The sequence below is a fragment of the Miscanthus floridulus genome, chromosome 10 (assembly GCF_019320115.1).
Source record: "Miscanthus floridulus cultivar M001 chromosome 10, ASM1932011v1, whole genome shotgun sequence".
Classification (NCBI taxonomy): Eukaryota; Viridiplantae; Streptophyta; class Magnoliopsida; order Poales; family Poaceae; genus Miscanthus; species Miscanthus floridulus.
In genome coordinates this window covers 37235500-37379678 of record NC_089589.1, presented here as the reverse complement: position 1 = coordinate 37379678, position 144179 = coordinate 37235500, and the positions used below count along the sequence as shown (strand labels likewise).

The following is a 144179-nucleotide window of genomic DNA, read 5'->3' as shown; positions in this document are numbered from 1 at the left end:
CCCCTTGAGTGCGAGCCAGGGTCGCGAGGTCTCGGCAAGGTTGTAGGAATAGCCCCCTAGCCTCTGCACAGAGCAAGAGGTCTGTCAGGGGTTCCCCTGGCTTTTTGTATGACCCTCACACTTCCTTTTCGCTCGGAAGGAGGGGTGGAATGTGCCAGGCTACCCTCGGTGGGCACGAGGGTTGGCACTTTCGGTGAGCTGTTATCAGGTAAGTCCGAGTGGAGGCCTATGCCCCGTTCGCTAGGGGATGGCTAGCGGTCCAAAGACGCACTCCAAGAGTACAGAAGGGTTTCTCTAGTGGGTGCCGAGGCCGTTCGCTGGGCCTCGGTGGCTCGGCGCCTCCCTACGGTGGGATCCCATTCGGAGACCTCTCTGCCGGTCTCGGACACGACTTAGGGCATCCCAAGCGTTTCGCTTGCTTGGGCCTCGGCCCCGTATGGGCTCACCCATGGTCGTCCCTGACTCTGTCGTCCTGGGGCGGCTATCGAAACACTTGGGGGCCCAACCTTTGAACCCATGGACCGTAATAGGCTCAGAGCCCAGTTCCTTCATCTGAAAGGAATAGGGCGGGGGGGATATCTTCCGCATCGGCTCGGCAACGGCTGGCACGCCTTTTAAGGCGGTTTTCTAGGGAGACGGAACGACGCCTGCTGCCACAGCAGTCGGGCGCGACGTGGTGGATGGGACATAACTATTCCTGCAATTAATGAGAAAAAGGTGGGCGCGTGGTCAGTAAAATCGGATCAGGGTTAACCTCACCGGATCCAGGGGAACCTTCCCTGATTTTGTCGCCCGTCCATTTCGCCTTCTCCCCACATAAATACGCAAAGAGCCTCGCCCCTCCTCACCTTACCTTGCATGCGTTAGCTCTGCCCCCATCGAGCCATCGCTAGAGTAGCGGGTGCCAGGAAGAAGAAGGGAGAAGAGCGAGCCAGGGAGAGAGCGAGAAGGAGAGAGAGCGAGAAAAAGAGAAAAACTCACCGCCGCATTCGATCCCTCCACCACATCCATGGCCGGCGACATCATTGTCATCGAGGCGGACCCTTGGGATCCATCTAACATCACCGCAGAGATGCTTCAGTCGCTCATCGATGGCGGACTCCTTCGTCTAATGATGGACCCCAACAGGCCGGAGTGGATCGCTCCGTCGGGTGAGCCGGAGCCGAGGCCTCACGACGGTTACATCATGAGCTTCATCTCCTTTCACGAGCGTGGCCTCGGCGTCTCGGCGGATCGGTTCATGTGGGCGCTCCCGCACTACTATAGCGTGGAGCTCCACAACTTCAACCCCAACTCCATCGCACAGGCGGCCATCGTCGTTGCCGTCTACGAGGGGTACTTGGGGATTGCTCCCCATTGGGAGTTGTGGCTCCATCTCTTCCGGGCGGGGCATACCACTAAGCTGACGAGGACGTTGGGCATGAGGAAAGCGACGAGGGCTGGTGGCTGCACTCTCCAAGTGCGCCAGGACCGCCAGCACCTCTACATCCTGGCCCAGCTCGTGTCATCCAATCGCCGATGGTACACGAGCTGGTTCTACCTTCGCAACGACGACGGAGGACTTCCCCCCTACACTGGGCGAATTGTGGGGAGTTGCCAGGAGAGGTGGAAGTATGGCATCCCAAGGGAGGATCAGCCCAAGCTGTAGCCGCTTCTAGAGGGGCTGGAGAGGCTACGGGGCCATGGCCTTACCGCGGCTGTGGTTGTGGCTGCCTTCCACCGCCAGAGGGTGCTGCCGCTGATGGCTCGGCGGCGGCACCTGTTCGAGATGAGGCCGGGTGAGCCCACTGAGGGCATCCAGATGTCCTCCTCCGCCCTTTCTAATGAGGAAATTCTTCGTCGGGTGGGGGAGACGGTGGAGGCGACGCTGAGGGGCGGCAACCTGACCCCCATCGCGATGCGCCCGTCACGGGGGTTCCTCTCACTGGTAAGTCGTGCGTCGCTGTAGCCCCTGAGCCTCCTCCGTTTCTCCTTACTTCTCGTTCCCTTATGCGCGTTTGTCGTTCCTGCAGGGGACGAGGGACGTGCGTGCCTCTCCGCTGCCCGTTCCCGAGGACGCAAGGCAGCGGGCGATCAATCGGGCGCATGCCGAGGCGCAGAAAAAGCGGAAGACGCCAAGGCGGCGAAATGCACGAAGAAGATCCTCGCGCGTGAGGAACTGGATAAGCACCGCCGGTAGCAAAGGAAGGATGGCCTCCCGTTGGAGGAATCCCCGTCACCGTCACTGTCGACGGAGGCCTCGGACGGGGATGACAAGGGCGAGATGGGGCGGGGCCCCCTGGACCATCTCCCTGACGTAGGGGAGATGGTGCCCGGGGCATCGGCCAGCAGCCCAGCGCTCCCAGGAGGAGGAGGAGGAGCAGACCCGGGGTCGGCAATTGCCCGCTCCGGGCCGAGGCCGACACGCCCGAGGCGCGGGCGTTGGGCAAATGTGCCGTTCAGCCCGGTGGGCTCGGCGGCGGCGGTGGAACAAGTGGCGGCGGAGGCGACGCGACTGCCCCCGCAGAGGACCGAGGGGGCATCGGGGTCCATTGAGGACCAACCAGCGCCGATGGACACGGAGGCCATGCCTCTGCCGCCGCCACCACCTTTGCGGACAAGGGTCGCCGTGGTGAAGCGGTTGCCGCCCCGCTCGAGGTAGGTGTATTTTTGGTGGGGTCACAGTGCGTTCCGTTCATTCTTTTGTCTTGTGCTGACCCTGTGATCGTCTTGCCCTTAGCCGAAAGCGGCCTACGGAGGTGCCTACCTTGGCGCCCCTTAAAGCGCTCAAGGTTAACCCTGGCTCCACCGCCCACTGGGTGGCGGAGGTGCAAGCTGCCCTACAACATGGCGCGACGTCAGCGAGGGCTGACCCGAAGGAGCCGGCCACCCAAGGAGGGGCTACCGAGGCAGCCCTGACAAAGGAGAGGGAGGGAGCGCCTCCGCCCCGCGATGGCGAGGCCCGTGGGTCGGATGCGGCCGAGGTTCCCTTGGCCACCGAGACCACCGGGACTGAGGTCCCCGGGGTTTCACAGGCCGGGGCAACAGAGGCTACGGCGCCCAGGACCATCGAGGCCGCTGCGGTGGGCACCGGAGCCCTCGTGACTATCAAGGCCACGATGGCGGAGGCCGAAGCCCCCGAGACCACCGAGGCCACGATGGCGGAGGCCGGAGCCCCCAGGACCACCGAGGCCACGGTGGCAGAGGCCGGAGCCCCTAGGACCACCGACGCTGACGTGATCATGGCGGGGTTGCCGGCCTAGGAATTGGAGATGAAGGCGGCGGAGGCCTTGGCGGCACCCTTGGTTCAAGGCCCACCGCCGTTGTGGGAGAGCGCCCGGGAGGTGGAAGTTCTTCCTATCTCCTCCGACGATACTTCCTGGGCGCAGGAGATGGCTGGCACCGAGGTGGCCGGTGTCGTGGAACAGCCGGTCCCAACCCCGGGCGAGGGAAGCTCGGCCCTCACGTGGCTGTGACCCGAGCCCCGTGGGTGGAACCACCCGCGTGTCCTATGGCAAAGCCAGGATGATCCTGAGGCAGAGCCTCTATTTGCCCTCGAGGACGCGGTCGAGGGCGGTCACTAGGACACGTTCGAGCAGTACCGCCAGCTAGCGGAGCGGTCTCTACGGATGGCGCTGTCCGTGGTGGCTAACGATTTGCCTGGAGTCACCCAGGTTCGTGCTTTCTTTTCCTATGCGGTGGTCTTTTTCCGAGTTTTCTTTGTAGGGATTGACCCATGTTCTATTTCCCCCAGGAGCTCGAGACCCAATCTCTTGGGAAGTCAGTCTTTCTCCGCCGGGAGAGGGATGTCTGGGACCAGCTTCAGCGGCAGAAGGGCCTTCTTGCAGGCGCCAACGAGCTCCTGTCGGCGCGGAGCGCAGAGGTGGAGGACCTCCGCCTTCATTGTGCTGACGCGAAGGTCGAGGTGGCCATGGCCGAGGAGCAGCTCGCCCCTCTGGCGGCGCAGGTCAAGGAGTTGGAGGAGGAGCTCACCCACACGGCCAGTGATCGGGATGCCTTCAGGTCTCGAGCCGTAGAAGCTACGGCCTCGGCCACGGCTCTTGCTAGGCAGCTAGGGGCGGAACAGAATGCGCACCAGCTGACGAAAGGCGCTTTGGATGAGGCCCTTGCAGTGGCTAAGGCCTCGCGAACTGAGGCTATGGTTTGGAGGGGAAAGGCCGAGGGTGAGTCCTAGTCCCTTCGTTTTATTCGCTTTTTCTTATGTTCGTTCCCTAACTTCCTCGTGTGACGTAGAGCTAGGGAGTGAAGCTTCTAGGGCGGCTGAGGCTTCTTGGGTCGAGGCTCAGCGCCTGAAGGAGAAAGCCGAGGCCTTTCGGGTCGAGGCCCGACACTAGGAGCTTAAGGCCAAGGGTGAGTTCCGTAGGCTTCCGTCCCTATTTAGCTTGTTTTTTCTCTCGCTCAACCCCATTCCGTTTTCTGTGGTGTAGAGTCAGAGGCAGAGGTTACCCAGGTAGCCGAGGCTTCCAGCGCGGTGCAGACGGTGCTCGAGACCAAGATCGGGGGGCATGAGGCGCTGAAGAGTGCCGCCCGTGCCGCCTGCGAGGCCCTGGTGGTCGAGGGTGTTCAGTCAGGCAGCTCCCTTGGGAGCCATCTAATTGCGCTGAACGGTCAAGTGCATGAGCGGCTCCGGGGAGCGCTGCATACGAGCGTCAAGCGCGCACTGGCCGTCATCGCCTCGCACTACGTTGGTGTTGACCTTCAAGCCATCAGCGATGGCTACGTCTTGCCCGATGATGACAATGAGGCCGACGAGGTGGTGACGAAGCTGTTGGAGGTGGTGGAAGGCCCTGGCACCGTGCTAGCAACGTTGTTTGAAGAGGAGGTGGTCCCTCCCCCATCGTCTACCGATGCCGGAGGTCCTAAGCCTTGACCTGGGCCCAAGCGGCCATCTAAATAGAGTAAGAATTAAATTTGCATCGTAACGCTTGTGGCCGTTGAGGCCTCTCTTTTTAAAGTGCTCGTGTTTCTTTAATCGCTTGTCTTGTATTTCCGAGCCTCTGCCCTCTTGTTGTCTCTGATCTGATTTCTTTGCAAAAAACCTCTTTGGAGCCTAAGCCGTTCCTTGGGCGAAAGGTGGTGAGGGAGCACCGTAGCCCGGAGGCTTAGGCCGTCTCGTGACTCAACCGGCCTTCTGGCCCTGAGACGGGCTTTTGGTCCTTGGGTTTTCCGCAACCGATTCGTCAGAGCGTGCTAGAGGGTTTGGCGTAGGAATTTTTTCGAAAAACGACTAAAAAATGGCGCGTGGGACTTTAGGGGGAATCCCCCATCTAGCCCCCGAGGGAGATTCGGTTCTGCGGAGGCAGAGCCGAGTCTCCCTTATAGTGTCATCGTATTGCCGAGACCAACGATAGGCTCGGGGAATTTCTCGAAAAATTAGAACAACTAAAAAACGGGGTTCAATTGTATTCCGAGAAACAATATATACAATGCTTGGAATTTTAAGGATAAAAGCGATGTAGCTGTTCTATGTTCCAAGCATTGGTGAAGATTTCACCCTTTTCATTGGCTAGCTTGTAGGTCCCGGGCTTCAGCACTTGGGCGATGATGTACGGTCCTTCCCATGGTGGGGTCAGCTTGTGGCGGCCCTTGTTGCTCTGTGCTAGCCTCAACACCAGGTCGCCTACCTTCAAGTCTCGGCCTTGGATGCACCGGGCCTAATAGCGCCGTAGGGTCTGCTGGTATTTAGCCGAGTGCAGCAGCGCGATGTCTCGGGCTTCCTCCAGTTGGTCGAGGGTGTCCTCTCGGGTGGTGCGGTTGCTTCGTTCATTATAGGCCCGTAGCCTTGGGGAACCATATTCCAAGTCAGTGGGGAGGATGGCCTTGGCCCCATAGACCAGGAAGAAAGGTGTGAACCCCGTGGCTCGGCTTGGGGTGTTCCTCAGGCTCCAGATGACCGATGGGAGTTCGGCGAGCCATTTCTTGCCAAACTTCTTCAACCGGTTGTAAATTCTTGGCTTGAGGCCTTGTAGGATCATGCCATTGGCACATTCTACTTGGCCGTTGGTCCTTGGGTGTCCTATGGCCAACCAGGCCACACAGATGTGGTGGTCATTGCAAAACATCAAGAATTTTTTGCCGGTGAACTGTGTCCCGTTGTCGGTGATGATGGTGTTAGGGACCCCAAACCTATGGATAATGTCAGTGAAGAACAACACTGCTTGCTCGGATTTGATTCAATTGATCGGACAAGCCTCGATCCATTTGGAGAACTTGTCGATTGATACCAGTAGATGGGTGTAGCCCCCGGGGGCCTTTTGCAGAGGCCCGACCATGTCGAGCCCCCACACGGCGAACGGCCATATGATGGGGATGGTTTGGAGGGCCAGGGCCGGGAGATGTGTCTGCCGAGCGTAGTACTGGTATCCTTCGTAGGAGCGTACTAGCTTGGTGGCGTCGGCGACCGCCGTCGGCCAGTAGAACCCTTGGCGGAAAGCGTTCCCCATGAGCATCCGAGGTGCCGCATGGTGCCCGCAGGCCCCTGTGTGCAAGTCCCAAAGCAGGGCTCGGCCTACCTCGGCGGTGATGCATCGTTGGAGGGCACCAGAGGGACTTCGCCTGTACAACTCGTCATTGCAGAGGACGTAAGTCTTGGCTCGGCACGCAAGCCGTCGGGCTTCGGTCCTATCACTAGGAAGCTCCCCCCGATCGAGCCAATCAAGGAACGGAATTCGCCAGTCCATGTCCTGGTTGGTTTGGGGGGGCTCGGTGTTGACTTCCATGACCTCGGGCTTGGTCGAGAGAGTCTCGGCAGCAGAGGGGGCATCGAGCCCCGTCGTGGGTTCGATAGGTGGGCCCTCCTCTGCTACCAAGGTGTAGTCAATGGAAGGTTTGTGGAGGTCCCTGGTAAAGACGTTTGGGGGGACCGGAGCCCGTGCCGAGGCCATCTTTGCCAGTTCATCGGCGGCCTCGTTGTACTTCCGCGCGATGTGGTTTAGTTCGAGACCGTCGAACTTGTCTTCTAGGCGACATACCAACTTGCAGTAAGCCTCCATTTTGGGGTCGAGGCAGTTTGACTCCTTCATGACTTGATCGACGACGAGCTGCGAGTCGCCCCGGACGTCGAGACGCCATACCCCAAGTTCGATGGCGACCTGCAAGCCGTTGACGAGGGCCTCGTACTCGGCCGCGTTGTTGGAGGCAGCGAAGTAGAGCCGCACCATGTAGCGCATGTGTACTCCGAGGGGCGAGATGAAGAGGAGACCCGCGCCTACCCTGGTCTTCATCAGAGACCCGTCGAAGTACATGGTCCAGCATTCTGTCTGGACTTGAGCAGGTGGTAATTGGTTGTCGGTCCACTCAGCCACAAAATCGGCCAAGACCTGAGACTTAATCGCCTTCCGAGGCGCAAAAGTCAAGGCTTCCCCCATAAGCTTGACGGCCCACTTCGCTATCCTGCCCGAGGCTTCCCAGTTATGGACTATCTCTCCCAAGGGAAAAGACGATACCATGATCACTGGGTGGGACTCGAAGTAGTGACGCAGCTTGTGCCGGGCCAGGACTACGGCGTAGACCAGCTTCTGGATGTGGGGGTAGCGCGTTTTAGTCTCGGAGAGCACTTCGCTGATGAAGTAAACCGGTCGTTGGGTGGGTAGAGCATGCCCCTCTTCCTGCCTTTCTACTACTACGGCAGCGCTGACCACTTGGGTCGTTGCGGCGACGTAGAGTAAGAGGGCCTCGTCCCTGGCCGGGGGTACCAGGACAGGAGGATTAGTGAGCAGTGCTTTAAGCTTAGCGAGGGCTTCTTCGGCCTCGGGGGTCCCAGAAAAAGCGTTCGAATTTTCTTAAGAGGCGATACAGAGGCAAGCCCTTTTCGCCGAGGCACAAGATGAAGCGGCTTAGGGTCGCAAGGCATCCCATGACCCTCTGCACTCCCTTGAGGTCTCTGATTGGTCCCATGCTGGTTACGGCCGAGACCTTCTCTGGGTTGGCTTTGATGCCGTGCTCCGAGACTATGAATCCCAAGAGCATGCCTCGGGGGACCCCAAACACACACTTCTCGGGATTGAGCTTGATGCCCTTCTCTCTAAGGCATTTGAAGGCTATCTTCAAGTCGTTGATGAGATCTTCGGCCTTTCTGGACTTGGCCACGATGTCGTCCGCATAGGCCTTGACGGTTCGCCCAATGTGGTTGCCAAAGACCTGGGTCATGCACCGTTGGTACGTGGCCCCCGTGTTTCTGAGGCCAAAAGGCATAGTCACGTAGCAGTACATGCCGAATGGGGTGATGAAAGAAGTCGCAAGCTGGTCGGTCTTTCATCTTGATTTGATGGTAACCAGAATACGCATCAAGGAAAGACAGGGTCTCACACCCCGCAGTGGAGTCAACGATCTGATTGATTCGGAGTAATGGGAAGGGGACTTTTGGAGAGGCTTTATTCAAACCGGTGTAGTCTACACACATCCTCCATTTCCCATTTTTCTTCCTAACCAACACGGGGTTAGCCAACCACTCTGGGTGGGACACTTCCTTGATGAACCCGGCCGCCAAGAGTTTCTGCACCTCCTCGCCGATGGCCCTACGCTTTTCCTCGTCGAATCGGCGCAGGCGTTGCTTCACCGGTATAGAGCCGGTCCGGATGTCCAAGGCGTGCTTGGCGACCTCCCTCGGTATGGCCGGCATGTCCGAGGGACTCCATACGAACATGTCGGCATTCGCGTGGAGGAAGTCGATGAGCATGGCCTCCTATTTGATGTCGAGGGTGGCGCTTATCCTCAGTGCCCGGTCGTCGGGGGCAGGCGGGGTCGACCGGGACGAGCTTGATGGCCTCCACAGGCTCAAACGCCCCTACACGACGCTTGGAGTTAGGCGCCTCGCCACTGAGTTGGTCAAGGTTGGCGATGAGGGTCTCGGCCTCCACGAGAGCCTCGACGTACTCGATGCACTCGACGTCGCAGTCGTATGCATGTTCATACGTGGACTCAATCGTGATGATACCGCTGGGGCTTGGCATCTTGAGCTTGAGGTAGGTATAGTTGGGGACTGCCATGAACTTGGCGTAGCACGGCCGCCCCAGGATGGCGTGGTAGGTTCCCCTGAACCCGACCACCTCGAAGGTAAGGACCTCCTTGCGGTAGTTGGAGGGGGTGCCAAAGCAGACGGGAAGGTCGATGCGCCCAAGGGGTCACGTGCGTTTCCCTAGCACGATGCCGTGGAAAGGTGCGGCGTTGCCTCGGAGCCTCGACCGGTCGATCTCCAAGAGCTCTAGGATGTTGGCGTAGAGGATATTGAGGCCGCTGCCTCCGTCCATCAACACCTTGGTGAGTCGGGTGTTGCCGATGATCGGGTCGACAACAAGTGGGTACTGCCCGGGATTCGGAACATGGTTGGGGTGGTCATCTCGATCAAAGGTGATCGCCTCCCAAGACTAGTCGAGGTACTGGGGAGTGGCCACCTTGACCGAGAAGACCTCTCGGCGTTCCCTCTTTCGCTGCCGCGCCATAAGGCACGTCGAGGGTCCACCGAAGATCATGAAGGCGTTGTGTACCTCGGGGAACCCGTCGTCCTTGTCATTGTCCCGGTCGCCGGCGCCCTTCTGCTTGGCGTCATCGTTGGGGAGCCCGAGCCTAGCGTAGTAACGCCGTAGCATGGAGCAATCCTCGAGGGCGTGCTTTACCGGGCCTTGGTGGTAAGGGCAGGGTTTCTTAAGCATGTCGTCGAAAGGTCTGGGGCCCCTGGGGCCTCAGGGATTGTTGCGTTTTGCGGCCGCGACTAGATCGGCCTCGAGGACGGCCCGCTTCCCCTGGCGATCGTTCTTCTTTTCTTTTGGGGAGGTGGGGAACCGAGGCCTCAGGGGCCTCATCCCTCCGCTTCCCCTTGGCGTCGTTCTCGGGGAAGATTGCCCCTATAGCCTCTTTGCCTGAGGTGAAGTTGGTGGCGATGTCGAGGAGCGCAGCAGCCGAGCGCGGCATGTTCCAGCCTAATTCTCGGACCAAGTCTCGGCAGGTGGTGCCAGAGAGAAAAGCCTGGACGATCTCTGAGTCGCCGACGCTGGGCAACTCGATGCACTGTTTAGAGAAGCGCCGGATGAAGTCTCGGAGAGACTCGTTTGGTTTCTGGCGACAGCTCTTAAGGTTCCAGGAGTTTCCAAGGCACACGTATGTGCCCTGGAAATTCCCGATGAAGATCCGAACCAAGTCGCGCCAGTCATGGATCTGAGAGGGAGGAAGGTGCTCAAGCCAGGCTCGCGCCGAGTCTGACAAGAGCAAGGGGAGGTTGCAGATGATGAGTAGGTCATCGTCCGCGCCACCTAGCTGACAAGCCAGGCGGTAATCGGCGAGCCAGAGCTCGGGGTTGGTCTCGCCGCTATATTTTGTGAGGTTGGCTGGCTGGCAAAACTGGGCTAGAAACTAAGCATTGCGGATGGCCCTGCTGAAGACTCAGGGGCCGGGTGGTTCGGGAGAAGGACTGCGGTCCTCCTCACTATCGTAGCGGCCGCCCCGATGCGGATGGTAGCCTCGGGCGGGCCCCTCACTGTTGTGGCGTCGTCGTCGACCGACCACCTCGTGGTCACCCTGCGCCTCGCATCGGTTATCAAGGCGGTAGCGGACCATGGGGACCCTGTTGATTATCGGCGCCCGAGCGGGCTCGGGATGAACCGAGGCCTCCCTATTCTATCAATGTGGTGCTAAGGGGAGGTCTGAGGCGGCTCCGCGTCGCCGAGAGGCAGAACTCTCTGCCTGCGGCACCGCGGCGGTCTCGAGGAGATCCTGGAGCTCACCGCGAACCCGTTGCCCTTCCATGGTGGAGGGCTCAGGCATTGCGTGCACTAGCATCGCCGCAGCCGTGACATTCTGGCTAGCGCGATTGAAGATTGGGGGACGATCATCCCCTTTGTCGTCATTGATGCGGTGGTGCACGTCGCGAGCCCATCGCCGGGCTCCTCCGCCGTCACCGCGGCCCTGCTGCTCCTGCTCAAGAGTGTTTCGGAGCTGTTGTAGAAGGAGTTGATCTTGCTCAACCTTGGCCTGAAGCTCACGGAGCTGCTCTAGGTCCGGGTGTCGAAATTGTCCGAGGGCAAGGTTCTCGTTCCGTGCTGCCGGTGGAACAATGCATGAAGGCATGGCATCGCCTGTTCCCTGATGAAGCGGAGTGCGGTTGCCTACCCCCTCGTCCTCGTCGCCCGTGCTTGGCATCCCAAGTCTGACGTGGAAGCACTCACGAGAGGGATCGTAAGTACATTCATCGTCAGAATCGGAGTAGCCAAAGCAATAGTCACTTGCGGCCAAGAAGCGATGCATGGTTTCACGGTCGTGGAGGTCGAAGAAATCCGCTCCGGCCCATTCCTCGTCCTCCTCCGAGGAGTCGGCGTGGGTGTGGGTCGAGGCGGTGGTGTCGAAGTCGAAAGCGAAGCGCTGGCGGCGCTCCGAGAGATCCGCATGAGTGGAAGCGTAGGTGTGAGCATAAGAGGCGGCGACATTTCTCAAGCCAAAGAGGTATGGAGATAGTGCCATCGCCGGGCTCTGCTCCGCCAGAGTTGGCTCCTCAGGGAGTGGTGGAGCGGAGCTTGATGTCGGGGCATCGCCGGGTGCCACTAGCGTTTTTCCCTTGTCCAGGCTCAGGCTAGACAGATCCCCAACCAGGGACCCTGCGCCAACAGCTGGTCGTAGGATAGCGGCGGAGAGCGGCGAGTCGCCCTGGGTTCGTGTAGCATCGGGGTGATCCTGCTCGCGTCGTGCCCGGCGAGCGCGGCGAGAGCTGCCGCCTGGGCGCCGCCTGCGCCTAGCCTACTGGTGCGTGACATCGTCGGCGGCAGGCGGGGCTCGGGGTGTGAGAAGTACCATGTCATACTCATGCCCTAGAGACATGAACTCCAGGCTCCCAAACCAGACCATCGTGCTGAGACACAGCGGTCGTACGGGGTCTGCCATCTGGAACTTGTTGGGATGACAAAACTGACACGTAGAGGCCCCTACCTGGCGCGCCAACTGTCGGTGTTTTGGACCGGGGGATCCTCAACCAACTAGTGAATTTGTGCTGCGTGTTCCCAATCCCGGATGGTGATGCAAAGAGACACAAGGCTTATACTGGTTCAGGCAATTGGTGCCCTACGTCCAGTCTGAGAGATCGATCTTATATTCCTTGCACCGAAGTGCTTGTAGTAGGGGGTTACAAGCTAGGTGAGAGAGGGAGCTAGTCCCAGGTCTCGGCGGGGAGTGATGTGGGCTGCTTGAAACGTTGCTCTCAGGCGGCAGGGAAGTGTGCGTGTTACAGGGTGTTGTTCTTCGTGAGTGCTTCCCTCCCCCCATGAAATGGCCCAAGTCCTTTCCTTTTATAGTTTGAAGGGAGGACAAGGGTAGTACATGTGCTAACTACACGGCGTCGTGCGAATAGAGGCAGCGTGTCCGAGCCCTGTAGCCTGTTCCTGTGGCGGTGTGGTCATCGGAGTGGTCCGTCCTTGGAGCGCTGGGGCGACGTGCTGGTCACATCCGATCCTATGCTTCATGGGAGCTCCAGGGCTGCCTCGGAGCGGGTGCGGCGGTCAGCGTGCGGGTCACTGTGGATTGAGTGCGCGCGAGGTCGAGGCTCGGTTGGTGCCGAGGCCGAACCGCGGTGGGGGGTCTCGGTAGACGTGAATCCCGAGATAGCCGAGACCCTGGCGTAGAGTGTCGAGGCCTGGAGGGAGCGGTCGATCTGGTACACTGGTTCGGAGGCAATGATGACCCGGGCCAGACTTCCCATGCCGTGTTGTCTTCGGGGCGGGGATTGCGGGGCATAGTGTGGGCGCTGATCGTGGGCACAGCGCCAGAATACAGTGGCCGGTAATCCTCGCCGCGCCCTGTCTCAGCCGGTATGGTGTTGATGCGACTTCTTGTCCCGTCGGCCACTCCATGGTGTCGAGCCGTCGTCCGGCTGAGATCGCGGGAGTGGTTGACACATTAATAGGACATGACATGTTGTCGGGAAGACCGGTCGAGGCGGGAGCGACGGGTTGTTGACAAGCCAGCCTCGAGCGATACGGAGAATAGCTGTCTCATTCGAGGCTGTATGCATGGAGCCTCGGGCGAGACGGAGATTAGGCTCCTTGCCGAGGCCTTCCGCGAGAGGCCTCGCGCGAGGCGGAGATTTCGTCAGGGCGCCGAGACCTCCCGTGCGAGGCCTCAGGCGAGGCGGAGAGCCAGTGATGAACCCATGGCTTACCTTCTGGCTTCGTTGTTGATGGGATTTAAGTGACTCTTTTGGTGTATGCTCGGGGTACCCTGTTCTATGGTACCCGACAGTGTGAAACATATGCAACGTCCAGATAAACACACTTGCAACATGCATCCGGAAAACACGGATAAAACATACCTCTGAAACATCTAAAACACTTGAAACATACACTTGCAACATGCCTCTAAGACAATTGCAACATATGCAACATGTGCAACATCCCCCGATCTACTTTTGCAACATCCATGAAACAAATGCATCATACACCTGAAACGCCTGAAACACATGAAATATACATATGCAACATACGGGAGGAGAAGGCTGTGCCGGTCGATTCTAGCCACCTGCGGCCACCGGCGACTGCTCCAGAGCCTGGCCATCGCCGGTGGTGGCGACGAGGACCGTTGCGACGATGTGGGGGCGCCTTCACCCTACGGCCTAGACTCCACGGTGCTCGCCACAATACCGGTGGTAGTGGTCAATATGGGCTCGGGGAACGGCAGGGACTGCGCGGTCTGCCTCGTGAAGCTCGAGCCCGGGGAGAAGGCCTGATGTAGACAAGGCCTGATCTTTCGAAAGGTATGATAGCGTCGATTGGTGGAGCTTCGACGTTCACGATCTAGGCTTCGAACCAAGACTGGTTCGGACCCCCGCAACCGTTACACCACTGCTCCGTTGGTTATCAACCACGCGAACGCGATTGACCTCACCGAGAAGGCTTTCCTGCAAGCGAATCGAGAACACAAGCAAGAACGGGATGAACGCAATCTAAAAATACAAATAAATATGAGGCTTATGAAAACGAGAAGAAGTTCAAGTTTTTATTCAAAAGGACTAATCGCCACAGGCGAACAAGATCAAGAACTGGGGCCCTGGTTCACAGCAAGCAGCCTTGGCGGTACAGTTGCAACAAAACGATGTCTGTTTCACGAGGAAATCAAGAACTAAACAAAACCCAAACCCTAAGGAGAGCAACGGCTGCTAATTATAGAGTCTTGGGCGTCACCCCCTGGACACGCCCCCTAATAGGCCTAAACACGATACACGGTCCAAGGGACCAAAAGACGGTGCCGTAGCGCCCTAGCAGATTCTGGACGCTGACTTGTTTCGACGATTCCCGTTGATTCTGAAGGTCTTTTAACGTGAGACTACTTGGATTGGCTTTCTTATGAAATTAGCTTTCCATCCATATGTGGATCGTCGAAAACTGAGTCCAGATGCGTCCTGGGTGACCAGTTTAAGGCAGACTGGTCCTAAAGGCCGAGGCAGACTCGAACTTGAGTTGCTTTGGGCCTCCACCTCGGGTATTTGAACCGAATTAGCCTCGGACCTCCTTCTTGATTTGGACACCCTTGCTGGCCTCCTACCCCTCCATACCATGCGTCAAACATGGTTATATGCATGGGTGTCATGTCCTCATCAAGGCCCGCGCGCTGCCACGGTGCGGCCACCGCCCACCGCTTCCACGTTGAGTGCCGAAGTGGGGAAGGGGCCATCGGGGTGGGAAAAGGAGCTGCCGGGGTGGGAGAGGAGGACGTTGAGGGTGGAGGGAAGGAGCGATGGCCACGTCGTCGGTTGTGGAGCAGGACGCAAAGGGATATGAGCAAGACGTCCATCCGTGTGGGCGTCTTAATCATATCATTCTATCGTTCACTGAAACTTTCTCATTCTTTCCGACGGTGACCTACCAATCGCGTTAACTTTGCAGCCAGAATAAGAAAAGGCGATGAGAGACTAGCGTTGACCTAGGTTGGACCGACGACGACATCACATCCCCATTCCCGCGCTGGTTTGCAGGAATGCCTACGTACGTAGGCTGACACGTGGGCCTGGGTTGTTTGGCACAACAGTGCGCTGTCCGCTGTGGTGGCCAAGTGGCAGGTCGCTAGTTGCAGTGAAACAACAGAGCCCAAAATACTCGGAGTCTTGAAATCTGACCTGAGTTGTGATGGCAACAGATGGTAGAGAGCACGTACGGTGGAACAGTCGTTTGCAAGAGGCGAGCACGAAATATGTGCGCGCGTGTGGTCGTGGATATCGTATCCATCAGATAAACGTCTCCGGCCATCCTGCCGCGCTCCATCGATCTTCTCGATCGGCATCGATCTACCGCACCATCAGCGCCGCCAGCGTGTGTATTTGCAGGGACCATGCATGCATCGGGCCGGTTCGTTTCGCTGAAATTTAGCGTTCGCCGAAAAATACTGCTGAAGTAGTTCAAGCGAACAGAACCTAATATCTTGCTACTGGTTGGTCAGATAGCTAGCTGCCATGCATTACGTCAGTACGAGCTTGATTAGTTGGCTTCCAATTTTTTGCCTAACCAAAATCGTGGCAAGCCAAAAATTTTAGTCACCACTTGTTGGTTCGTTGCCAAAGAATTGGCACACCAGTGCTTATGGCCAAAGTTTTGGCAAGTTTCTAGAAACTTCTTAAATTGCACGAGACACAAAGTGCTTTCTACCATTGTTATGGCACTCAACCAATTGTACCCTATATTTTTTCCTTAACTTTGGCAAGTCTTGATTTTAACAGGTCTAAGTTTTGGCTTACCATGATTTTGGTTTGGGAAAAATTAGAAGCCAATCAACCAGGCCCTACGTTGAACATTATAAAACAAAAACAAAAAACCATCAGCGCACCAGCCACCAGCCATGCATGCACATACATCATTGATCTATGGGTAGTCGGTGACGTGGTGGTAGGTAAGTTGGGTACGTATATGCAGTGCGTGCATGCACGTTCTTTCGCCTGAACGGCTGAACATCACATACCCGCCGTCTTTCCCCGCGAAGCATCTGGAAGTGCAGTGGGGCCGGGTGAGTGACCGGTCGGCTATAGCAGGCAGGCACGCCTGTTTCTCCTTTTCAGATATATGAGCAAAAAAGGAGCGGTCTTGTCCGATCATCCAATAAGATAAATGTACTATATATAAACATAATATGGGCACATTCAGTACGTACAACCAAAGTGGAAAACCGATCCTTTTGCGCCCTTTTCATTCTTTTTTAACGATGATCATCAGGTGGTGATCACCTTACACAAAGCTTGTTCTGTGTTGTACACTTTGAGTCAAACGCGAAATTAGGTACGTATGCATGCGGCGAATCGGTCGCGGGTAAGGAACAACTACGTGATGAGAATGAGATTATTGCAAGCACGCACGCATGGACACGCGTAAGCGTCCTTTTACAAAGCTCTTTGCTTTTTATGGGCATCTGTAGACTGTAGTAGGATCGATCGACCAAGCAAATAAGCATATGTGCTACTTTCTTGGTTTTTGAAAAGGGCCCCGGCCGTGCATGTCTATTATTGTGCTCTCGAACGTGTACATGCGTATAGATACTTAAGTACACACTAGTTACGCTAATCTGTTCTCTTAACAAGCGAGCCAGCTTGCACGATGCTCGATTAGATCCATTATTGGACTCCATAAATATGATACATCTTATTTTGGTGTAACACCCTAAAATTTACTCTTTTCAAAAAAGGTATAAATTGATTTAATTTTGTATTTTGTGCTCATGAAATATAGAAAAAAAGAATATTTTCATTATATTAAAACTCATCATAAGGTAGCAACATAGTTGTGCATACATGCCGGTGCATTTGATATATTGATTGAGTGGTTTGAATCAAAATTCAAAATGGATTGAATTGCTTTTGGAAATGAGTTTGAAAATGGCTTTGAAGTGAAAGAAAAGAAAATTTGAAAATAAAAGAATTTAGAAAGTTATGGAATTTATTTTTGGAAAGCCTACCAAAAATTTGCTCATTTCTTTTGAATTGAAAATTGTGTTTGAAACCCCATTTGAATTTTGACTTGGGTCATGTTTGAAACTTGGATTGAAAATGGGAAAATAGAAAAGCACTCCTCTTACCCTTTCTGGCCCAGCGACCAGCCGGCCCATTCCCGCTTCTCTCTCCCCTTCTCTCGCGAGGTCCAGCTCTGTTTCCCGCTTCCTGCAGCCCAGCCGCGCGCGCTGGCCCGCTCTCCTCACTCAACCGTGCGAGCCCAGCTGTTTTCGCAGGCCCAGCCCCGTTCCCTCGACAGCCCATCTCCCCTCGGCTCGCACCGTCCGGCCTGCTCCTCTCTTGCGCAGGCTGCCACCCTAGCAGGCCTAGAGGCTGAATCAGCCTAGGAGGAGAAGCTCAGCTCCGCGCCCCTCCCGTATGCTCTCTCTGTCCACTTGGTCCCACGCCTTTCCCTGCCTCCTTCCGCTGACGCTCCGGGCCCGCATGTCGGGGTCGTTTCTTTCGTCCAGTCGTCCCCGAGCTGGACTCCAGCCGCAGAGAGTCCCACGCCGCCCCGCCTCGCTCGCTTGCCGTGCGCCCCACGCCCTTCGGTCCCATAAATAGCGCCTGAGCTGCTCCGCCCTCGCCTAACCCGATTGCAAGCCACCGCATCGCCCGAGCGCCCGCAGCCACGCCGCAACCCAGCGCCGCCGTCCGCCATTGCCCCGCTAAGCCGCACACTGCCTCCGTCCTCTCCACACCGCCGAGGATCGTTGAGGTGAGTTCATCGTTTCTCCCTCTCTCTGATCATGCCCTTCCCGTTGTAAATTGCGCCCGAAATCGCTGTTCTAGCGAAGCTCCATTGCCGGCAATGGCCGACCACCACGCTGGCTACTGTTCCGGCCGACAGCCTCCTCCCTCTCCCTTCCTAATCTTATCCGAGCCGTCCATCTTCGATCCAGTGGTCCAGATCATCCCGTACACCTTCGCATGCCATCTTTCTAAAGAGCCCCTCGGTTTCTTCAAAATAGAACCCGCGGTCCATTGCGTATTTGACAGATTACGCCTTCTTCTTTTAAAAGTGTATTTTGTTCGGTTGACTTCAAAAATACGTTTTTAGTTATTTATAGTTTTGCCACTAGATTTATTTAGACTATAACTTTGTCGTTTTAACTCCGATTGGACCCGTTCAAATTGTGTTAGGTTCGTATTTACGTTGTCTACGTGTTCATACTACTGTTAAGGATGTTTTCATGTTTTCAAATTCGAGGGTAGATTTAATCTATTATTTTAATAAAGGAAATCTTGTTTAATTCATATCTTCTACGTTTTAACTCCGTTTAAGCCAATTCAAGTTGCGTTGGATTCGTAACAACATAAATTATGCATTAGTAACAATGTTTATCATGTCACTATTTTTAGAATTTTATATGTAAACTTTAATTTGAATAATAACTATGCAACTGGATTTTATAAATAAAATATGATTTGTTTTACTTTAGTTTTATGATTCAAATCTAAATTTGATTTAATTCAATTTATATTATTTATAAAATATCTTATATATATAATTTTATATAGTTAAAATAGATGAAGCCTATAGTTTTCTTTTCCACATATCAAGCAAATCTTTTGGTAGATGTATCTTTTTCACCGTAGCTCCAATTAGAGTGTTTTTCGTGTCTGTGTGTTCATAGCGAGACGTAGATTTGTTTTACAAACTTTTCATCTTGATTTTATGTTTGGTGTACTGTTCTAATTTAGATCTATCATTTGCTTCGTGTATGATTGTGTGGATGCTTGTGTAGTGCTTTATGATCATGTCCAGTCGGTGAGCTTTACGTGTTGATCAAGGAGGAGTTTCTTTGAAGTTTTGGACTTGAAGAAGGATCGGAGTTTCAAGACACGTATAGCATGGGATCTTCCTTGTTGTCCTATACACCTTTAATCATTTAATTCATGCTGCATGTGTCTACCTTGACTGTCACTAAGGATTTCCTAGTGCTTTGTTACCTTGTACCTTGATACCTATGGGGTATTGCATTGGGTAGTATGATGCTAGTGCTCAACTAAAGCCATGATCTTGTAACTTGACTAATGGTATATGCCATAAACTTTAAAAGATGCTTTTTAACAACATGGAACAAGGGGGCTAGAGCATTGGACTATTTTTATGGTGCTCTAGATTCCTTCCCCTAAGGACTTATCTGTAAGTGATCATCCGGGACTTACAGTACAGCTGTGAGGGCTATATGGCTCTGGCTTTAGCTCAGTATGAGGACATTTTCTAGCTTGTTAGTAGTTACCTTTATGGCACAAGAGGGGCTCCGATTTGTATGATCTCGGCCTGCCAAGAGGGTGCACTTTGGTTTCTTTGTATTTTGTTAGTCACTCCCTGGAGGGGGGTTCATGCTTATTGATAGGGAAACCTTAGCAGCCCTAACTTGTTAGATGAACCTTTAAAAGGCTTCATAGTGAACCCTGCCGGCGTTCCTTGGTAGTGGGTTAAGAGGCTCGTGACCTCGGGTGAAAGGGCAAATCACGACTCACAGTGAAAGTGTACAACCTCTGTAGAGTGTAAAACTAGTATATCAACCGTGCTCACGGTCACGAGCGGCCTTATGTCAACACAGAAATTTCGTCCCGTGCCAAGGGCACACGAGCAAGCTGGAAGGGTCTGCTCGATGGAGCTCGAGATCCGCCTAGCTTCAGTGCAGGGATGGTCGATCCCGCGCACTCCTCTCGAGACGTGCCAGTCAATTTGACCCTGCAATTGACAAGGAGAGAAAGTTTATCAGTAATTTAGGGCAAAACATGCCGGTGTTGCCAGACAGTTCCGAATGTGCGGCTCATAAGAATAGAGCAGTTAAAGCTCATGGGGTTGTGTAAGAAGAATCAGTTATCGTTCAGGATGAATATCATTATTTAGACAAATATCGGCCAATGGCAAAAGGATGTTAACAATGATTAATTTATGCTAAGCCAATGACTGCAAGTAACCGAACCCTTTTTATATAAAAGAAACAGCTCATCACCATTCAACCATTTAATAAAGATAAATCTAATGAACATATTAGATCTCATCTATTGTTATGACCAGTGGGGCATGAGGCAGAATCATGCAGGCCGTAGAAACAACAATAGACTCGACGACTCTAACTTATCACTAATATCAGTGGGGCATGAGGCAGAATCATGCAGGCCGTAATACAATAATAAGATCATGGGGCTAACACATCTTTCAACCTATCCCTACTTCAACGATCTCATGATGTGAACTGTTCGTGAAGCATTCGATATCGGCTAAAATAGCTGATTCAGGCATAGCGCACAGTTAAGGTCATGCCCTATCAGGAACAAATCTACCAAGTAATGATCCCCACTCCACGGTGCTAATAGTGGGGTGTGAGGCAGAATCACACAGGCCATGATAACGGGCCATAAAACAGTTTTCGTTTGCCAACAGATCTATTCAAGACAAAACATGCCTTAACCGCACACTATGCACGATCAAGATTGACATAAAACGGCCGATAAAACATAACTCATCGTTTAAGATGCAGATTAGATCAGTTTAGATTAACAAACGATGGGTTAAATAGGATATAAGGCCGATCTAGATCAATCCCAACCGGGCGAAGTGATATTGCTGTAATTAAATAAATAATAGAAGCAATAAGCAATAACAGTAACTTAATGAATCTATCCGAAGGAACACCACCCTTAGATAGAGCCGATAACTTGACCTTAATCTAGTTCGAGCAGTGGACGTCGACCAGATCGATGCAGCCTTATTTGAACTAGACAAGAGTCGATAACTAGCTTATACCAGAGTCATAGTCGAGGTCGACCGGATCGATGCAGCCATACGAATAGAAGTATAAGCCATGACGGTACTTACAGACAAGCAGTAGAGATCGACCGGATCGATGCAGCCGTACTTGCTGAAGAACTCACCGAGATCTACTCTACTCCTACTCCTAAGGGGTGGCCGGAGCCAAAAAAAAAGTAAGTAACTTGTATTTGATTGATTGTGTCTTTTACAATAGCCGGAGTTTGATATTTATACCCAGGACCTACGCATGACTCCTACCTAAGCATGACTTATCATAATCTTTGGCCCAAGAGAAAACATTCCTAATTTAAGATAACTTGAGCTCTAATCTTTCCCGTTTTGTAGAGTCCAACATGCTTTGTCATGGCGCCGATTGTAGCATTTGTCGTTATCTGCTGGCGCTACCTGAAGAAAGCCGATTCTAGTGTTGCATTTGAATTAGCTGGTTCCGATCTGCACATAATTGATTCCTTGATGACAAGATCTTGGGAGCTTTCGAGTCCCTGCGACTCTTCTTCCAAATTTTGGTGTAAACACATGCCCCCCAATTTTGGGATAAAAGTAATTTTATTCTAAAATTGTCACATTTGTACTCCCAATAGGTCCACAGTCATGGGTAGAGAATCTTGATCTGGGGTCTATTGTTTGTCGCCGTCTATGTCAGCTCATGAGCCCATACTTCAAAACTTTTATGAGAGCATCATTGCTTCACAGGCACTTGGATTTACCTTTCTAGGCCGGCTATAAAATGTCTATCCGACCCTGGCGAGAGCAATTCAACAATTTAGCTATGTTTCTCTTCCATATGCCCCTTCGAGTGCTTCTGACTCCGCCGGACCCTCTATGGTCTATCTTTTTGCTTTGAAGATCTTGAGCGGTTAGAAGAATTCTTGTGTATAGGGTGATTATGTCGCTCATCTTAGCACCTTGTCGAGCAAGAGAATCAGCTACTACGGTTAGAAGAATCCTTGTGATATCGCCTGGGTCTTCTCTCCATGCTCGTAGAGCTGTTCTAGTGTTTGCAAGGGCTAAAATGTGTGGACACCTTCCCCTTTTTTGCTCAATCAAATGCCCATCGAGAAAGCTGTAAGCTTCTTTCCCACAGTTTCCCAGCCACCGAGAAATCAGCTGGGCATCTGTTAGGCAGGCGGCTTTTCCTCTTCTCTGACATAATTTTATTAATGGGCCAATGTGACTCGGTTCATGATGACCTTCGGCCCTGTGGGGATTCGAACTCCCTTCAATCCAAAGAAACCTTGGTGGGCTGATTGCTGGTCAATGTAAATCTTTTGTTCCATCCCATGATATTTTGTAATTTGGGGAAGCAATAAATTCGAATCTGTAATCTCTTAGTTATCTATCCCCTGAATTTCTGGAGCATCAATCTGTTTCCGTATCTGATTTTAATTTCACATCCCCAGTGAAATCTATCTCCTCGCCTTCCCGGGCTATATATACGGGCCACGGTTGGGGATCGAAAAACAACTCGCTTCGTCTCAACCCTTCTGCGTCCTTAGTATAGTTTCTGCTTTTCCATAGGTTTGAGATCATGGAGAACAGCAAGAGGTCTGCTGAGGAGGCCCTCAACAGATCTGCATCATCACGTCAGCGCCTTCATCGTTAGGAGGGTACAACTCGTGATGCCTCCACTCCCTCGGGGGATAGGGCCGACTCCGTTCGGCCTTTAGGGTTCTCTTCGTTAACAGCTCGTCGCCAGCTCCCTTGTTATCAGAGGAGGTGGATTGACAATGATGATCTGCTTGCCTCCATTGATCAGCATGGCTAGGGTCTCACTGAATGTCTCTCCCTCGCAGAATCGGCTCTAGCCATGGTTCGATGTCGATCGCCTCCCGAGGCCAATTCGATGAAGGATAGGTTAGCCAAGGCCAAGGCCAGAATCGCGGGTGAGATATCTATCATAGCCTTTGCTTCCTTTCAATTTCATCTTCAAGATTCTGATCATCTTCCTTTTGAATCTTTTTAGATTTGTCTGCTCAACTGGAAAGCCTCCGATTGGCTACGGAGTACGCAGCGGGATTCATCAACTCTAGGGGCGCCGTCCCGGTGGTTCGCCTACTTGACATCCCAAACCGTGTTAGGGAGGTCGCTTTGCATGGCATTCGCCATGGTGCCGCCATGGCGTTGGCTTCTACACAAGCTCATTCTGGCCACAAACTTCGGTTCCTTCCCCATGGTTTTCTAGCTGTGGCGCGCCCTAGGATTATGAGCGCCTGGTTGAGGATTTTCTTCAACGCTGCTAACTCCATAGCCTTTGTTTCCCAGGCCGATGATATAGTAGCCAAAGTGTTTTCCGGCCCGTAGTTTGTAATAGGTGATATTAGCAAACAATTTCTCCGTCTTGAGTGATTTTTGTTTCATACTTCATATTGTATGCATCACTCTGTCCGTGTTTGCTTTGCTCCTATAGGCGATACACATTGTACCGGCTTTTACCCCTTCAGGTTTATTTTCGCGCTAGAGGCGATACCCTTCTGGTATCGGCTGTTAGAGCCAACGACCGAGCAAATTGGTTGTCAAGTATTAATCCAAACACTAGGGTAATATTTCTTTAAATATTTCCCATTTGATTGCTCTGCCGAATTCTTCTTCTCCTCTCAGTGTTTCCAAAACATAAGCATTACCAGACGCACAACGTTTGATCCGATAAGGTCCTTCCCAATTAGGTGACCATTTGCCAAACTTGCTGTCCTTTAACCCGATCGGCAAGTTTACTTTCCAGACCAAATCTCCTTCAAAAAATTGCTTATTCTTGACTCTTTTATTGTAATATTTTGCAACCCTTAGTTTATTGGCTTCAATATTTTTAAGAGCACGCAGCTGAAGGCAACTCAAGTCCTCCAAGTTGTCTATCATAAGATTCTTGTAGACTTCGGCTGACAAATCATTCTGCAATGTAACACGCCTCGATCCAGTCCGAACTTCCTAAGGAAGAACTGCATTATGGCCATACACAAGTTCGTAAGGCGACATTTTAATTGATCCATGACAGGCCATCCTATATGCCCATAGTGCCTCATTAAGCGTTGAATGCCACTTCCTTGGCTATTCCTTAATCTTTTTCTTGATCAGCTTAATCATAATTTGATTGGACACCTCTGCCTGGCCATTAGCCTAAGCATAGTAAGGAGAGGAATTCAGTAGCTTGATTCCCATACTGGCAGCAAAATCCCCGAACTCTTCTGATGTGAACATTGTCCCTTGATCGGTGGTTATAGTTTGAGGAATCCCAAAACGATACACAATGTGCTCTCTGACAAAATCAATCATGTTCTTTGAGGTTACCATCGTCAAAGGAATTGCCTCAACCCATTTAATGAAGTAATCTATTGCTACCAGTATGAACTTATGTCCTTTGCTTGAGGGCAGAAAAATCTGGCCAATTAACTCAATTCTGCAACCTCAAAACAGCCATGACTTGATTATTGGATTCATGGCCGACGTAGGCGATCTCTGGACATTACCAAAACATTGACAGTCCTGGCACCCCTTGTAGTATTCAAAACAGTCTTCCAATATCATTGGCCAGAAATATCCAGTTCTGCGAATAATCAATTTTATCTTATAAGCCGATTGATGAGCTCCACATATCCCTTCATGTACCTCACCCATCAACACCTTAGCTTCTTCTTGATTTAAGCATTTGAGCAACACCCCATCAATTGTTTTATAATATAACTGACCATCTAATAAAACATACTTAGCTGATTTATACCTTAGCTTTCTGGTAACTTTCTGAGATGGATCTCTAAGGTAATCGGCTATTTTGACTCTCCAATCATCATTCGAGGTTTCACTACTCAAGGCTTCTCGAAACACTTGATACCCTGACGCACTTTGAGCTAGACGATTAGCTTCTTAGTTTTGTGCTCTCAGAATATGTTGGAAGGAGACATGAAGAAAATCTTTGAGCAACTTTTGACATTCATCATAATATCCCTTTAGAGTTTCTTCTTTGCACTCATATAGGCCGATCAACTGATTAATAATTAACTGTGAATCTCCAAATACTTCGATTCATCAAAATTCGAATAAACTTCTTGATCTGCCGGAGCTCTGAATTCTGATGGCAACAGAAAAGCCATTTGGATATTAGTCGATGGTTGCTTTCTATCGGCTGTTTGCTTAGTACGCCATATTTGAGGTTTACCGGATGCCTGAGCCTGTTCCAACTCTTTATTCCTTAGGCGTTGCACTCTTCTCTTCTGGCTTCTTGTCAAACCTCCTAGGCACCATTGGCCTTCTTGCCAAACATATTTTCTCTCATTGTCTTCTTCTTCATAATCAGCCCAGTCTTGGTCAACAACTCTTTTTCCTAGCTGATTATGAACACTTTGATTTTTTAAGCGCCGATCCATATTATTATAATGATATGCATCTTGAGCATGGATAAACCGGCGGTTGGTTTGAGATTGCCTAAACTCCCAATATTGATTGCTGTATTCTAGACAGTCATGTCTGGTAGACAACTTTAAACCTTCATTCCAGCAATGTCTGAAGAAAGGACAATTCCAATGTGATTCGATTTGTTTTCTTTCATACCTCTCTTTTTCCAGTTGACGCTGGTATTCTTGACCCTTTAACCAACGCTGATAATCCTTTTTCTTCTGCCGCTGCCACTTATTCAATAGGATCTGAGATGTAACTCGTGGCTTTGTCGCCCCATCTTTTGATGTTTCTCCCTGCTCATATTGGCTCTTTTACTTATCGGGACGTCTTTTAATTTCCCTATATTCGTCGGCCGATATTTGCATCTTGGGATCGACTGTTCCAGCTTCTTTTGATTTGGTTGATGTTAGGACCTTAGTCTTTCCTTTGATCAGCCTAGTGTCAACCATGTTTTGATCTCCTAGGAAAGGATTATCATCAACTTTCATTTTTCAAGGCGTATCAAATTTGAGCCTCCCTTGCTGAATAGCCCTCTGTATATGCTGTCGAAAGATTCTGCATTCATTTGTGGAATAAGAAGTAGCGTTATAGAACTTATAGAACTTTTTATTCTTTAACTGATCAGGGGGCAACATAACATGATTATCAGGCAACTTGATCTGTCCCTTCTCAAGCAAGAAATCAAAGAGCTTGTCTGATTTGGTGACATCAAAGTCATAGCTCTCCTCGACTCCTCTTCCCCAAGGATTTGGCACCATTATTGTCTTCTTGCCCCAATTCCATTAGCCGCAGCAACCTCTTCTTCTTCATCTTCATAGCCGTCATCGACTGAGTATGGATTATAAGCTTTGGCCACTGTGGTATTTTTCTGGAATCGGGTATCTCTACGCATACTCTGGAATTGGCTATTAAGTGCTGCCACTCGTTGAGCCAATTGATCCAAGTTATCAAATTCTTATCTCAGCAGCTTTTATTTCCACATTGGCAGCATTCCTTGAACGGCTAAAGCAGCTAGTTGATCATCAGTCAAATTTAAGGAGAAGCATAAGTTCCTAGTTTCTTGGAACCTCTGAAGAAACTCAGTGCCCGTTTATTAGTCTTCTGCCTTATAGTTGTCAGATCGGTAATCTTCTTTTCTCCTATCCCAGTATAAAAATATGCATGAAATTTCTTCTCGAGGTCAGCCCAGTTGGTAATGGAGTTGACCGGCAATGATGAAAACCAAGTGAAGGCTGGCCCTGACAGGGACAAGGAGAAGAAACAAACTTGATGGGTCTCCTCAACTGATGCCTCACCCAATTATGTAAGATACCGACTGATATGTTCTATCGTGCTTGTACTATCTTGGCCAGTGAACTTGGCAAACTCTGGAAGCCTGTAATTTGCAGGAAGAGCGACCAAATCATACCATTCTAAATACGGGCGTTTGTACTAAAAGGTCAGCCCTTTTGGCTTTAGATCGAACTGATTCTTCATCATCTCGGTCACCTTTAGCAACAACTCGTCAGCATGTGAATTTGGATTTCCCTGCACCTACTGACCCATCTATGGATTGGAATCCCGTGTGCCTTGATACCCTGGATTTGGAATCATGTGAAGGGTGTTATAATCTGTGCCATAATGATATCCTTGTGGAATCTCTATCTACTGGGTCCTTTACTGGCTTGCTGCTTGAAGTCTGTGATTGTAGACATGAGGATCTATATCTCTATGGATCCTTTGAATTGATGGTGCTATTTTTTGAGCCGACGACGGCATGTGGCCGGATGTGCCAAAATTGATCACCTGGTTCTGATCTTGCCCCACCGACTATTGCACATGCTATACTGACGGTCCAGGATTATACTGTATCTGATTCGTAGTGGTTCCTTGAGCTTGTTTGGGTGAACCCTAAACTGTCTGGACATCATCATTACTAGCTGGTGCTGCTTCTTGACGGCTGGTACCGACTTGATTAGTCCCTTGGGTCAACGGATCTAGAATGTTGCAATAAAATGGTCCACCTTGACCAACTAGAAACCCATGAATCGCCTCTTTCATGGCGTTGTGAAACATGTTCAAGAAAGCTTCATTACGGCTTGATATGGCATCATGAACAGATTTGTCTACAACTTCCATAAAGAAATGCCTGTCTTCAGCTTCAACTGTATCTGTCTGTCCGTGTAATAGAACTCTTGGTAGCGGATATTTCTGAACAATTGTGTTGTCATGTGTTTTGGTGTAGGACAACAAACACTTGTTCTAAAATTCTTCTATAGCTTTGCTGATGACACCTTTATCTCCATCAGGTAGATCTTCATAATGTACCATAAGGATGTCGTTGTTGTTGTGAACCACCATGACGATTGTGGGGTCCCACTAGGTGTGCTAGAAACATGTGTCGACACAGAAATTTCGTCCCGTGCCGAGGGCACATGAGCAAGCCAGAAGGGTCCGCTCGATGAAGCTAGAGATCCGCCTAGCTTCAGCGTAGGGATGGTCGATCCTGCGCACTCCTCCCGAGACATGCCAATCAATTTGACCCTACAATTGACAAGGAGAGAAAGTTTATCGGTAATTTAGGGCGGAACATGCCGGTGTTGCCAAACAGTCCCGAATGTGCGGCTATGAGAGCCGATATGAAAGGAGATCGACTAAATAGTCAATTCCGGCATATTCATAAGAATAGAGCAGTTAAAGCTCATGGGGTTGTGTAAGAAGAATTGGTTATCGTTCAGGATGAATATCATTATTTATACAAATATTGGTCAATGGCAAAAGGATGTTAACAATGATTAATTTATGCTAAGCCAATGACTGCAAGTAACCAAACCCCTTTTATATAAAAGAAATAGCTCATCACCATTCAACCATTTAATAAAGATAAATCTAATGAACATATTAGATCTCATCTATCGTTATGACCAGTGGGGCATTAGGCAGAATCATGTAGGCCGTAGAAACAACAATAGACTCGATGACCCTAACTTATCACTAATATCAGTGGGGCATGAGGCAGAATCATGCAGGCCGTAATACAATAATAAGATCATGGGGCTAACACATCTTTCAACCTATCCCTACTTCAATGATCTTGTGATGTGAACTGTTCGTGAAAGCGCTCGATATCGGCTAAAACAGCCGATTCAGGCATAGTGCACAATTAAGGTCATGCCCTTTCAGGAACAAATCTACCAAGTAACGATCCCCACTCCACGGTGCTAACAGTGGGGTGTGAGGCAAAATCACACAGGCCATGATAACGGGCCATAAAATGGTTTTCGTTAGCCAACAGATCTATTCAAGACAAAACATGCCTTAAGCGCACACTATGCACGATCAAGATTGACATAAAATGGCCGATAAAACATAACTCGTCGTTTAAGATGCAGATTAGATCAGTTTAGATTAACAAACGATGGGTTAAATAGGATATAAGGCCGATCTAGATCAATCCCAACCGAGCAAAGTGATATTACTGTAATTAAATAAATAATGGAAGCAATAAGTAATATCGGTAACTTAATAAATCTATCTGAAGGAACGCCACCCTTAGATAGAGCCGATAACTTGACCTTAATCTAGTTCGAGCAGTGGAGGTTGACCGGATCGATGCAGCCTTACTTGAACTAGACAAGAGTCGATAACTAGCTTATACCAGAGTTGCAGTGAAGGTCGACCAGATCGATGCAGCCGTACGAACAGAAGTATAAGCCATGATGGTACTTATAGACAAGCAATGGAGGTCGACCTGATCAATGCAGCCATACTTGCTGAAGAACTCGTCGAGATCTACTCTACTCCTACTCCTAAGGGGTGGCCGGAGCCGAAAAAAGTAAGTAACTTGTATTTGATTGATTGTGTCTTTTACAATTGACGGGGTTTGATATTTATACCCAGGACCTACGCATGACTCCTATCTAAGCATGACTCATCACAATCTTTGGCCCTAGAGAAAACATTCATAATTTAAGATAACTTGGACTCTAATCTTTCCCTTTTGTAGAGTCCAACATGTTTTGTCCCGGCGCCGATCGTAGCCTTTGTCGTTATCTGCTAGCACTAACTGAAGAAAGCCGATTCTAGTGTTGCATTCGAATCAATTGTTTCCGATCTGCACGCAATTGATTCCTTGATGACATGATCTTGGGAGCTTTCGAGTCCCTGTGACTCTTCTTCCAAATTTTGGTGTAAACACCTTGGAACCCTTACGGAATAGATGATGAACACTAATGATATGGACGATGAAGATGCTCACTAATGGTTAATTGTTTATGCTATTTATTATTCATGTTTACCCGATCATGTGTTTATATGGGCTTGAGATAAACTTGTTGCTACTCCTATGCTAAAATTGTGACCATTAAAAGCTAATCATAGTTAAACCAGTGTCAGCCTTTTGAGCCTCATGAACCCCATGTTATATTTGTTGAGCGTGACATGTACTTACGCTTACTTTATTTTTTAAAATCTTTGGAAAAATCTCAGATGGGTACCAGATTGCTAGAGTTTGGAGGAATTAGGCTTGTGATCAACCAGTTAGTTGTCCCTGTGGAAGTGGAGTCTTCACCTGAAGATCGGAGTTGTCTTTCTGCTGTCTATACTCTGAGGTTGTATTCTTTATACTAATACGCTATGTAATAAGCATTGTCTTATGATATTACCCTTATTTGTAGCTATATGTGAGATTTGACTTCCTGAGCTCACATATGGTGTGTATCTGGTTTTGTTCTTAAAACCGGGTGCTACATTTGGCTATTATCATATTATATTATTCTTACTAATTCGTGGTTCCAAAAAAGGATTCATGTTAATTAATTCTCACAAACTAGTCCATCAACCCGTGCTCTCGCACGGGCTACACAATCTTAATTAGGAGATAGATGCATTCATTATTGTCTATACCCCTGACTAAGAAAAGTTTCTTATATTAAATTATATGTTTTCTCTTTGTTCATTTACTACAATAGGCATTATATATACTCTACGCTGTCTATCTAGTTGTAATGAACTTATCAATTATTGATATATATGCTCTTTCATCCATATATATCCATAGTTTTTTTCCTTTACATGTTAACTTTGTCCATCTTCAACAGACTTAGTTGAAAACTTACTCTAAACTATGGTGCCTATTGTATTGGGCAATATCTTCATGAATCCTCGAATTAAGTTAAAACTCTTGTGCTTGCTATATCCTTTTATTAATTCTCCTTTTGTATTTTTTGAAAATATAAGAATTTAGGTCATAGACTATACTCCTAAGTACTATGATAGCATAAACAGTAATTCAAAACCTACACCACATCCTTTAACATCGATGGTTGAGCTTAAAGAGGTGAGATTTTGGATGGGGGCAATAGTGCTAACCTTAAGAGGTTATGAATATTTAAGCCTTATAATGACTATTTACTATAAGAAAAACTTAAAGGTTATAAATATATAGCCACCTTTCGTATGCACTAACCTCCCTCACTTGTCAAGATATTTGAATTTTCTTATCAACGAACTATATGTTGCAGTAATAGTTATATTAACAATATAGATATGTCAAAATGAAATAGTTAAAATGTATAAATATACCTAAAGTAGTAGCATATATAAATTATATGCTTATTAAAATAGTTTTAAATAATTTGTTAGTATCATTATTATAGGAGTCATTAAGGAAATATTTCTCATGATTGCCAATGCATAACATATATATTTACACTCATGCATGCATGTGTACTTGTTCTGCAATGATGGCATAACTTGAATATTTATTTTATTCAAATTTGAATATGTTAATATTAATGGAAGTGGATAACATGGAAACATATATATATATGCTTTATGGTTATTTAAACATTGAAATATGGAACATGCTGGTAATAATTTAGATTTGAGGGGGTATGTTTTAGTTTTTTTAATAATGACAGAAGTGGTAATTTAGATGCAAATTTAATGGATTATACAGATTATCTATCATCATGGCAGGAAAGTAATTAGATGTAAACTGCCCTATCAACCCATGGATTCGCATGGGATAGCAACCTATATGATTTTTAATCAATGTAATCATTTTATATAGTTATATACTATCATTTGCAAATTAATTGTTCTACTTTTTTGTAGCACCCGATTTTAAGAACAAAACCAGATACGCACCATATGTGAGCCCAGGAAGTCAAATCTCACATATAGCTACAAATAAGGGTAATATCAAAAGACAAATCTCAATATATAACGTACTTAGTATAAAGGATATAACCTTAGACAGCAAACAGCGGGAAGACAACTCTGATCTTCGGGTGAAGACTCTAATTCCACAGGGACAACTGACTGGTTGATCACAAGACTAATTCCTTCAAACCCTAGCAATTTGGTACCCATCCGGCTTCAAATCCAAATTTTTTTTATTTTTCTTTTCTATATTTCTAAAGCAATTTTCAAATCCAAATTCAAATCAATTTGAAGTTTGATTTCAAACCACACAATACAAAAATAATATGCAGCAGCATGAATGCATAAACATGTAGGTAAACCCTATAATTGATTTTAAGTTAACAAAAGTTATTACCTTTCTAAATTTAAATGCTCACAAAAATACATAATTAAATGATATTCCCCTATTGAAAAACAATGGAAATTTTTAGGGTGTTACATTTTTCCTACACTAATAAAACAGTGTATCAATATGTTTATACACGGATTATACATGGATCATTATATGACAAACGGTATTTGAATATTATTTCATCATCAGTTGGAAAGTTAGTACAAAATTTGTTTCTAAAGCAATAAAATATAGGTGCCAGCAGAATATAGAAAATATATGTTGGGATTAGCATTCTTTGTTCTTGCTTCTTATGCACCTTTTCAGCTAGATCGCAACATGGCTCATCGTATCATCTAAATTCCTCCTTAAATCCTATTAATAAACATAGGTTTTTATTGAGGGACCAACAATTGATTTATATGTATAAAGATGGGTATATTTTTCTTTATTTTTATTTGCATTTGTGTATGGCCAACAACTGATGATTTAATGCAAATATTTTAACATGTACATCAACCAATATGGATGACCTAGGATACAAATAATACCATGTATAGCACCTGGTCATTACTAAGTTAAAATTTCTTTGACACGAATAACATGACTCTGACACACTAAGCTATACAACAGCATCACTTTATCTAATTAATGCTTATTACTTATTTTAGTTATAAGAGACAATTTAAAGATTGATGCCCGAAGGTGAAGATTGTCTAATGTTTATTGCAGAATATGCATCTAGTTGATACAAATTCAAAGAATTAGCTTCAGAGAAAAGCACTCGGCTTGTGCATCTTATTTTTGGTTGACATAATTAATGTACTACATTGTTATAGTTATAGTATAAACACTTGGTTAGCATACCATATTTCCTAAACTACAGTTTTTTTGTTTAAGAAATACAGTGGCACTTAACAATGACGACGTTGATCTATTTTGTGTATCATGCATGCTCATGTGGGGAATATTTTCCTTAGATCATCAGCTGGATATAATGCATGATGGCATATGTAACTAAATGTTATTAGTGATGACTTTGTCTTTGCTAGATGTAGCTGAACCGGCCAGACACTTTATCTTTATTTACATACATAGTCACATCATAGCTAAAGTTTATATCAATTGGTTTTTGTCAAAAGAAACTTTTGCATGCTGACTCGAACACTGACCTGGAGGAATTGTACGGATCGTGCGGTGGACATGCTGAAATTGTCATTGATCTTCTAGGGCCAGCGGTGAGCTCCATCACGCAGCAGCATATATCTTTTGCACATGTAACCCTTCTTTGCTGCTTGTTGAAATGCACAACAGGCGCTCGATCTCCCTCGTCTGCCAAAGTGCAGACCTAGCCCGACACGGCAACATGCAACGCTGCCCCTCTTGCACAGTTGCACTGCGTATGTCTAAATCCTTCATTCACTGCGTTTTACACATTTACATGTGCAAAAGGACGCCGGTTTTCCATCTATCACGGGCACCTGTGTCCCAGCACCGCGTTCGTGCAAGGCCCCGTTTGGCAGGGCTTTTTCACCGGCTTCAGGAGCCGTTTGGAGTCGTTTTCTATCAAACGGGGTAAAGTAAAATAGTTTCACTTGTGAAGCCCCTAAAAACATGCTCTCACAGTGATTTGGGGTGGGATGGAGCCAAAAAAAGTGGCTTCTCCCGGCTCCTCCTCCAGGCCCCTAAAAACATGCTCTCACAGGGAAGTTATTTTACCAAACGATTTACCAAAACCGCTTCAGCTCCACCGGTAGAACTGTCAGTGGAGCTGAAGCAAAAAAAAAAAAAATAGCTTCACTTGCCAAACGGGGCCTAAATCTGGCATGCATGCATGCTGCTCCTGCCGATGTACGCCGCCGGGCTCAAATACGAGATAGGCAAAGGACAGCGACTACTTACACCAGAGAACACACATAGGCTCAACTGCCGCCGGGGCTGCCAAGAATTGAACCGCGGCACGACATGACTGGGGAGGAAAGTTGCGCGTAGCAGGATGGAAAACGTGAATCTACTTTTGCTGGTCGAAACTCGGTAACTATAGGGGCGACGGGGCTTTGCTAATACCACGATAGAGAGCATGGGAGGAAAAATATATTGGTGTTTTTCTTTTCAATTAGATCTGTTATTAGACGTGCGTGGGTTTTATTATTATTATTATTATTATTATTATTATTATTATTATTATTATTATTATTATTATTATTATGTTTTATATAATGGCAAAGGTGTGTAATTAACATATATGTTTAGGGGGTTATTTTGGGGCATTTCGTAATGGCACTATGGGTAATTTTATTAGAAAAACTTAATAGATCTAACGGCTATTAATATTAATGGTGATTAGAGTCCATCAAATTGATGGCTAGATCTTTCTAATTATTGTGAGAATTTTAAGGATTTATCTTTTTTTCTAGCGCGTCTGGTGAGAATTAACGTGGAGGCTCCATTAAAGCCTCTAATTAGTAATGTTAAGATAAGACTCTAACCATCCCCGGAACAATTGCCATTGATCGAATCCACATTTTGTTTTCTTCTATACTAAAAGCTAGAAGAGATGAATGTACGTTTTCACAAGTAAATTTCAATAGTAGAACATTTACAATAGCATATTTTGGTTAAAACCATTTTTTTATAAAAAAAATCAACCTTTAGCAATAATGGCGCGTGCGACGTGAGGTGGTAGCAGGGACAGGCCCAGGGAATACCCAAAAAAATTGCAAGAAACTTTGAGTAAGATAGCAAGCGTATTTCGTGTGCATACGTTGCAATGAGACCCTAATACATATAGAATTAGACTCCGTATTTATAATCGCTAGGTGCGAGTTGTTTAAGCTCATATGAATATGGATCATGAGTCTGGGTCCATACGAGACAAACTCTCTATTGTCCGGGTAGTTAGGAGGACGTGGGCAAAAATACGGTAATGCTTTGTTTAGGGTGTTCGGATGCCCCGTTCCCATCTGGACACATCGAACAATCCACACAGACAATGCACTCCGGGCGCGCTGCTCACTCCTGCCCGCGCCGTGTGCCCTCGCCTACTATAGCGGATCGACGGCGCCAACGCGCAAGGCCACGCCACCGTCTTCGTCGCCAAGTTCTTCGTCCACGTTGTCCTCATGTCCCTCATCACTACTGTCCCCAAGCCGTAGCGCCTAGGTAGGCCTACCGCGGCCGGCTCCACCATGGTAGGGTGCCTCCATCTAACTGTCGTGGCCGCCTCCACCGCGTCGGGTGCCGCCATCTGCTGTCGCGGCCACCTCCACCACATCAGTTCGCCACGCCGCCCGTTGCGCTGAAAACGTGTGTTTTGCAAATGTATGTTCTAGATGTTTCAGATGTTTTCAGACGTACGTTACAAGTGTTTCATACGGATGTTACAAAAGTAGATTGAGATGTTGCATATGTTTCAATGGTTTTGTACATGTATGTTGCAAGCGTCTGTTTCCAATGTTTCTCTATTTTTCAAGCGTATGTTGCAAGTGCGTTCTATCTAGATGTTGCATATGTTTTAAATGTTTTATCTGGATGTTGCGAATGTGTCACAACGGTTTTCAAGTGTTTTTCGCGTGTTTTTGCAAGTGTTTATGACGCATGTTTCAAGTGTCGCATCCGTCTTCTGTTGTATGTTGCAAATACTGCATCTGGATATTTCAAAAGTATATCAGGTGTTGCATAGAGATGCGTGTGGGAAGCGAGAGGGGGCACGAGTGGTCCTCGGGTGAGCGTGGCGAGGGCCCCCGTGTGGGCGCGTGAAACGCATGCGTGGGCGGGCGACGTATGAGCGATGCAGGCCCCATGCTAAACGGAGGTGTGGAAACGAACTGCAGCCACGGTGTCCATCGGACGTCCAGTATCACGAAAAAATGAGAGAGGAGAAATTTTGCCTCTCTAATATTATAATAATAGATAGATATAGATATAGATATAGATATAGATATAGATATAGATATAGATATAGATATAGTAGATATATAGATATGTATGTGTATTAGAAAAAAGAAAAAATAAAGCCAAACGAATATCTAGTAAGAATTCAGTCCAAATACACGCATTCTTCTGCGGTTCCTTCAGCAGATTTCCTTTCTCCCCACTCGATGGCCCAACAATGCCCAGCGGCCTGTGGCCCAACTTCTCCCATGTCCCACGCCAGGCAGCATACGGGCCGCACCGCAAAGTTTAGAGAGACATCGGCACATGGTTCGCTCGTGTAGTGTTCACAGTTCACTCCTTCATTCTGCCGTGTTCTTCCCCAGCCGCACTGGTGGCGACGGTGGAGCAGCGGACTCCGGCGGCGGCGAAGAAGCGTCGGCGCTGGCTGCCGTGCGCAGTGGCGCAACTGGCAAGCGACCTTCGGCAGAGCGCAAGCGCAGTACCTCTGCCTGGGACCGTGGTGCCGCGGGGGGGCTACTGGTCGGCATCATGCTTTGTTCATGTAGAGCACACACTTGGGTATAGAGTACTGGTTTAAAAATACCAAATTGCAAAACAATATTTACCATTGCCTACTGAATTGCTAAACATATTTTACCGATTTGCGTATGAAAATTTTAGCGTTGCATACCCTACAGAATTCTGGGGCTGCAACTGCTTCCACACCAATGGGTTTTAGATTGTAAAAAAAAATTAATATCTCATCACAATTTTGAATACCTGAGTTTAAAATCCTAGTCCCTCCACTGGGAGGTAGCAGACACAAATATATACAGGAAGTACCATCCATCTTTTTTTTTATTTGAAACAGTACCATCCATCTTATGCGAAAAGAGCAACCAAATCAAATACCTCAGTACAGACCGCACTGTATTTGTGTCTGCTAGCTCCTCAAGCACGTCCATGGTAACAATGTTTAGGCGATTGGTTTCATCATTACCCCTAAAATCCCTGTAGGGATGTAAGGCAGGTTGAATCAGCATATATATAGGTTTATGTTTTATAGATTTACATAGACAACCCGTAAATTTAAGCCTATTTACAAGTTCGCATCCTTAATCCCTGATGCTCTTCTGGGCTTCGGGCGAGAGGGTCTAACAGACAGACACCCACATACTTCAGGCAGTTTACGAAATAAATGCACTTCAAATTTTCACAAAAGGATACTTTTGCAGACATTGTTAACTCAAAGCCATGGAACATCAACCTTTTACCAGCAGGCGTCAGATAAACTAATGCACATTTTTACACGCTAACACCAAAGATTGCCTTTAGTGAGTCACATCTCTCAGTCAACCAAGGAAGTGCAAGAAAGCATTAAACATGAAATGGAATAGTCGATTAAGCATCATACAGGTAATATACAAGCAACCTGTTTATCTTTTATTTTTCCTAGTGTTTTTTTCTTCTTAGTGCCCAAAGAACCATCAAATTTCACACTAAAAAACTCAAAGCAACAAACTCAGGCACGAACAGATGCTACAGTATAATATACACCACTAGTTCAAACTGCCCTCACAAAAATTTCAATAATTTAAACAATGGTTTAAAAAACAAATATGGGCATATTATTTGATAATGAAAAAGATGTAACCATTTAGCACCAGAGTTAAAGAAACCAGTCCAGAAAAGTTCTCATTTATGACACCAGCGTAATACAACAAAATTGCAAACAAATACTCTGCTTGCATTTTTGAAAATTTGCATTTCTAAAAAAAACAGAGGGATAATGATTGAATAGCCAGCATGAATGGGAAAGATTATCTGAATTAAAAATGCAAAGTTAAGGAGACTTCCATGTGTGAAACACTGTTAGCCAACAGAATGGGATTGAATATTCTTACAGTCCAATCAATATTCTACTAATGAAAATTGTAATGAAATAAAAGAGGCTACAGTTAGATTTGGAAATAACGAATCATCAGGACTGATGGGGTGAAGGTTCTCAGTAGCAATGTTCAGACTATTTCCTAACCACTGCCAGATATTCTGCCGAAAGGGCTAGGGCACACACACAAACTGCAGGTATTGCAGCCTTGTCAACTCACAAAGCCACGGAACATTAATTTTTTAGGAGTACACATTATTAACTTCTGGCCTTAACTGAGCACTGACAGAAAAGATTGCCTTCATTTCATTGACATTTCTTCAATTGGCCGGTTAAGGAAGTGCGTGAAAGCATTAAACAAGATATGGTCCAGTTCAATATGAATGGTCGGCTTAATTTTCATTGACATTTCTTCAATTACTAAGCATCATGCATGTTCTATATGAATGGCCGGCTTAATTTTATTTTTCTTAGTGCTCTTCTCTCTTAAAGAATTTCCATGCAAAACAAGAGTCTGCTTCTGTAATTAATTCACCTACTGCAAAACAAAAGGTCTAGCAGAAATTCTGGACCCGTCCTTGGATATGTTGCCAATGTCAGTTAAAAACGCCAATTGTTATGTGAACAATTGCAAAACTTAGTCATCGAGTAGGATGAGTGGTATGCATTGTTTATCAGGACGCTTTCATTTTGCGCATTCATACTGGTATTGAAATGCAAGTCAACACATCAGTTCAATGTGTGCTACAACTGCATGCATCTGCCATTGCATTGCTAGTGCTCAATTGTTCTGTTGGATGCCACTGCCACCATAATACTGTTTTGTTGTCTGACAAGAAAATTCTGCAAATGTCATCCCTTCTTTTAGCCTTGATAACAGAGGGGGGATTTTTTTCAGAATTCCTTGCATAAATGCATCTTCATCACAAGGCCCTGCTGATCCATCACTGACGGCCGAAGTCCCCTTGCTAAGAATGGATTCACCTTCATCTAAAGAATAACTAGGATAAGCTAAAGTTTTGTCCCATGAGGGCTGTAGGAAGACAACAAAAGTCTCCCGGCTGATGTCTGTGGAACTCAAAGGTCTACTCACAGCATGAAGTGTAGATTTCAATTTCCCTTCGGACAAGATGTCTGCTGCCTCTCCAACCTGAACAATGAAGTTCTCAGGAGAGCATCTAACAGAGAATATCTTCCTTCCATTGCATAACTGCAAGTGTGTGTGGCCATCAGGAGGATGACATTCCAGGTTGACCAAACTATTTTCGTCCTCAGAGGCTCTCAGGAACAATGGTGCTGTTAAAACAGTGAGGATTCCATAGTCATAGTGCCATTCCTGCCATAAGTTTAACAGGGAAATTTCAGCAGCAGCCTGACCCGGAATCGAGGCATCCTTAGAATCATTTTCTTTTATTGACATTACAGTAGTCCCATCTTCTGACTCAATGCAGCACCCAGACCTCCTTCCAGAACACGACGGAGAAGGTTTTACTGCCACTTTATTCACCGAACCTTTCCTCTTTGTGCTCTTATCCCTGATGACATTGTTATCCAGCTCAGAATGGTAGTGAATGAGCCTCGCCTTTGCCGTCCCAAAGTCGGTGATGCTCTGCTCTAGCTGACCTCTACCGGTGACAATATCGCAAGCTCGTGCAACCAAAATCCCAAGCTCCATCATGTACAAACCAAGCTCCTTAACGAGGTCACCAAGATTCTCCATATCATCATCACCGTTAGCCTCCTCAGGTTGGTCACAATCCTGTATCTTATCCTAAGAATTACACTCATTGTTGTTGTTCACAGACTCAAGCAAGGTGAGTTCACCTGAATGCCTTAGAAGCCGCGCGAACGAGGATACGGACCGATCGAGCTTCTTCAAAGGAACGTCGCTGCCCAATCCGAGGTTCTGAAATAATCGACGGAAATATATCAAGGCACATTGCACTTTCAAGGTCAACAACGAGAAGAAGGAAGAGGCTTGTGCCATTAAAAAAGTTTGTAATTACACATAGGCCATTAAAAAAGTTGACCGCACACATATGCCACCATTCTGAACTTCTTTGCTCTCCAAGCCATTTCATCCGCATTCCGTTCGTTTTTCACCGTTTCGAAGTCCTCACAAATAGGTCAGGTCAGTCAAAACGTCCATAATACCCCTCTCATCCCTATCCTCTCTCTCTCAAACTCGACCTCATCTCTCTTCTCCGCGCGCGCCCGCGGCGGCCGAGGCGGAGCTCCCCCGCGCCCCCGCCCACGGCGGCTGGCCGGGGCGGAGCTCCCCTGTGGCGGCCGGAGCTCACCTTCTCGCATCACCTCCACGCGCGCTGTGGCAGATCCACGGCGAGGACCCGTTGTGGCAGCTCCACGCGCACCGCCTCCTGGCTCTCGCCGCCGCCGTTGGGGACGAGTGAAAACTCTAGTTTGGTTTTGGTTAATTGATAAAACCCTAAGTGCTAACCTAGTTTATCAAAATGATCATGAGATAGGTAGCACTACTCCAAGTGATGAAGCAATGACGAAGATCATGACATGGTTATGATCAAAGACTTGAACTTGGGAAAAAAGAAAGAGAAAAACAAAAGGCTCAAGGCAAAGGTATAAAATGTAGGAGCCATTTTGTTTTAGTGATCAAGACACTTAATGAGTGTGATCACATTTAGGATAGATAGCCGTACTATTAAGAGGAGTGAAACTCGTATCGAAATACGGTTATCAAAGTGCCACTAGATGCTCTAATTCATTGCACATGCATTTAGGATCTAGTGGAGTGCTAACACCCTTGAAATATTTGTGAAAATATGCTAACAAATGTGCACAAGGTGTTACACTTAGTGGTTGACACATTTGAGCAAGGGTGAAGGAGATAGAGATGCTAGAGGGTCAGTCTTGCTATTTTACAACTGACCGGACTGAAGGACCGGAAACGGCGACCAGAGGGGGAGGGTGAATGGGAGCCTCAAATTTCTTGCAAAATATTTGTCCGCTATCCCAAAGTTACCCCAAACACAAGCGAGCTGGCGAAACTAAAATACCCAAGCCAACTGGTAACGAGAGTACTTAGATCAATTCTTTGGAACAGTACAATACCAACGCAACAGATGAAATTCGATTTTGGAGCTCAGATGACCAAACTGCATTCAAAATGAGAAATCAAGGCCTGAAAAATTACACCAAAAAATCAGCTGGAAATTCGCCGATGGCTGGGCTGCAGACCACCGAGCGCTGGGGACTGACTCTCCTGCAGAGATGAAACAGACTGGGCACTCAGGCCAAACTGGCAAGCAACAACAGTTCGGAGTTGAAGAATGAGCAGCCACCAGGAGGTGCTGCCTGCCTCCTGGACGTTGGCCAAACAAGTACAGAGAGAAGCTAACGAGAGCACATGCTCAAGCCAGTCAACAAACTAATCAAACAAGTGAATATTTAATTAGTTCAAAAACTATTGCTTGAAAAGGGGCAGCAACCAACGACACGACGAACAATGTTGCCTGGAATACGAAGCTGGTGGGACTGCTCACCGATGCGGAAGAGCTCGTGACTCAAAAACGAAGACTGACGAACAGGAACCGAGCGCACAGGAGCGGACGAGTCTCAATGTCCCAGGGGCGAGTGGTGCTCTGGTGAGCGGGCACGGCAGCTGAGGCCGGCGTTGGTGCCGCTGTCACTGAGTGCTGCTGGGGCCGCCCGTACGCATGCATGTACGTGAGTGCCTAAGAACAGCGCATGAACAGAGCGACGAACCGAGGGAGGCAACTCCGAAAATCCGACTAGAACTGGATCAAATCAACATGAACCACGCCCAAAATTTGCACAGACCAAATTCAATGCGCTATGAATCTAGCCCCAAGAAATCATTTCCTTGGATTGATCCAAACTCCGGGAAAACAAGATCGTAGGCATGAACAAAAATGGGGAAAAACTCAAGAACACAGTGACAAAAATCACACACAAAATCACTGAATCCCGGAGGACAACTGGAGGATTCGGGCCTCCATTCCCACACCAAATCTCAGTTTACACTCACGAATTTCTTCATAAGTGGACCTCTCTCTTAAGAACTAGAAGAAGTGCTAACCCTAGGTGGAAGGGGGAAATGAGAGAATGGTAAAGAGGTAAGGGAGATGGGGCTCCCTCATCCTATTTAACAGGGCTATTACACAATCCTAGTTTTGCCCCTGGATACTATTGAGTCAAACCACTTAGCCCAAGGGCGTTATGGACCAACCCGGTGTCATCTTCATCCGACGGCCACCGCACCTCCTCATCAGTAGCTTCGCCTCGACGTGAACTCCCCGATGCCGCCATGTGCCGTCCGTTCCTACTCAGAACCTCCACCCAGGTTTTGAGGCCCAAACCCGTAAACCTACCACCGATGGTTTTGAGGCCCAAACCACCAAACCTGCTCGCAAGTAGCGTACTCTGTACGCGTCCCCCGCCGCTCGACACGTGTCACCGTTGTCCTCGACCGGCCGGCACGCCAAGTCCTCTGAGCCTCCCTCGACCCGCACGTCCTCTGTCTTGACTCGGTCAACACCGTCACTCCCATGTCTTCTTGCACTTGTCGATGTCCCAAGTGTCAGCCACCGCGGCTAGTCACCCGGCCTCTGGGTCCCTCGGTCCAAGCCTCACGTCCATCCTTCACCGCACCCAGTCCGTCGGCACGGCACGTCCTCCTTGACCTTCACCTCACCGTCGACCACCGCATCCGAGCTCCACACATGCACAACACAAGCCAAGAGACATGTCGCACACATAGCTTTCGTCATGGTAGGGTTAGTCACCACTCAACCCACTTCGTGGATCACATTGACAATCACTCATCACAAAATGAACACACAAGGGTACTTGTCAACCTTGTGTTCGCAATCTCTCCCTTGATGAGTGCATTGTCAACACCAATACACGAACAGCTTGAGCAAAAGAAAAAAGAAGAAGAAGAGAAAACAAAGAACTCACCCAAATGACCAAAAGCCAAAGAAAAGCCAAGAACCGGGTCATTTGAAAATGAGCAAAACTTGGTCCCCAAAGACATGGGCAATGGCTCGACGCAACCAAGTAAAACAAAGCTAGCCCTCAAGAAGAGGCAACAGGCTCAACACCACTAGCAAAGCTCGAAAAGCCAAAAAAACTGCTAGACCCTCCAGAAGAGGCAAAGGCTCAACACATCTAGCAAAACAACTCAAATGCAACTCCCCCTGAACAAGTGCAATCTCTCTCAAATGAATGCACATCTCTCAACTTTGGGTGGAATTGGAAGTTTCTTCCCCTTTTCTGAATATTTCTCCCCTTGTGTCCCCCTTGTGCCATTGTGAGTGTGGAAACTTCTCCCCCTTGTTGACACATGCACTTATCAAGTTAGAGCCCAAAGATTGCAACTCCCCCTCAAAACAAGCTATGAATGCAGAAATGCACAAATGCAGAAGCTTCAAGATTATAGCAAGTAGATTGAAAGGATGCTCTAGTTGATGCTGTCATGTATATATAGCAACACATATAAGTGCTAGCAAATGCTCAAGGTGACCAAATGAGACAAAATATGGCATTTAAGCAAGTTTGATCAAGTTTGAGCAATTTTAAAAGAGGGTTCACCACCAAAGGAGCACATAGCAAAAAATAGACAGGAGATCGACCTTGTGCTACACATGTATGCAAAGTGAACTACCCCAAATAAATTTCACACATCATGGCATGAGACAAACTTGTGGTTTGATCAAATTTTAGATACCAATTGAAATTTATCGGAGTTATGCAGCTTATTACCAAAGTTTGTCAGACAAGTGTGTGCGGGAGGTTATCTGTGCCATCAAAACCTGACTTAGCGACCATGTCAAGCCTATGCCAAAGGCAGTCGGAAGCTTAAGACAATGATCTCGGTATCCATTACAGAGCTCAAGTTCACAAATAAGTGCAATTTGGAGCTATCTCGATACTCTAACATAGGATAGTACAGACCCATCCCGATCTTTTCAAATCACTTAGTTTGTTTTTCAAGTTTTAGCACAAATTCAAGTTTCTCAAGCAAGTGTGTAACTCAAAGTATTAGCCGTAGCAACTAAGCATATATATGAAGCAAAAAAGATCTCGACACATTCTACACATGCTAGTTTCCACAAGTAGTGGTGAACACATTTCATGTTTCAACAAGTTTTAATCAAGTTCACAATTTGGAAAACAAGCTTAGCTCATAACATGCATCAATTGATCAAAAGGAGCCTAAGCCAAAAGCACATCATGTATATCCATAACATCCCCAACAAGAGCATAGTGTCAATCTAGCTACTATAAGGATGAAGCTCAGGATGCAATATGATACATGATGATATGATATGCAAGTACGATATAAAAACAAAAACAAAGACTAAACTACAAAGAAAAGCAAAACTAGAATACAACAACCAAAGTTCCCCTCCTCTAAAAAGGGAAACAAACTCCAAGCTCCCCTCGCAAGCGAGCAAACTGGGCTTGGTCAAGTGGTTTGGCGAAGATATCTACGAGCTGGTTTTGGGTATCAATGTGGTGCAGATCGATATCACCTTTCTCATAGTGGTCACGCAAGAAGTGAAAGCGAACTTCTATGTGCTTTGTCTTTGAGTGAAGGACTGGGTTTTTGGCTACACTTATGGTACTGGTGCTGTCACAAAACAAAGGCACTCGCCTAAACTCTAACCCAAAGTCTCTCAGAGTAGCTATCATCCAAAGCAACTGGGAACAACAAGCAGCAGCAACAACATACTCAGCTTCTGTGGTGGACTAGGCGATGCTAGACTGCTTGCGAGAAGACCAAGACACAAGAGAAGATCCACGAAACTAACAAGTCTCCGAAGTGGACTTCCTCTCAACACGACAACCAGCATAATCCGCATCAGAATACCCGCAAAGAGAAAGAGAGGAGGAGGCCGAAAACCAAAGACCAAACTCAGGTGTAAAACGAAGGTACCTAAGGATCCGCTTGATGGCTTGATGATGAGACATGCGCGGCGAAGACTGAAAGCGCCCGCACAAGCAGACTGCGAACTGGATGTCCGGTCTCATTGCCGTTAGGTACAGCAGGGACCCAATCATGCTTTGGTATTCCTTCTAGTCCACGGCTTCTCCCTCCGTGTCCTCATCCAGGGTCGTCGTGGTTGACATGGGCGTCAAAAGAGGCTTGGCCTCACCCATATCAAAGTTCTTGAGCACATCCTTGGTGTACTTGCCTTGGTGCACGAACGTCCCCTCGCGAGTTTGCTTGATTTGCAGCCTGAGGAAGAAAGTCAATTCGCCCATCATGCTCATCTCAAATTCCCTGCTCATAGTATCTGAAAACTTGGCAACAAGAGCATGAGAAGAGCCACCAAAGATTATATCATCCACGTATATCTGAACCAAAAGGATGTATGTGCCTTGCTTGAGGAGGAACAAAGTCTTATCTACAGAACCCATCCTAAAACCCTTATCAAGCAAGAAAGCTTTCAAACGCTCATACCAGGCTCTCGTGGCTTGTTTCAAACCATACAAGGCTTTGTAGAGTTTAAAAACATGGTTGGGGTACTTAGGATTTTCAAAGCCAGGGGGTTGCCTCACATAAACCTCTTCCTCTATGTACCCATTCAAGAAGGCACTCTTCACATCCATCTGATACAACTTCAACCCTTTCAAAGCTGCAAATGCTAAAAGGATCCTAATGACTTCTAGACGAGCAACAGGAGCAAAGGTTTCTTCATAGTCTATTCCCTCTTTTTGGCAAAAACCCTGAGCCACTAATCTCGCCTTATTTCTCACTACCACCCCATCCTCACTCTACTTGTTCTTGTAAACCCACTTTGTACCTATGGGGTGGCACTCTGGTGGAGGTGGAACTAAAACCCACACTTGGTTTCGCTCAAAGTTCTCTAACTCCTCATGCATAGCATTGACCCAATCGGCATTAGATAGTGCGTGTCCAATATCTTGAGGCTCAAAAGAAGCTATGAAAGCAGAATGAGCGAAGTGTGAGATCTGATGTGACCTAGACCGTGTGACCCTTTGGTCGATGTTGCCGATCATGGTCTGAGGTGGGTGGCGACGCTGAATGTGCCGAGGTGCTTCTCTCAAAGAGGTCACCTCCCCCTCCACAGCAGCTGGGGCCTCCTCAGGTGCAGCCGGCGTAGGCTGAGGAGGTGGCTCGTGTGGACCCCAAGTAGTGGAAGAAGACGGATCAGGATCGTGAGCCGAAGTAGTCGTCGCAGACTCGACTGGAGCAACCAAAGAGGTCGGCTCGGCATCTCTCCAATCAGCATCTTCCTCATTCTCCTCAACAAAGATGCTCTCAGCGATCTCCTGATCACCTGCACTTTCAAAGACAGGAATAGAACAAGGCATGGTCTCGTCGAAAGTGACCTCATAGGTCTCCACAACTTGGTTAGTTTCAAGGTTAAGAACATGATATGCATGAGAATGAGAAGCATAACCAAGAAAAATACCATCGGAAGACCTAGACTCGAACCTATCAAAATTACCTTGTTTCAGAATGAAGCACTTGCATCCAAATACTCTAAAGTGGCTTACCTTGGGTGGTCGTCCGAATCGCAACTCATAAGAAGTTTTCTTCATGAAAGCTCGAAGGAAAATACGATTTGAAACATGGCACGCAGTGTTGATCGCTTCAGCCCAATATCTCCTAGGAGTCCTATGCTCATCGAGCATCGTCCTAGCCATCTCAACAAGGGTCCGATTCTTGCGCTCAACAACACCATTCTACTGAGGGACATAAGGAGAGGAAAACTGGTGCTCGAGGCCCAAAGAAGCACAAAAGGTTTCAAAATGAGTATTCTTGAATTATGTGCCATTGTCACTACGAATCGCTCTCATGGCATTCTTAGGGAACTCATTTTGCAACCAAAGAATCAAATCACGAGCATGTGAAAAAGCCTCATCCTTACTCTTCATGAAAAACACCCAAGAGCAGCGAGAAAAATCATCCACGATCACTAGAACGTACCACTTCCCACCATCTGACAGAACTCGAGCTGGACCAACTGTGTCCATATGAAGTAACTCGCCGGGTTCCTTGGTCATGACTTGGTTCACAGGTGAGTGAGAGGCGGCAACCATCTTCCCATGACGACAAGGGTGACAAACCAAATCCTTTTCAAATTTTAACATGGGCAATCCTCGGATTAAGTTAAGTGAGCTCAACCTAGCTAGTAAGTCAAAACTCAAGTGACCCAATCTCCTATGCCACTTCCAAAGCTCAGAGGAGGATCCAGCCACCAAACATCGAGAAGAGCCAAAAGAGTGAGAAAAATCAGCTCAAAAGACACGGCCAAAAGGAACAATCTGGCAAACAAGATTTCCTTGAGAATCAAGGACTCGAGACAAGCCGGTCTTAAATCGCACTTCAAAGCCATCCTGAAGGAGTTGCGAAACTGAAAGCAAATTGAAATGCAAATTCGAAACCAAAGCAACATCCTTCAAGACAAAACTCTCGTTGACTCGAATGATTCCACGAGAAATCACCTTACCTTTGCTATTGTCCCCGAATGTGATGTACTCCTTGGATTGCACGGGGTCGAGGCTGGAGAACCATTTTGAGCTTCCGGTCATGTGGCGCGAACATCTGGAATCAATAAGCCACGTGTTCTCTAGGCGCCTCCGTCCTGCATCAATAGAAGGATATGGGATGAGCAAATGGCGTAACACTAGGGTTAGTAAATTGTGAAGGATACCAGTGTTGGTTCATTTGCCCTGGAAAAGTGTTAGGAAAAACACCAAACATGCCATGTCCCATTTGTGGAAAGCAGGCACCACGTGGGGGAAAACGTGGTCCGCTAGAACTGTAGGACTGAAAGCCACTGCCGCGAGGTCTAAAGTCATATTGATCACGACCTAAACCACGCCAGGCACGACCACCGCGTGGTCTCGCAACCTGAGGCCTAGCACCTTGAGGCATTGCCCCTCGTGGCCTAGCATTGCGCCTCTAAATAGGCGGCACATGTACGCCATAGGGCGGGCAGTACATGTTCCGGTTGTTCAACTCATACTCCTGCCGCTCATCTCTCTTCCTCCTAAAGCAAAACTGAATAAGGTGACCATCCCTATGGCAATAGTCACAGTGATACCTCACCTCTCTCTTGGGTGGTTGTTGGCTCACTTTCTTGTGGGTATGTATCACTCTTGGTAGCTTTTTGGCTTTAGGAAGGGGATCCTCAGAAATGTTCGGTAGAGTGTCAAGTGGGTTCCTGAGATAGTTTGGTTTTGGAACCCAAACTTGTTTCTGGGGTGGAGCTCTTGGAGGTTCTTCTAACACTCCATCTTTTACAATAGGTTTGGTAGGCTTATGTGGATTGATCTTGGAAGGTTTCTCACTTGGTCTTAAACCACTGAACTCACCAACTTTGCCATAGACATGTTCACCCTTCCCACCTAAAGCAAAGCCTACTCCCAATGTCCCAGTTCCCCGCCTGAACTAGCTCATCATCATGCCCAACTGCGGCTCACTATAAGACACCCAATTCAAGATGGACCGAAGGTATGTGTTGTCTTCCTCGGATCTCATCTTGTCCCGCCTGCAAGAATCAAGTTCCAACACCAAGCTCTCACAACGTGCACACTCAACAACCGTGCTATCTGAACTGGCCTTCTCAAGAGCAAGGAGCTTGGCATTCTTCTCTACCAGCTTAGATTGCAAGCCCGAACAAGACTTGCACGCACCCAACAAGCTAGACCTAGCCTTCAGCTCATCGTTCTCATCTAACAAGACAACATACTTAGATTGCAACTCAGAAAAGTTGGTCATATGAACAGCACATTCATCACACTCAGCCTCATCAGACACATCACACATCAACGACAAGCTTCTTAGCTTCCTCAAGCTCCTTCTCCACAACTTCTAGCTTGTCCTTAAACTCTTTCCTCTCACGAGCAGCACGTTTTAGCAGCTTATCTTGACTCATCAAAGTATCAGTCATGATATCAAGCTTGGCAATAAGAGCATCGATGGTTTACCTCGGTAGAGTCGTCGTCACCGGGAAGCACATCCTTGTTGGGCTTCACCCCTTCATCCACGGCCATGGTGCAGTAGCCTCCGTGGATGGACTTGGCGACAAAACAAAGCCCGGTCAACTTGTCCTCACGTCTCTTCTCGGACTCATCATCGCTCGAGGAAGAAGAACGGTCATCGTCGGTGTCGTTGTCGAGGTCGCTAAGGGAGGCAAGGAAGGCACGCTCTTGGGCCTTGGCCTTCTTGAAGTACTTCTTCTTGAGTGCCTCCTTGTCGAATCCTCCCTTCGACTTGTGCTTGGAGGTGTACTCATGCTTGTCCTTGCACTTGCTGGAGTCGTGCTTGTCAGAGGAGTGCTTGTTCTTCTTGGGGCAGTGGGCGACAAAGTGGTCAGGGTCTCCATAGCTGTAGCATCCTTCCTTCGGACCACCACCACGCCGGCGATTCAAGCGGTTGTTGTGAAACCGCGAGAACCGGCTGATGATCAACGCCAGCTCGTCGTCCCCAAGGGCCTCCAATTGCTCCTCTATGACAGACATCAAAGAAGACAAGGCAAACGACATCTATGAGGGGTTAGCCAAAGAACTTGAGCTGTTACTAGAGACCAAAGCCATAGTCGGTGCAGAGGGATTCTTGAGCTTGGCTTAGGTCTGGTAGTCGATCTCAGTGGACTTGAGCTTGCTGAAAAGCTCATCTATGGTGAGGGTCTCATACCCCGAAGACTCAATGATGGCAGTCACCTTCACATCCCATACCTTCCGATCTAGGGCATATAGAAGCTTGAGTGCCCTCTCATGATTGTCATAAGGTAACCGTGCCTTGTTTGCTCGCATCTTGTTGACAATGGTCTGAAAGCGAGAAAACATGGCATCGATGGACTCGCCATCAAACTGGGTGAAGTTCTCGTACTCCCTCTTGTACATCTCGTAGAGTCTAGTTTTGACCTATGAGGTCCCCTCGTGATAGCTCTGAAGCCTCACCTAGATCTCCCGAGCAGTAGTACAAGCGGAGACTCTCTCGAACTCCTGAAGCGAAAGACTCAAGAAAAGAACTGAGTGAGCTCTGCTATTAGCGTTGTGCCGATCTTTTTTATCTTGTGTGACATGAGCACGAGGTTCAAGCACAACATAGGTAGCATCCTCGCAAATCTCCCAAACAAGCCAATCAATCCCCTAGAGATGCGCAGACATGTGGATCTTCCAATAGGGGTAGTTTGTTCCATAGAAAAACGGTGGTTTGCTAGAACCACGCTCCATGTCGCCTTCGTGGATCACAGACCAATTAAGATGGAATGATCCTTAACCGGCTCTGATACCAATTGAAGGACCAAAAACGGCGACCAGAGGGGGGGTGAATGGGAGCCTCAAATTTCTTGCAAAATATTTGGCTGCTGTCCCAAAGTTACCCCAAACACAAGCGAGCTGGCAAAACTAAAATACCCAAGCCAACTGGTAACGAGAGTACTTAGATCAATTCTTTGGAATGGTACAATACCAACGCAACAGACGAAATCCGATTTGGAGCTCAGATGACCAAATTGCACTCAAAATGAGAAATCAAGGCCTGAAAAATTACACCAGAAAATCAGCTGGAAATTCGCCGATGGCTGGGCTGCACACCACCGAGCGCTGGGGACTGAGTCTCCTGCAGACATGAAACAGACTGGGCACTCAGGCCAAATTGGCAAGCAACAACAGTTCGGAGTTGAAGAATGAGCAGCCACCAGGAGGTGCTGCCTGCCTCCTGGACGTTGGGCCAAACAAGTACAGAGAGAAGCTAACGAGAGCACATGCTCAAGCCAGTCAACAAACTAATCAAACAAGTGAATATTTAATTAGTTCAAAAACTATTGCTTGAAAAGGGGCAGCAACCAACGACACGACGAACAACGTTGCCTGGAATACGAAGCCGGTGGGACTGCTCACCGATGCGGAAGAGCTTGTGACTCAAAAATGAAGACTGACGAACAGGAACCGAGCGCACAGGAGCGGACAAGTCTCAATGTCCCTGGGGCGAGTGGTGCTCTGGTGAGCGCACACGGCAGCTGGGGCCGGCATTGGTGCCGTTGTCGCTAAGTGCTGCTGGGGTCGCCCATACGCACGCCTGTACGTGTGTGCCCAAGAACAGCGCATGAACAGAGCGACGAATAGAGGGAGGCAACTCCGAAAATCCGATGAGAACTGGATCAAATCATCACGAACCGCGCCGAAAATTTGCACAGACCAAATTCAATGCGCTACGAATCTAGCCCCAAGAAATCATTTCCTTGGATTGATCCAAACTCCGGGAAAACGAGATCGTAGGCATGAACGAAAATGGGGAAAAAACTCAAGAACACAGTGACGAAAATCACACACAAAATCACTGAATCCCGGAGGACAACTGGAGGATTCGGGCCTCCATTCCCACACCAAATCTCAGTTTACACTCACGAATTTCTTCATAAGTGGACCTCTCTCTTAAGAACTAGAAGAAGTGCTAACCCTAGGTGGAAGGGGGAAAATGAGAGAATGGCAAAGATGTAAGGGAGATGGGGGCTCCCTCATCCTATTTAACAGGGCTATTACACAATCCTAGTTTTGCCCCTGGATACTATTGAGTCAAACCACTTAGCCCAAGGGCGTTATGGTCCAACCCGGTGTCATCTTCATCCGACGGCCACTGCACCTCCTCATCAGTAGCTTCGCCTCGACGCGAACTCCTCGATGCACGCAAAGTGCTCTGAGCCTCGCTCGACCCGCACGTCCTCTGTCTTGACTCGGTCAACACCGTCACTCCCATGTCTTCTTGCACTTGTCGATGTCCCAAGTGTCAACCACCGCAGCTAGTCACCCAGCCTCTAGGTCCCTCGGTCCAAGCCTCACTTCCATCCTTCATCGCTCCCGGTCCGTCGACACGGCACGTCCTCTTTGACCTTCACTTCACCATCGACCACCGCATCCAAGCTCCACACCTGCACAACACAAGCCAAGAGACATGTCGCACACATAGCTTTCGCCATTGTAGGGTTAGTCACCACTCAACCTACTTCATGGATCACATTGACAATCACTCATCACAAAATGAACACACAAGGATACTTCTCAACCTTGTGTTCACAATCTCCCCCTTGATGAGTGCATTGTCAACACCAATACACGAATAGCTTGAGCAAAAGAAAAAAGAAGAAGAAGAGAAAACAAAGAACTCACCCAAATGATCAAAAGCCAAAGAAAAGCCAAGAACCGGGTCATTTGAAAATGAGCAAAACTTAGACCCCAAAGACATGGGCAACGGCTCGACGCAACCAAGTAAAACAAAGCTAGCCCTCAAGAAGAGGCAACGGGCTCAACACCACTAGCAAAGCTCGAAAAGCCGAAAAACTGCTAGACCCTCCAGAAGAGGCAAAGGCTCAACACATCTAGCAAAACAACTCAAATGCAACTCCCCCTGAACAAGTGCAATCTCTCTCAAATGAATGCACGTCTCTCAACTTTGGGTGGAATTGGAAGTTTCTTCCCCTTTTCTGAATATTTCTCCCCTTGTGTCCCCTTGTGCCATTGTGAGTGTGGAAACTTCTCCCCCTTGTTGACACATGCACTTATCAAGTTAGAGCCCAAAAATTGCAACTCCCCCTCAAAACAAGCTATGAATGCAGAAATGCACAAAAGCACAAATGCAGAAGCTTCAAGATTATAGCAAGTAGATTGAAAGGATGCTCTAGTTGATGTTGTCATGTATATATAGCAACACATACAAGTGCTAGCAAATGCTCAAGGTGACCAAATGAGACAAAATATGGCATTTAAGCAAGTTTGATCAAGTTTGAGCAATTTTAAAAGAGGGTTCACCACCAAAGGAGCACATAGCAAAAAATAGACAGGAGATCGATCTTGTGCTACACATGTATGCAAAGTGAACTACCCCAAACAAAGTTCACACATCATGTCATGAGACAAACATGTGGTTTGATCAAATTTTAGATACCAATTGAAATTTATCGAAGTTATGCAGCTTATTACCAAAGTTTATCAGACAAGTGTGTGCGGGAGGTTATCTGTGCCATCAAAACCTGACTTAGCGACCATGTCAAGCCTATGCCAAAGGCAATCGAAAGCTTAAGACAATGATCTCGGTATCCATTACAGAGCTCAAGTTCACAAATAAGTGCAATTTGGAGCTGTCTCGATACTCTGACATAGGATAGTACAGACCCATCCCGATCTTTTCAAATCACTTAGTTTGTTTTTCAAGTTTTAGCACAAATTCAAGTTTCTCAAGCAAGTGTGTAACTCAAAGTATGAGCCGTAGCAACTAAGCATATATATGAAGCAAAAAAGATCTTGACACATTCTACACATGCTAGTTGCCACAAGTAGTGGTGAACACATTTCATGTTTCAACAAGTTTTAATCAAGTTCACAATTTGGAAAACAAGCTTAGCTCATAACATGCATCAATTGATCAAAAGGAGCCTAAGCCAAAAGCACATCATGTATATCCATAACATCCCCAACAAGAGCATAGTGTCAATCTAGCTACTATAAGGATGAAGCTCAGGATGCAATATGATACATGATGATATGATATGCAAGTACGATATAAAAAACAAAAACAAAGACTAAACTACAAAGAAAAAGCAAAACTAGAATACAACAACCAAAGTTCCCCTCCTCTAAAAAGGGAAACAAACTCCAAGCTCCCCTCGAAGCGAGCAAACTGGGCTTGGTCAAGTGGTTTGGTGAAGATATCTGCGAGCTGGTTTTGGGTATCAATGTGGTGCAAATCGATATCACCTTTCTCATAGTGGTCACGCAAGAAGTGAAAGCGAACTTCTATGTGCTTTGTCTTTGAGTGAAGGACTGGGTTTTTGGCTACACTTATGGCCCTGGTGTTGTCACAAAACAAAGGCACTCGCCTAAACTCTAACCAAAGTCTCTCAGAGTAGCTATCATCCAAAGCAACTGGGAACAACAAGCAGCAGCAGCAACATACTCAGCTTCTGTGGTGGATTGGGCGATGCTAGATTGCTTGCGAGAAGACCAAGACACAAGAGAAGATCCAAGAAACTGACAAGTCCCCGAAGTGGACTTCCTCTCGACCCGCACGTCCTGCTCCTTAACTTGGTCACCACAGTCACTCCCATGTCTTCTTGCACTTGTTGATGTCCCGAGTGTCAGCCACCGTGGCTAGTCACCAGGCCTCTGGGTCCCTCGGTCCAAGCCTCACGTCCATCCTTCACCACTCCTGGTCCGTCGGCATGGCACGTCCTCCTTGACCTTCACCTCACCGTCGACCACCGCATTCGAGCTCCACACCTGCATAACACAGGCCAAGAGACATGTCACACACATAGCTTTCGCCATGGTAGGGTTAGTCACCGCTCAACCCACTTCGTGGATCACATTAACAATCACTCATCACAAAATGAACACACAAGGGTACTTGTCAACCTTGTGTTCACACGGACGCTGGTCTCAGGGAGACCGGCGTGTCTGGTCAGGCGTGGCAGTGATACCTTAGCGTCGTTCATGTGACCGGATGCTGGGCCTCTGACTAACCGGACGCTAGAAGGCAGTGTCCGGTCAGAGCTGACATAGCTGCACAGAAATCAGGGTGACTGACCCGACGCTGGCTATGTCTAGTCAAGTGCCACCGGACGTGTCCGGTCGAAGGAAACCGGTTTTGAAATCTTACTGTAAACGACCAGACGCTGGGGGTTCAGCGACCGGTCACTTGTGCCGGAGCGTCCGGTCAACTATCGACCGTTGAAATCAGATGACTCCTGTTGAACGCAGGATGACACGTGGCCGCCATTGAGCGACTGGACGCTGAGCCCTGTGTCCGGTCAGTAGGACTGGAGCATTCGGTCACCCCGATCAGTACCCAGTGAAGGGGTACAACGGCTCTATTTCGTGGGGGCTTCTATTTAAGCCCCATGGTCGGCTCAAGCTCACCCTCTTGCACATTTTCATTGACATAGCAACCTTGTGAGCTTAGCCAAAGTACTCACACTCATCTCCATCATTGATCCATCATCTTTGTGAGATTGGGAGAGAATCCAAGTGCATTGCTTGAGTGATTGCATCTAGAGGCACTTGGTATTCGTGTTGCGCTGCGGATTTCACTTGTTACTCTTGGTGGTTGCCACCACCTAGATGGTTTGGTGCAGCGGTGGAGGATTGGCACGAGTTGGTGATTATTCGTGGCCGCCTTCGGTGATTGTGAGGGGAGTTGTACCTTCCCCGGCGAAGTGCCGAAAGGTAACTCTAGTAAATTGCTTGTGTCATTGAGTTACCTCACTTGTGGGTAGGTTCTTGCGGTGTCCAATCGTGTGGACGAGGTTTGTGAAACACCTCTTAGCCACCGAACCACCAAGTGTTGGTCGACACAACGGAGACGTAGCGTGTTGGCAAGCACGTGAACCTCGGGAGAAAATTGGTTGTCTCTTGTCATTTGTATTCTCCCGGTGATTGGCATAATCTTCATCTTGTGATTGGTTCATTCCTCTACACGGCAGTATAATCACCCTACTCACTCATTTATATTCTTGCAAACTAGTTGTGTCAAGCTCTTTAGTGTAATTAGAATTGAGAGCTTGCTTTGTTATTTTAAGTTCATCTAGTGGAGCTCTTTAGAGTAGCAAGTTTGAGAGCTCTTAGTGAGTAGTAACTTTGTGAGTTGGGTGCCTAGTAATTATTGCAATTAGAATTGTCGGATAGGTGGCTTGCAACCCTTGTAGAGCTAGAGCAAGTTTGCATTTCGCTATTTGTCATACTAATCAAATTGCTCTAGTTGATTTGTAGATTTTTAAATAGCCTATTCACCCCCCCCCCTCTAGCCATATTAGGACCTTTCAACGAGGCCGCCTCCCTGTACACTAGGGCCCTCGCCGTCGCCATCGGGGCTTGTGTCGGTGTGCGTGGGGGAGCTCCGTCCTCGGCTGCTGTAGCTTCCCTTTGCTCACCCTATCCATCCCCGCCACCTCCTTCTTGGCCGCGGCGGCACGGAAGGCGCGCCTGCACCTCGCCCGGGCACGGAACGGAGGCGCAAGAGAAAGAGAGAGAAAAAGAGAGTTTGGGTGGCTGACAAACGGACCCCATCGTAGGATAAAATGGTCATTTCACCTGTCAGTTGAGCTTTGAAATAGGCTTTTCAGTCTGCCTTGAAACAGTGATTGAAGTGTGAATTCGAATAGGCTTTTCAGTCTGCCTTGAAACAGTGATTGAAGTGTGAATTTGAATAGGCTTTTCAGTCAAGGAATCTAGGCTTTCTAATGTCCTTTGATGTAGACTTTTCAGTGATTCTAAGTAGGCTTTCCAGGAATAGTTAGAACACAATACAACGTATAGTAAACCAGCCTCCGCCTATATATATGCGTTGCGGGATGCATTGCTAACCAAAACCAAAACTAGTATTTGCTTTTGTTGGAGTACGAATGTCTGGAGGGTTGTCTAGAGGAATGGGTTTCGGTAGTGGGAGAGGAAAGGGGGACGAAGGGAACTCCCATAGTGTGGGAAGGGTCTCTTGGTCTTGATGTCTTTGAGGAACCAGTTGAGCAGTTTCCCTCTAAGAGCAAGGGTGATTTCACCAAAGAGTGCACTCTTAGATGATACGATAACTGAAAAGAAGATTGGCCCAATACATGCATGGTGAGAACTGTTTAGTGCAGATGTTCACCGAGGGGATGCATGGAGGCCATCGCTTCTTTAAATGCCTGCGAGCATGGATAATTACTATTACTATTCGTTTGTTAAATATGTTTCTCGATTGCACTACAACTTACATGACATACTTATTGCAGTCTTCCGAGTCCAAAGAAACTGTGGGTTCACTAGAAGAGTTGATTCTCGTCCAATTTATCCACATCAGCAGTACATCTACTACCTGTAGGACCGTATCTTTGAGCTAGAAAGGGAAGTTAGCAGCGGTTACAAGGACAACGAAGACGACGGCAACAACAATGGTGCTGGTTCACATGAGGCACTCTGCAATGATCCATACTGCACCTGCCCTAATCACAAGAACAAGGGGACTCCGTCGCCACCCCTGCCACCACCACCAACAACAATGGGAGGATACTATGGAGAAGGTGCAACACAATTTGCTATATGGCCACATTACTAGGAGGAATCTATCTTATTCACATGCCACATCCATGTGTTTGTTGATTCCTTTAATTACCAAAGGCATGTTAGGTTTAGTCGAAGGACCTATGTACCCTTGTTTGGTGCATGTTCTCACATGTCATTTCATGTGCTTGTTGTTCACGTCAATCACCTAAGGTATGTTAGGTTTAGTCGAGGACCTTGTACCCTAGTTTGGCACATGTTCTCACATGCCATTTCATGTGTTGTGCGTGTCGAATTATGTAATGCACTAGTTCATTATGTTTTATTTGCAGTACGTGAACTTGTTTCACTACCTCCACAATATAAAAATAAATATTATGACCATAAATAATGAAAACAACAACACAATGAAAAGTCCAATACTAGGGCACATTACATAACACAATGATAATAGAAGTACATGCCGATAAACTAAATAACGCAGTAAATAGCCTAAGTACGTCCATAATTAAAGTGCAGTATATGACAACACAATGAAAAATCAAAGACTAGACAACATTGTTTATGAATAAACCATACAACTTACAAGTCATGGAGACTACTGAGTGCAACGAGGCCACTTTCTCTTTCTCAGGGCATCAGGATTCTCCTCCATCGCTGCTTTCGCTCGGCGCGCACGCTTAAGCTTCTTCTCCCTCTCCTCCCTATACGCAGCAACACGCCTCCTTTTCTCCTCTTCCTTGTGCACCTTTTCTACGGTCACCTCTTTGCGTCTCCTCTCGATCAACTCCTTATCCTCTGCCTCCCACCGCAAGAGTTTATGTACCCACTCCTTGTCTTCTAGCTTGATCTCAGTGTCGAGTCACTGCTCAAAATCACAGAGCGGTGGAGGGGCTCTGCAATACATTTAAATGTTACACACCAAATAAACTATGCATGACTTCATAAGACAAAATAATTATTACACAACATCAATTTCCTACCATCTTGTTAATGCGGCTGACGAAGTGTAGGCTCAAAGGCAAAATTGGCACACATCCAATACCTCTGCATATACGTATCCTCTTCATCGGACTTCACTACCTTGTAAGGATCACCGCAAAAGCACATGGGCACTGGAACACAACTAGGCCGAGGCAATAGGTTGAAGGCATTTCCGGTCATTCGGTCATAACTACAAATGAACCAATTTCGTTCTAAGAACCGAAAGCAATGACCATCAAACCATAAACCTAGGATTTTCTATTTGTTGCACATAAATGAACCAATAATATAACACGATTGATAGAGATTACCTTGGTTTACTAGCTTTACCACGCCTTGGCATACTGCATTTACATAATACAAAAATTAATAATAACTTCAAACAATAAGTACTAACGTATTTAGGGTTGCAAAATACACGTAATATATACCAAACTAATGCATAAAAATGAGGAGGGGAGAGAACATACCTTGCTCTCGAAGATCTATGGATCAAATCCAACTTTCCAAGGTCAAATTACTCGATTCAAGAGATTGGACAGTTTAGGGAGAGCAAAAACTAGAGAACAAGGAGGAAGAAATGAAAGGAGCCTCGGCCAGGGAAACCAGGCGTGGGTTTTGAATCCGAGCTCGGCGCTATGGATCTTAGCTCCGAGGTCGACGCTGAGACCCATGACTCCTGGGTCGATGTCAAGACTATGGCTCCGGCGCCAGGGTATGTGACGCCGACCTACCTACCACGTCAGCACCACTTGGATGCCCCGTTTTACCACGAGCAGGCTTGACAAGCAGCCACGGCAATGGAGTTTGCGAAGGAATGCTTAATTGGTTTGGTCGGCTATAGCTTGTGATTTGTGACTGCGACGGAGCGCGAGAGAAGACGAGCCTGCACGGAGCAGTAGAGCACACGCTCTCAGCCACTGAACGACGCCGGCCGTGGAGCCGACGGCGCCGGCGACGGAGACGAGGAGGCACGCGGAGCTGAGCGTCTGGAGGCAGACCCAGCGCGTGCTCCACCTGCGCACGCGGCGCTGCGCGATGTACATCTCGACGGGGAAGTAGACGCTGAGCGGCCAGAACGAGACGGCACCGAGCAGCCCCACGACGTCGCCGAAGAAGGGGAGCAGCATGGCGACGGCGGTGGTGAGGCAGACGAACGCCGTGCGCTAAGTGAGGCGGAACACGCCGAGGACGAAGGGCCCCAGCCTCAGTTCCCGGGCCATGAATCCGCTGTCGGGCCACCTGGCCGCCACCCGCTTCTCCACGAACGTGAAGAGCGGCTGGCAGAAGACCTGGTACGCGCCGACGAGGTGCACGACGATGGCGGCGTTGGCGACGTCCAGCAGCCAGAAGGGCTCGTAGAAGCCGAAGCCCGTGAGGAGGTTGTCCGGGGCGTCGTCGCCGAAGGCGGCGTAGCCCATGCACCCGCACAGCATGTAGAACACCGTCGTCGTCGCCACGCTCACCATCGTCGCCTTCTTCATCACCGTCGCCTCCGATGGCGGCGGCGCCCTGATCGTATTGTTCGATTTCGAATCAGAGAAAACAGAGCAAAACCAGGGCAAGAAACAGAGCACTCGATGAGGATGTAGGCGTAGGAGTAGGCGAAGGAGATGTCGCCGAAGGCCTGCAGGCTGCGCCAGACCTTCTGCATCGGCGTGACCCCGTCGCCGACACTGACGCCGGTGAGGCTGCCCTTGAACCCGCCGTTGGCGACGGTCTGCGCGATCCCGAGCGCGAGGCCGATGGTGGCGTAGGTGAAGGACATGGCCGCGGCGACGATGGAGAGCCACCATATCTGGTCGAAGTCCGGTATCTGCGAGAACACGACCTCGACGGCGCCGAAGAGGATCATATAGGGGTTGCTCGAGCTGCGGCACGGGTTCCTGTGGCCTTTAACGTGGAAGCAATCCGCCCTCTTGATCGCCCTGCATGCATGCTCGCAATCGCATAAATCAACTGATGATGATCAGAAAACCGAATTGAAGGCGCACATATGTACACTGTATATTCTTTACTTACAGCATGCTGATGGAGGCGGCGATGGTGTATCCGATGGCGATGCCGACGAGGTTGGCGTACTGGAAGACGCCGCAGAGCCTGACCTTGGCGCCGTCGAGGATGTTGCGCATGGCCTCCGTGTACGTGTAGTTGCGCTTCCCGGCCTCCGGGTCGCCGCAGCGGTAGCACTCGGCGAGCAGCGTGGAGGTGTAGTAGCTGACGCCGGCGAAGAGCAGCGTCATGGCGGTGCCCGCCGCCCAGCCCAGCTGCACCATCGCCCACGCCAGGGACAAGATGCCGGCGCCGATCACGGCCGTGATGATGTGCGCGCTCGCCGTCCACATGGTGCCCGTCCGCTGCGGCCGCCCGTCGTCGTGTAGCCGCGCGGCATCGACGCGGTTCCCTACTTCCACTGACACCTCCAACACCTCCCTGCCCACGTGGCCTGCCTTCGCAGCCATCATGCACGGCGAGTCTTTCTCAAGGTTGGCTGGTCCTCCAGAAGGCCGAAGCTGCTTCGGACCAGTGTGATCAGGTTGCTAGCAGGAGGGATGGTACTGAACTTTAGCTTGCCGCGATGAGCATGTATGTATATGTATGTGTATATATTGTAATTATATAGTGACTAGGTTTGTGCCCGTACGTTCCTACAGAATAACTAAACTTTTATACTAAAAATACATAGATCGCATGATAAGATAATAATACTGTAAAATTAAATATCAACGTTAAAGTGACATTTAATCGAAAAAGCAAAGTTCGAGAAATTAACACAGTCACGGAGAGCGCGGTGTTGCAGGCTCGTAAACTCTACTGTATATACATTTCGGCTGGAAGAAATCTCCGATATCTATTTTTTCGTACGTCAATAAATCCATAAATAAGTTCCGCCATATCTCCACACCATCCTGTACACAGGTTCAAGTATATATATATAAATATGAATGTCTGTCACATAAGTAATACTATGTGTCTTGAAAAATCTCTCACAAAACCGTAAAATAAAGTACGTTATACTCACCGTATAAATATGTGACTTTAGGCCTATTCCACATAGACATATACTATAGAATAAGGTATCCACTTGAATATATGTGGCAAAATTCACCATCAGCAATATGTAGAAAATCATTGGTATTATTATTGCAAGCGACAATGACTCTGAGTTTGTCCGGTGAGGACATGTTCTTCCATGGTTTTCTGCACACAGTAAATGGAGATAACATAAAGTCATCAACCTAGATCCCTACGGCTAGCGAATTCTAGCTAGCGAATCAAATCCAGAGTATATGTTCTAGCTTTACATTCAAAACTATAATGTGCAAAGAAGCAACTACAACAATAAAGCCGTGTCAGCTCTGAAGATGAAAATTTCTACGAGTTCTGCATAACCACTTCGTGTCAGCTCTGAAGATGAAAATTCACCTGAGAAGTGAAACATAAAGTCGGCAGATCCATATTCCAATACTGCATTTTCTCATGTCAACTACAAAAAAGGGAGATCTGAAGATAATATATTTGGTAGATTCATTCTCATATTTCTCATATAATGATTGGAAGCATTCTCGTTCTGTAGACCAAACAAGAGAAACGTCAGAGGATGACTAAATTCAATTTTGTAGGAATAGCATCACAGACCCAATCAAGAAATTTGTCTAGAAGTGATTGATAATTTCTTTCCAAATCAAGTCATAAATTTACATTGTTCTCAATGTTAAAAGGCAATCAAGTATGTCAATGGAAAGCAAACAAATTTATGCATGAGAGATTGGAGAAAAAGATATTAGAATCTGTACCGGTGTTAGCATAAGAAACCACAAGAACAAGTGATTACATCTCAACTTCTCGAGGGTCTGCTTGCTTATGTATCTTCATCTCTCCTCAAACAAGCAGCTAGCACAAGGAGCGTGCCAACTGAGTAGTCAGCATAGAAGCAAACATAAAAGATATTATGTTTGAGTAATGGTTGGGTAGCAGTCATTACCAATTACGAATGGCATCCTAGTATCAGGGTGCGATGTGACACACTGCAGAAACAATACAAAAAAGAAGTTAACGAAACAGAGTGATGGACAAAACCAATTCAAGGTGCATGAACTGATAAATGGCACTTTAAAATAACCCCATATTGCAGTATACTATGAAATTGATAGCTTTTTCATATTATTATGGCTAACATATCATGTGTCCCTGATAATACTGATAGATTTTAATACCAAAATGAACTGATAGATGACGCTTTAAAGCATCTCCAGTGCCATGAGTACTTTGCTTTCTAATGTAAAAGCATACCTGGAGGAGTGCAAGCACATTGCAGACTCGAGTTGATTGGTCAGACGATAAATTTGGGGGTGAAAGAGTGATCGATAAATTGACACAGTTTCCTGCATATGTTTCAAGTAGCCATACAGACTTCAATCAAAAAAGAACCCATGAAAGACTCAACTGATTTCTTATGAAATGAAACAATATACATGTACACCACACTAATGCAAACAACATACTAAGTTCATAGCTACTATGATGTCACAAGTTTCCTTGAGTTAAATTCAGAAGGCTGTAAGTATTTAACGCACGTGGAGTAGTGCAGCCATTGTACAATAAGAGTGCCATAGTAGTAGAGCAAGATCTTCACAGGTTTCTCGTTTCTGAAAGAAATAACCAGTATCATCACTCTAAATGAAAACTTTGGTCCCAACTTCCCAAATCAATATACTTAGGGCTGCACGATCAAATATTTAAAATGTTGATTCATGGACGGTTCCCCCCACTTCATATACCATATTTCAAATATCAAATTTTCATCACAAAGAAACATGTCCCAATCAAATCTTCAGGGCTTGCACAATTCATTTTTCAGAGCACAACCTATAAAGGCTCATGTCTGAACCTCACCAGTTTATTCAATCCGAACACTACCAGAAAATTGCAGTACCTGGGAACAAGCAGTGCCATTAACAAAGAGGACAACAACGCCTAAATCCAGAAAAAGTGGACAAATCAACAAAAAAAGAGGTAAAAATTACCATGCAGGCATTTCATCGAATGCATGGTAGGTGTCGTCCATGTCAAGCTCGGGGCCAAAATCAAGTTCAACGCCGACGGAGACCCTGACCTCATGTTTCACAAACGGCCGATGGCCTAGCCGTGGAGCCACTGGGGGAAGGTGGCATGAGCCAGACTCCTGCGTCCGTGGCCGGTGTTGACCCGAGCACCTGCGAACCAGCATTTCAGCAGGTGGCGTCCGGCGGAGAGACGACAGCTCATTCTTGTCCAAGCCGAGCTCTGGCTCGCCGCCCTTAGTGCACGAGGGGACGGGAGGGAGCGCAGGGTGGCCTAGGTGACGCGGCCCGGGCGAGGGCGCATGTGGCAGAGAGTGAGGAAGAGCGTGTGTGTCTTCCCCATGGCGGCGCCCCCGCGGAGGAGAAGCAGGAGCGCCACTGCGCCAGCGCGGGCACCAGGAGTCGGAAAAGTTTCGCCACCTGCGCATGGCGGCCGGGCAACACCTCAAGGAGCACATCGACGATACTCTGCTCATGCTCCCCTTCCTCCTCCAGGAACTTCTGGAAGTACCACTCCGACGGGCACCGGTTCATCGCGTGCGTTGCATCCCCGCTCTGTCTGCTCCTCCTCCACCTGGTGCAGCAATAGTGCCACGCGGCCACCGATTGAGGGTGCGGCGGGGCCTAGTAGGGTTGGGGATCTCCTCCAAGGACCCGCACCAGGGAGACTCGAGCGGGGCGATTCGACGACGGCCGTGGAAGGGCGTGGAGGCGGCGTCGAAGCGACGGGGCAGGGCGGGGGAAGGCAGACCGACGTTTGCAGGATCGCGCGGGGAGGCAGAGCGACGACCCAAACAATTTGGTGTCGCACCCATGGACGGAATAGTTATGAATGTTTTAGCTGTAGAGATGAGTGATGTTGGTTGGTGGGAAAATGGTGGTGGTGGGATTGGCTGTTTGTTCGAATTCCTGACGCGTGGAAGGTTAGAGGAGGGAGAAGTCTGGTTTCCTTTCTAACTTCCACTGCCACACTTCTAAGGGGATGTTTGGGACTGCTCTGCTCTCGTTTTTTTAGCTCCGCTCTAGCTCTATGTTGGCAAACATCTTCAGCTCCTAGAACTCTGCTCGTTAGTTCAACGGGCCAGTTCGTTAGTTCAAGCGAACAGGGCCAATGACGCCGGTAGCTTCTCTGCAGCGCTTCCGTTCGTGGGTCCTCCTCTAATTTCGCTCCCATTCTACACGCTTTTTTTCACCTCGTGTAAACCTATCAAGACTCTTTAGTTTTTTTTTTTTTGTTTTTTTAGTGCAAGGCTTATAGGTAGATGAGTCCAAATCTATTAGGACTATTCTTATAGTTTCTTACTATAAATATACATGGGCAATATAACTATTTTAATCTAAGCAACGAACTGAGCTTTGCTCTTTATCTCCTCTCCTACCACCGCAAGCCCAATCCTCCCTCTCTCTCGTGCGCCTGCCACCATAGCCGCCACCACCTCAGCCCATCCAGCCGCCACCACCTCAGCCCATCCAGCCGCCACCTGGCCCAGCCGACCGCTCTAACTGGACCCCCGGGATCAGAACCTGACACGGTCCAAATCTATGGGGACTCTTTCTCTAGATTTGCTTGGGAACAAATCTTATAGGGACCCTAAATATATGGGAGATGTAATCATTCAATCTTAACCAAGAATTGAGCAATTGCTCTTTCCCTTATCTCTCTCTCCCCCCTCTCTCTGCGCCGCCCTCTTTCCCTACGTCGCCGCCCTCTCCTCCCTCTCGCTCACACCGCTGTTGCCCCAGCAGCTGCCCGCTGCCCTAGCCTAACCGCACAGCCGGTCCTCGAGACATTGGACCTTGACACTTAGTATCTCAGAGACCAAAACGCATCCATGGGCGACAACAACACCATCACGGAGATGAAGGCCATGTTCGAGAACCTCATCACCAAACAATTCAATGATGTCAAGAACAACTTCGCCACACCCGATGCCAGGCTAACCAACATCGACCAAGGAGGCTCGAAAGAGATCGCCGACGTAGCAAAGGCAAAGATGAACATGAAGCCGGCGCCAAGGAGCTCGAGGCAGCAACCAAGCAAGACATGGAGACCACTAGACGTGCATTGGCAGGTATCCCCGACATCGTGGACCAATTGGCAAACAAGTTGTTTGTCATCGACAGCGACAAGGACAACCAAGCAAACCCTTGTGTAGTGCTATAGGGAGGACTAGTGGAAGTGTCAACTCTTTGATACCTCGAAAAAACATTGACATGAATATAACCCTCTTTATAGTGCCCGTTTACTTTCTTGCAATTTACATTTTTAAATTTCCATGCGAGTATATGGTTGGAATGTAGGTTGCAAAACTTTTGTGTGATGGACATAGAACACTTGATAGGCACAATGGGTGAATTCGGCTAAGTGATAGTTTTAAATTCCTCAAAAAAATAGATTAGCCTAATTCACCCTCCTCTTGGGTATTTTGATCCTCTGGGGGTTAGACAAAGAAAACTCTCACTTGATAACGTTTTTTCTGAGGTATCAGAAATTACTAGTTCTTGTTGGAGTCCCTCACAAGGACGTGCTCGCAGGAGCCAAGCGCCAAACCAAGAAACTTTGTGGGCATCTCATGGGCCTAACCCACGCATAAGTAGGTCCCCGTCAAGCCTCTCCCGGACTACTCCTAGCCTGTCGTTGTCCACTATGAGATATTCAGCCAAAACGTTGAGGGCCTCTAGCCCCTCGTACACCATCGACGACCACTACTCCACAAACGCAGTTGGAGGATCTCACAATAGTTACAAGCCTCGACGTGTACAACTCATGGTACTTACAAGCACCTATATCAAGTATGTATATATGTAAAACTCACTAAACTCTAGTTCGAAATCTAAAGCAAGCATTAAAGCGGTCTCTAACTAGCACATGTGATGGCTAGAGCACTACCATATAGTTACAATCTCTGCGCACTCTAACCCACTCCAAATGGTCGGCGGTGTGGGTATATATAGCTCCACAAACACCAACTAGCCACTGGGAGCTAGGACTAGCTTTGATTTGCCTAGTGTATCGAAGCTCATCAATGACGATACCGGAGAAATCTGTTGCCCTTTATTATATCAACTAGTCGTTGCCAACTGTTGGATCATAACTCTAAAAAAATAAGATTCAACCTAAGAACCAGGTGGTTTTTTATTAAGAAGAGAAGAGGCACTCAAATTCAGTCCAAGACAGGACTTAAATCTGGGTGGTTGGGTGCATTGCCACACCCCTCTGACTCAACCAGTTGAGCTCGACTCACTTCCTATGGATCATCAGCCTGTTTGTTTTGGCTGAATTGGCTTATAAGCCATGGCTGAAAGTACTGCTGGCTAGTTTAGTGTGAGAGAAAAATATTGTTCAAGTCGTGAATTATAAGCCAGATACAAGTAAATAGGCCAAAACGAATATGCTGCGTAACTCTCATATAGCTTGTTTGGCGCACCATCACATAAATCCGGTGCACAGCAGTCCATTGCAGTAGGTGCTCTCTAGAATGCACCTCATAAATTGTTGATGCGTGAGAAACTTAAAACAACGGTGGCGATCCGCCAATGATGTGCTGGTAGGTGCATATTCTCATCCTAGTCATCTTCCTCGTGAAGTTTCTGGAAATGCCGTAGCAGTGACCGGCGGGCCGTCTAAGCTGGCACATTTGTTCCTCAATCTTTTTCAGAAATCAGGGCAAGTTAAACGGACAACTTACCTCATAACTTTCTCTCTTTCTTTTCTTCACATAGGATGATTTTATAGTTCCTACTCATCTGGGGAATATGCATATACTCCGAACATTCATTTAGGGCCTGTTTGGCAGGGCTCTGACTCCTCTAAAAATGGCTCCGGTTCTGGCTCCTTTGAAGGAGCAGCTCCTCTGGAGGAGCTGAAGCCGTTCTGAAAAACGTTTGGCAAAACGGCTTCTTCGCACTAGACGACGTGAACCCACAGCAAGAAGGCGCGCGAAGCTTGTTTTTTAGGCTTCTCCTGCGCAGGCAAAAAATGGCTCCGGCTCCCCATGCCTCCCCTTTCTAAAACATGCATTTGGCATAGCTCCTGCAGGAGCCGGAGCTGAAGCCCCTGCAGAAGCCCTGCCAAAAAGGCTCTTAGCTACAGGCCACGCACCTCGCGGTCATGATATTTATCTTTTAGATAAGGCCGCTGTCATGACACATCCGCCCATATGACCATATGTTCTACACGTGTGAATTGCCACATGGCATTCTAGCAGGACGATTCAGTAAAAGTTGCTGACACAAAAAACCAATTGTATCAACATCATTCATGTGAAAAGTAACAGAGGAAAAAAATATTGCGAAGTCTCAACCAAATTTTCTTGCTGCCTACCACCACGTAGGGTAGGAACGGATCAGATGCGAACTGGATAGCGCACTTTCTAGTTTCTATACTTAGCAACAATCTCTTTCGGTGTGAAGTTTCAAGAGAGTTTGTGATTAGCATGTGGCATTCTTTTCACTTGGAAAGACTTTATGAGACGTCTATCCAAGCTTGATGATGATGATGATGATAGAATTGTCACCACCGCCTACCATCCTCAAACAAATGGGCATTAAAATCTCGAATAGGCAAGTCAAGGATACATATATTAAAGAAGACCCCATCAATGGGAAAAAAAAAATTGGTCCAAGAAATAACTTTTGTTTGGACATGTATAAAGAGCTCTTTATAATGGTTGGGAAGTACAGTACCATGCTTACTTACAGGTACTTTCAGTATATAAGATAATTTTCAAGATGTCAATAGGATCGCACCATGACTTTTTAAGAGATTACATACTCGTGGCGAGAATTATTTTGGCAAATACACTTGATCGCCGGACTTCGTTTGACACGTCAAGTTCTCCGGTAAACAACCAAATACTAGCATGGTAGAGACTCTTCCTCGGCTTCATAATGCTATTTTTCAACTTCTGCCAAACACGTCCTAATGAAACAGCTTCTCCCTAAAAACTGTTTCTCACAAGCACGATTTTCCAGATAAAGCTAAAAATAGTAGCTTCACGTAACTTTCTCTTTTTTATTTATCTTCTTTGAGAAGTTATTTTACAAAACGTTTTTAAAAATAGCTTCTGTTTTACGAAACCGAAGCTAAAAGAATTGCTTCAATAGTTAAGCTAAGATGGACTAAATAGGCCCTTGCAGGCATGCCGAAGCTACGACGTGATATGTTACCGTCACTATCAAATTAAGGCCCTATTTGATACCTCTGCGATCATAATCATCATATTATTTAATGAAATTGCAATCAAACAGGATTAATTATATGATGGATTATTATAATCAAAACCTCTTGATTACTATAATTCCATACACCAGGTGAGAGGGTTATAAAGGATTATGGATGCTGAAAGTTCAACTTGCCCCCAACCAATTGTCCAACTTGCCAAACTATAAAGGATAAGATAGGATTTTCTCGCTTTAATAAATCATAATCAATCACCATAATTCAGGGATCCAAACACTCTGATTATTATAATCCGTAGTCTCAATTATAATAATCCTATGCATAATCTAGATATTAATAATCTATAGCTGCGATTTAGACAAGCCCTAAAGACGCCATTATATGGCAAGAGGAGTAGAGGACCAGTCCAAAGGCCAACGACTCAGCCCTCATCATGGCAACATAACACCAATGGAAACGGATCCAACTCGAGAGAACACTACTATAAACTGACTTTTGGAGAAAATTCTTTTAATTTTTAGAGACAGTTATAAGTCTTTATTGGACTGTGTCTATGTGTACATTGTAACATCTATAAGCCTAGGAGGATTTTCAAAGGCGGAGCTTAAGTGGGATAGTTGTGTAACCCCCCTCCTCAAAAAACCTAACGACAGTGCTAGCCCGGCCCCCGGATGTTCAGACGCTAGCCCTCATCTGGCCACTGGTGCCAGTCCCACTTGTTGCTGCGCCTAGCCCCACCTCCTGCACCTGCATGCCCGCGCCTACTGTGCGCCCGCCAACTGCTTCTACGCATGCCCGTTTGCTGTTGCTACGCATGCTGCCCCCTGCTGCTGCGCATGCACGTGGGGACTGCCCCCGCGCCCTCTTCGCTTCCTGCGCTCACGCGAGGACCGCCTCTGCCGGCGCTCGCTCCCCGCGCCTGCTAATGAAAACACATGAAACATAAAGCACTTGCTACAACATACGTATGAAAAAGGTAAAACATTTGGAACATACACTTGCAACATATGTGTATAGCCACTGCAACATATGCAACATCCAGATAAATCACTTGCAACATATGTCTAAAACAACTAAAACATTTGAAACATACACTTGCAACATACGTGTATAGCCATTGCAACATATGCAACACCAGATCTACTTTTTGCTACATTCAGATGAAACACTTGGAACATACGTCTGAAATACTTGCAACATACGTCTGAAACACTTGTAAAAACACATGAAAACATTTGAAAATCCATTGCAAAACATATGCAACATCCAGATAAAACACTTGCAACATATGTGTAAAACATATGCAACATCTAGATAAACATACTTACAACATACGTCTGAAAAACAGATGAAACATTTGGAACAGACACTTACAACATACATGTATAGTCATTGCAACTATGCAACATCCTGATCTACTTTTGCAAAATCCATATGATACATTTACAACATACCTCTAAAACATCTGAAATACTTAAAACATACTCTTGCTACATGCACTTTCAAACGCAATATCTACTTGTTGCTTGAACGAATGGAGGCTTGCCGACGCGGAGCTCGATGCTGCGGAGTGGCGCGGGAAGGGGGGATGCTAGCGAGTGGGCAGCTGCGCGGCCCCGGCAAGCGGCTGTGCAACTCTCGGCAACATGGCAGGCGGATGCGGTGCGCCGCGATGGAGGCAACAGCGCCGGGCGGCTGCGCTGCTCACGGCGAGGGCCCCCCGCGCTGGAGAAGGTGAGTGTCAGGCCAGAGGCGCGGTGGAGTCGGCCGCGGTGGTCGCATACGTGCGGTGAAGAAGGCCGCGATGGGAGAGAAGGAATGGGGAATCGACATCCAATTTTTTTTTAATAGAGAAGCCGTGAGGGGAGCAGGCATATTGAGATCTGTAGGTCCAGGAAGGGCATGTTTAGATGGACGGACGCCTTAAGGAGAGCATTTCCGAAACCCTAAAGATAAACATTGTCATTCGCCGCTGCCTCTGAACCTTACAATTAAACCTAATCGTTCGTCATTTACCTCTGAACATGGACGACTCACAATCAGGATTGCGGCACTCACAAACTCGGCTGTGGAGTTGGGGTTAGGCGACGGGGATGGGATGGGACGAGACTCGCTCAGCCTATGCCGGTTAGGAGCGAAGAGTTTTGCCCAATGTCTTGGACCACCTTGGATCAAAAGTTCACATGTACTATAAGAAATATTTTGGGTCACGTACTTTCCATTCAGTTTGCTTGCTCGCTCTAACAGCGGAACAACATCATCGATCGTCACCTCACCTCTGTCAACCACGATGTTAAGGCAAGGAAATTATGTAACGTCTTTATATTTCTAAAACAAAATAACGGTGCCAGGGGTGACAGGGATAGACTGTGCACTACATACAAAGGGTGTATAGCCTGACAGAGATTTGCTTGGAACCAAGCTTGTTGTCAGGAAAGCTCAACACATGCACTTTGTATTGATGATACCTCTCGTTTGTTGCACGTACGAGACCCTATTTCGTGCACGTCGCTCGAGGCCTCAACATGATTTTTTAAGCAAAGGTCTCAACATGATTTTTTTTAGCAAAGGTCTCAACATAATTGATAACGGGTTCAAGTATTGTGTGAACCCTAGTTTGTAGGCCGAGGCCCATCTAGTTTCCCACTTCAAGGTTTCATTGTTCTGCGCCTGCGTGTTTTTTTTTTTCCTGTTCTGAGCGCGTGTCGTGTACCCATTCTGCCAAGTTGCACGTTTTATACTGAAGAGAAAAATAGAATTGTTTGACATTATCCACTTGCACCAAATAAAACTTGTGTTCCTTGCAGGGCTCCTCGAGCTGATGTCCTTTCAATGGGTTCTAGATCTCGTTGTCAGAGGCGAATGAATTTACGGTCTTCAAATCCTTGTTTAGCGAGGGTGTTTGCATATGTCTCTTTTCTTTGTTGTGTTTTCAGACAGGGAACGGACGATCAAAGGAAGAATATGACCTTTTTTATCTTTAATGTACTCATATTTTTTAGAGGTCATTTTGTGTCATGTCATCCTTCTGTACAAGCTATTGTTTTCCTTGATATATATCAGATATGAAACACTCTCTTGAGCGCCTTTCTCAATAAAAATAAACATCTTCTCTCAAAACTTTAAACAGCCATAGTTTGCCAATAGAATAGCCAAATTGAATTTCGATTGTATCATTGTATTTCCTACAAACAAAAATAAGATTGCAGCTGAGTACATTTGGATCATACTTTCTTGCAGAACCATTTTCCTCATGTAGATCTTGTTTGGATACGCATGTATTCATCTCAATCCACAAGTCTTGTAGTAGATTAGAGTGGAATTAAACTAAGTTCTATCCAATCCACTCCAACACATGTGGATTAAAGTGGATACACATGCATCCAAACAAGGTCGTAGATGGAACATTTATTAAGAAGAAAAATGTTATAAGTTAACGAGAAAATTGACCCATGTTAGGGAGAAGATTATTCTAGTAGCTAGATTCAAGAATAATTCTTTTGGAATTTAGGAGTATGTTTCAACTACACGAGTTCCAAATTCACGACAAAAATGTTGCAGGCCCCAACGAAAAATTGTTCTAGCTACGTGAGAAAGTTGTTTCAGGTTGAGAACATATGCAAAGTTAGTATGCCAAAAACAAATGGTCTACGCTTAATAAAAATGTTTTAACATCATGAGGAAAAAATTCTAGCATCACAATAATGTTTTTAGTGGCATAGAAAAAATATCCTACCTTAAAAAACAGATATGTTATAACTTTACCAGAAAAATCTCAACAATAGAAAAAGAATAATGTACACAAAGTACCAGGAAACAAAAAAAAATTGGCGAGCACATTAGAAGTAATAAAGATAAAAAAAAATATTAGTGAAATGAAGATCAAATTTAAAACAGGAAAGTAAAAGAGGAAAATAAAATACAGGAAAACGAAAAAAATAAAAACAAGAGGTCCAGCTGTCCTGCCCATATCTCCTCCAATGGCAGCGGCTAGCGAATGAGACGGCACGCGCATCCATGGGCCAAATGGCCCATAAAGAAATAAATGGGACTTGCTCGCTTCTTCGTGGGCCAACACTGGCCATGTAAGAAAAATGGAAGCTATAACCTTTCATATCTCAAGAAAAAACTTCTTATTTCAATAGAGCCTAATAGCCCAAAAATTTCTAAACCTCAATCCCCACGTGTAGAAATATTTTTAGCATGCTTGAAAACTTTGATATTATTTTGTATGGTTCTAAATTAAATTTTAAAAACAAATAGTTTTGAGGATGCACTTCGTTAAAAAAAATAGATTTTCCCAAACCACATATGCTGAGAAATTACATGATAAAATATTATTTTCTAAAAATGAATTTAGATGATTTTTTTCTTGGATTTTTATAAAACATTTTAAAGCAAATAGCAGAACCAAAAATTTAGATATAACATTTTCGGGAAGAACTTTTAATTTCAAAACTATGTAAGCTATGATGCCGGATATATGCAAACGGGTCATGCTTGATTTTTAGCATCTACCTAAATCTGCCTCACCATAAATGGGATATTTCTTTTGTTTAGGGGGCTAGCAGTACACCTGTTCTTAAAAAGTATTTAAATTTGAAATTTTCAAAGAACTGTACACTCTGCTCCCCCCCCCCCCCCAACGGGTCATAAAATATTCATATGGTTTGCTCACCAAAGAATCTGTTTCAAGCACCACAGCTTTATGTGATTGATATAAAGCATTTGAATTTCAACATCTTTCTAGAAAAAAAAACCATTGTTTCGAAACTGTCCCTAAATGCAACTTGGTATTCTTTTATATTTTACTTGCGAACATACCTGTGTATTGCACGGGACGTACAACATATTGTATGGTCCTAAGACCCATAATTAGCTAGCTATCTTGTTAGATTTAATTGGCAACATCTAATCTTATTTTAAATTTAGAGTGCTCTTTAATTATAGCCCCATTTGCTGGCCTGAATCTTGGCTGAAACTGGTTGAAAAACACTGTTCTGGCTGAATTGTTGTGAGAGAAAAACATTATTCCGGCTGAAAAAACAAGCCGAACAAGCCGAATATGAGGTAAGCCGAACGGGGCCTATACCTTAAGACTCGTAATAAATGCTAGCTACAACGGATTAATCCCATTTGAGAAATTTATTGGAGATTGACTCAATTTAAATTGGTGTCAATTGTCTACTTCTGTTGTGAGGTTAAAAAAAGATAGAAGCTAGTCACACGTGTGGATGCCAAGATGCGACATGCATGGTCTCAGGCTTACCCGGCTAGGCCCCGACACGAGTAGTGTGATACCACGAAGATTTTGCAACTTTAAACTATGTAAGAGATAATGGACCGAGTAATGGAAGAAGAGAGGGGGGACCAACAAGAATCGATAGAAGAAGAGTGATGAGAGGTACCACCGGCCACCTATATATATTGGAGTTTACGGGCATCCATATCTGAACTTTTTAGCGTGTTTGGAACGATCCGAACCTACAGCTCGTTTGGTTTGGTGGAGCCATCCACTCCGTCCGTCACGGGGTCAGCCCTCCACCAGTACAAAGTCGTCAGCGTCTCGTTATGCTGAAAACAGCCTGACGACACCGTCCGCCGACTGCCGGTCATCATCCGAACCCCATGCCGCATGAGTTGGTGCCGGACCTGATCCTTCCACGATCCAAACACGCTGTTGTGAATCAGTATCAGGCCATCAAGGGTACCCATGAAAGAACAAATATATTGCAATCCACTGCAGTGCTTCTAGGTTTAGATATATTTACAATCACCTATACTAGCATCCATGGACCATGATCCAATGATTCATGTATATCTGAACTATTTGGAGAATGCCCATCAGCTACCTATGAATTCGTCAGCTGTTTTGCAGCCCAGCTCAAAACCGAAGCAACATTGTCCTCACTTCATCCCTGAGCTTGAGCTGGTTCCACTCCTCCACCCACAGCGTGTAGCTCGACTGCGGCGCGAGCACGTCGACAGACACCTCCTTGCTCGCCACCAGCTCACGGGAGTAGCGCTCGAACTCTTGCAGCTCCTCCAGCTTCATCGCCAGCTCCGCCACGTCGCGCTCGCCCCGGGCACTCTCTGTCTGCTCCCTCGCCTCCTCCACTCTCGCCCAGAAGCACGGGTCCTGCGTGAGCCCGGCGTACTTGCTGCGTCTCCGGCTGCTCGCCGACGCTGCCAACATGGAGGACGTGACGTCGCCGCCAGCGCCGCCCGTGCATGCCTTCTCCTGCCACCACCTGTCGAACAGCTCGTACCTCCTCTCCCGGCCGTGCGTCATGTAGCTCCCGCTCGTCCGGTGGTGGCCGTGGTGGTGGTAGTCAGCGATGTCGAGAGGCTCGACGAGGAGCTGGTAGAAGCGGGCGGCGTTGACCCACTTGGCGCGGCGGTGGAAATCGTGGGGGAGCTGGCCGGCGTCGAGCATGGTGAGCACGCGGTCCCAGAACTGGCCCAGCTTGATGCGGTTTAAGTTCACCTTGCTGTACTTCCTGGGCGACCGCCGCTGCTTGAACGCGTCGTAGTACCCCATCTCCGCGTCGAACAGCGCCTTGTACCATTCGATCTGCGCACGGCACGGCGTGATCCGGCCCAGCTGCGTCGCCAGGCGAGCGGAGTTCAGGCTCGGCCGCCGCCCTGCCCGCTTCGATGTCTTCAGCCACTGCCGCGCCGTCGACGCCTCCATGGCCTGCCGTCGCCGATGGCAATGCCAGCATGTCAGACAAGATATATATACTACACTGAACACGCGCTGTAGTTTTATACACGCAGACAAATAGTATGTACGTACGTGTGCCCTCACCATGGCGTCGATGCCGGAGGCCTCCAGCGCGAGGGAGACGCCGTCATCGTAGTTGGGCGTGGCCGGCGCGTCGTCCACACACAGGCGTCTCTTGAGGAGCAAGTGTTGTGGCATTTTCAGCACGAGCTCGCCGTAGCAGGAGTGTGCGGCCTCCGGGGACCCTGCACTGGGCGAGCTCCGAGAGGCGAAGGTGGCGTACAGCATCTGTACCACGGCGGTCGCGTTGTCCACGCACGCCGCGCCTTCTGGGGAGCACAGAACGTACGTCCCAAATGGCCGGTACGGGCTCCCACCTGTGGTCTCATCAGGAGCGGCAAGCTTCTGCTCCATGGCCACAGTGCCAACGTGCCTCTGTATCAGCTGCCGGAGCGCATCCTTGTCAGTGTCCGCCATGCGCATGGTGACCGTGGTCACCGCGCCTGTTTGGCGAGTCCGCGCTGGCCATTGATGCAGTTGCATTCCGACAATGATGTGCGCAGGGACGGTGTCTGGGGGGCAGAAGAGGAGCCTTGGGACGACGTCGTGCTGTGAGACTACGTGGCAGAAGTTACCACCCCAGCGCTCGCGCAGGATGGCCCTGGACAGCGCCTCGTTGCCTAGTAATGGGCTTCCAAAGGTGACGCACAGGACAGGAGGAGCAGGTGCCCATGGTGAGCTTGACGACGAGATGCAGAGGAAGTGTAGCGCCGCGAGGGCCGCAATGGTGCCACCGAGGGAGTGGCCCGTGAACACGACTGCCTTACCCCTGATCTCATTCAGTAGCATCTGCAATGTCAATCAATTCTGATGAGTAAGTCACAGTTTCAGCGTGGCAAAGCACACTGTGAACTTTTAGTAGCATAATTTCAGTGAGGCAGGTTGAAAAGTAAAGATTGGAGAGAATGGAATCATTAGATGCATAAAGTGACACACAGTACTCATACTAGAACAAAAATAATATTCATGGAAAAAGATCGTCTCAATAGTTTTATGAACAACAATTAGGTCACTCGATTAAAAAAGGCAAAAGTGATAAAAGTATACAACAAGATGGAGACAAGGTGTGGTCCTCTGAAACTTAAAATCAAAAGATCAACGAAACCTGAAGATTCTCTTCAGATATTTGAAGAACTGAATTAAAGTCCTCCAACAAAAGAATGGAATTTGTGATGGAGCACAAGGCTGTTGTCATTTAGGTTATTATTCTACAACAGTGGAATGTAGTTCAAATTCATGAATCATAAGTAAAGTATCACAGGTTTTTTTGTGTGGTCATCTGAAATTATAGAAGAGCAAAAGATAATGTCCGGTGAAAGCAGCCTGAATTCTGAATGACAGTAAAACTCTGAAGTACAACTCTTCACCATGGTTACTAGATTTTATTCCTCCAGATAAGTCATTCTTTGCATCTTTAGTCGAAGCATTTTAAGAATTCGAAATTTCTGCAGATCTATATCTGTACCTATGAAATTGGTGCATAAAGTTGTCCAATCATGAGCCACACTGCAGTGCATTTTAAATGCCTATCACCTGTTCTGTTGCTCATGGGCCCTAAGAAATGCATCAGCTGCAAGCGACAATAAAGGGGCAACAGCAACTTTTGGTGGGTACTGTGATCTATGCCATGTGCTTGTACTTTTTGTTTGCACTGGGACATCAGAAAATAGATGCATAGCATCTCTCAAGTTAGCCGACAAATTTGACACGGATTGTTCTCTGTACACACACACACAGCTTTGAGCTCTGAAGAGAGGTCTGAAGTAACTTCACAAACTCTTACTATGCCAGAGAGGGCAAACTGTTACAAGAAATGAAATCACCGGAGAGAAGGAAATAGGCACTGAAGTGTTGTTTGCCCAGAGAAGGATTTCGTTTTGTTTTCATCCAACAATGTTGTTAAATTTCTGACTGACTAAATTATTTGCTCCTGACTGGAGAATCAAACCTCTTACTCAACAGTTTCTAGACAACACACAGTCAAGAAACACAAGGATCTTCAAGGTACAACGGACACAAAATCAGACGGCGGACACTCTAGCAAAACAGGCTTTCCTAGAGTTTCAGGCTGCTGCTAATACATCTTATTCCTGTACCAACACAGGTCATATCTCTCAGTGCCCTTTAGTGGATGCACTGCAATCTGTAATGATACACTCTGTATCTATACTCACAGCTCGATGCTGTTGAAATATAATCTCGTTTGTTGTAAAAAAAAATTGCTCTATTAAAATACTGAATGACTGATACTGGAATTAAAATATCTCATATCTCAGTGCATCTGTCTGAACACAAGGACACGGCAACAACCAGGCACGTCACCATCACAATAACTCCGCCCCCAGCCAACCAGAAAAGCAACAATATCAGATCATCACATGAACGCGCAGCTTAAAAATGACAATTTTTTAGTCAAATTATTAGTGGGCAAGGCAAACTGCTCCAATTAACGCGCTAAGCATAAAGTAAACGATACTAATCAGGCAGATATTTTCAATGGAGGAGTAGTAATCAGTGAGTTAAATTACCTGGAAATCAGGGGAGCCGCAGAGTTTCAAGAAGCACTGCAGCGCCAGCGCCTGCACGGCAACCGGCTCCCCCGCAGCAGCGGCCGGGTCGGGCTCGGCGGCGACCAGCGGCGCGAACATCCGCCCCGCCGCCGCGTCCCCGCCGCCGAGCCCCACCGGCGCGAAGACGTCGGCGCCGCCGCCGCCGCCGGCCACCGCCGCGCCTGCCGCCGACAGCGCGGCCTGCACCCCGGAGAACCCCACGTACACCTTGCTGCCGCCGTCCTCCTCGCCGTGCACGAACCCGGGCGCCGCCGCGGTGGCGGCCGTGCAGCGGTCCCACGAGCGCGCCAGCAGCGGCGAGGAGGCCAGCAGCGCGCCCAGGACATGGCTGGTCTCGAACCTTCAAAAGGACCACGCATTTGAGCTTGTTTGTGGCATCAAATTCTCATCTTTTTTTGGGGGGGTTCGGGGTGTGCCTCCAATTGGGCGCGAAAGGTAGCCGAAGCATATAGCTTTTTTTGTGCGCGACTGATGCAGCAAGTATTTATAAGTGCTGAAGCGAGGAAAAGCGATGGAAATTTGGAGGGGGGAACTTACATGGAAGCTTCTTCCTCTCCTGCGGCATCGTCCATGGCTGATGAGCTTCCCCGAAGCGGGGGATGGAGAGAGTAGAGAGAGAAAGAGAGAGACAAAGAGAGGGACTTGGAGTTGAGAGAGAAATAGAGGAAGTGGTCAAGTCTAATTTGGCGGTCAGGCTCTGTCTTGGCTTGGGGAGGAGGGGGGTGGGGCAGGGGGCACACTGGTCAGGGGTCAAATGGTGTGGTGGATTTTGCATAAAGGGCCTCTATAATTTGGTTGCTTACTTTGTACTCCTTGGAATTATATCTTATGGATACTTGGGTTGCGGCATATTATGAAAATATAATATAATCTATGACAAATCTAATGATACACATTTAATAGAGTGATTATTAGTATTTTTATATAAATTTGATCAAATCTAGGATGGTCTGAGTTCACACCATGTACATTTTTTTAAGGATGTAGTATTCATAGGTATCTTGTTTTGTATTTATTCTAAATCTTTTTTAAAAGGGGAAAACATTTATGAATCTTTTAACAATAATTTTAAGTGGTGTAAACAAGTGAAATTTAACAGATCTGATCGCAAAGAGATACTCAGTTCCAAATTATAAGTCGTTCTGGCTTTTGTAGGCACATTGTTTTTACGATACACCTAGATATAGGCCATGTTTAAATACATAATAAAAGCATTGTATCTAGAAAAGTCAGAACGACTTATAATTTAAAATGGAGGGAGTACATCATTTAGAGTTTAAATTCCCCTAAATTGCATATATTTAGTATGATAATATACTGCAAGTTTCATATTTCCTTCGTCATGAAATGATAATCATAGTTCAAACAAAAAAAGTCTACTTATACAAATTTTCACCAACAATTACTCAAATTATATAAAAGTCTAGAACATGAAACTTGTATCAATGGATTTGTATTCAAAGCGACTTTGAAATTATATTGATTCATTAGCAAATGACAATATATAATACCAGAAAATAATGGTCAAAATCTATTTTGTTTGACTTTTTGATGATCAAAATATGCATATTACTCTAGGACAAAGGGAGTATAATTTTTCAAAAAAATATTATTTTCTTATACTACTCAATATACTAATAAATTAAATGTGTATTGATTTTGATATATAAGCCATTATTACTTGAAATTAAACAAAATATTTATTTTTATTATTATATCAAACAACCAATAATTTTAGACTAAATTTTAGGAAAGGCATGAAGCATTTAAGTAGTTTAGATATTTTGTGTTCGATATTTATTGTAATAAAATTTTAACTAGACTTATTCAATTTTTTGATAGAAAATTTTAGTTTATTCTAGATGTTTTGAACAACTCTTAGTCTAAGGAGTTAACTATTTTCTACAAAAAAATGTAATTTGTGTGTTCGCAAGGTGTATTCAACTTGGAATATTAGATTATAAAAAAAATCAATTATTTTCAAACTAAATATGATTTTGTTATTAAATTGCTAATTCATGAATACTTCAAATTCTTAAATTACTGAAATCGAAGATATTGTACTATTTTTCATATGCAGCAATCACTTCATTGCTGATAAAAGAAAGCTTGACCTTTGTGCTGATTACTTTTCTATCCTCTAATACGGTGTACCTTTTTTTGTCAATGCATCTATGCTAATCTTCATGTGTGTGCTAATTGACTCCATAGTGGTGGAAAATATAAGTGGCATCATGTCTTAGACTGCACTCCAAATGGGCAAAGGCGACCTTTTGCAATTCCCTTTTAAATATATTTAATCTTTTAGATGTATTTTTACTTATGCTCCTGCTAGAAACAGGGAGGAGATCATGTGATCATGTGATGAGGAGATCTAGTTCCTATCATCGGATCTGATGAGGGTCTCTCAGCTTTTGGGCATCTTTCTGTAAAATTCTCAAAGTTTGTTGTAAAGGCATATTTTATCCATGCTATGATGAATATATTAGTATATCTCTTTATTTAATGTGTGGTCAAATCTCTAGTTCACTGCATATACTGGGCCCCCTGCGTAGTACTTCTCTCTCTCTCTCTCTCTCTCTCTCTTTTTTTTTTGCTATTCTTTAACTTGTCCTCTACTATGAAACATTTGTTTTGATCAGCGATAAGGACTGCGTTCTGGCAGTGGCAGGTCACTATAAAATACTTTTGGGTCACGCAGGCATGGCATGGCGCGGCGGGTGTGAACATATGCTCGAACGAATTCTGTACATAATCCCTGAACCAACCAAAATTAAATGTCGTTTTTTTATATGTGGAGTATGTAATTCTAGGATTATCATATTCTTATTGTTGCTTAATTTTTACACCATATATACAAGAAAATATGAACAAGAATGCATGTGTTGGTTGAATACTTTCGTCTGTTCTCGAGTCTTCAAATTTTCTTTTGCCTTGAGTTAAAGTTTGTCAATAATTAGTTGGAAATCTCCTATAAGCACTAGTACAGAAAACTTTGTGGAGGCGGACATTTTGGATTTTTGGAGACGGGCAAAGCAACCGCTTCCAATCAAAAGTCACAGTTAATGCACAGACCATAGACTATTTTTGGAGGCAATTGCCTTAGGACGACCGCCTCCGTAAATAAAAATGCTCGTCTCCATTAATCGCAGGCATTAACCGAGGCGGTTGGATTTTGTGACCGTCTCGGTTAATAAAAGGATATCGTCTTTCAAAATGATTTGCGTAGCAGTGAAGGGCAAGGGCAATGTGGATTGCTCATGTACACTTTAAGGTGGGGCCTAGGTAAACTGACTATAACTATTGCATACTTCACAATGGTTATAGTTTAGGGCCTTTTGACAACAGCTCAAGCGGCTTCGGCTTCTCATGACGTGTACACTGTAGTGTTACTATAGCTGCATTGTACGTCACTGTAGCAGAAGCTCCTTTTCTCTTTCAAGACCAAAATGAACTAGCAATGAGGAGAAGCCCGTGAAGCCAGTCTGGAGATGCTCTAAGGTACTAGTGGTATCAGCTATCATCGGGCAATCGGCAGTGGCAAATTTAATGTAGCGCACTGTAGCATTTCGTTTGTATTTGGTAACAATTGTCTAATCGTTGACTAATTAGGCTCAAAACGTTCGTCTCGCAAAGTACAACCAAACTGTACAATTAGTTTTTGATTTCGTCAACATTTAGTACTCCATGCATGTACCGCAAGTTTAATGTGACGAGAAATCTTCTTTTTACATAGTGCCAAAGTTTGGATTTTTGGGTAACTAAACACCCCCCAGGTCTCAAATCTACCAAAGGCAGGGGTGAGCTCTCCCACTTCTTTTCTCCCATTTAACACTCACGCTCACTCTCCGTTCCGGATCTGGCGGAGGGGGCTTGGTCGTATCACTAGTACAAATCTAGGCATCTATGACAAAAAAAAAATCCTAATAACGAATCAAAAACTGTCATAGAAGATTGATTTCTATGACAACTTTTTTTTTCGTTTCGTCATGGATCATTGGTGACAGTCCTCTGGCCCTGCCTATCTATGATGAAATCAGATATCTTCTGCTCTTGCTCATCTATGATGATCTGATGTAGATCTGTGATGACCAGAACTTCATGGTGGTGGTGGTGGAAGCAAGACGAGGGGTGACGGTGCTCGTGGAGAACAAGCTCTTGGCCGACACCGCCAGGATTTGCGACGGCTCGGAACCAGGCATCCTCGGTGGCGACGGGCTCAGGAGCAGCTTGGTGGTGGTGGCCACAGGAGTGGCAGCACTGGTGGTGGTGGACCTAGGAGCACGAAGGTTGGTGGCGGCGACAGGCTCGCAGGGTGCAGCGGCAGCAACAATCTTTAAAAAAAAAATTATTCATTTATCACCGCTGATTTGCATCCGGTGGTGGTGAGCTTCATTTTCACTGCAGAATATCAGCATCAAAAAGAAAAACTTGGGTGGGCTTTTCGAGCCGGCGATGATGAGATATGTGTAGGAGTGTTCATCCATGACACGGTGCCACTTTGTGGATTGGTGTGCAGTTTTTATATATACTCAACATGTGTTTGACATTTAGAACTAGAAGCTGGATTTCATTGTTCTCTTTTATTTCAAATTAGTTTTGTTATTGGCTGAATAATCTTACCTTCTAGATTACAGTTTAGTTGGTGTGCACGTGCCACTGGACTAGTGGAGTGAGGAAATATAAACCGATAGTTACAGCATTGTATCCCACTCCTTTGGTCCCAAACTATCATTAATTTTCTTGGACAGTCAAAATTTTTCAAATTTGATCAAAATTATAGAGAAAATTACAAAGATTTATGGCATCAGATAAATATACTATGAAAATATAATTAATAAAAATTCTAATGATACTTATTTGATATCATAAATATTATTATTTTATTATATAAATTTGGTCGAACTTGAGATGCTTTGACTCTCAAAAGAATTAAAATAACTTATAATTTAGACCGGAGGGGTATTATTTATATATTTTCCGTGGACAACTGGCATTCCCTGCTTTTTTTATTTGCCATCTTCTCTTTTTACATTCCCCCTTATGCCTTTTTGAGGTGTGGATATGATCGAAAAAGGGTTCTCACTTTTCGCCATGATCATCAGGAGCATGGACACCGTACGTCGTATCGTGTCGAACTTTTTCTCTTGTCCATGACGTTCACATATATGGATTGGTCTGCTCACGATTACATTTTCAGAAAACAACACACCATTCTTTCCTTACCAACTTCTTCCACTGTGATTTATTTATTTTTATACGAGACTTGCATATATATTTTTTTAAATACTCCGTTCTAATTTATAAGTCATTTTGGCTTTCCTAGATTAAAAAAAAAAGATACACAACTTTTCTTATGTATATAGACATATTGTATATCTAGATGCATAACAAAAGTTATGTACATAGAAAAACCAAAATGACTTGTAATTTGGACAGAGGCTGATAGTAAAAAGAGAGGGGAGTGTTTGTAAATGCCATGTTGGTTTTGCTGCTGCTGAAAAATAGCAAGTGTCACTATTATATTTTCTTACTCCTCGCTCCTAGGATGGCAGTCTAGGTCCATCCATCCGTCCATCCATGCATGGATCAAAACCACGCCGTTTTTGTTTTGTTAGAAAGTTATGGTAGCCAGATCTCATACTGAGGACTACAGGCCGGGTTCTAATTTATAATAAAAAAATATGGAGTTGTTGAGAAGTAGTTAGGCAGCACGCTCAAGGCATTATTGCAAAGAATTTTCTTCAGCTGCAGGTAGAGTGGTAAACTGGTAATTGGTAAATAGCTTGCAAACTCCAATGCCACTAAAATTGTGCGTTTCAGATCAGTTCTATGCAATCTGCTTATACCTTCTAGGTTACACTTTAGTGGAGTGAGAACATTTCAACTCATATGGTTGTAATCGGTAAACACCCTCTGTCCAGAAAAGAATGCAATCCTAGTTTTGTCTTTAGTCAGACTATTTTAAATATGATCGAATTTAGAAAAGAGTATCAATCTTTATGACCCCTCATAGGTACATTGTAAAAATATATATTAATATTTGCAATTTATTATATGAATTTCATCAAACTTGAGATACTTTGACTTAGAACTATGCTAGAGTTGCATTCTTTTTAGGGCCAAGGTAGTAGCTTCCAAAGTACAAAGCCAAAAAAAATGTGCTTTTGTTTCTGACCATGTATGTTCTTTGTTGCAATCTTATACCTTCTAGATTACACTTTAATTGATGATTTGTCACTTTACTAGTTGAGTGAGGACAATCCCTTATAGTTAGGGCATTAAATCATATTTATTATGTGGATGAAGCATTTTCCTTTTGTTTTTCCCATTTTTCTGTTTACATTTCTCCTTTTTCATCTTTAATTTTGAGGTCTGGACAAGAAAAAAAAGGGAAATACTGAAAGAACATAACCGGACCAACACCCCTTCGAAAGAAGCTGAACTCCCGTTCAACCGAAACTGTCTAGTAAAACAAATCTAGAAAAAGAAATGACACAAAACCAAAATAAAAGCTCCAATATACCAACTAAAACAAGAAGAAAAATTCAAAGTTGCAGAACACAACCTAAAAGACAATGCAAGCCCAAAAGCAAGACAATTCTCAATACATACTACATTCCACAAAGATGATATCATTTGTGAGTACTTAAGCATGTAACATGATACCAATTAAAATGCCTAAAAGCTTGGGCTAGCAAACATGTCAACAAGGTACAAGAAGCTACACAAATGTACCAAAAAATATGATACCAAATGAACACCATACCAATTACATAATTAAAACACATGGTAAATCGAGACAATATGTTCATGAGGATCACATGGTAACATGAAAAGTGTCTAATCCACCAAGTTATACACAAAACTAGTATGGCACATGCTAAACAAAGATAAAACATGCTAGACTAGATATAAAAGCATAGTACAAGTATACTTCATGCAAAAACAAATATAAGTGAGAACAAGTGTATACAAAAAGAAACTCATTATACAAAGAATACAAAGGCCTCTTGATCATTGTTTTGCAAAGGATCAAGCTCCATTAAACTCATGTTCTCCATCCTTTGTCCTTATACATACACATGAGGGGACAAAGAAAACCAAGTCTTGTATCTCGAGAGTTAGCAACCATATATACTTTGAAATCCAGGACTTGGTCACACGAGTAAAAGAAGCACTCAACTTATCATGTGGGTTAGCATGGTGCAAATGCTAGTTCAAATGCAATTTTGAAACTCTGTTGGAAGCATGCCTCAAAAGGACAACTCAAGAAGAAAAAATGAGTGCTAGCATCAAGGTATTATGAGAAGAACCATCACAAGAACTATGACAATCTCGCCATGGACCATCACAAGAAGCATTAGTAGCATGTCCATGATCATGTCCTAACCCTCTAGAAAAGGAGTTGTCCTAACCCTCAAAAGGACTCAACTTATCATGTCATAACCCTCAAAAGCACTCAACTTATTATGTGGGTTCTTATAATTGCCCGTCTCCTAAAATTGATTTACGGAGGCGGTCAAAAATTGACCATCTCATAAAATGGATTTACGGTTTAGAGGTCCGCCTCTGAAAATGGAGGCCATTGACGAACCAAGATCCTAAGGGTTCTCCATAGGACTGACTACCCGAAAAGGAGATGGTCCGGCCCACGGTCTGCCAGGAAGATATAGAACAGGGTGGCGTGATTCCAAGGCAAGAACCGACCTAGTCAGATTATCGAAAATCTATCTCTGTTATAGGATTAGAACTCTTCTGTTGTAACTGACTAGGACTAGAATTATGTGCATGCCCTCTGGACTATATAAAGAGAGGCAGGGGCACCCCCTTGTAATACATCATACAAAGCAATCCAACGCAAGGCAACAAGCCACACATGATGTAGAGTATTACGCTATTCAGCGGCCTGAATCTGTATAAATCGCTATCTCACGTTTAACCATCAAGTTCAGTTTACGCCGAAGCACAACAAATCCTCGGTCTAGGTAACCCTATAGCAAGGTTGCCGGTCATCAGACACCGACAGCCATTTTCGAAAGCAGACCTCTAACGAAACCACCTCTGTTAATGTGGCCAAGCCTAGGCAGCCCATCTTGACCAGATATTACACGCGGTGTATATATACGGAGACTTAGGGTTTCTCTGGTTCTCACCCCCCTCTCTCAACCGCTCAACTCTCTTTCTCTCTCTCTCTGTCTCTTGCCCGTGCGGCTCTCTCTCTCCCTCTCCCACGGAGCACGGGGACGGCGGCCAGCGCCCTCTCTCCTCCCGCGTGGCTTTCTCTCCCTCGGAGCACGTGGCGCGGCGGCGGGTGCCCTCTCTCTCCTCCCGTGCGGCCCGGCGCCGCGCGGATCTCGTGGCCCGGCGCGGTGCTGGCGCAGATCTCCTGGCAGCGTGCGGGCAGGATCGGTGTGCAAGCGGGCTCGGCGGCAGGCCTGGTAGTGGGCTCGCTGGTGGGGCCATGGCTTTTTTATTTTTTAATCAATTTTCTCAAGGGGGTGCAAGTACGTTTACAAAAAATGATTAATGCAGTCATTTTGTCCAAGGCGGACATGATGCCCGCCTCGAAAAAACAAAATTGGCCACCTACAAAAAGCGGATTTGCAGTAGTGTACGTAGCTTTTGCTATACATTTAGGTATACACTATATCTAGGTACATAGTTAAAAAAATATATCTAAAAAGCTAAAATATCTTATAATTGGAAACGGGGAAGTATATATTTAGAAAATTTAAAAAGACTTATTGTGACTATATTTTCTCTAAAGAAATGGAGGGAAAAAGGTAGAGATGCAGATAGTGTCGTGCCCACCCGTGTCAATACTCTTCACATCACACCGGAGAGCTGCCGAATTTCAAGGCAAGGATTATTCAAATATTATATTTTTCAGAAGATGCACACACGTGGTCGCGGGTCGCGGTCTTCGTTCAACCGACAACGAAGCCTGCTGGGGCCAGCGACGGCCGGCATTTTGATTTGCACGCATTCCATGAGCGATGACTCACTGGCCACCAAAAGACTGGTCGGAAGGCTAAGCTACAACAGTCCTCTAAAGAAAAGTAGGAGCATATGTTACACTATGAGCATGGATTGTTAAGATGTGACCAACCCAGCGTCACTAAAGTGGGTTTTCAATTAAAAAAAATAAAACTAGACATACAAATTAAATTTCAAAGGAGTTAAACGGAGTGTTTTTTTTTTTGTGGATTATAGGGTCGAGATATAGACACTTATATATACACGTACATTCAATCATATAATTTTATAAGCACTTTCGAAAGATTAAGCCAACAGATCTTAAGATTGATGAGGAGATCATCACGGACGTCTCAGTTATCGACGCGCACGTCGCCTGCTATCGACGTTAAATTTTAATCATACCTTCACTGATTTTCTGAGGCCAGGAGTATGAGATCAATTAGTGAGTTGACACGATCTCACTGATTGATCTGCCAAATCGGCTGTGTCAGGGTCACGGTGAGATCTCCGTCGTCTTTTGCTACCTACGCTAGCTAGCTAGGGTGTGGCGTATCCGATCCGAGTATGTAACGTCACCGGGTGACATAGCTATAGGCACAGTCACAGTGGCACCGTATCTGTCAATATCTTGTGAACAATGACATAATAATATACTCTCCCTCTCAAAAAGAAAGTCGTCTAGAGTTTTGTACATGTCAAATTTTCTTAAATTTAACTTGGTCTATACAAAATATTAACAATATTTATATTTCTCAATAAATTTATAATAAAAATATATTCAATAGTTAATATAACTGGTATCTATTATGCGCCACAACTATTAATAATAGCATGTGTGTATATTTAGTCAAAGTTAAAAAATTTGACTTAGAATGACAGTCTTTATAGACAGAAGAAATAGGGTTCTATAGACACATACTCCGATCCTTATGTTCGAAAAAACTACAATTCTACATACTCAAACTATCTTAAGTTTGACTATTTTTTTTTATAAAAAAATAATATCTACAACTTTAAATAGATAGTACTATGTAAATATATTTGATGTCAAATTAGTATGATGAGCATTAGCATACTTTTCATAAATTCGATCAAACTTAACAGTATTTGACTTCACACTACTCTAAAATTACATTTTACTAGAATGAAATTTCAGAAACAGTAGCTAGTTCTGTTGAGTGGCGGCATCAACAGAAGTCCACTTGGAGTCATGGATGTTTGAATAGCGTGTCCACATAAAAATGCTACGAGTTCCCTGCTAGGCACGTAATTCTAGCCCTAGGAGCTGCTGTGCTGGGGATGAAATGTAACATGCATGACAGCAATGATGACGTCGCCAGTACATTCGCTGCTCGCGTCATCGTGAGTCATGCACAGCGATGCGACTCGAAAATACTGTTCCAGTTGATTGTTGTAAGAGGAAAATACTGTTCTGACATGACGTGAACAGTGCCCCGCTGAGTGGCTCAGCCAGCCCCAGCCAGCCGAACACAGCCACAGAGTGGGTGGTGGTGTGTGTGCATGTACGGTGTAGCTGGAAGGCTGCAGCTCGGAGAAAAGGAGGCCGCCCCCACGCGAACCAAGGCCGGCCAGGCTCCACAGATGCAAGCGAGCGCTGTTTGGCTGCCTGTGCTTGGCCACGGACCTGGCCCGGCGCAGCGCGCGTATGGTATGCGTGTGAGATGGAGCGTGCTCGAGGCGGAAGGAAAGCAGGCCAACCAATCAACCGAGGCTGCATGCGGGCGCTTGCGCTTGCATTCAACGCGAAACCAAACAACCGAGGCTGCATGCAACTAGCCTGGCTGCCGAGAGATGAGAACCAAACGCGCCCTAGGCAGTCACCGCTTTGTACCGTTCTAAATTATAAGATTTCTTTGACTTTTTAAGTTCATCCATTTTACTATATATCTGAACATATTATTTATCTATATGCATAACAAAATGGATATACAAAAAAAAAAATCACAGCGACTTATAATTTAGAACAGAGTGAGACTAGTGTATTAACAAACATGCTTATATGCTGCACTTAATAGTCTTGTAATCAGACTCTCTATATTATAATCATTGAACGTGAGTTGCTTTTAACACATATAAGTTATGAGTCTAGATAACATACGGTATACCAGAGATGCAGACGCAATCTAAGAAGAAGCGGGATAGAAAAAACCCTTCGTTTTATTAATTAGTAGATATAGATGTACATTTAGACCCCTATTTGGCAGAGCTCCTAGAGTTGATTCTTTGTTGAATTTAGTAAAAGCTCTGCTAAACAGTTTTTTTAGAGAGAAGTGATTCTCTGTTGATTCCGTGAAGTGATTCTCTGAAATGAATTAAGAGGATGAGAGCTGAAAAAGAGAGTAGATTCTCCTGATTCTGTGAAGTGATTCTCTATCGTGATTTTGACAGTTTATGCGAAAGAATTAAAGAGAATCACTTTCATCCAGAGAATCGCTTCTTGCAGAGAATCAGCTTCTTATGAGAATGGAGCTATGTTAAACAAATCTTTATATATACATATAGATATGTATTATTTTATGGTCCACATGCGTACAGCAACAGCCACAGCCACAGCCAAGGATCTCAAAAGAAAACGCGTGCAGCTACCACGAAAGAAGGGTATGTTTTTGTTGAGCTGTAGCCGTGAGAAAAAGCTATTATGGGTTGTGAGCTGTGAGAAAGTTGCTGTGAGTTGTGAGCTATAGAAAAACTGAAAGCCGTTTGGTTAAATAAGTATAAAATATACCTTCTATTTTTATCTCTCTTGAAACAACTATGAAAGAGCTTTTTATTACATCAATTTCGAAAAGCAGACAGCAGAAAGCCAAAAGCAAAATTAAACCAGCTTTTAAAAATATACTACGAAAAAACAGCTGCTTCTAAAAAAACAGTCTCCAAAAACAAACCTTTTAATTGGGCTTTTAGCTTTTAGAACCAAAAGCCAAAACCAAAATCCTAGCCAAACGGACCCTAAACCAGATGATGTTGCATCTTGTGATTCGTGGTCGTGGGTGGTATCTATTCCCAAGGCTAATCGTTTTCCCACGTGCAAGTGGTTCCTCCTGTGGGACTATACAGATATCTATATATTTATTCCCATGCATATATAGCAGCCCGTGCTTTCCAAAATTTACTGCCTATAAAACATCAATTTGTTTTGAAACAACACAATATGATTCCTTTACAGAACCATTGTTAATCCATGAATATAAGAAATCTTTATTATGCATATATTGTAGCATATCGAGCTGAAAGCTTTATAATAAGATCCTATTGAAGCCTAATTTAGCTGTAAATTGCTGCACTTTTGTACTCTATCTGTCCTATAATATAGTGCATTCTAGCATTCAAATTTTATCCTCAAATATAATGCATTCTAGAGGACAAAAATCAATTTTACATTAAATACTTTTCATTTATATCAACCAATCACCATTAATCACGTTGATGATAGCATCTGATTAGAAAATTAAATGAGAGTACATACGTCTTTTATGTTCTCTTTTAATTTGTCTTAAAATTCTTAGAATGCACTATATTACAGGATAGAGGAAGTATGCAGTAAAAAACACTTTACTACTGATAAGGAAAGGTTGATCTTTGTGCACCTTGTTATTCTACTATTGTCCACTACCTTTTTATTTGTGCATGTGTCAATAATATAATCTTTACATGTTTGTGCGCTAACAGTTGGCTTCATAGTGGGAATCTTAAGTGCCATCACATCTTATAGAGGCAATAACAAAGATATCAAACCTTTGCAATTCCGTTTTTGAGTAATGGATTTCTTTTATGCACCAAGAATAAGGCTCCAAGGCCTCTAGAGTCTAGATCGATGTAGGTAAAGGTATCAACGTTTTTAGGCATCTTCGTGAAAGCTGTAAATAAAGTCGTGAAGGCATATATATGGTGAAAAGTAACTATGTTATACCATCTCGTTTTCTAAAGTTTGGTCACATTAAGTCACCAATATACCTCTATTTTTTCTATTTTCTTTTTACAATGAGCGACATAGGACGTGTTTGATCAAGTTTATGCATTTATATCTCCAAAAAGCTTTCACATGCAATTATATTTCATAATTAATCTAATGATATTTATTCGGTGGTATAAATGTTAATATATTTTTATAGATTTGATTAAACTTGAATACATTTAAAATCTCAGAAAAGTGAGATTTTTTGAGTCGTAGGGAGTACAACACAGGACTAGTATGTATATATAGAGAGAGAGATGAGTTGGAACGTATCCCGTATCCTTGGGTTTCGAGTTTAGACCACATGGCCACATGGGCACAGATGTGGTGCGGAAGGGTCTTCGTTCAACAGAGAAGAGAAGGAAATCTGCACCATCGCTGCGATTCAGTAGCCTACGTTTACTTAGTGCCAGCCACAGCACCGGCGAGTCTGCTGTCTCGTGTCCCAAGTCCCAGCACAGTTAGGACGGCACTCGCACCAGTCGGTCTTGGTCCAAGTCAATGTCCCTCGAACTGTCTTCAACAAGCGGACCATATGGCACCCAAACCGGTAGCAAGAGGTCCAAAATCAGTCTCCAACAGAGTACCTATACGTGAGATCTATTTTGGTTGCCTGAGAGGCATAACCTAAATATAAACATCATTTCTTCTGTAAACCCATTTACAGACAGGATTCTCTTTTGTGTCCTGTTGTTGGAGAAGATATCCAATAGGTATTGAATTCTTTACCTGTAGTGCTATCCAAAGGACGAATGAGTCTTATGTTTGGGTGGTGTTGTTGGAGTGAGCATCAGTCGGTCTCGAGGACCTGAGCATCAAGCACGCAGGTGGTATACAGTAGGTAGGTAGGTCCAAGTCAATGTCTACGTGTGGATGGCACTGGTTCCCTGCTGGCAAGGTAATTTGCACAGCACTGGCCGATGCACTGTAGGCATGGAGCCATGGAGGAGCACTGTGTCTCGGCGACAGACAGCACAGCAGCTCGTGCATCCAGCCCGTGTGTGTCGCCAGTCGATCCGACGACGACGAAGCATTAAGAAAGGAGGCCGAAGCGAAGCGTACGCAACGCCGGTGGTTGCGCGCGCACGTCAGGAACCGCCACTGGCTAGCCTGCGGGCGTCGCCGTCGCGACGACGGGCTGATGACGACGGCGACGCTGCCTGAAAAGGCGGCACACAAGTGGAGCCGCCCACGCGAAACAGACGCGTGAAAATGCAAATATGCAATGCAAGGTGCAAATGTGTGCTGTTTTGGCTTGGTGTGCTTTAGTGTGTGCGATGCAGATTGGCAGGACCAGGACCCATCCAGCAGAAAAGGCTACTTGAAACCTGGCCCAGATGTTTCGATGCATCGCACTTGCATGGGTTCGTGCACGCAGCAGCACCATCATCCTTTTCCCACGTGTAAGTGCGTAACAAGCTAGTGCACGGTATCACTGATCAGTGATCACTGTGCTATCCATACACTGAAAAAAAAAGGCAGGAACAGCAACATATACAAACTGTGGCCACCAGTCCAAAACACACACAGGTTAAATCGTTACCAGACTCCGGAGAGTTGACTCACAAATTGCCACCATCACACGCGCCAAAAATTAAAAAGCATCAACTTGCAATGTCAAAGCATGGCCACTAGCTTGCGTACCTACCTGCACAAAGAGTTCCTCATCCACAAGCAAGAGATTCCGCACGCACTCCTGTTCCCCGTCTGACGAGCGATGAGCGAATGAAAGGACCTCATCAGACGTGCCGCACCAGTTGACCTACTCGGGCAGTCGGGAAGGGTTGGCAAATATTGTCGCTCCCAGAAAAAGGTACAGAGCGGACTTTGTGGAGAGAACAGTCATCATCACGACGATCTAATCTAAGCACTACAGTACAATGTGGACGAGATTAAGCCACTTCCAAGCTGTAGCGTGCAAACAAGCTCCAACTTTGCGGCGTTGCAGGTGGCTCTGCCGTATTGCTGATGCGGGATCAGAAGGGTGCACTGTCTTGCAGTCCACACTTATCCAGTTATCCTCTTGTGCATTGAGATGTTAGCACACAGCCACAGCGCGAAATCGATGCCACTGTGGCCATGTCAGCTTGTGGTTTTACACGGTTAACACACGCCGCGTGGTTTCTGTTTATGTACTTGTGCCTTTGCTAATTAACCATGTTAGTGCCTCACCTGTCTTCAACTTGCAACAGAAGTCCACACAAGAGATGATGTCTTCTGCTATTGATCCTCTGTGTTGAAGATCTCTTCGGATTCCATCGGAGACGACCAGTAGTGCAAAAGGGATTCCACGGTGAGACGTCGTGTGGCACTCAACATTGAGATGAAGAAGCGGCAGCCATCGATCTTGTATTCTTCCAGAGGATTTTTGTGTCCAAAACTCCGAACGTTCACCTAGCAAAAAGGTTTAAAATCCAGTCAACACCGCAGTATTCAGAATAAGACATGAGCTGACAATTAAAGCACAGACAACATTCTTTCATCTACAGTATTTCCTTTTTTTTTATTTAGCTTGAAGAACATGTTCTCGAAAAAGAAGAGCAGATGTCAATATTTCAAAAGCAAAACATCTCAAGGCATGACTTACAGCAGAACTAAGCTTGTTCATGTTTACCAAATGGTCTTTCCATAACGTATCAAGAGTCTTCAAAAGTACTTCCCGCTGCAATTGAACAGAGATAAATATGTTTATAAATAAATCAAATATGCTACATACAGGAAAGTGTTGATATTGACCAAATTTACAGAGTTGATGTTTAAACAATCAATAAGATTTCATGTAGGGGAAAACAGAAGTTCCTCCAGAGTCCACAAAAACATGGATATTGCTTGGGTAGGGTTTATGACCAGACAAACTTTGTGAACAAATTCAAAAGAGAATCGTACCTCGATTCCACTTATATATCCATCATCGTAACGGGACTCTTGAACAGCATTCAAGTAGGTAGCTATTAGAAAATCCCCAAAATATTTCCTGAGCAGATTGGCAGTGTTTGTATATCTCCCTTTCCTGTATTGTTTATAAAAAAGAAGCAACATATAAACTTTCAAATCAATAACTATTGTTCTGAATGCTATATTGTGCCATATATATAGGTGTATCATATCACAACATACTTTGATGTATCATCAACACAAATGGTAAACCACCGCATTATAGAAGATGTTTTCTTTCGAATTCCTCTAAGTGAATCGGGCGGCATCGGCATGTTTGGAAGAGCAAAACTATCAGCCTTAACTGGGCCCCAACCTTGCATTTCCTCAAGTGCTGATTGTAGGTTTTGCCCTTGGATGTCCTTGAATGTTTCTGCAGAGCATCTCAGAAATCAGAATATCCATTATAGAATAACATGAACTAAAAATAATTTGTATATATTACCACTCAGTAGTTTTCCGCCTAGACCAACAAATTCATCCAAAAGCTTTACCAGATTCCATGCCTTGGGTGGCTGAAAGAAATATATAATTTTGACAACTGACATGGCACTGAAAATAAATGCTTTCAAAAATGAACTTAAGGATCAGGACAGAGCAAGTACCTTTTGGGGATCAATATTTAGCAAAACAATTTCATCAGCTACCGCTTGCATGTACCTAATAAAATTTCAATTAAAGGCTTGTCAATGAAAAATAAAATAAAATAAAATAAAATAGCAGCATTTTGAACAAAACAGTGACTACATATAATGATTTAAGTAAGAGCCAAACATCGTTTTGGAAAGGTGTGTTGACAAAGTGAGGAAAAACAATGACTTTAAAGTAAGATGGATTATTAATTCTTTCTACACTACATTTTTTATTCAAAAGAATATGCTTTATAGCTCTACCATTTCATAAACAACATTGAAAAGCTTCATGCGAGAGGCAATAGTTAACTTACTGGAAAATTTGTTCACTGCAGCTTTCAGAGTCACCAGATAATATCACCTGCCTAAGGTTGTATACATGCTTTCTTTGGACCTATCAAAGGTATGAACAAAATAATCCACATGAATATTTGTGATGCTACTAGAAACTGAAAGGCATTCACAATCATTTCTACTGTGAATACCTTTTTACTATAATTTCTATTGCCAATCCTCATGAATACAAGTTTTCCAAATGAGACCAAATTTGGAAAGCTAGTACTAATAATTAAACTAACAAGGGTTAGTGAAGACCCTTAGGGGCACCAATTTGCACTCCTACAACAAGATCTGTCAATCATGATTTGAAGAGAAAAGGATAACAAGAGTAAAAATGGGTATTCACAATAGAAATGATAGTAAAAGAAGAGTGCCTGTTAAAAAAAGGAGATTGCTACCTGAGGTATTCATGCAAGTGAATAGCAAAAAGTCATACTACAGAATACAAGTACTGGAAATTGGAGCAGTTGCATACCTCCAGGACTTCATCGAACTCAACAAGACTTTTCCTTATTCCAAAATAATATTTCTCTGCGTTGATTTGAAGGCCTAGAAGCTGCATTTTGAAGACTCGATAAACGTAAGCAAGATTATCACTGTGATGCCACCAACCATACGATGCTTGAATATGGCGTTGTAATAAAATACAAATCTGACCTGCTTCACAACAACATTGCTCTCGATAGCTATGTCTTCATCATTCGTTATCCTTGATATTAGCCTCACAGCCCATTCAGTGTCCAGATTAAATTTCTGGAATATATCATCTTGTAAGCTGAGTACAAAAAGTTAGACACTGTCAAATTCATTAAGCATATATTATTATCAGATCATTTTAGAAGTTACAGAAGTTTAGCAGGCTAAAGTATTTATGTTGGGGAACAAACATACCTCACCATAAACCGTGTTGACCCAGGATCACCCTGTCTGCCTGCTCTGCCACGCAGCTGGGAAAAACAAAGCTTGCCGGTTTAATTGTACAGTGGTAGCAAACAAGAGCATCAAAATCAAGAAAGCCTTTTGTCACAAGCAGGATGAGATAGGCTAGAAATGAAACCCAACAAGATCACAAAAAGATGATATAATACATACATGAAATTGGGCAAGGAAACATTACTTTAGCTAGAATTAATATGTTCCAACTTCTAAATATGCTTTTTAATAAATTAGTACATGATTATTTGAAAGGACTCAGATAGATTAGTCTGAGGGAACAGAAAATAACATAAAAATTCATTAATATAAAAAATACATTTACTAAAAAGAATAATGCATAACACCATATGAAGACAGAATTTCTACAGGTTCTTTTTGTGACACTGTGCTAGTTAATACTGCATCAGTGCATTGATGCGTGCAGTGTAAGATAATGAAAGCTGCTGCTGATGGATAAGAAATCTATTTTAATCCAGAATCATAGGGCTATATATTATATATGATATAAAGGGCTAAGCAGCATGCAAAGGCTCAGGTGCTTCCTGCCACATCAGCATCTTACTTGGTTATCAATTCGGCGTGACTCATGCAAAGAAGTTCCTACTACATGGAGCCCACCTAATCTCTTCACTGCAGCACCTTCAGCAGAACAATGAATTTCGCAATCCCTTAAAACACTGAGATAAGCAAGTCCTATTGCATCACAAAGAGGGTACATCTCAGACTCTTCAGTCATGCGCTCTTGCAGTTTCTCCATCCCAATCATTTGACCCATTTCTATAGATTCAGCAATAGTGGATTTTGCCTTACTAAGAGACCATTCATTTCTCTCGCTTTTGTGAATATATTTTGCTGGAAGCATATGTGAAAAGAGTGAAAGAGTTAGCCAAACAACACAAAGATAAGTCATTATATGTTAATATACAACCATTAATACTCAAGTACTTACACATGATTGCAGCTTTGGCAAGCAGACCTACTGATGATGGACCAAGTTCTATATTTGAGAGACCCTGCCCATGATAAAAGGAAATAGTGAGAAACACCCTGCAAAGTTCTTGGGGTCAGAGAAAAGGATCTGAATGAACCACCTTGTGGGATGTGGATTCCCCTTCCATGTCAATATCAGGAGGTTCATGGGTCAAAAATGGAAGTATGTTATCTTCTACTATTTCTTTTGCAAGCATCTGGCAATGAAAAGATGGACCATATTTCTGTTAGGTGTGAACAACTAAAATACTAACAATGCTGCTATCTGTTTTGACTTTTTGTACATTTTCAAAAAGGAGTCTTGGTGAGCAGTGCTAAACATATGCATGAACTTACTTTTGGATTACCACCTAAAATAATGTCAGTTCCTCTGCCTGCCATGTTAGTTGAAATTGTAATAGCATGTTTTCTTCCAGCTTGGGCAATTATTTCGGCTTCTCTTGCAGCATACTGTCAGGAATAATGCAATTTTATCAATGGAAAAGAACAAGACAAGAAGTTAAACTAAAGCAAACATTTTACAAACCTTTGGTCTTGCATTAAGGACATTGTGTGGAATATTGCGAACTTTAAGTAGCTCTGACAAGTATTCAGAACTCTCGACACTGCAAAAGATATAGACACCATTTGTTTAGACAGCTGTATGAAAAGCATCCCAAGACGGTAAAGGGCATACCCAATGCTGAAAGCTCCCACACAAGGTGAGGTTTGGGGAAGGTAATTTCTAGGCAGCCCTACCTTTAATTATTATGCAAGGAGGAATCCAGCCCACACAAGGTGAGCTTTATATCCAGAACTGCACATGCAAAATATGGAACTACAGTGGGCATCCTCATTACCCCTTTCTCTCACTTCACTAGTTGGGTCATGATAACAATAAGCCACCCTACATCTTTCTGAACAGGTTTTCATCCTATGAAAAGATCTCTAAACCAAATTTTATCTCCTAGCATCTTACAACCAAAATAAACATATCAAAATCTTATCTTCGGTAGTTTATCTATTTTAAAAAAAAAACAGAAACAGACAGGTATCTTGGAGCTGTTGCTACTGTGCAACTGCAAATAACATGGTCATGATTACTGCCCTGCCCCTTTAAATTTGGAGGTTTTCTCCAAAGTAAATAAGGGTGCATTCCCACAAATCAATACCCAAATTTACTTCTTTATTTTCTAATAAACAGGTGTCAAGGGACAAAGGCAGTAGTAAAACTAATTTTTTCTGCTTTCTCAGTTCACTTCATTTTCGCTAATGCAAAGGAGGAACTAGCTAATTTACTTTGTCAGCATCCATCTAAAGGTAATGTTGCTAAAAACCAAATTCCCAGCAGCATAAAATCACAAACAACAATGAATGGAGATAAAAGTGTTGAAGAAACCTAATTAGTAAGTTTTTTCTTGCCCACAGTGATAACAAGCAAATTTGAATTTGCTAAAAAAACATATTTGAACACAACAAACTTTTTGTACTTTTCAGTTTCATTAGCTCCTGAAGTACTACAAATCATAATAGACGAAAAAAATATCTAATACTAATAATCTCATACTGATACAACCAAATTTTCCAGTAGGCATGGAGGTGTATTATATGGTGGTGATGAGATAAAATCTGTATTAACTACTAAAACAAAAAATAGAATTCACCTTGTAGTTCCAACTAAAACAGGGCGGCCTAATTGGAACATAGACTCTACTTCAGCCCGTACATATTGCCATTTGCCTCTTGCAGTCTACGAAAGCAACAAAATCAATCAATTTTTTTTCTAGTACCAAAGGGAGGAACCACTTCCTCAAGACTCACCGCAAAAGCTTGGATAGGCAAGTCCACCCGTATATTTGGCAGATTCGTAGGTACTACAATAACAGGCATCTTGAACATCTTTAAAAACTCCTTTTCCTGTAAAAGCAGCATTATCCTGTCAGCTTGGAATAATAAACTGTACAGATGAATAGATTATTCATAAAGCAACCTAATAAACACCATACCTCTGTCTTAGCAGTTCCTGTCATCCCAGAAAGCTTAGGATAAAGCTTAAACAGTGACTGATATGTGATTTGAGCCACAATTACTGAGTCTGCCTGATTAATTTGCAATTAGCATTGCACACCAGAAACTGTCATAAACTTTTTCAGAAAATTATAAAAATAGTAGCATCAATGTAAAGTGGCAATGTGTAAGTAAAAAATGACCTGGATTTTTAGGCCTTCTTTTGCTTCTACTGCTTGGTGGATACCATCAGACCATCTTCTTTTGGGTTCAACTCGGCCAGTTAGCTGGAAAAGAATTAATATTATCATACAACCACAGGATTTCCAAAGCATGCAATTGTTATGAACTAATAGGCAACGTGAATTATATTATCAAGAGATGAAGAGAACATAATAGATATATGATAGACGTCAATCAAAGTTCACAAATGTGATGAAAAGAAATGTTCTGATGTTATGTTACCCAAAAAAAAAACAGTGCATGTGCTGAAGAACATTCAGCCAACTTGAAGGATCGCTGGATCAGTATGGATGAATGTTATCTTAGGACGTTAGGTACACAGAAAATTTTCTTCAAAGCATAAAAAGATTCCAAGACATAATTGATAAAAGCATGATAAAAAAAAGAGTTAATCAGCAAACGGAACTTTCAATAAGTCATGAATGGCTTCTTCATGCAAAAACTGATCACAAGCTATTAGTGTGCATGGACATTTTCATTGGCACATCACACAACACATCATCATCGATCAGTATTCGTTACATTGTGCTTGTCAAATTGCATGTGTTGTCATAGAAACCTTTTGCTACCAACTGCTCAGTTGCCCAGGATTATGAAAATGAAAGAGCCTCTAAGACAAAATACCAGCTCCAGGATGGACTTGATAGCTAGTGGATACATACTAGGAAGAGAACTGTGTCCTGACGTTTTACTTCATTTTTTTTGTATAGGATAGTCCAAAGATATTTTCTCTGGTGTATTGCCAGTTACATGGGACCGCTAAAAGCTGATTGGATAGGATGATATTGGTTCCGATTTTTATCTAAATGAAAAAACCGTGTGGACAAAATGTATCATCATTGAAGAAATCTGGTATCCCAGTAAACATTTATAACTTTCTTTAAAAAAAAAACATTAATGAGCTTCCACGAGCATTTAAAGTGTAATTCAGTAAAGTGCCAATATCCCTTCCAAAAACTCAAATAGGCAGATATACAAGTGCATATGTGTGTGTACATATGCAAAGCCTCTCCTGCACAAGCTGCCAAGTACAACTAGGAACATATACAAATAAGAACAGCTACTAAGAAACTAATGGCATTCTTTTCAGAAATACTGAAACTCAGAGAGTACCTCATTAATTATAATAGCTTTCCCATCCCTGACAATATACTGGACATCCCTTCGGTAGAACACTTTTGCTTTCAAAGCATTCATCACAAACCTGCAGCATTTGAGAAGTTATGGTTATTCACTAGGCATTGAATGTCCCAACTTGCATTTAAGTTAGTTGTCCCCATCGTGTGATGCCATTATTTATCATTTTGATTCAGCAGCTAACTGCAACCATGGCAAAGAAGGTGCACAATGATCTGACTTAAGGCTGACACAGAAGAATTGTAACATGTCTGATTCACTTCGTTGCTTGCACACATACGTATATCCTATAGCAGAAGGCATATCCAAAATTGCATTTCAATAGCAAAATTGGCTAATTGATCCAAAGTTGCACACAGGGAAATGATTGTAATCACACAAAAAGGTACATATTACATAAAAAACAAATAGAGAACAACACCTTGCCCACGGATCATTCTCATCCCATAGATCATCTGTCCCAAGAATAATCTCAGCATGTGCTACACCTTCCTCTGTCAGATCTATATTATTGCCTTTTAGTTCGATGGTGTAATGCTGCAGAAATAAATCAACATAGACAAACATTTGAAGGAACTAATATTGGAACTGTGAACTATTGTAGTATGTAGTTTCTAGCAATAACAAAATACTCACAACACCCTCCATAAGAAGTTCTGCGACTTTAGCAGCAACTGGATACCGAGCTGCATCTCTATTATCCTAGTGAAATGACAAAAAAACGGTGGAGTATGTCACATTTCACAGGTCAAGAAACTCAAACGACATTGAAGGAATCAGGTTCAAGAAGTACTGAGTGATTAAACCTCTCCACTTATTAATAATGGATTCCTCCCCTCATCTATAAGTACTGAGTCCACTTCATCCACAATAGCAAAATGGAATGGCCTTGGCCTATCAAATCATGCAGTAATAATTAGAAAAAAGAGCAAATATAGAGACATCACATTTTTGCGAAGTGAGAGTGAAAACAGTCTCAAATGTACCATCTCATAACAAGTTGTTCTTTGTTTCGAGATAGGTTGTCACGAAGATAGTCAAATCCAAGTTCCTGCAGGGGATGTGAAGCTTTTGAGAACTATGATATAATGAAAATTCCAGATCTCAACTCATACTAACAGATAACTAAGATGGCAAGTAAAGTCCTCATTGACCGGACATGATTGTTTATCCCAAGTTAGCATTTCACCATAGCAAGGTCATACAAAATTACCACCAGAAAAGGTTGTCCCTCTAAGCTGGATAACCACGAGATACGATTAAAAAAGAGCTGTTTTTTTTACTGAGCGTCTCACCGAGTTGTTAGTGTATGTAATGTCACATCTGTAGCTGGCTCTTCTCTCATCTGACTTCATACCCGCCTATGCATATGCCATATATACAAAAGAAGAGCAAAAGATTGTTATATGTTTGCCTGTTCTGCTAATTCAACAAACTACTGTAGCAACATCAGGTGTTTCCAAACTGTAAGAAGGTGATCTGGAATGTGAAACACTGTTATTAAAGCCTTATTTATCATAATGCATATACCTGAACCAGACCAACAGTAAGACCGAGAAAGCGATGAACACGGCCCATCCATTCAGCATCACGCTGCGCCAAATAATCATTTACAGTCACCACTGAAAAAAGGATCACAGTGCTTAATTGTGAAATAGGGAAGATAGACATTGAGAGCTAACTAGAGCATAACCTAACACTAGATGTGTAATGCAGGTCAGATCGTATATTTGCTTGACCAACAAGCATGGATTTCATGGTAACTGCAACTGCAATCACTTCGAATTTACTCATGTTTAAACAACAGTGGTACTGCAATGTTTAAACAATTAATCAATCTATCTCTTAAAAGCATCAAAGCAGTAGAATAACATGCACAAGATCACTCGTGTGTTAAAGAAACAGAATATCAATATGCACTTCAGCAAAATACTATAGAACCATTCCCTCATCATATACAAACCAAACCAGTTCCACTGACCCAGCTTGGGCTTCTGATCCCACTATGCTAGGCTGGCCTTGCAAAGACAACTAATTACCAAGCACGCAACCTAAATTTTGCTTGAAAGTTAAGCTCATATTGACTTGACAAATAACTGAGATGCACAATAGTGCACTATCTTCAGCTGTCCAACAGAACCACTACAAAGGACATATGCGAAGCTAGGATCATGCATTAAATTGATCAGTATTCAATGGAGTGGAACCACCTAAGTCAGATAGGTTTACAAGACAAATTTAAAAGATGAGATTTCATACAGTACCATGAACCCCTTCCCCTGAAAGCGCATTGAGATAAGCTGCAAGTGTGGAAACAAGCGTCTTCCCCTCGCCTGTCTTCATCTCTGCAATGCAGCCGTCGTTGAGCACAGCACCACCAATTATCTGCACGAATTGCACCAACGAAACAAAACTCAATCACGAGAACCAACTCGTGCCTTAACATTCCAACTATGCGGACAAACATGGGCACCTGGACGTCGAAATGCCGCATCCCAAGCGTCCTCCTAGCCGCCTCGCGTACCACGGCAAACGCCTCTGGAGTGGACAGACACGGAGAGACGCATCAGCACATCAGACAACTAGCAACCAACCCAAACTCTCGAAGGAAACGGTGCAGCTCGGCAATGGCAGTAAGAGCAGCAGACGCACCGGCCTGGACGTCGGCGAGTGTCTCCCCGCGCGTTAGGCAGTCGCGGAACTCCGCCGTCTTCGCCTTCAACTGCACGCAAACGCGCACATTGTTTGTCCACGTCAGCCACACCGAGCAAAGTAGAACCATTAGCAAACAAGCTGAATCGATGAACCACTCGCTGAGATGGGGAGGGGGAGGGGTGTTAGTTCCGCACGCCACCTGTTCGTCCGAGAGCCTCCGAAGCGCCGGTTCGAGCGCGCCGACGGAGTCGACGAGGCGGCGGTAGTCCCGCACCACCCAGGCGTTGAGGCTGCACAGGTCCCTCCATGACCCAGCCGACTTCGACGCGGGGGCGGGGGCGGGGCCGTGGGCGAGAGTGGTTGTGGTCGCGCAGGAGAGAGGAGGCGGCTTTTTTGGTCTGGGGGTGGGGCTAGCTCGTGTTGTGGGCTTGGTGCTTCGCCTGCGCAGGAGGCGAGGGGCCGGGGTTGAGGTGGGAGTGGGAACGAGAGAGGCGGAGGCGGTGGAGAGAGAGCCGCCGGCGGAGGCGGCGGCCATGGGAGTCGCCCAGTTAGGATGAGAAGAACAGGGAAAGGGAGGAGAGGATGTGGAGGAGGAGATTACTTACACGTGGGACATGCTCTGTAACTGACAAGTTGACCCCACATGGCAGGGAGGCTGTGCGGCAGGATAGGTTGGGGAATAGCGTTGCGACCATAGAGGATCGTTGTTTTTGATCGGTACTATTACGATTTTAGAGGTTTGGAAAAATAATATTACTATTCGTCTATTTGAAATATGTCATTATAATTCTTGCTTAGCTTGAATCGTGTCATTTTCGACATATTCTACCACGTTGGCCTCACGCGCAGATGACTAAAAGCCAGTGTATTCTTTTATGTCCCATAATACCCCTCTTTTTCTCCCTCTTGCTGATATGTGGGCTCCATCCGTTAGCTTCTCCTTCAACCTCCAGCCGGCGCACAATATCTGACTGGCAGCGCCATGGTCGCGGACGAGCACTACCCGCGCCTGCGAATCCAGCATCTCCTGTTGCTAGTTGTGTAGGATCAAGGCGGTTGATGCCAGGATCGACAGGATCGACATGTCTGAGTTGCTCGCCGGCCTAGAGGAAGAGGGCTGCACGGCGGAGCAAGGGCGGGAACACGCGACAGAGCAGTCACGTCGAAGGTGAGGCTCCATGGCCCCTTGTCGAATGGGAGGGCGGCCGTGTCCTCGACGAGATCCTCGAGGCGCCGGAGCTGGAGGCCTCGGAGAAGGACGGCACAGCGGCAGTGGTCGGCGGAGTGGGCGATGATCAGCCGGCGGAGTGCTTGTGCGGCAGGTCGATCGGGTGTCGTCGGCGGAGCTAGACTGCAGCAGGTAGATCAGGTGTCCCTCAGCCTCAGGCCGACGCGGGCGCGGATTTGAAGGGCGTGGGCGTGGACGCCGCGGCGCTCTCGTCGCCGGCAGCAGCTCGCCCGACGGCGCGCAGCTACTGCGTGCTGTCGGCCTGCCGCTGCTCTTGCTTCCTTTGCTTTGACCGGGGCCATAGGCCACACAGGCGCACACCGGCACAACCCACAGGCCACAGGTGGTAGGGCACCCTCTCCTGCCACTGCCAGCCAGGGACTCACGCCGGTGGCGGCTGCTCAGCAAAGGAAGAGGAGAGGAGGAAGAAGAAGATGACAGGTGGGGCCCGTGCGCTAGTGAGAGGGGGAGGGGTTGCTGTGGATAAGGTGCTGAGGGCATTTAAGTCAATACGAGAATACGTTGTATACGCCTGCAGCTAAGCCCAATTTGTTCTTATACGTATTCTGTGGCATTCTTGTGGCAAGTGAAGAATTGTAATAGTACGCTTCAAAATAGGCGAATAGTAATAGTGTTTTTCTAAACTTCGAAAATTATAATGGTACGAATAAAAAAACCTAGAGGATTTGAGGATCGAGCCAGAAATTTGGAGGGACCGGAGGATATGCACTGTTTCATGTTGCAACGCATGGTTTTAAAGTAGATTTTTCAAACTTATTAATTCTTTTAGGTGATTGAACTTTTTCTCCCATAAATATATCTCATTTTCTTATGTTAATTTCTATTCTCTTTCCTTGCATGGATGTTTATAGTTATTTATGATTCATTCATCATCCTGATTAATTTCCTACATGGCCGATAAACTTTATACGTTGTTAATCTTAGCAAGAGTGAAATTCACACCAGGTCCCTGGAACTGTCTTAAAGTGTTAGATCGTACCCAAAGTCCCAATTTGTATTTCTCCAGGACTGGTGAGTCCTAAACAAACTCCAAGGACCTCAAAATGCGATTTGGGACTTTGGGGACCCATCTGACATTTTTTTTTTGAAACAGTAAGGAAAATGGACCCTTGGCCCATTTACTTTGGATTTTGGTGTTTGATGACCAACACAACCAAATTGGACTAATGAATTTGCAAGTGATTGTTTTGTAGTTCAATAGGGTGCAAGACGTGACTTGGACGAATGCAACGTGATGATCTGATAATCAACACCATAAGCAAGACATTAGAAGTACAAGAAAAGACCCAAGATATCAAGCAAAGTCCAAGCACGAAGATAGGAACCAAGCCGGACGTAAGATCGCGAAAAAATGAGCTCACAGAGGTGACCGGACGCTGGACCAGATGCTGGCGGAAAGCGACTAGACGCTCCGATCAAGAGGCTCAGCAACAGCAGGCGTGACCGGACACTGGCGACAAATCGACCAGACGCAGGACTACAGCGTCCGATCGAGTACAGAGAGGTTCCAGAGCGGCGAAATTACGACCGGACTCGTCCAGTGGCATGTGACCGGACGCTAGCAGCGTCCGATCAGTTGATCGTGGCTCTAACGGTCGGGACGACTGAACGCGTCCGGTCAGGACGTGGTCAGCACCCGGTCAATAGCAGAAAAGTGGGATTTCATCCACAACGGCTACTTTCTCAATGGGGCTTATAAATAGACCCCACAACCGACCATTTGAAGCGTGTGGAGCTGAGGAAACATATCTAGGGTGTTGATACACCATTTTAGTGATCTCCACTTACATAGTACTTAGTGTTTCATTAGGTGATTAGCGTAGGTACTTTGCGAAGTGCTTAGGTTGATTAAACCACCGCTTATGCGCTTGTTCTAGGTTTAGGCCTAGTGTTTAGTGAGGTTTGCATACCTCTTACCACTCGGTGCTTGCGCGCACTATTGTTGTACATCGGAGGGGCCTATAGTCTTGCGAGATCACACCAACCGCATTTGTGGTGTGGTTGCCACCGTGTACCGGAGGGAACAAGGCCCGCGGCGTTTCGGCCGGAAGCTTGATAGTGAAGACGGCGGGGAGCATCCGGGAGAGGCTTGCCGGAAGGCACGTCGGAGACCCACTTGCGCGTGGGGAAGGCCCAAGGCTATCCACGAAGTTACCTGACCAGGAGCTTGGCCCTTGCGAGGGATTCCTTGCGAGGGGCTCCAATGAGGACTAGGGGGAAGCTTGCGCGCTTCTCGATACCTCGGTAAAAATACCGGAGTCGTCGACGGGAGTTTGCATATCTCTACCTTGCTCTTTAGCTTCCGTATTTACATTGTTTGTATTACTCCTTTTACGGTAGATATAGCAACACACTAGCAAACCGTAGTTGCACATTTAAGATAGTTTATCTTTTGCATAGGTTTTGCTAAGGTTAGAAAAAGAGGCCATAGTTTAGAGTTAGAATTTTAAGTTGCCTAATTCACCCCCCCTCTTAGGCGTCACGGTCCCCTACAGAAACAAATCAGGAGAGCTGCCGATTATATTAAAAAGAAGTACCCAGACCGAGCAAAACAACAGAGCTACAACAACAACAATGACTGGACGCAACGAAACCTAAACAGCAACAGGAAGCAACTAGCTCAATTATCGATAATGGGCGGTTGGATTGAGACCTCAACACGCGCCGAGCAACACCACTAAAAACTACAACTAGCCGCTACGAAGCAACATCAACAAAGGGCGACAAAAGCGACATGATGATACACCATCGTCACCACCTGCGCCGTCATTTACCAACAATGTACCACACCGAATCAAACCACTACCATGCAGGGCTAACCGCCATGATCCGCTGCAAGCCATGTAGCCATCCTGCCATCGCCTCCGCTTGTGCCGCCTGTCGATGCTGTCCCGCACTAGACTAGCCCTTGCTATGCAAGGCTAGCCACTGCAATCCGCTACAAGCGGCCAAGCCGAAAGCACGAACAACTGCCTCTGGTCGTCGCTAAGCCGCCCGCCACCTTTAGCAACCAAGCCGCTTCATCAAGATAGTAGAAAAGTCAAGCAGGATCTCAAACTGCCATCAGACACCATACAAATCATCAGACATTGCACTTCTACTGGCCCAACTTCCCGCGCCGGCCTCCTCACCAACTTCGTGAGCACTCACGACACACGGTTGAAACCGTCGCCCAACAACAACCACATAGAAGTCAAGCCCCGAATCACCATACAAATGCCCTCAGCCGCCTTCCACCGTAGTTGACTCCTGCACCTCGAATCCATGACTTGGCCACCACCCGCTTGCATCCCTGCTTCCGCCTCCTCGCCGCCTCCATACGTCACTTGCCGTCCGAGAGCCTCCGCGCTTTGCGAACACAACCCCAGCCACTCCATGCCGCCGCCAAGCTCCACCAGAACCGATCTGGCCCAGGGACCGCCATATCCAGCATCGGAGGTGGTGGATGTGCGGCCTCCACCTCGGCCTGGCACCGCTAGCTGCGCCACCATGACACCGCGGGCGTGCCATTGCCAAACCGCCGTCAGGCAGCGCCACCATGGCACCGCTGGAGCACACCCAACCAAGCCTGGGTCAGCCACACCACCACAGCGTAGCCGACGAACTGCCACATCACCGCCACCTCCGCACGCACTACACTGACGGCTCGCAGTGCTGGAGATCTGGGCAGCCAATCTTCCACCACCGCAGCCACCGCCACACCACCACACCGCCGTAGCCGCCTTCCACCACCACAGCCGCCGCCGCACCATCGCGTCGCCCGATCCAGCCGCTCGGGCGCCGGAACTGCTGCCCGGGGCCGCCTCCAGCGCCCACCATCGACCCCACGTCGGCACCGCGCGGATCCGACCACCGTGGAAGGGGGCCACCCATCTTGACGTCGCCCGGACCATCGTCGTGCCCTGAGCGCGGCGCCGCCACCCTTTGCAGCTCCGATGACGAACCCCCCGCCGCTGCAGCAACGGGCTTCGCAAATCCGGCACTAGGGCCGCCGAATCCGGACCCCGGGCTGCTGCTGCCGCCGCCCCATGCGGCCGCACGCGAGCAGGGCACCGCCTTCCACCGCCTGCATCGCGAAGGAGCGCCCTGCCACCCTCCCAGCAGCCCGCGCGGCCATGCCGGCGGCCTGCTCCGGCGACGGCGCGACAGGAGAGGTGTAGAGAAGGGGGGAGCGGATGGGGTCTGGGCCGCCGCCTGGGTCGCTCGCGTGGGAGCGACACGGGGGCCTTCGTTTGATATATCACTACCTATCTGACACTTGAAGACAACTTAAGAGCTGGGAATGAATTTCACTCTTTTAGCAAGGAATGAATACACAATCCCGAGGACAGTGTGTGGGAGATCGGGAGAGAAATCATCGCGACTCATGACCCTTGGCCTTGAGCGATGGGATGGGAAACTAAAAAGTCTATTTTAACTTTAGTATCACACATTATACCCCTAATAACTATCAAAACCATTTAAATTATTTCATGCCCAGGCTTCCAAAGTGTTTTTTATCTTGTTTTATTAGAAAATCCAGAATAAACTAATGAAGTTTTTAATATACTAAAAATGTTTATACACTTCTAAAATTTCTGAAAAAACTTAAAGATAGATTGAGACACAACAAATCCAAATATAATATTTGAAGCTCATGAAACTTTCTTTAGAAGCTTCTAAAATTTATATTCATCTCTACGAAAAATGGGAAAATAACCACAGAATTTGGAAAAATTCCAAAACATCATAATTGATATAAAATCATGTTTTGAAAATTTGCATAAAAAATACAAGATGCAACAATCATGTATATTGAATGAATTTATGTTGTTTTCCTCTCATGTTTTATTTTGTAAAGTTTTCAAAATAAGTTTGAACATCAATTAGCATGTTTCAAGAAACTTTCATAGTTTTTTGGATATTTTCTCATTTTTCTATAGCTATAAATCTAATTTTAGAAGCTTCTATAGATATTTTTACTACAACTAAATATTTGATTTATATTTATCATTTTCCAATCTATCACTAGGATTTTTTTCAGAATTTAGAAGCTTGGAGACATTTTTCATGATTCAAAAATCTTATTAAGTATATTGCCAAATTTTCCAATTTTTGAAAAGAACATACAAATTGCCAAGTTTTGAACAATGTTGCAGTCTAAAGATACGTATTCAGCCCTTAAAATGTCATAGGAGTAGCCTTTTAGGATCAAATAAATAATAAACAAATTGCTGGTTGTTGAAACTTACACATCAGAAATCATCGCCAAATAAAAAGGTTATGTTCTGCAAAACGGGAAGTAAAGACTCTGACAAGCTTATTACAGACCTGGGAGATGCCTCACTCATAATGGACATCAAGCCAATCTATTCCAGAGTCCAGACCAGAGACAAGAAAACCCAAAGCGAGAACTCTCTGATCTCTGCACCAGGCACACATTTTGTTTTTAGATCTACACCAGGCACAAACGACATGACGGAACAATTAAAATCACCAACAGTGTTTGCGCATACCGAACTGACAAACACTTCCCTTGCTGACGCCTGATGGGCGGATGTCCTGTGCTTCCTCTATCGATAGCTTAATACATGTTCATTAACCGCTGAACTGATGAATCACCAAAGGTCCAAAGCAGACCAACAAAAGCGAGCAGCAACCTGAGGAAATGAAACGGACGAGGCATTTTAAGAGCCACGGTTGTGTTCCGGCTGGTCCAATAAACAAGAAGCAGTGTAAAAACCATACCTTGCACGTGAACTCCTGAAATAGTATCCAAGCCTTCAGCCAGCGAATGCATTTCCTACTCTGGTTACAATTCTATGCCAAAAGTCTTCCCCAGTTGCACTAAAAAGAACCACTCTAATGTGGCTAATCTTCATTAGCTCTTCCTTGCATCCATTTGCTTCACCTTCCTGCCGAAGGATCTTTATAAGCTCATCAGCAGCATCATCCAAACATAATTCATCGAGCTTTGAAAGGTCCTTAATGCCACGAGGGAGGCGCTTCATTTCTGGGCACCCTGAAAAATGTAGCTTAACAAGACTTCCCAGTGCATCTTCTTCTATTTCTACTTGGCTGAGCTCCCGAGCACCCAATATATGTAGTTCTCTCAGTCTAGGAAATGACTGTGCAGAGAAGCATAATGTCTTTCCATCATAAGCATTTAAAAGCCAAAGAAGGCATAAATTACGCAGCACCATGAGGCTAGGAAAAGAGTTCTCATCAAGTTTGGAGAATGACAGAGATAATCTAGTGAGGTTTTTAAGGTTCATCCAGGATGACAGAATCCGAGGCATCTGTTTCTTTTCCAGCTGCCCTCTGAGATGAAGTTTACATAGAGTTTCTGGTAAACGGAGTTCTTCCACTGTCAATACTTCATTTTCATTTAATGTTGTAATAGACAAATGGACAAGATTGCTCATGTTCAGGAGGGCACTACTCAAGCTTGACCAGTGTTCACTTGTCAATTCGTCAACAGAAAATGTGCGTAACTCCGTCAAAGCTGCAACATCACGTAGGGTCTCTGAGCAGGCTTTAACCTTTTGCAGAGCATGCAGTCTTGTCAAGTTCTTTATTATGCCCCTAGGCACCTTTACTCCATAGTTACGCATGACACGTCGTTCAGCAACCTTTACAGTTGCATATAGGTACCTAAGCTTCTTCAGTTTTGCTACATTCTTTGGTAAAGATAGCATACCAGTGCCAGCTGCATCCAGTACTTCTAAATTTTGCAATCTTCCAACAGCCTCTGGTAGAGTCTCAATTCCAGTATAACGGAGACCCAAGAAACGCAGATTAAACAAGCTGAAGACCTCATTAGGGAGACTCTTGATTTCAGTACCTTGTAGATCCAATGTTGACAACAATGTTGTGGATGCAAGGATAGTCCTCAGCAAATCAACAGCCGAACTAGTAAAAACATAGATTGCACGAAGATGTGTCGCACCAGATGGATTCAGTGGTACAATATTGGTACTCTTTATTGATAGTCTACGTGTTCCATCTACCGAAAATGTCCCATGGCCCTCATAAACTTTACCAAAACATTCTTTTGCCGCTTTGTCAAGGGCAAGATGGCGGATAACGTCATGCATTCGGCAACATTTCACACGTCCAGATTCATTTTTTCTCACAACTTGTAGTAGGCTTCGGTTTACAAGATCATTCAAGTAACCCTCTGCCACTTGTTCTAGTGTCTTGTTCTCCTTTACCTTGATGAATCCAGAAGTAATCCAGTGCCTAATTGACCTTCGCCTGTTCAGTTCATAATCCTCTGGAAACATTGCACAATGTAAGAAGCAATTCTTTAGTTCATATGGAAGGTCCTCCAAGCTGACTTTTAGAATACTATCGACTCCTTGCATCACATTATTACTAGACTGCAATTCTAGCTCCTTGTACACACTATCCCATTCAGAGTATGTCCGTTGTTTGAAAGACAATAGACGTCCTATGCATGCAATGGCAATAGGCAAGCCTTCACACTTTTGTAAGAACTTTACAGCCAAATCCAATAACTCTAATGGGCACCTTCTATCATCACTATTACTGAAAGTTAATCTGCAGAATAACTCCAAAGAGTGCTTATATCCTAGAGGTTCCATCTCAATTGTGCAATTACTAGTTGCCAATGATGCAACTTCAAGCTTTCTTGATGTCATAACAAATCGTCTGCTACATTTAGTTGGAAAGACTTCCATTATATTAATCCATACATCCTTTTCCCAGACATCATCAAGAACCAAGATATACCTTTTACCTTCAAGATGTTTCCGGATGATCTCAACTAAGCTTCTAATTTCCATGTTAATAGCATCAGTTATGATGCCAAACTCTCTTGCAATCCTCTTTAGCAAGTCTTCAACTTGGTAACTCTGTGACACAGTTACCCAGGCTGCAACATCAAAATCCGGTTTCACAATCTTGTAGACATGGTCAACCAAAGTAGTTTTACCTACACCGCCCATTCCCCACACTGTGGCTATTTTGTAGTTCTTTTCCTTCAGATCACCTACTAGCCACTGTTTGAGCTTGGTTGCATTATCTTCAATACCAACCACATCATCTTCCCTTGCAAAACACAAATTTTGATTCGTGGCTCTGGCATGATGATCGCCCTTCCCAGCATGTCCCTGCATTCCTGGGAGGACATAACGTGCCCTCCTTTTTGCAGCTTCTTCAAGCTCGACATTGATATCACGGAGCTTGTGAGCTAGACGGTGCCAAACCTTGACATGCTTGATCCTCTTCTTCATCTTGGCTGCAAATCCTCCATGCTTGTCGTCCTCAAGCTTGTACATGAACTCATCGACAACATCCTCGATCTGGAAAGATAGTTCCCTGATATTCTTGGTGAAGATGCCAGTGGTCTCGTCGGTATCCTTGAACTTCTCTGCCTGACGCAAGTAGGCCTTCATGCTCTCAAATTCCTTCTCAGCTTTGCGGATCTCATCAAAAAGACCCTTGAGGGCTGAAGCTTCCTTGCAAAGCAGGGATGCTCCATAGGTTGCTGCTTCTTTCGCCAAGGCTGCACCTAGCTTGCCGATCAGCACTCCCACGACGGCTTCCGCCATGGTGGTTACCTGCGCTTGCTTCAGTGCTTAGAGTCACCAGTGTAAGCTCGTGATCTATATAAACCTAAATCTCACAAATCAGTCCAATTATCAGAGGTTAATTATTTTGATGTCAACAATCTGAACCATGGAACCAACATTTGAACAAACTGTGAACTGACGAGAGCTGATACCTGAAAATGGGGAAGCTAGAAAACAGGCATGTGCTGCAGATCTGGGCTTCTGGCCAAGTTGAAGCCACTGTCAACCAAGGCGGAGTAGTAGTTCTGGAGTTGGATCCCGTAAGGACTAAGGAACGATGCTACAAGGCCCTAGAACAGAGACCACCACTCGACGAGTCAACAGCGAACAAGAAGTGGTTGTGGGCTTGTGCCTTCGTCTTTGTGGAACAAAGGATGAAGCTGATTGTGGACCTGGACAGCCACGCTACCAGCAGCATAGAAAGGAGTGAGTAATAAAAAGGGTATATATTTGTTAAATAATAGTGGGAGCAGGTGACCAGAATAAGTCTATATTTTACTAGTCATTATTGTACAATGTAGTTGTTGATCATGTTGTTTATTCACAGATTTGACATGTAGTACAAGTGGGGCGGCTAGTACGGGACGGTCTAACCCGGGTGTCTGGAGTTACAGGTGGATGTGTGTGTTGGTGCTGGGTTTTCGTGATTTTTTAGTGTTTTTGTTTTGTGACGCGATGACGGAAACAGTAAAGACGTTCGAGATGTACGTCAAACACCTGTACAGATTAATAAAGAAATGTTCATCCAAAATGACTACTATTCGATTTAAGACAGAATTAGCAAACTTACTCGTGCCTGCAACTCAGCTTGTTGTGTGGTTACCTTAATGACTTGTGGCTTCAAGATTTATTTGACGATCACGTTATGCATTTTAATTTATCTAGAAATCGAACTCCCTAATAATCTAACACGTTGGCCATGAGAGGATTACATATCATTTATCAATGATCGTGCCATATGCATTCTAATTTGTTTTAGGATCAGACTCTATATCATGCCTAAACACTAACTCATACATGCATGGGAGAGAGTGGATCATGAAAATATTCCATATTCTAATTCGTTTTGAAATCAAACTCCAAATCGTGCTTGGACACCCTACTCTAATATATACAGTACATTAGATCCCATGGGACAGTTTTGAGCGATAAAGGAGGAAGAATCATTTCACTCTTTAATATTAAGGTACATGGATAGATAGATATAACACTACTACATAAAAGATTTTAAAGACTACTCATTTTATTTACAGAGGCAGTCACGAAATGTGACTGTCTCCTAAAATACATACTGATTTTCAGAGGCGGTGGACAAATAATTTTAGGAGACACCCAGTAAAGGACCACCTCCTTAAATCAATTAACAAAAGCTGGTGTTAGGGTTTTCTGATGAAGTTAGGGTTTTCTGGTGTTATATGGTCTGAAGTCAATACCGGGCTAAGATGGGCACGACCTCTTTAACAAAGGTGGACCGCCTCTCCATTTTCATAGGAGGTCCGCCTATGTGAAAGACGTCGAGCCCATCATAGCCCATCTTAGCCTCATACTGACTTCAGAATATATATAACACAAGAAAACTGTAGGCCCGCCTCTAAAAATGGCCTCCATTTTTAGTTAAAGAGATAGAGCTCATCTTTGCCCATCTCAGTCTGGTATTGACTTTAGACAGTATAACACCAGAAAACCTTAACTTCATCAGAAAATACCCTAACCCTAGAAAACCCTCCACCCGCCACCGCCAATCTCATCTTCCCTCTCCATTGTCAGTGGCCACCCTACCAGCGAGTGGACCTGTCGGCTGCAGTGCAGCTCCGCCTGTAGGTCCCCTACCACCATCGTCCTCCTCTTTGTGTCCTCCCTGCCTGGCTGATGCATCGTCCTGTCCTCCTCATCAGTGTCTTCCTCGATGGCTGCGGTGCGGGCAGGCGGAGATCCGGTGGCGAGCGCGCGCACTTGGGGAGATCCGTTAGTGAGAGCGCAGGCGACGCAAGATCAAGTGGCACCCGCACGGGCGGACCGGGATCTGGTAGCTAGCGTGTTGTGGCAGAATCGCCTAATCTAATGCATTCCAGGAGTACTTATCTTTCATTAGACACTAAGTACTCAAGGGAGGACACCAAATTACGCAGTTCCGTCGAGCACATCCCAGGGGAGAACCCGAAAATCCACATTTTTCCATCAAGATCACAAATGAGAGAATAAAGCTTACAACATTATTAACCATTTCTTACATCACTTTCTATGAAACATCAGAGTATAATATTTATTGTTTATAATAGCGGAATATGATCATGTTATCAGAGTTATGAACAATTTAAGTTAACAGCGGAATATAAACATGTGATCAGAATTATAGTGAAAATAAATATATATTCATGACATGATGAAGCATTGATATATAAACTATGACAATAGATTATAAAACTTCCATTTAGAAAAACATTTAGTGAGAGTTATAAATAAAAACTATGATCGCAGCGGAAATGAATTCTCTCTGAGCCCACCAAGAGGAATCCACACACAAGGGTCAGCTCTAGCATCCACTTGTCACCTGCAACAGGGGGAAATAAAACTCTAAGTACTCAATTGTACTCAGCAAGACTTACCCGACAGGAGAAAAGAAAATACTCCAAAGATGTGCAAAACTATCTGGCTTGTGGGTTTATTGTATCTGCAGGAAGCATTACTAAGTGTGCGTCCTTATATTCAATTTTTATTAGCACTCAGCATTAGTTCATTAACCAACCATTCTATGTAAGCACCTATGCTACTTTCAAACAGGTGATAAGCAATTAGATTTTCCTTTTACCATCTTTCATCTTCTAGTTCTTACAGTTCTTACTACGGTGCTAGAGTTTAGACAAGTCGTATCGATACGGCAGCGATTCGCGAATCAATGAGCCCAGCTGGGTACCCTGAAAACACACGTCCCGCTTGTACCACAGGCACAAGTAGCACCAACCCACTACCCTCCTGTCAAGGGGTCCAGGTCTCCGTCCAAACTGGGACTCCAAGCCCCCGCCCCTGAGTCCCGGACTCAGTGCGATGCAAGGACCTCCACCCAAAAATCACCCTGACAGTAAGTTCGAAAAGAGCCGGAACCCATGACAAGAGAGTAACAAGTCTTCCCTGCACCCATACTCAAGTATGTGCTCGTGATAATAAGTCTGTGACTTGCCTAGAGTCCAATGCAACGGACGGTCCTTAACCGACATAGACAGGGAAAACAATGTAACCAAGCTATGCCCCGTTGGCCGCAGGACACAACCTCTTACACCCACCAATACCCAAACCATATCCCTGCCCGAGCTCCATTTTTTCTTTCACCATTTTGTATATTACAAGTGATAATAATACAGTAATATATTTCCTATCTCTCGCGAGAGACAGACAATCACTCGACTTCTACCGGAGTCCTGTAGCATAGCAATCTACAATATCCTATCATACTAGTAAGACTCATAGAATAAAGATATATATGCAAGTGGGTTTCATTCAACTCCTTAAAACTTAATGCACAAATATAATTTAAACTGTAGAAAAGTAGGGGTTATGCACCGGGGCTTGCCTGGATAAGATTTAAGCGGAAGTTAGCTTTCCATCATGGCGACACGATCTCCAAAAGCACGATTTCTCCAGCAACTCCTGATGACTCCGCGATCCATCGACGTCACTATTATGATATGCTTGAAGACCTCAGAGTTACATGTGGACCTCAACAACCTAAACCCCAAATTTCACAAAATTAACTCGAGTTACCTTTCTGCTCCACAATCTGAACCTTTTTTTTTTTTTGAAAAAGAAAACAAACAAATTCAAACCTTGCACTGATGAAACCTGACAGTGTTAGCTGAATACGAGAAGCTATAGAACAAGCACGCATTGAAGTTGAAGATCAGGCTTTGTTTTAGTCAAGGTTTGCATTGGGGAGTAGGAGTTGCATCGTCAGAGATGGAAAGGGGCAAGTCATGCGGTTTCGTGGAAGGAGACGAGGAAAAAAAAGTCTCTGCGCTTGTAGAGGAGAAAGCTACATAATCATTAATCAGTCAGTAATCTGATGCTGTCTGGTTAAAAGCACCAATCAGTGGTGGGCCATCACCTAACGCATCATCCACTAAGTGAGGGGTGTCTGTCACACAGCGTTAGACTGACTTGGTCATTAGCATTTAGACTTGGGGCCAGTTTAGATGCGAATTTTTTTTTCAAATGACACTGTAGCAGTTTTCGTTGTTATTTGGCAATGAGTGTCCAATCATAGTCTAATTAGGCTTAAAAGATTCGTCTCGTGGATTTCGTCTAAACTGTATAATTAGTTTTATTTTTTATTTATATTTAATGTTTCATGCATGCGTCCAAAAATTCGATGTGACGGGGAATCTTGAAAAATTTGGTAAAACGAAGTGGAACTAAACAGGGCCTTGTAGAGTACAGTGTAAGTGTAGAGCAGTCCACCAAACTGTGCAACGTTCTCGCAGGAACCCAGCAGATCATCATTAGATCTCCCCAAAGCACTCAGCACAAGGCCACAAGGCACCACTGAACTGTGCCACCAAAGCAGAGCAAGCATTTCGTTAAAAAAAAGGCAGAGCAAGCAAGGCATCAACAACCTGAAGAAAATGAAACAGACCATACATCTATGGAAGAGTTAAATGTACCGTAGGTCTATTAACTTTTGGTGGTGTGTTATCTAGGTTCATCAACTTTTAAATTGTATTTTTTGGTCCATTAACTTTTTGTGGTGTATTATCTAGGTTCATTAACTTTTAAACTGCATTTTTTGGTCCATTAACTTTTGGTGGTGTGTCATCCAGGTCCATCAATTTTCAAACTGTATTTTTTGGTCTATTAACTTTTGGTGGTGTGTCATCCAGGTCCATCAACTTTTAAATTACATTTTTGGGTCCCTAAACTTTTTAACTGGATCACCGTAGGTCTATACCCCTTCGTGTAGCGAGTAGATCTGACATGACACGTCAAAAAAGCAGCCACCATGGAGTATAGGACGAGATCACCATCCGAAGATAATCTTCAATACGAAGAACCTGATGGGATCACCATCTAGAGTTTCTCGAACGGCGGCTCGACGGGGAATAAACTCCACAATAAAATCCAGTCTAATCTACTCGGTACAAGGCCGAAGACCACAGGTATAGACACACAAGCCACCTGACCCAAACAAAACTCAGACTCCACCAGCCTAACTAGGACCGATTAACCCTGAGTCCCTGATTCGGCTAACATACATGGCACGTCCAAATGCGACCACCAATTTGATTCACGTACACAGGTGCACGCAGGCACTAAAAGCTAGACGCTAGATAAAAGATCGTGTATCACAACTGAATAGGAATCTAATGCATGGAAATGATAAAATACTACGGCAATGATGCTAATCACTTTGGGAAAATTCCATTGATGATCTCCACCTCTTTAGAATTTGTACTTATGTATTTTGTTGGCTTCATTTTCTTCTCCTTTCCACGCAATAATAAGGCACCTCTATAAAAATATCTTTGATGACAGTCCAACAGTTGTAAATTTCTCCATATCCACAATATATTTATCGTTAAAAATAATAGTCCCAAATTTAAGACCAGAGGATATTAACGAATTACCGGCTGCTACATTTGAATTATTGCTAGAAAAGTCTCCGTGAACATCTTGAGGAGCTATGGACTCATCACCTACTCCACGGTGGCTGCTTATTTGACGTGTCATGTCAGATCTATTCGCTAAACGAAGTGGTATGAACCTACGGTGAACCAGTTAAAAAGTTTAGGGATAAAAAATGCAATTTTTTGAAAGTTGATGAACCCAAAAATACAGTTTAAAAGTTGATGGACCTGGATGACACACCACCAAAAATTAATGATCCAAAAATACAGTTTAAAAGTTGATGGATTTAGATGACACACCACCAAAAGTTAATAGACCTATGATGCGTTTAACTCTTTATGGAACTATTATAATAACATGTCACCGCTGCCCAGAAAGCTGTATAAAATGAGTACCTTATTGAGCATGTGCTAGGCACGTTAGGCAGAAAGGACATTTTCCTTCATCTATCAGATCAAACTGAAGGACTTGCAGGATACGAGACGACCAACTGCCCTGTCTCTGTGACACCGATATACCAGGTTCAGAGAAACCAAAGATACACACCATATACCACATTCAGAGAAACCAAAGATACAGCATGTTAATTTCCAGCGAAAATTAAAGGCTCTGGCACTTGGGATTACAGACCTGGGAGAGGACAAAAGGACCAAATATGCCACACCCCAACCCCCAATCACCGTCGACGCCTCACGCATAAGCACCACGGCAAACAGGAACTCCACGTTCAAGTACACATGAACGCACATTTAGTCCACATCAGCCAAACCGAGCACGTAGAACCATTAGCAAAAGCTATATCGATAAACCACCCGCTGAATCGCTGAAACCAAAGATACACACCATATACCACGTTCAGAGAATCCAAAGATACAGCACGCTAATTTCCAGCGAAACGAAAATTAAAGGCTCTTGCCACTTGGGATTACAGACCTGGGAGAGGCCGAAATGACCGGATGCCGCATCCCAACTCCACTTCTATTTTTGTGTCCTGCAACCATAAACGGACATGAAAATTTTGAACCGGTGAAACTCTCAGGCAGTGAAACATTCGGAAACGAGGAAACTGAACTCGGCCCTCCAACACTGCAACTTCGTTGGCCGCGTCTGCGATATCAAGAGACACGGTTCACACCCATTGCGCCTAATGTAAGGTTATCAAAATCGTGTGCAATCAAATCACAAGACTTTAAACGTGCAAGTCGTAGAAATGTTGACGTCAATGACTAATCATGCCTTTTTGCCAAGATTATTAAGCCGAATTGGAATTTTGACAACCACGTCATTATATTTACTCTGCATCTAAAAATAAAGAATAAAAAAATAGGCCATTCTTGATAGACGAGACAGAGACCCAAACAACCCTGGGCAATCCACGCCGAAAATTTGATACCGATGCTTAGAGTCATGCTAACTCTTTGAAACCTTCTAGGCAGTGTACCAAGGCATTCTATGACACCTCATTCGATTCATCTGGTTAATGCATCAAAAAACTAAATGCTTTGCTTTAGTACAACACATTCTTGTATATTTATTAAGTAACTAACGGCAGGGCATCTCCATATAGCTAGAAAAGAAGCCATGTACTCAGGTTACCAACTAAAAAGAACATAACAATTGCCAACTCTGAACAGCGCGCAGCCTAAAGATACTAATTTGGCTATTGGATTCTATTACAGTTTATCCTTTAAAACAACTAAAATTGTAATGCGATAGGAGTAACCTTTTAGGCTAATCACACCCATTATATTCCATTGATTGGATCAAATTATTCATAAACATACTGCTGATTGGAACTTAAAGTTTTGGTTCCACACCCAACAGAAAGCATCCACAGACGAAAAAAGTTATGCTTTGCAAAACGAGAAGTAAAGCGTCTGACAAGCTTATTACAAACCTGGGAGATGCCTCACCCATAAAGGACATCAAGCCCATATCTTAGGACCAGAGACTAAACAGGAACGACATGAAGTAGTAAATAAAATTACAACAGTGTTTGCGCTTAATTCACAAACCGATTTATAAATTCGTAGACACTCTATTATGCAATCTGCACCCATACGGAATTCAGGACTTCCCTTGCTGATGGGCGGATGTCCTGTGCTTACTCGATTCCTAGCTCAATACATGTCCACCAACCGCTGAACTGAACCACCAAAAGTCCAAAGCAGACCAACAAAGGCAGCAGCAACCTGATGAAAATGATATCAACGAGACATTTAGTTAGGAATGGCAGAGTGTTCTGGCCGGTCCAACAGCAAGAAGCAGCATAAAACCCATACCTTGTATGTGAATTCCGGAAATAGCAGCTAGGATCCAAGCCTTCAGCCAGCGAATGCATTCCTTTCTCTATTTACAATTCTTCGCCAAAAGTTTTTCTCAGTTGATTTAAAATCAACCATTCTAATGTGGCTAATCTTCATTAGCTCTTCATTGCATTCATTTGCTTCACCTTCCTGCCTAATGATCTTTATAAGCTCATCAGCAGCATCTTCCAAATATAATTCATCGAGCGTTGTAAGATACTCAATGCCATGAGGGAGGCGCTTCAGTTCTGGGCACCCTGCAAACCGTAGCTCAACGAGGCTTCCTAGTGCACCTTCTTCTATTTCTACTTGGCTGAGCTGCGGAGCATCCCATATAAATAGTTCTCTCAGTCTAGGAAATGACTGTACGGAGAAGCATAATGTCTTTCCCTCGTAAGCCTTAAAAAGATTAAGTGAGCATAAATTACGCAGCACCATGAGGTTAGGAAATGAGTTCTCATCAAGTTTGGATAACATCAGAGATAAACGAGTGAGACAGTTAAGGTGCAACCAGGAGGAGAGAAGCTCAGGCATCCGTTTCTTTTCCAGCTGCCCTATCAGTACGAGTTTACTAAGAGTTTCTGGTAAACTAAGTTGTTCCAATGGCAATGCTTCGTTTTCGTTTGACATACCAATTGACAAATGGACGAGACTGCTCATGTTCTGGAGAGCACTGCGCAGGACTAACGAGTGCTCACTTGTCACGTCATCAACTGCAAATGTTCGTAAATCCGTCAAAGCTGCAACATCACGGAGAGTCTCTGAGCTAGCTTTAACCCTTTGAAGAGCATGCAGTCCTGTCAGGTTCTTTATTATGCCCCTAGGCACCTTTACTCCACCCTGACGCCAGAAAGATCCTTCATGGACACTTACAGTTGCATATAGGTACCTAAGCTTCTTCAGTTTTCCTACATCCTTTGGTAAAGATAGTAGACCAGTGTCTAATGCATCTAGTACTTCTAAGTTTTGCAATCTTCCAACAGCCTCTGGTAGAGTCTCAATTCCAGTATAACGGAGACCCAAGAAACGCAGATTAAACAAGCTGAAGACCTCATTAGGGAGCATCTTGATTTTAGTACCTTGAAGATCCAATGTTGACAACAATGTTGAGGATGCAAGGATAGGCCTCAACAAATCGATATCAACAGAACTTGTAAAAACATAGATTGCACGGAGCTGCATCACACCAGATTGATTCAGCGGTACAATATTGGTGCTATTTATTGACAGTCTGCGTGTTTCATGTACTGAAAATGTCCCATGGCCCTCATAAGCTGTACAAAAGCATTCTTTTGCTGCTTTGTCAAGGGCAAAATGGCGGATGATATCATGCATTCGGCAACACCTCAGTCGTCCGAATTCATTCTTCATCACGACTTGTAGCAAGCTTCGGTTTACAAGATCATTCAAGTATCCCTCTGCCACTTGTTCTAGTGTTTTGTTCTCCTTTTCCTTGATGAATCCAGATGTAATCCAGTGCCTAATTAATCTTCGCCTCCCCAATTTATAATCCTCAGGAAATATTGCACAATGTAAGAAGCAATTCTTTAGTTCATGCGGAAGGTCCTCCAAGCTTACTTTTAGAATACTATCGACTCCTTGGATCACATTATTATTTGACTGCAATTCTAGATCCATGTACACACTATCCCATTCAGAGTATGTTGGTTGTTTGACAGACAATAGACGTCCTATGCATGCAATGGCAATAGGCAAGCCTTCACACTTTTGTAAGAACTTTACAGCCAAATCCTGTAACTCTGACGGGCACCTTTTGTCATCACTACTCCGAAAAGCTGCTTTGCAGAATAACTCCCAAGAGTGCTTATCTCCTAGAGGTTCCAGCTCAATTCTGCAATTGCTAGTTGCCAATGATGCAACTTCAAACTTTCTTGATGTGAGAACAAACCGGCTGGTACAATTAGTTGGAAAGACTTCCATGATATTGTTAATCCATACATCCTTTTCCCAAACGTCATAAAGAACCAAGATATACCTTTTACCTTCAAGATGTTTCCGGATGATCTCAACTAAACCTCTAATTTCCATGTTAGTAGCATCAGTTACGATGCTAAACTCTCTAGCAATTCTCTTTAGCAAGTCTTCAAACTGGTAACTCTTTGACACTGTTACCCAGGCTGCTGCATCAAAATCCAGTTTCACAATTTTGTAGACATGGTCAACCAAAGTAGTTTTACCTACGCCACCCATTCCCCATACTGTGGCTATTTTGTAGTTCTTTTCTTCTAGATCACCTATTAGCCACTGCTTGAGCTTGGTTGCATTATCTTCAATACCCACTACATCATCTTCCCTTGCAAAACACAAATTTTGATTGGTGGGTCTGGCATGATCACCCCTCCCAGCCTGTCCCTGCATACCTGGGATGACATAACGTGCCCTTCTCTTTGCAGCTTCTTCAAGTTCGACATTGATATCACGGAGCTTATGAGCTAGACGGTGCCAAACCTTAACATGCTTGATCCTCTTCTTCATCTTGGCTGCAAATCCTCCATGCTTGTCGTCCTCAAGCTTGTACATGAACTCATCGACAACATCCTCGATCTGGAAAGATAGTTCCCTGATATTCTTGGTGAAGATGCCAGTGGTCTCGTCGGTATCCTTGAACTTCTCTGCCTGACGCAAGTAGGCCTTCATGCTCTCAAATTCTTTCTCAGCTTTGCGGATCTCGCCAAAAAGACCCTTGAGGGCTGAAGCTTCCATGCAAAGCAGGGATGCTCCATAGGTTGCTGCTTCTTTCGCCAAGGCTGCACCTAGCTTGCCGATCAGCACTCCCACGACGGCTTCCGCCATGGTGGTTACCTGCGCTTGCTTCAGTGCTTAGAGTCACCAGTGTAAGCTCGTGACCTATATAAACCTAAATCTCACAAATCAGTCCAATTATCAGTGGTTAATTATTTTCATGTCAACAATCTGAACCATGGAACCAACATTTGAACAAACTGTGAACTGACGAGAGCTGATACCTGAAAATGGGGAAGCTAGAAAACAGGCATGTGCAGCAGATCTGGGCTTCTGGCCAAGTTGAAGCCACTGTCAACCAAGGCGGAGTAGTAGTTCTGGAGTTGGATCCGTAAGGACTAAGGAACGATGCTACAAGGCCCTAGAACAGAGACCACCACTCGACGAGTCAACGGCGAACAAGAAGTGGTTGTGGGCTTGTGCCTTCGTCTTTGTGGAACAAAGGATGAAGCTGATTGTGGACCTGGACAGCCACGCTACCAGCAGCGTAGAAAGGAGTGAGTAATAAATGCATTGTTCGCTTGGCTGATAAGTTATGATTGACAGTAGCGTTGGCTGATTTGTTGTGAGGAAAAAATACGATTCGTTGGCTAAAAAAATACGATTTATAAGCTAAGCGAACAAGGCGAAAAAGGGTATAGATTTGTTTAATAATAGTGGGAGCAGTTGACGAGAAAAAGGGTATAGATTTGTTTAATAATAGTGTTGGGTTTTCGTGATTTTTAGTGTTTTTGTTTTGTGACGCGATGACGGAAACAGTAAAGGCGTTCGAGATGTACGTCAAACACCTGTACAGATTAATAAAGAAATGTTCATCCAAAATGACTACTATTCGATTTAAGACAGAATTAGCAAACTTACTCGTGCATGCAACTCAGCTTGTTGTGTGGTTACCTTAATGACATGTGGCTTCAAGATTTATTTGACGATCACGTTATGCATTTTAATTTATCTAGAAATCGAACTCCCTAATTATCTAACACGTTGGCCATGAGAGGCACTGTGGGATACAGTAGCTAGGCTAAAAAACACTCGGTAAAGGCTTTGCCGAGTGTAACACTTGGCATAGAGAACACACCATCTACAGTATCAGCAAACAGCTATTTGCTGAGTGTTTTTATCGCGCACTCGGTAAATAGTTTGCCGAGTGTCAATACTCAATAAACACTCAGCAAAAATAAACTCTTGGCAAAAAAAAGTTAACGGGATGGCACGGTGACGGCGCTTTTGCCGAGTGCACGACGAAAAAGCACTGCCGAGTGTCAAGCCCAAAACACTCGGTAAAGTTTCTAAAGTTTGCCGAGTGTCCAACCCAAAAAACTCGGTAAAGTTTAGACACATTGCCGAGTGTCACGCCCAAAACACTCGGCAAACACTTGTTCAACGACCAGATTTTATGGTCACTTTGCCGAGTGTCCATTAGAATATACTCGGCAAAACCAAAACACTCGGCAAAGAAGGTTCCCAAAATAACAGAAAATGTCCTCTTCGCCGAGTGTTTTGCCTTGACACTCGGCAACTCCGCTCTTTACCGAGTGTTACACTCGGCAAAGCGACCAAGACCCCCCCTTTTTTGCTAATCTATCACGTATAACGGACCCCTCTCAATTCACAATAAACCATCACAATTCACAACAAACCATCATCACAGGCATAATTATATGTCACAGGCATAATAAATCATCTTCACAATTCACAATAAACCATCATCACAATTCACAATAAACCATCATCACAAGTCACAACTAAGTCACAATAAGCCACAAATCACTACACCATAACCTACTTTTCCCAACAGTTATGTGTTGGTAAAACTAGGCTTTTGACAACACATAAAGTGTCGGCAATGATATACCTTTTTTAGGGTCACCTTAACTGTCGCCAATAATAATGTAAGGCTACACGTTATGTGTCGACGTTTGTCCTTCCAACCTAAAAAGTGTCGGCAAAAGTTTTTAGACAAACAAACTGTCGTCGTACAATAAGTAAACCACTGTCAAAGTGTCGTCGAAGGCTATGCGCCGAAGCAAATAAATGTTGAGCCCACTAAAACAGGCTGCCTTAGAACCCATCCCCATTCGTCTCTCCTACTGATGCGACTTGGGGAAAAAACCCGCAGCCAGCAGAGACCGACGCCACCGGCCACCAGCAGATCCCGACTCGGCGCGCCACCAGGAGGGCTCCTCCGCCGGGCGCTACAGGAGGGCTCCGCGGGCTAGGCGCCGTCAGTAGCCACTGCCGCCGTCTCCCAATCCCGCCGCAGCCGAACTCCCTAGCCGAAGCCCCCCTCCCCAGGCCCCCGTCGCCGAATCCAACGACGCCGCCACCCCAGTCCCTAGCCCCCGTCGCCCTAGCCCACTACCGGCCAGCTGCCCCCAAGCCCGCCGCCCCCAAGCCCACCGCCTCCCAAGCCCGCCGTCCCCAAGCCCGCCGTCGCCCTAGCCCACTGTCGGCCAGCAAAAAGCGGTGCCACCGCCGCATCCCCATTCCCCTCTGCATCCAGGTGCGTCATCTCCGCATCCCCTTCCTCTCATCCCTATTCCCCTGCGTGCTAGGTTTCGGCGCAGCTTACTTTCTTGTATTTTTTTCTTGGTTGCAGAAAGGGGTAGACGAAGGTGAGAAAGGCTGAAAGATTCAAGGTTTGGGTTACTTCTCTTGCCAAACTTTCATTCAGTCTAGATGTTTTAGGGATATTGGATCTGGCATTTCATCCAATCCGAGCAGGGTAGCAATTGCAGAAAGTAATTTTCTTTAAATTATTCATGTTTTGCTTTCGTATGCAGTGTAATTGTTCGATGGTATTCCACTAAGAAGGCCTAGGTTCAGTCCTGTCTGCATCTTGGAGGTATGATCTGTAGAATTGAGTCTCTTGCTTTGCCTTTAATCGATTCTTTAAAATTGAATACTCATGTAAATATCTATTTGTTGAAATAGAGATTGTGTGCCACTGCTAAATATTTTAGTCACCTTGATGCAGTTTTGTGTAAGATTAAAAGACAAACGATAGTCACATACAAAGGGTTTTACTGAACTGACTTATTTCGCTTTTGTATGAACTCTGAACTTGTAGGTTTCACCCTACCTGAACATGAATACCTGATCATACGCTTGTCAAAAGTTGATTACCTCTAAATTTGTGGTACCATGATCCATTGTAAGAACCAGAACATTAGTGTGTTTTTATACTGAACTCCAATTTATGAGATTCATCATATATTTTATTTTTTAAATACTCACATGAATGCTCCAGCCCAAACTAAATATTTGTATACTCAATACATATGCTACTGTAAGTGTACCCATACCTAGTATTATAATGCTACAGATTTATGCATATTTATGTATTTGCTGGTCCATCTTGTGATGCTTAGGTTAGCTTCTTAAATTTGTATATGACAAATATATCATAGAAGCAGGACGCATATGACAAGGCTAACTGGACCTCGACCAATATATATAGTGATAGTGATCATGCTGATGTTCTAAGTGAGAATAATTTATCCCTTGTTCTAAAAGATGTGACACTCAGGCAGCGGCCGTGTTCCTGTGCTGAGCGTTACCATGCGAGTGGAGTTGCTAGTGGCAAGAGCGAGTCTGCTAGTGGCCGAGCAGCAGGTGTTGATGTTCTGACTTCCAGGGAAGAAGCAAGCAAGCTTGAGGCTTCAAGTACTAGGTATAAAAATACATTTTTCTCATTTTCTGTAATTAGCTCTTGTGTTGATGGTTTTATGCCGTCTTAGATTAAGGTATTTAATGGAGTAATGACATATTATCATTAGTCAAGAACTTTGTGTTACTTGGCAACTCTGATTTTGCACTTTGGTTGACAACAAAATGCCCAAGTTACTTTAGTTATGCTTGGTCTTTTTGTATATTGGGCAGCTCTTTAATGTATGGTTACAGGCTATTAGCTAATAGACTAGTATTCCTAGTTACAGTTGCACTGACAGCATATGAGACAGTTTGGTTCTGTAATGGCCCTTTACCAGCTAGAGTACAGTCGGGATCACCTGACCGAGCGGGAATAGCTTCTAGTTGATCTTGCTCTTGTATCTGATCCCACATTTATCTCGCGTTTGACTTCTTGATTTGCTCTGTGAGTAGTGGCATGTGTCATTTTGTTTTGTGGGTGCCATTTGATTAGGTGCTACGCGGGTATAGTCAGGTGTCTGCCTTATTTCTTTGGTTGAACACAATTACATGCCCGGGATATGTAATCTGCTCATCGTTACACATATTGCTTCTCGTAATGCTACTATGTGTTCCATTTGGGCAGTATATTTTTCTCCCATGATAGTTTCATTGGGTCATAGTATTTATTTAAAGATGTATGATACAGTAATATGTTTTGTGTTGTCCGGTCATAGTCAGGTATCTGTCTTATACAATCTTGTGGTTGATACAGTTACATGACTGGTACACAAATGTCACTCATCGTTACTCAAGTTGCCTTCACTTGCTGTCATGTGTTACATCTGAGTGCTACATCCATTTAAGAGTGCTCTATATTGCTCTTGTATAATTTTGTCCACTATAGGTTAGAAATACCATGTGACCCAATAATATGGCTGCAATGTATTGTCCGGACATAGTCAGGTACCTGTCAAATGCAATGCTGTGGTTGATACAGTTACATGTCCGGTAGAAAGACGTCATTCATTGTTCAGCTTGTAATGATCGTTCTTTCTTTTTTGAATATGTACTCATCATCTTTAGTCTACTGTTTGCTATTAGTGATATTTGTTACAATACAAGAGCATATATAATGCAGATGCAAAAAAAAACATATATTTCAGATAGCATAGGTGCAGTTTTTAGTCCAAATGAGTCATTTGCTTCTCACTTGTCTAAACTGAGCCTTAAGCTATCGAAGATGGCACAATAGGGCATAGCAGATCATGTGTCTTTGCTTCTCTGGTACCTAGGTCGATGTGAGTATTAGACATCATAGATGCATTCCATTAGTAAATTTTATCTATCGGCAAGCTGCAGTTCCATCTTTTGCTCCTTGTATGCATGTTTGTGCATCACATGAATAAATAGTTTAGTTCAGATTTGCCCATCACTAGTACCTGGGCAGTGCCCTTGTAGTAGTAGCTCATCTGAGGCAAGTATGCCAGGAAAACATAGCTTATGGAGTAAAAAACATAGCAATATAAATGTGTCAATTGAAGGTTCAAGAGGCTGCAGATGCTTAGGTGCCATCTACACATAGCAATATAAATGTGTCCCATAATTTTGGAATTTTGCATACTGTGCATTTCATATTAGGAGTTAATGTACAGAGCACATTGCACTGATATTTCACATTTTTTTCATGTTAGGTACTATGTGGTGTTGCAAGTATTTTGGATTGGCAAGCTTTTGAGGTTCGATCAAAGAGCTCTTACATGTTCTGTAGAGTGGCAGCAACCATATATATGGCAGCAACCATATTTTGGAGTGGCAGCAAGGAGTGGCAGCAACCATGGAGTGGCAGCAACCATATTTTGGAGTGGCAGCAACCATGGAGCTTTAGTCATAACCAATTAATACAAGACTTGTACTATGCCTATACATGTATGTAACTGACTAATCTATATCTTGGACCTATATGGCTCTATGTACTTGCCAAATCTTTTTCAGTTCTATCCAAGCTCGGTTTTGTCTGAATATATGTATATCAAGTTGGTGTATGTATGGAAGATCTAATATATTATTTATACAAAAATCAAGTGAATTTGTTCAATGTGATGCCTTCTATATGAGCAAAAGTGGATTTGTCAAATTACTATGCAGTTTTGTTGATAGTTTTTTTTGCAGGGTATGGTTTGTAAAATACCTTGGAAATGGTTTGGCCAACATATAAACTGTCGGCAAAGGTCTTAACTGTCGGCGTAGGTCTTAACTGTCGGTAAAGGATTAACTGTCGGCAAAGGTTTAACTGTCGGCGTAGGTAGAGCATTTGCCTACACATAAAGTGTCGGCGATTCTGTTAACTGTCGGCAAAAGTTTCGCCGACGGCTTCTAGCGCGACTGTTTCTAAACTGTCGGCAAAACTTTTCGCGGGAGGTTATCTGTCGGCAAAGGTGCCCTTTGCCTACAATAGAAAGTGTCGGCAAAAGTATGTTGTGTTATAGTGAATGCAAATGCAATCACTGCGGAGGCCCTTGGAACCACTGCGATAAATCCGGGTCTTGAGACTGATTATTGGATGCCACCGATTGATTCTGCACAAAAGAGAAGTATTCGAAACAGAGTTAGCTTCCTTTTTAAGTTGCGGGAAAATGATATATAGGTTAGTACTAACAACTCTAGCAATGTTTACTGACAATAAAACATATATATTTTTGTTAAATTCAACATGATAATAGATTCAATTTGACCCATACTTTAGCTTCCTCTAGTGTCCGGGTCAACTATAAATATAAAAGCTATAAACAGAATGTGAAACATGTTTTAACTTGGCAGCTTTGTTTCACTATCAAACAAAGACAACTAGCTGCTGGCCAATTATTTTTGCTAACTGTGTATTCAAAACCAGTTTTGTCCATTTGTCCACTAGACTGACAAAGGACAGTCGTCCACGCGTAGGTGGTCAATAACAACAGTATTTAGACTATTTCTAATGTTCTTGTTGATAATAATCTTTTAAATTACTTGACAGAATGGAGCAAGAAATTCGCAAGTTATGTTCAAAAACAAAATAAAAGTTGCAGGAGGTAGCCATGGCTTGCTATCTTCATTCTGTAAGTAGCATATATTGCCCGTAGATGTGTTGCACCAGATTGACTCAATGATGAAATATTGGAACTTTGTATTGATAGTCGACGTGAGTTGCATACCGATAATGTCCTGGATCCCACGAAAACTTCACCAAAGCATTCTGTCTCTGATTTTTTTAGAGCAAGATGGCGGATGACATCATGCACTCGGCACTTCTTCACTCTTCCAAACTCATTCTTCACAACAACTTGTAGCAGGCTTCGGTTTATAAGGTCATTCAAGTAGCCCTCAGCCACTTCTTCCTGTGTATTGTTCTCTTTTTCGTTGACGAATCCAGAAGTAATCCAGTGCTTTATTAACCTTCTCCTCCTCAGTTCATAATCCTCTGGAAAGAGTGCACAATGTAAGAAGCAGTTCTTCAGTTCATATGGAAGGTCCTCCAAACTGACTTTCAAAATGCTATCAACACCAGGGATTGTGTTTTTAGTTGACTGCAGCTCTAACTTCTGGTACACCTTTTCCCATTCAGAGTAAGTTGTGTTGGATATAATGTGGGCTTGGCCCATATAATATTTAATAAATCAAATAAAACTCTATGGTACGTAACATTAATGGTTGTATGGTTTAATACCATACGGGATTCTGACTGAACGTTGACTCAGCTTATATGGTTGGAAATTATTCATCTAAATTGAGAAGCTAGGAAAAGGACAAAGGCGTGCCACGCGCGCGCGCGCGCCGCCGCCGCCGGCCAGGCCGAGGCCGTGGGCGTGGCGTGGCGTGGCGTGCAGGCGGGCGTGGCCAGTCTTTTGCCACTTAAATCCACATTATCATGGGAGTTTCACTCCTTAATGGTGGAGGTGAATTGACTGCGTCAGTTACCGTTCCTTCTGCTTCCCGTCTCCTGGGATCCTCCGCTGCCTCTTCCCCTTCCCTGCAGCAGCCTTATATCTCAAGTCCTCCCCCCGTTCAGAATATCTCCTAACGCAACCACTCCCGAGAGAACCACAGACTCCTAACGCAACCACTCCCGAGAGAACCACAGATCAGCAGCGTTCTGGTTTCCCCGTCCCGTTCCTCTGCGCGCACGGTGTAGCGGGAGAGCAGGTGCCTCCGGAACCCTCGTCCGCCTGAGAACCCTGCACGGGGTGAGCGGCGATTAAGTTTCTGGGGAGCGATCCACGACTGCTCGTTCGTCTTCTTCCCGGTGATTGCCTGCGGAAAGTCAAAGCGTCTTCTTCCTGGTGATCCGTTCGTGGGACTGCACTGCGAACATCTTCCTGCATCGACTGTGGTCCACGACTTCGAGCAACGCACTATGTCGACTAGTGCGAATGGAGCCTCCGATGCCCTCGGCATGGGACCCTCCGCTGGGTACAGTCTAATCTTTCTGATTACTGTAATATGTACTCTTACTGTATCGTTTTGTATGTCATCTATGCATGCTGTAGAGTTCATAAGAAATATACACATGCACATATATGCCGTCACAAACCTGCTGATGTTATATTTCTAGATTAAACTGATAATAAAAATGCCTAAATTTCTAACAATCTAAAAACCTAATGTTAGGCAATTTTATGTCAGTGGTTTTGCTGCTGCGTTGAAGCCAAATAATTTTGATGGCAAGAATTTCATGATATGGCGTGCAAAGGTGGTACTGTGGTTGACTGCGATGAACTGGTATCACGCCGCGCAGGGAAAGCTTGAACAGTTCACTCCTGAGGAGAAGCGAAAGTTCTTGGCTGCCGATAACTTGTTTCGAGGCGCCATGATTAGTGCACTTCATCCCAAGTATGAGAAAAACTACATATCTTGCACATCAGGCAAAGAGTTATGGGATGCTCTTGAGGCAAAGTTCGGGGTTTCTGATGCGGGCAGCGAGCTGTACCTCATGGAGCAGCTGTATGACTATAAAATGGTTGAAAACCGTTCTGTGGTCGAACATGCTCATGAGATACAGACGCTAGCAAAGGAACTTGAACATTTCCCATGTTTGTTGCCCGGCAAGTTTGTGGCCGGCGGTATAATCGCTAAGTTGCCACCTTCTTGGAGGGATTTTGCTACTTCTCTAAAACACAAGAGACAAGAGTTTAGAGTGGCTGAGCTTATTGGTTCCCTTGATGTTGAGGAGAGGGCGAGAGCAAAAGACAACCGTGGAAAAGGAGTTGAGTCTTCCGCTGCCAATATGGTGCAGAAGAAAAACTCATTTGCATCTCGTAATAAAAAAAAGAACATGCAAGAGAACAACAATGCAAAGCCTAATCAATCTGCACAGTTTAAGAAGAAAAACAACAAGAAAGGTGGAGGTTATTTTGTTTGCGGGAGTGATGAGCATTGGGCAAGTGCGTGCCCAGACCGCAAATATAAGCAAGAAAAGAAATAAGCAAACGTGGTCACTAGCGAGACTGGAGGAGGAACATCTGTGTATGGTAATTCTTTGCCCTTTGTTCTTTCAGTTTGTCTTTCACCTGAGTGGTGGATGGACAGCGGTGCTAATATTCATCTGTGTGCTGATGTTTCCTTGTTTACTTCCTAACAGGCCGGAGGACTGGAGCCTTGCTGATGGGAAACGGTTCGCATGCGCATGTTCTTGGTGCTGGTACGGTCATTCTGAAGTTTACTTCGGGAAAGACGGTGCTATTAAAGAACGTGCAGCATGTCCCCTCCATCAAGAAAAATCTTGTTAGCGCTTCTCAGATGTGTCGCGATGGTTTTAAAATTGTACTTGAGTCCAATAAATGTGTTGTGTTGAGACATAGAACATTTGTTAGGAAAGGTTATGATTGCGGAGGCTTGTTCCGCTTATCTTTGCTTGATGATGTGTGTAATAAAGTGGTGAACAATGTTAATGCTTCGGATGAGTCGAATATTTGGCATTCACGACTTTGTCACATTAATTTTGGCTATCTCACGCGGCTTGCAAATCTGAATTTAATCCCAAAATTTAACTTAGTCAAAGATTCTAAGTGCCAGGTGTGTGTGCAATCGAAGCAACCGCGCAAGCCTCACAAGGCTGCTGAGACGAGGAACTTGGCACCATTAGAACTCGTTTATTCTGATTTATGCGAAATGAATAACGAATTGACTAAAGGCGGTAGACGATACTTCATGACATTTATAGATGATTGTACTAGATTCTGCTACGTATATTTATTGAAAACTAAAGATGAAGTGTTGCATTATTTTAAAGTCTATAAAGCTGAGGTAGAAAATCAACTTGAGAAGAAAATCAAGCGTTTGCGGTCTGATCGCGGGGAAGAATATTTCTCAAATGAATTCTCTGAGTTCTGCGCGGTGCATGAAATTATTCATGAGAGGACGCCACCATACTCACCACAGTCCAATGGGATTGCAGAGAGAAAGAACCGTACTCTAACTGATTTGGTTAATGCCATGTTGGAGACTGCGGGACTATCTAAGGAATGGTGGGGTGAGGCTATTTTGACAGCATGTCATGTCCTGAATAGAGTGCCCACAAAGAACAAAGAAATTACACCATTCGAGGAATGGGAGAAGAAGAGATTAAATCTCTCTTACCTGCGAACTTGGGGTTGTTTGGCAAAGGTGAATGCGCCAATAAATAAAAAATGAAAGCTTGGACCAAAGACTGTTGATGGTGTCTTTCTTGGTTATGCTATTCACAGCGTGGGTTATAGATTTTTAATTATAAACTCTAGTGTTCCTGAGATGACTGTTGATACAATCATGGAATCTAGAGACGCTACATTTTTTGAGAATGAGTTTCCTATGAAAAATACACCTAGCACAACTAGTTATGAATTTATAATTAACCATGAGCATGAAAACTTTATTCCGATAGAACAAATTGAGGAACCCTATGTGCAAAATCCTGAGGAGGATGACACTATAGTCACCAGGAAAAGTAAGAGACAGAGGACTGCAAAGTCTTTTGGTGATGACTATATTATGTACCTTGTGGATGACACACCAACGACCATTGAAGAGGCATATTTCTCTCCTGATGCTGACTTATGGAAGGAAGCAGTACGGAGTGAGATGGATTCTGTTATGTCTAGTGGAACTTTGGAAATTGTTGATCGTCCCTATGGGTGCAAGCCTATAGGGTGCAAATGGGTGTTCAAGAAAAAGCTTAGGCCTGATGGTACTATTGAGAGGTACAAGGCAAGGCTTGTGGCCAAGGGTTATACCCAAAAGGAAGGTGAAGATTTCTTTGATACTTATTCACCGGTTGCCCGATTGACCACAATTCGAGTTTTGCTTTCCCTGGCAGCCTCTTATGGTCTCATCGTTCATCAAATGGATGTTAAGACAGCTTTCCTAAATGGAGAGTTGGAGGAGGAGATCTATATGGATCGGCCTGATGGGTTTGTAGCCAAAGGTCAAGAAGGCAAGGTGTGTAAATTATTAAAGTCGTTATATGGTCTGAAACAAGCTCCTAAGCAGTGGCATGAGAAGTTCGACAGAACTTTAACATCTGTTGGCTTTGTTGTGAATGAAGCTGACAAATATATATACTATCGGTATGGTGGGGGTGAAGGAGTCATTTTGTGCTTATATGTTGATGACATACTGATCTTTGGATCCAGCGTCAAAGTGATCGAAGAGGTGAAGAGATTTTTAACTAATAATTTTGAGATAAAAGATTTGGGAGAGGCTGATGTTATTCTTAATATCAAGCTTCAAAGAGAAGGTGATGGTGGGGTAACTCTGTTACAAACCCACTATGTGGAAAAGGTACTGAGTCGCTTTGGGTTTAGTGACTGTACATCTGCTCCTACACCTTATGACCCTAGTGTGCTATTGAGGAAAAATCGAAGAATAGCAAGGGATCAGTTGAGATATTCCCAAATCATTGGTTCGCTCATGTATCTAGCTAGTGCAACAAGGCCTGACATCTCATTTGCTGTGTGCAAGCTGAGCCAGTTTGTGTCAAACCCGGGAGATGATCATTGGCGTGCTCCTGAGAGAGTAATGTGCTACCTAAAAGGGACCATGAGCTATGGTATTTGTTATACCGGACATCCAAAAGTGCTAGAAGGCTATTGTGATGCCAACTGGATTTCTGATGCTGATGAGCTTTATGCCACAAGTGGATATGTGTTTTCGCTTGGAGGTGGCGCTGTTTCCTGGAAGTCTTGCAAGCAGACTATCTTAACGAAGTCTACAATGGAAGCAGAACTCACAGCATTAGACACTGCTGGATTTGAGGCTGAGTGGCTTCGTGATCTCCTTATGGATTTACCGGTTGTTGAAAAACCCATACCGGCTATTTCTATGAACTGTGATAACCAGACTGTGATTATGAAGGTTAACAGTTCTAAGGATAACATGAAGTCCACAAGGCATGTTAAGAGACGACTAAAATCTGTCAGAAAATTGAGAAACTCCAGAGTAATAGCGTTGGACTATGTTCACACGTCTAATAATCTGGCAGATCAATTCACTAAGGGTCTGTCATGAAATGTGATAGAAAGTGCATCGAGAGAGATGGGTTTGAGACTCACTTGAAATTTACTATAGTGGTAACCTGTTCTATGTGATCGGAGATCCCGTGAAGTAGAATGGTGAAACAAACTGGTAGTAAATTGTGAGGAAAGATCCTTAGTAAGGCTCATCTCTGATGCACATCTTTCCTAATTGTAAGGCAGGTTGGTTTTACCTTAATGTGTTCCAAGTGGCTTGCTAAAAGCAAAGATGTTGTCCTACAGAACATCTTTTGAGGAACACACCTATATGAGTCAGGCTGCTGGTCACAGTCTATGAGATTTGGGTGATCTCTAAATACTCATGAAAGGCACTGGAGTATGACTTATATGCTTCAACCAGAGGGGATGCCTTTTGTAGCCAAGCATCAGCTAAGGACTTTAGTGACATTCACCTCATACAAAACTGTCAATTCAAGGCCTAGTCCATTGTTCAGTTGTGACTGAGTGAAACTACTGTTCTAGATGGATGTTCAACTTAACAGTCTCCATTGAAACACTGGTATATAAAAGAAATGTGGTTCTGAGACTACTTTGTTACAAACCCTAGAGTTTGGTGGGGATTATTGGATATAATGTGGGCTTGGCCCATATAATATTTAATAAATCAAATAAAACTCTATGGTACGTAACATTAATGGTTGTATGGTTTAATACCATACGGGATTCTGACTGAACGTTGACTCAGCTTATATGGTTGGAAATTATTCATCTAAATTGAGAAGCTGGGAAAAGGACAAAGGCGTGCCACACGCGCGCGCGCGCCGCCGGCTGGGCCGGGCCGAGGCCGTGGGCGTGGGTGTGGGCCGAGCCGTGGCGAGGCTGGCGGGCGGGCGGCGAGCGAGCGAGCGAGCGGGCGGGCGTGGCCAGTCTTTTGCCACTTAAATCCACATTATCACTCACTCCTTAATGGTGGAGGTGAATTGACTGCGTCAGTTACCGTCCCTTCTGCTTCCCGTCTCCTGGGATCCTCCGCTGCCTCTTCCCCTTCCCTGCAACAACCTTATATCTCAAGTCCTCCCCTCCGTTCAGAATATCTCCTAACGCAACCACTCCCGAGAGAACCACAGATCAGCATCGTTCTGGTTTCCTCGTCCTGTTCCTCCGCGCGCACGGTGTAGCGGGAGAGCAGTTGCCTCCGGAACCCTCGTCCGCCTGAGAACCCTGCACGGGGTGAGCAGCGATTAGGTTTTTGGGGAGCGATCCGCGACTACTCGTTCGTCTTCTTCCCGGTGATTGCCTACGGAAAGTCAAGGCGTCTTCTTCCTGGTGATCCGTTCGTGGGACTGCACTGCGAACATCTTCCTGCATCGACTGTGGTCCGCGACTTCGAGCAACGCACTATGTCGACTAGTGCGAATGGAGCCTCCGATGCCCTCGGCATGAGACCCTCCGCTGGGTACAGTCTAATCTTTCTGATTACTGTAATATGTACTCTTACTGTATCGTTTTGTATGTCATCTATGCATGCTGTAGAGTTCATAAGAAATATACACATGCATATACATGCCGTCACAAACCTGTTGGATGTTATATTTCTGGATTAAACTGATAATGAAAATGCCTAAATTTCTAACAAGTTGGGGGTTTGAAACACAGTAGCCGGCCTATGCACGCGATAGCAATAGGCAAACCTTCACACTTTTCTAAGAACTTTGTGGCCAAATCCCATAACTCCAAAGGGCAGCTCTTGTCCTCGTTGTTCTAAAAAGCTAGCTTGAAAAATAACATATAAGAATGCTTTTCTTGTAGTGGTTTTAGCATAACTGCACAATCATTAGTTGCCAATGATGCAACTTCGGATAATCTTGATGTGAGAACAAATCGGCTTGTTAGTAGGAAAAAGATTCATGATATTAATCCACACATCCTGTTCCCAAACATCATCGAGCACTAAGATGTACCTTTTACCTTTAAGATGGTTACGGATGGCCTCAACTACAATTCTTATTTCCATATTGCTACAATCGATTGAGATGCTGAACGCCCTTGCAATTCTTTTTAGCAAATCCTCAATTTGGTAACTCTTGGACACAGTTACCCATGCAGTAGTGTCAAACTCGGCTTTCACAATGCTATAGACATGATCAACCAAAGTAGTTTTACCCACTCCACCCATCCCCCAAACTGTAGTGATTCTACTGTTCCATTCTTCCAAATCACTGCCTAGCCACCCCATGAGCTTGTCTGCAGCATCTTCAATACCCACTAGATCGCCATCCCTTGAAATACACAAATTTTGAGTGTTGGATTTCGCATGATGGCCACCGCTCCTAGTGTGTCACAGCATTCCTGGGATGACATAACGTGCCCTCCTTTTTGCAACTTCTTCGAGCTCGGCATTGATATCACGGAGCTTGTGAGCTAGACGGAGCCAAACCTTGAGATGCTCGATCCTCTTCTTCATTTTGGCTGCAAATCCTCCATGCTTGTTGTCCTCAAGCTTGTACATGAACTCATCGACAACATCCTGAATCTGGAAAGATAGTTCCCGTATCTTCTTGATGAAGATACTGTTAGCCCATAGGATCACCGGCTCAGGTGAGTCTACCACTCACCAGTCTTGCCGAGCACGGCCGACCTCGACAGAGGTTGCCCAACCACACACTATGGCTAGAGATAGAAGAAGTGAGGGAGAACAGAGCATACACACACAGCAGAGACACCAACGTTGGCCGGAGCCCTGTATAGTAGATGGCAAATCTGAACTCTCTTTGTTGAGTTGCAGTGGCAAATTATATATACAACTTTACCCATCTAGTCCTAGTACAGCTGCCCTGCTGCAACAGTGACTAGATAACATAGCAGAGCTGACTCTGGCGCCTGCTCCTACTGTGACTATAGTGCGGCAGGTGAGCCGTTCGGTGCCTACCTCTACAGCGGCTACAGTACCACAGCAGGGAGCCTTTTCGGCGCCGTCTTTCCTTGTTGTGTGTTCACACATGGAAGCAGTAGAATATCTAACAATTCTTCCCCTAATCCTACTGCTATCCTTGTTCCCCCTCCATGCCGATCATCTCCTTCAGCTCTGTGAGTCGAAGAAGTCTGAGCGGCCTGGTGAGGACGTCCGCGAGTTGCTGATCAGTTTCGACGAACTCGATGACGATCTGCCCTCCATCGACACAGTCCCTGAGGAAGTGGAACTTCACGTCGATGTGCTTGCTCCGGTCATGGAGAATCGGATTCTTCACCAGGGCGATGGCGGGCTGGTTGTCCACCATCAGTGCTGGTGAGTGAGCTTCCGCACCGGTCAGCTCGCCCAGCAGCCGGCGCAGCCACACAACTTGGCACGCCGCTGTGGCCGCCGCTACGTACTCTAGCTCGCACATAGATAGCGCCACCATCTTCTGTTTCAGCGACAGCCATGAAATTGGAGCCGACCCGAGGAAGACGAGCACACCAGAGGTGCTCCACCGTCTGTTGATGTCCCCCGCCATGTCTGCGTTGCTGAACACAGTGAGCTGCAGCCTACTTTCACCGGTCTTGGGGAAGGCGATCCCCAGATCCACTGTCCCTTTGATGTAGCGTAGTAGCCGCTTCACTACAGCCCAATGATCCTCTCTAGGATCCTCCATGAAGCGACTAACGTAGCCCACGGCAAACGCAATGTCCGGCCTTATGTGGACTAGATAGCGCAGACCGCCGACGATGCTTCGATAGTGTCGCATCCACCTTCGTCGCGGTACTGGCCTTTGTCAGCTTCAGCCGCTCTTCCATCGGAGTCACGCATGGCTTGCACTCAGCCATGCCGCTCCACTCCAACAGCTTCGAGGCATACGCGCTCTGACCGAGCGTGAGCGCCTCCTTCCCCTACCTCACCTTGATGTTGAGGTAGTAGGAGAGCACGCCGCGATCGCTCATTCGAAAATGAGCCATCATCTCATGCTTGAAGCTATCGATGTCCTCCGCACACGCGCCGGTGACGATCAAGTCATCCACATACACGTCGACGATGAGCTCCTCCTTCCCCCGTCGCCGCGTGTAGAGCGTGTGCTCAGTTGTGCACCTCATGAACCCAAGCTCGCCCAGCGTGGCGTCAAGCTTGGTGTTCCATGCTCGTGGGGCATGCCATAGCCCGTAGAGCGCATTGCGCAGTCGGAGCACCCTGTGCTCCTCTCCCTTGATGGCGAAACCCGTAGGTTGTCTAACGAAGACCGTCTCCGCCAACTCGTCATTGAGGAAGGCCGATTTAACGTCCAAGTGATGGACGTGCCAGTCCTTTGCTGCTGCCAAAGCTAGTAGCAAACAGACATAATCCATGCGCGCCACCGACGCAAAGACTTCCTCAAAGTCGATGCCCTCATGCTGGACAAAGCCTCGGGCGACAAGGTGCGCCTTGTGCTTAACAATGGCCCCTTGCTCGTCCCGCTTGACTTTGTACACCCACTTCAGGCTGATCGAACGACATCCTGGAGGTGGATCGACGAGCTCCCAAGTCTCGTTTTTCCACGATCGCCTTCATCTCCTCCAGCATCGCCCGTCACCAATTTCCATCGCGCTCGGCCAGCGCGAACGTGGGTGGTTCCTCAGCACTGACGAGGAGCAGCTCTGGGTCATTGAGCAGCCTACCCGCCAGGCCTGAGGGCCCTATGCCGCCGACGATGTTGTCCAACCTATGGAACCGCACCTCCTCACCTTCGTGGAAGGCATCCACGAACTCAGTGATGTCACTCGGAGGTGAGGCGAACTCGATCGGCATCGATGGAGTTCCTTGTTCCGCCTGAGTGCTCGGCATAGCACCTAGAGTGCTTGACACACCAGATGTAGTGCTCGGCACTACTACTGGATAGCTTGTCATAACCCCTGCAGTGCTTAGCCCCACTGTAGGAGTGCTGAGCCTCAGTCTTGAAGTGGTCGGCACCAATGCAAGACCTCTTGGCTCTACTACGGGAGTGCTCGGCACCCGTCCTAGAGTGGTCGCCACCACTGTAGATCCTCTCGGCACCACTTTTGGCGTGTTCGGTATCCCTCTAGGAGTGCTCGGCACTCCTCCCGGAGTGCTCGGCATCCCTCCCGAAGTGCTTGGCACTGCTCCAGGAGTGCTCGGCTCTGTTGCTGGAGTGCTCGGCACCCCTCCCGGAGTGCTCGGCACCTCTTCCCCAGCGTCTCTACCACCGTGGATGACCAAGTGCTCGATAATGAAGGTGCCGGTGAAGCCGCCAGCTTCCCCCGTGCTAGGACTGTTCTAGTCCCAGGCCACCTTCTCGTCGAATACGACGTCGCGCGAGACAAGCACCTTGTCTCCGCGTGGGTCGTAGAGCCGGTATGCCTTGGTACCCTCCGCGTAACCCAGGAACACCATCGGTGTGCTCCTGTCCTCCAGCTTGGTGAAGATCGGCTTCGTCTTCATGACGTGGCCGATGTAGCCGAATGTTCGGAGGAAGGACACGCTCGGCTTGCACCCATGCCAAGCCTCGAACGACGTCTTGCCCTTTAGGGCCTTGGTGGGAGCGCGGTTGAGGATGAACACCACCGTGGTCACCGCCTCACCCCAGAACCTTGCTGGCATGCCTTTGGACTTCATCATGGATCGAGCCATGCCGACCACCATTTGGTTCCGTCGCTCCACCACGCCATTCTATTGTGGCGAGTATGGTGCGGTGTGGTGTCGTACCACACCCTGATCCGCGCAGTACGCAGCAAACTCCACCAAAGTGAATTCGCCGCCGCGATCAGTCCTCAGCACGCGGAGCCTCTTGCCGCTCTCGGCCTCCGCGCGCATCTTGAACTTCTTAATCGCCGTCTTTGCTTCGTCCTTCCTCGTCAGGAGTTGCAGCCACATATAGCGACTGCAATCATCCACGAGCAGGAGGAAGTACCGCCGACCACCGTTTGTGGCTGGCGTGATCGACCCACAGAGGTCACCGTGGATGAGCTCGAGAGCGTCCACCGCGCAATACTTGGCCGCTTTTGGGAACGGCATCCTCCTCTACTTCCCGGGCAGGCAACTGTCACACAGCTCGCCTCCGTGCTCGATGTGGGGTAGCCCTCGGACCATCTTGCCCAGCCGACCAAGCGTGTCAATGCTGAGATGTCCGAACCGGGCATGCCACAGCCACGGTTCCTCGGTGTGCCTTGCCGCCAGGCACACCGGCTGCTCCACCTTCAGGTCGAGCAGGTACAACTGGTTTAGGGACCTCTTCACCTTGGCAAGAAGTCATTGTTCCCGGTCCCTGATCCTGAGAACTCCGTCCTTGATCAGTACCTCGGTACCGCGCTCATCTAGCTGGCCAATGCTGATGATGCTTGAACGTAGCTACGGGATATAATATACATTCGTTAGCGTGCGGTGCTCCCCGTTCTGGCACCTGAAGATGATGGTGCCGTGACCTTCGATAGCCACCCTTGAGCCGTCATTAAACTTCACCGTACCGGTAACATCGTCGTCGAGCTCGGAGAAGGTTGCCTTGGAGCCCGTCATGTGGTTGCTGGCACTAGAGTCCAGATACCACCGCTGCTCCTGCTCGTCGCCCACACGTCCGAGGTGTACTTGGGCGCGCGGTTCGTCGAGGTTGACAGCCTTTAGTACCTTCCTAGGTCCTTCCACCGTCGTCACCTCTCTCTTCTCCTTGGTCTCGACGTTGTGCAGTGCACAGAACGTCACCATCAAGATAGTGGCCTCATCCTCATCACCAGCTTGGTCTAGATGAGCTTCAGCCTTCTTCTCCTGCTTGCGATTCGGGCACTCCCGTGCCCAATGGCCCGTCTTCCCACAGCGTCGGCAGGCATTGGGGTCGATCTGCTTCTTCCTCTCCGAAGAAGCATTGCCGCGGCGCTTGCCATCGTCACCGCGAATAGAGGAGGCTACCCCAGAGTTCCTCCGAGCAGCCCACTCCTCCTCTGTCAGCAGTAGTTTACCACTGTCCTTCGTTGCTGTCGCCTGCTCCAGGCGCTCGTCCACCGCCCGCAGATGACCTGTCACATCCTCAATGGTGAGGGTGGATAAGTCCAGCATCGTCTCTATGGAGAGAGCGATCTGGATGTACTTTGCCGGCACGGAGTGGAGGTACTTGGAGACCGCCTCCTCTTCGTCGATGGTGACACCGCGGCTCTTCAACTTGCTGATGAGCGTCTGCAGACGGAGGAAGAAGTCCTCCACCGATTCATCATCCTTGAACTTGAGGTTGGCATACTCCTGCTTCAGAAGCTGGGCCGTCGCCTTCTTTGCGCGGTCGGAACCGACGCGCATCGCCGTAATAGCCTCCCATGCCTCCTTAGCAGAGCTCTTCGCTCCCAACGGTTCCCTATACTCCATCGGTACAGCAGCGAGGATAGCCTCCAACGCTAACATGACATCTTCTTCGTTGTCGGTGCCCTTGTCAGCAGCATTCCAGAGCCGTCAGGCTCTGAGCTTGACCTTCATGGTCACCGACCACTCTCCATAGTTGGTGCGAGTCAGCGTCGGCCAACTGGTGCCGCTGACCTCCCGCACCGTGTGAACAACGACCTTCTATCGTGGCTGGGCAGTCACAGCAGTGCCACTGCTGTCGTCCATCTCCGAACCGTGCATCATCGTTAGCGGTTAGTCCGTCGACGGTGTTTGTACAGTTCTGATACCACTTGTTAGCCCACATGATCACAGGCTCAGGTGAGTTAACCACTCACCAGTCTTGTCGAGCACGGCCGAGCATGACAGAGGTTGTCCGACCACACACTATGGCTAGAGGTAGAAGAAGTGAGAGAGAATAGAGCATACACACACAGCAGAGACACTAGCGTTGGCCGGAGCCCTATATAGTAGATGGCAAATCTGAACTCTCTTTGTTGAATTGCAGTGACAAATTATATATATAACTCTACCCATGTTGTCCTAGTATAGCTGCCCTGCTGTAACAGTGACTAGATAATACAACAGGGCTGACTCTGGCGCATGCTCCTGTTGCGGCTACAGTGTGGCAGGTGAGCCGTTCGACGCCCGCCTCTACAGTGGCTACAGTACCACAGCAGGGAGCTTTTTCGACGCCGTCTTTCCTTACTGTGTGTTCACACAAGGAAGCAGTAGATTATCTAACAGATACCGGTGATCTCGTCAGAATCCTTGAACTTCTCATACTCACGCAGGTAGGTTTTCATGCACTCCAGCTCCACCTCGGCTTTGCAGATCTCGCCAAAGAGACCCTTGAGAGAAGCTTTCTTACAAAGCAGGGATGTACTGTAGGCTGCTGCTTCTTTGGCCAAGGCTGCACCTAGCTTGCCAATCAGCACTCCCACAACAGCCTCTGCCATGGTGGTTTTGTACGCTTGAAGACCTCAGAGTTACATGTGGACCTCAACAACCTAAACCCCAAATTTCAAAAAATTAACTCGAATTACCTTTCAGCTCCACAATCTGGACCTTTTTTTTTTTTTGAAAAAGAAAACAAACAAATTCAAACCTTGCACTGATGAAACTTGACAGTGTTACCTGAATACGAGAAGCTATAGAACAAGCACGCATTGAAGTTGAAGATCAGGCTTTGTTTTAGTCACGGTTTGCATTGGGGAGTAGGAGGAGTTGCATCGTCAGAGATGGAAAGGGGCAAGCCATGCGGTTTCGTGGAAGGAGACGAGGAAAAAAAAAGTCTCTGCGCTTGTAGAGGAGAAAGCTACATAATCGTTAATCAGTCAGTAATCAGATGCTGTCTGGTTAAAAGCACCAATCAGTGGTGGGCCATCACCTAACGCATCATCCACTAAGTGAGGGGTGTCTGTCACACAGCGTTAGACTGACTTGGTCATTAGCATTTAGACTTGTAGAGTACAGTGTAAGTGTAGAGCAGTCCACCAAATTGTGCAACGTTCCCGCAGGAACCCAGCAGATCATCATTAGATCTCCCCAAAGCACTCAGCACAGGGCCACAAGGCACCACTGAACTGTGACACCAAAGCAGAGCAAGCAAGGCATCAACAACCTGAAGAAAATGAAACAGACCATACATTTATGGAAGAGTTAAATGCACAGTAGGTCCATTAACTTTTGGTGGTGTGTTATTTAGGTCCGTCAACTTTCAAACTGTATTTTTGGGTCTATTAACTTTTGGTGATGTGTCATCCAGGTCCATCAACTTTCAAACTGCATTTTTTTGTCCATTAACTTTTGGTGATGTGTCATCCAGGTCCATCAACTTTTAAATTGCATTTTTAGGTCCCTAAACTTTTTAACTGGATCACCGTCGGTCCATACCCCTTCGTTTAGTGAGTAGATTTGACATGTCACGTCAAAAAAGCAGCCATCATGGAGTAAAGGACGAGATCACCATCCGGAGATAATCATCAATACGAAGAACCTGATGGGATCACCATCTAGGGTTTCCCGAGCGGCGGCTCGACGGAGAATAAACTCCACAATAAAATCCAGTCTAATCTACCCGGTACAAGGCCGAAGGCCATAGGTATAGGCACGCAGGCCACCTGACCCAAACAAAACTCAGACTCCACCAGCCCAACTAGGACCGATTGACCCTGAGTCCCTGATTCGGCTATAACATGCATGGCACGTCCAAATGCGGCCACCAATTTGATTCACGTACACAGGTGCACGCATACACTAAAAGCTAGATGCTAGATAAAAGATTGTGTATCATGTAGGGGACCGTGACGCCTAAGAGGGGGGGTGAATTAGGCAACTTAAAATTCTAACTCTAAACTATGGCATCTTTTTCTAACCATACCAAAACCTATGCAAAAGATAAACTATCTAAA

At 45.5% G+C, this 144179-nt stretch overlaps 4 protein-coding genes, 1 long non-coding RNA gene and 4 pseudogenes across 10 annotated transcripts; 1 reads left to right on the top strand and 8 right to left on the bottom strand.

The window, feature by feature from the left end:
* Nucleotides 1-38189: 38189 nt before the first annotated feature.
* Nucleotides 38190-45748, bottom strand: LOC136488422 (uncharacterized; annotated as a pseudogene).
* A 2456-nt stretch (nt 45749-48204) lies between these two features.
* On the bottom strand, nt 48205-55249 carry LOC136488421 (uncharacterized; annotated as a pseudogene).
* Nucleotides 55250-56935: 1686 nt separating this feature from the next.
* Nucleotides 56936-59878, bottom strand: LOC136490032 (amino acid permease 3-like; annotated as a pseudogene).
* Nucleotides 59879-73356: 13478 nt separating this feature from the next.
* On the bottom strand, nt 73357-77714 carry LOC136486504 (lipase-like PAD4). Of its 3 annotated transcripts, none has more exons than XM_066483406.1 (4): nt 77543-77714; nt 76964-77345; nt 74448-75224; nt 73357-74345 (listed from the first exon to the last, which is right to left on the bottom strand). In XM_066483406.1, exons 1-4 carry the CDS (start codon nt 77575-77577, stop codon nt 73533-73535), a joined length of 2007 nt encoding a protein of 668 aa, XP_066339503.1. In that variant the 5' UTR covers nt 77578-77714; the 3' UTR covers nt 73357-73532. The 3 variants fall into 3 exon arrangements, with proteins under 3 accessions (XP_066339503.1, XP_066339505.1, XP_066339506.1); XM_066483408.1 differs by having other exon boundaries at nt 74460-75224; nt 77543-77713; XM_066483409.1 differs by having other exon boundaries at nt 76964-77473; nt 77543-77674.
* A 13685-nt stretch (nt 77715-91399) lies between these two features.
* On the bottom strand, nt 91400-102400 carry LOC136486499 (protein translocase subunit SECA2, chloroplastic-like). Of its 2 annotated transcripts, XM_066483400.1 has the most exons (30): nt 102015-102400; nt 101813-101882; nt 101634-101698; nt 101425-101545; nt 100691-100782; nt 100456-100521; nt 100147-100211; nt 99967-100054; nt 99797-99862; nt 99582-99697; nt 99137-99227; nt 97984-98067; nt 97780-97872; nt 97595-97690; nt 97438-97523; nt 96321-96399; nt 96131-96244; nt 95896-95991; nt 95754-95817; nt 95367-95656; nt 94760-94815; nt 94526-94643; nt 94344-94424; nt 93844-93923; nt 93503-93557; nt 93343-93412; nt 93081-93270; nt 92850-92973; nt 92551-92625; nt 91400-92357 (listed from the first exon to the last, which is right to left on the bottom strand). In XM_066483400.1, the coding sequence occupies exons 1-30, from the start codon at nt 102348-102350 to the stop codon at nt 92184-92186; spliced, it is 3201 nt and encodes a 1066-aa protein (XP_066339497.1). In that variant the 5' UTR covers nt 102351-102400; the 3' UTR covers nt 91400-92183. The 2 variants fall into 2 exon arrangements, with proteins under 2 accessions (XP_066339497.1, XP_066339498.1); XM_066483401.1 differs by lacking the exons at nt 101813-101882; nt 102015-102400 and having other exon boundaries at nt 100691-100753; nt 101634-101697.
* A 5841-nt stretch (nt 102401-108241) lies between these two features.
* On the bottom strand, nt 108242-112031 carry LOC136490031 (disease resistance protein RPM1-like). 2 transcript variants are annotated; one of them, XM_066486533.1, is made up of 3 exons: nt 111793-112031; nt 108792-111689; nt 108242-108703 (listed from the first exon to the last, which is right to left on the bottom strand). In XM_066486533.1, exon 2 carries the CDS (start codon nt 111617-111619, stop codon nt 108827-108829), a length of 2793 nt encoding a protein of 930 aa, XP_066342630.1. In that variant the 5' UTR covers nt 111620-111689; nt 111793-112031; the 3' UTR covers nt 108242-108703; nt 108792-108826. The 2 variants fall into 2 exon arrangements, with proteins under 2 accessions (XP_066342630.1, XP_066342629.1); XM_066486532.1 differs by having other exon boundaries at nt 108792-111683.
* A 6955-nt stretch (nt 112032-118986) lies between these two features.
* Nucleotides 118987-122780, bottom strand: LOC136486502 (disease resistance protein RPM1-like). 2 transcript variants are annotated; one of them, XM_066483405.1, is made up of 3 exons: nt 122550-122780; nt 119539-122446; nt 118987-119448 (listed from the first exon to the last, which is right to left on the bottom strand). In XM_066483405.1, exon 2 carries the CDS (start codon nt 122374-122376, stop codon nt 119581-119583), a length of 2796 nt encoding a protein of 931 aa, XP_066339502.1. In that variant the 5' UTR covers nt 122377-122446; nt 122550-122780; the 3' UTR covers nt 118987-119448; nt 119539-119580. The 2 variants fall into 2 exon arrangements, with proteins under 2 accessions (XP_066339502.1, XP_066339501.1); XM_066483404.1 differs by having other exon boundaries at nt 119539-122440.
* Nucleotides 122781-124902: 2122 nt separating this feature from the next.
* On the top strand, nt 124903-126036 carry LOC136486503 (uncharacterized). The gene is made up of 3 exons (XR_010766835.1): nt 124903-124964; nt 125109-125170; nt 125855-126036. It is a non-coding gene; the product is annotated as an uncharacterized lncRNA (long non-coding RNA).
* Nucleotides 126037-128999: 2963 nt separating this feature from the next.
* LOC136488420 (disease resistance protein RPM1-like) lies at nt 129000-143031 on the bottom strand (annotated as a pseudogene).
* Between the last annotated feature and the right edge of the window lie 1148 nt (nt 143032-144179).

Bases quoted from the DNA above. Each gene is read 5' to 3' on its own strand.
- LOC136486504 (XM_066483406.1), bottom strand. From the start codon at position 77,577: ATGGACGATGCCGCAGGAGAGGAAGAAGCTTCCAT. The intron at 77,346-77,542 runs GTAAGTTCCCCC...GTCCTTTTGAAG, and splicing joins GGAGAGGAAGAAGCTTCCAT to GTTCGAGACCAGCCATGTCC. The intron at 75,225-76,963 runs GTAATTTAACTC...TTGACATTGCAG, and splicing joins GCGGCTCCCCTGATTTCCAG to ATGCTACTGAATGAGATCAG.
- LOC136486499 (XM_066483400.1), bottom strand. From the start codon at position 102,350: ATGGCCGCCGCCTCCGCCGGCGGCTCTCTCTCCACCGCCTCCGCCTCT. The intron at 100,055-100,146 runs GTACATTTGAGA...ATGATTTGATAG, and splicing joins GAACAACTTGTTATGAGATG to GCCAAGGCCATTCCATTTTG. The intron at 99,863-99,966 runs GTTTAATCACTC...TCATTTCACTAG, and splicing joins CATTATTAATAAGTGGAGAG to GATAATAGAGATGCAGCTCG.
- LOC136490031 (XM_066486533.1), bottom strand. From the start codon at position 111,619: ATGGCGGAAGCCGTCGTGGGAGTGCTGATCGGCAAGCTAGGTGCAGCC.
- LOC136486502 (XM_066483405.1), bottom strand. From the start codon at position 122,376: ATGGCGGAAGCCGTCGTGGGAGTGCTGATCGGCAAGCTAGGTGCAGCC.